General features: G+C 39.6%; 4 protein-coding genes across 7 annotated transcripts; 2 read left to right on the top strand and 2 right to left on the bottom strand.

Annotated features, from left to right (window-relative positions):
* The first annotated feature begins 3,695 nt into the window (after positions 1–3,695).
* CCDC177 (coiled-coil domain containing 177) lies at positions 3,696–7,559 on the top strand. 2 transcript variants are annotated; one of them, XM_026671120.2, is made up of 2 exons: positions 3,696–4,111; positions 4,965–7,559. In XM_026671120.2, exon 2 carries the CDS (start codon positions 4,984–4,986, stop codon positions 6,991–6,993), a length of 2,010 nt encoding a protein of 669 aa, XP_026526905.2. In that variant the 5' UTR covers positions 3,696–4,111; positions 4,965–4,983; the 3' UTR covers positions 6,994–7,559. The 2 variants fall into 2 exon arrangements, with proteins under 2 accessions (XP_026526905.2, XP_087807643.1); XM_087951517.1 differs by having other exon boundaries at positions 3,696–4,212.
* Positions 7,560–11,266: 3,707 nt separating this feature from the next.
* Positions 11,267–62,895, bottom strand: PLEKHD1 (pleckstrin homology and coiled-coil domain containing D1). Of its 2 annotated transcripts, none has more exons than XM_087951521.1 (13): positions 62,582–62,895; positions 52,791–52,884; positions 48,912–49,001; positions 48,104–48,180; positions 42,715–42,806; positions 39,836–39,888; positions 36,519–36,613; positions 35,002–35,095; positions 33,457–33,635; positions 32,993–33,125; positions 31,612–31,756; positions 23,442–23,591; positions 11,267–11,408 (listed from the first exon to the last, which is right to left on the bottom strand). In XM_087951521.1, the coding sequence occupies exons 1-13, from the start codon at positions 62,728–62,730 to the stop codon at positions 11,389–11,391; spliced, it is 1,371 nt and encodes a 456-aa protein (XP_087807647.1). In that variant the 5' UTR covers positions 62,731–62,895; the 3' UTR covers positions 11,267–11,388. The 2 variants fall into 2 exon arrangements, with proteins under 2 accessions (XP_087807647.1, XP_087807646.1); XM_087951520.1 differs by lacking the exon at positions 11,267–11,408 and adding an exon at positions 20,734–22,777.
* A 3,620-nt stretch (positions 62,896–66,515) lies between these two features.
* On the bottom strand, positions 66,516–85,417 carry SLC39A9 (solute carrier family 39 member 9). Of its 2 annotated transcripts, none has more exons than XM_087951518.1 (7): positions 84,819–85,417; positions 81,853–81,961; positions 75,240–75,434; positions 73,084–73,152; positions 71,675–71,760; positions 70,573–70,707; positions 66,516–69,967 (listed from the first exon to the last, which is right to left on the bottom strand). In XM_087951518.1, the coding sequence occupies exons 1-7, from the start codon at positions 84,912–84,914 to the stop codon at positions 69,737–69,739; spliced, it is 921 nt and encodes a 306-aa protein (XP_087807644.1). In that variant the 5' UTR covers positions 84,915–85,417; the 3' UTR covers positions 66,516–69,736. The 2 variants fall into 2 exon arrangements, with proteins under 2 accessions (XP_087807644.1, XP_087807645.1); XM_087951519.1 differs by lacking the exon at positions 84,819–85,417 and adding an exon at positions 82,090–82,202.
* A 99-nt stretch (positions 85,418–85,516) lies between these two features.
* ERH (ERH mRNA splicing and mitosis factor) lies at positions 85,517–90,958 on the top strand. Its single transcript, XM_026671123.2, has 4 exons — positions 85,517–85,857; positions 86,716–86,803; positions 87,840–87,960; positions 90,531–90,958. Exons 1-4 carry the CDS (start codon positions 85,699–85,701, stop codon positions 90,631–90,633), a joined length of 471 nt encoding a protein of 156 aa, XP_026526908.1. The 5' UTR covers positions 85,517–85,698; the 3' UTR covers positions 90,634–90,958.
* Positions 90,959–122,135: the final 31,177 nt, after the last annotated feature.

Raw genomic sequence — 122,135 nt, 5'->3', positions numbered from 1 at the left:
GTGTGTAACCTAAAGGTTGCTCATGGCTGGCAGGAAAATGCAGGTTTTAACTTGGACCTGCCATTGGTAGATGGTTTCATGCCTCACCAGGCTGCTGATGGGATGTCCAAATGTTAGTATTACTGTATTAGCATATTTGTTTCATAGATCCTCCTATATAAATACAGTATATCTTCAGCGGGGGTTCTTTCTTCCCATAGGTTTCTATGGCTTTCTATGGTCTCTCTAGGGGTGGGCTTCAAAATTTTTAGCAATGGGGACTTCCGGTTTGCAAGGTTTCAGCAGCGGCAGGGATTAGCGATACTGCGCGATCCCTGCTGCGTTCGCCGCCAAGGTTCCCCCGATCCGTTTGGATCTGGGGGATATAGCTGCCTCGTAGAGGCAGCTGAAGACAGGGGGGATCCGGACAGGGGCTTGGGGGTGTCGCGGACCCCCTCCCCAGCCGGCAGAACCCCCTTTTCCCAAGGCGGAGGAGCGGCGGTCAGCAATGGCCACCACGAAGAAACCTGCAGCCGGACAAGCTGGTGCAGGAGGGAGAAAGTTGGAAGAATTATGAAAGTGGCTTTCGACCGGGACAAGGCAAGAGAAAGTGCCCTGGAATATTGAAGGCTGCTAAGGATACATTGTTTCCTAAGAGAGTTACAAGCGGCGAATATCCTAAAAGGGAAAGTTTTTTTTCCCTGTTTCACTCTCCTTCCTAACGTGACAGCGGATGGAATCATAAGAGAAATCCAAAAATCTGCATTGGAGGTAATTGAATGCTGAAGGGATAAGGATTTCTGAACATTTAAAGGGGAAAAAAAAATCTTTTTGGCTGTGAGTGGGAAGGGAGAGGGGGAAAAAATTGGAGCAAAATTTGAAAATAAGGAGAAGATTGCCTAGAATTCTAAAGAGTTACTAAACATCAATAAGACTTCTAAAAGATATATTTTAAAGGGAACTTTGTGACTAAACTTTAACCCCAGAAAGAGAAAGTGAAGAAGGAGAAAGTATTTAAAAGAAACAGCTTGTTTGGATTGTTTGGTGATTTTGGAACTTCTGAGAATTATTTCTGATTAAAAGCTCTTGGGTGGTTGTTTGGAAAAACCTTTTCTCTATACAATGGCATCACTTGTGTATGGACTGAAACTTGTATACCAAAAATATGAAAAAGAAAAGCAAGAAGGGAAAGATGTCCTTGGCACTCTTTTTCAATTTTTAGAAATGGTGGTTTGTACTTATGTAAAGCTGAATGAGCAACAGGATGACTGGGACAAAGAAGAAGCCATCTTTGATGAACAAGTGATTTTGGCTGGGGAAGGAAAAAAGAAAGAGAAAAAGGAGAAGAAGACTTTAAAGACCTGGAAAAACAATCCAAAAAGAGAAGAATAAGGTGAAAAGGGGATATTATGTTAGGAAACAACAGAAAGGAGGAAAGCAGAATAAAAGGGGGGTGGAGAGACAAAGAGGACAAGGAGAAGAAGAAGCAAGGGAGAAAGGAAGGGATGAGAAGCCTTAATGGTGGGGAGCAAGATGCAAAGAAGCAAAAGTTTTTTAGAGATAATGGATAAATTTTATTGAAAAAAGGATTCTAGAAAGGTACATAAGATTGTATTTCTACATTTGTACTTAGAAATAACCATAGAAAATTGGAAATAATATGCAATTTAAAATGTGATAAAATATTTAGTATAATTTAGTGAAATTTTTGTTAAGAAAAGGGAGTACTTCAATGAAACAATGATTTAAGATATGTGATGTGGGGGAGAAATAATTTTGGAAAGCATAAGTGTTCCCACAAAGGCATGATATTTAACTGAAATGGGTAAAATGTTTAAGATATAAATGATTGTTAATATTAATGATTAGACTATGTTATCCTAGTGAAATGAGAGATTTGAAGTAGGAGAGGGGGAACATCGTAATGAAATAATGATCTATAATAGGTGATGTGGGGGGGGGAATAACTATGGAAAATAGGTGCTCCCATAAAAGTATGTGATTTAACTGAAAAGTAATGTGCTAAATGTTTAAGATATAAATGAATATCAATATTAATGAATAGATTTGTATTGGTTTTGATAATACTGTATAATTTTAGAACGTACCAGACAGAATCCCAATGTAAGCTATGTATTCTATATTAAGTATTATAAATATAGGGGAAAGAGATAAAGGCATCATACTCCAATTAGTGTACAGGAGAAGTTTTCTTCAAAGAAGAAAGATAAATGGATAGCTGGAAATAGAACAGACAAAGAATAATAAATATTATGATTTGAATCGAGAGGAGATAAATAAAATAAAATTGAGAAAATTTAAGAGAGAAGTTATATAGAAAATTGAAAATGCTAATAAGATATGGTATGTATGTAAAATGAATATGAATTTGAATTTGTGTCTGTACCAAGTTTTAACCCGGGACTAAGCAACTTTCAGAAAAGAGATTTTTTATGCTTTTATGTTTTGTGTTTCTGTGTATTTATGTTTTGTATGTCTTTAAAAATTAATAAAATTTGTTCAAAAAAAAATTTTTTTTTAGCAATGGGTTCTCTGGGTGAGCATGGCTGGGTGGGTGTGGCCATGGTGGGCGTGGCCTAATCAGCCTCCTGCAAAGGGGGGGGGTGTCCGGAGGTTTTTCTCGAGCCTCTGGGAGGGTGAAAATGGCCTCCGGAGGCTCTCTGGAAGCTGGACCATTTCCGGCCTTCCCGAACTTCTGGGAGGCCCGTTATTCGCCCTCCCCGAAACTTCACACGCACCTGCACTTACCTACATCCCAAACGGGCTGCATGGGACTCCTGGGAGGGACAGGGTGGGTGAGGCCAGCCAGGAGTGGGATTTGCAGGTTCTCCAAACTGCACAGAATCTTAGCTAGGGGCTCTCCTGAACCCCTGCGCACCCCCAGCAACCCATCCCTGGTTACCCCTCTGTCTTTTTCTGAACAACTGAGCTGCATGCTGGGATAAAAGCATTGATTATTTCCAGAAGGTGGACATAAGCAGAACTGGAAAGTACCACTTAATATCAAAGAAGGGGAGCTCTGGTGCATTCTCTGCTTGTAGGCCACATATTGGCTAGGTCTCCCTCGCCCCAAAATTAAGTTTATGCATCACACAAACTTTCCTTCATTTTGACTTACCATGTCGTATGAACTCACTCACTGTACTTTGTACTTCATAATTTACAACAGCAGCACGTGGGAACCCCACTCAATTCTTGCTTATTCAGTAAACCATGTTTAATCAAACACTGCTTGGTGTCATAGAGCTTCATCTCTTGATCTGTGCTTGAAACAGGAGGGAGCACAACGGCAAGTTTATGACTTGCAAAATCCCTTTAAATCCCACTCATTTGGAGGGGCCTCAGGCAACCTGTTTATTCTCATCTGCAGTACAGAGAAGCAATATTAATTGATCCTAAGGGTTACTGAGGGGGAGAAAAATGTTCATTTCTGTGTTTTGAGGAAGGTATGCATCAGCAAAACCAGGGATAGGGGAACCTTGGGAAGAGGTATCATTTGCTGGTGATGTGATGCATCCTCTCTGTGCTGAACACCCTCCTTTCCACTAAAAAAAATACCAACCTTCTCCAAGCTCAGCATTCTGTTCTTTATTCACACCCCTCCTCCCCCTCCTTCTCCTCCCTGGCCCCCACAATGTTGCGGGAAGCAGTAGATGCGGGGGGGCTTGTGGCTTGTTCGGTTCCCCCCTCCTCGCTTTTTCTCCTCCCTTGGAAAACCAACCACTTCACATCTTCACATTGTCAGCAGGAGGAGCTGCGAGGTAAGCCGCGAGACGGAGGTGGGTCTTCTGGGCGGAGATGGGACGTCGCTGACCTCCGCCAATTTCAGCCCAGGATGGGCTTGTTGCAATGCTTGGGACCGAGGAACCAAATCGCCAGCAAACTGCGACCTTCCATGGGGCTGCTGCAGGAGAGACGCTGCGCGGGGTTTGCCGGACGCCATGCAGAAGCCGCCGCCGCCGCCGCCACCTCCGTTGCTGTTACCACAGGATACCTGAACTGACCCGCCAAAATTGCAGCCTGCTCCCTGACGGCTCTGCTCCCTGACGGCTCCTCTTCCTCCAACTCTCGCCCCAGAGGACCAAGGCAGTCAATAGCCGCGACAGAAAAGGTTCGTGAATTACAATACCGCCCCCACCCCTCCCGCCCCACTCCCCTCAGCTTCGCCCGCGTAGAACTCCTATTTGAAGCATGCTTCCCGGGACCACAGGGGTGAGGAGGGGGGGGGAACCTCGGGGAAACCTCTGTTTTCGGCCCCGGGTTCCCTTCACCAGATTGGGGCGTTTCTGGGGCACGGATTCCCCGCATCGCCGATGCCAGGGAGAGGCATCGGGCGGGGGAGGGGGAAGCTGTAGCGAGGGGGGGCTCTTGGATGGACCCAGAATTCGGGAAAGGTGGCACGAGAATCCCCCCCCCCACAAGGGCTTTCGGGAAGGTGTTCGGGGTTCCTGATGCCGTTTCCGCCCAGCCGCCCTACTAGAACTTAAATCTGCAAGACAACAATATTGGGGTGGGGGGAGAGGAGGGAGAGAGAGAGAAAAGAAAGGTGGGGTTCTTTCCCCGCCCCCAACTCGGGGGCCTATGATGGGGGAGGAGGGCTTAGAACTTCCGACGCAGCCAATCATGACGCCCAGGACAGTGAATGGCAAAGGGTGAGTGGTGGCGGAGGCTGAGATGTGCAACCTGCTCGGCCTGCGCTTGGCGCCCCTTTAGGACTTAACGGAGAGCTTCCACTTTTCGCCGCCGCTGCAGCAACCACCCCGGCGGCCCTGATTTCCTTTTGCGGCGACGCTTCTCTCGCCTTTTGCGGGCACGGAGAGGCAGACCGCAACGGGGATTTTTTAATTTTTAATTTTTAATTTATTTTTATTTTTTGCAGCGGGGACCAAAAAAACCCACCAAAAAGCCAAAACTACTCGCTCCTTTTTTTGCCTCTCCTTTGTAACGGTCTACTTTTATTGCAGATTCTGGAGGGAGCCAGGCATGGTGGATCCGGCAGCGGATCCTGGCAAGGAAACATGCCCCGATCCCGGGGGTGCCGCCGCGGGGGGAGAAGAGTCTGCGGCAGCCGCGACGACCCAGGCTGCCGTTCAGCCGCCTGCCGGCCCCCCTCCGGCAGCGGCGCCTCCTCGAACGGGAGAGCCGGAGCAAAGTCGCCAAGAGTCGCCGATGCTGCACCTGGATCTCTACAACTTCGACTGTGCGGAAGCCGAAGGCAGCCGCTACGTGCTCACCAGTCCCCGCTCCCTGGAAGCCTGCGCTCGAAGTGCCGTCAAGCCGGTGGAGCTGCTGACCCGGCCCCTCAGCGAGCTGATCAAGGAGGCCCCCGGCAGGTCTATGCGCGTCGCCGCCGGCCTCTATGAGGCCTACGAGATGGATCGGCAGAGGAAGCTGCAGCAGTGCCGGGAGGAGAGGGAGAGGATAATCCGAGAGGAGAAGCGGAGGCTTTTCACGCCTGGCCTGACCGGAAGCCTGCCTTCCTCCCCGGCCTCCAAGACGGCCTTTAAAAGCAGCCTGCCTGAGGGGAGCTGCCCTCCGGCTAGTAAGACGAAAACGGCTGGAGGGGCCCCGCCTCCCCCTCTGAGTGGCCCCAAGACCAAGAAGAGCCACTCCCTGGATTCCCTGCAAAAGAGGAGAGAGGGCTTCTCCACCAAGACCTCCTCTGACTCGGGCGCCTCTTCTTCCTACAGTGGGGACAGCAGCCGGGACAAATGGACCCAGGGGCTGCCTAGGACTAAGAACGTGGCCACCATGACCTCCCTGGTGGGCCGCAGTTTCAGCCTGAGTGACCTGAGCCATTCTCCGCAAACCACCCAGAAAGTAGAGAGGATTGTCAAGGAAGTGAAGCAGAAGAAAGGCTTCAAGGAGGTGTCCGACAGGGACCGTAAAATTGCCGCCCTGATGATAGCCAAGCACCAAGAGGAGAGCCTGTGGAAGGAGCAGCGGCACAGCGCCCACCTCCAATGGGATGTGCAGAGGAGGGTGGTGGAGCAGAGGAGGGAGCAGGAGGAGCGGGAGAAGCAGCGGGCTTTGCAGCAGGGCCACCGGATGTGGGAAACCCGGCTGGAGAAGCGACGCGGCAGGCTGACCCATACCTGGGAGGAGGCTGTCCAGATGAAGCAAAGGCAGACCTTGGTGGAGGATGAGAAGTGTCGGGAACACCTGGAGAAGCAGGAGCGCCTGAAGAGAGAGAGGCTGGAGAAGGCTGCTCTGGAGGACAAGAAGAGGAAACGCCACCAAGAGCACAACCTGAAGGCTCAGGAAGCCAACAAGAAAGAAGTCCAGGTGCGAGAGGTGCAGCTGATGCAAGAAAAGCTCACCTTGGCAGCCCAAAAGAAGCTTGTGAAGGAACAGCTGATTCAGAAAGAGAAGAAGCTGCTCAATCAAGCTGACAAGCAGAAACACGAGGCCATTCTCAAGGGACTGGCGAAGCAGGAGGCCGAAGAGCGGGCAGTGCTTAAAGCAGCCATGGAAGGGAGCCTGAGCAAAGCTCAAGAGAACTATGAGCAGCTCATTGAGAAGAGGAACCAGGAACACAGAGAGAGAGCCAAGCGGGAAGACCTGCAGTTCCAGAGGGCCAAGCTAGCAGTGGAACGCAAAGACCGGGAGCAGAAGGCGCACTTAAGAGCTATGGCACAAGCATCTGAAAGGAAGCTCCAACATGCTACTCAGGTGGCCGAGGAAGTTGTCCAGCAGAAAGCTCGAAAGGTGGTGCAGAACCGGCTGGAAAAGGAGAAGATGCAGAAAGTAAACAAGAGGAAAGTTGAGGAGTGTGAAGATATCCGCCGGAGGGAGATCCTGTTATCTATTGAGAAAAAGCTGGAGCGAAGTGAACAGATTTGTAAGGAGAAAAAAACTGTCTTGGAAAGTGCAAAGTCTGTGGCTCGGGCATCATTCCACGTGAGGGAGAAAGTCCGGGAAGAGATGAACATGCGTACCTTTGACAAGATGGCCTTTGAGGCAGAACTGCAGGCCACCCTAGTTAAAAAATGAATTATCTTTTTTTATTTGGGATTTGGTGGGGATTTCTGTTTTGCTGCCTATTGTCAGAATTGGGAGATTTTTTTTTTCTAAAAATATTATTTTGTGGAGCACAAAAAGTCGGGCATATACTTCATAGACCTTTTTCAAATGCTCTTGTTATACGTATACAAAAAAACATTTCAACTATCTGTAACGAAAATATGTTTCCTTTCCTCCGTTGAATAAAATACTGTTTTCATGGAATACAATCAAGATACGCACATTTTATATTATAAGAATTCTTTTCCCCTCAAGGGCCATTTCAGTTCCCTCAAGTTCAAATGAAGTATTATCATATTGATATATCTGAGTCTTAATTTGAATGTCACTCTGCAATTGAACTTTTGGTCTCTTATATGTGTCCATATTTGAAAAGAGTTTATCTGGCCCGTGTGGTGCACTTTATTTATCCTTACTGTTGGAAACTCTAGGCCTTGTAACATTTTAATAACAAAACTGAAGTTCTGATTCATGACATGAAAGCATGTGGAAAAACTTGTTCCAATAAAATTGCAAACATGTAGAAAGTTATACAATCCCTTTCATTGACTGTTATTTATTTATGTATTAATCCTTTTAATATGGCTATCTGTCTCTCCAAAGAAATTCTGGGCAACAAACAAAGGAAAAAACTAGGCTTTCCATTAAAACTAAATGAAAACAAAACAAGTGAAGGTCCATAATCACCAATCACGTGGACCAATGCCAGAGCTCTCATAATTAGCATCCTGGCTTCAATATTTGGGGAAAGACCCAAGTCTTCATAGTTACATTTTTCAAGATTCACAATGAAAAGAGTAAGCCTTATGTATATTATCAGTAATGATGTATGCAAATAATTATGCTTATTGGGTCAACTTTAAAACATCTTGCTGAATTCAAATTTGTTCTAAGTATAGTGTACTTGCATAATAAAAGGATGTTTCTGGATAAAAGATAAATATAACACTGCAGGGAAAGGTCTATGAAAATCCTGTAGATTAATAATATACATTCATCAGCTCAACAGTGTATAATTGATGCACCTGTATGTCAAGGATTCCTCAGATGGTGCTAATAACGAACTATAACATGCTTTGGAATCTGTGTTTTTTAATATCCCTGCTCAACAAGCAAGCACATTTTATTAATTGTGGAATATCTTTAATGATGTCTAATCCCATGAGAAATCTTCTGTGCAGACATAAATCACATTTATTCTCTGCTTAGCTGTTAAAATCAGAACATCTCGCTATGCAAGTGGTATCTTTTAAGTCTGGTTTAGAAGATATTTGCTTTAAAAGCTCCAGGGCAGGCCCTATTTTTTAATAAGGCAATGATTTAAGCAGCAGATGCTGGAAGTGAGGTGAGAAAGAACTAGCACTGAAGCAGTGGGAAACGGGGCTGGTTGGGTTATGTGGAAGCAAGATATGCTACTCCTGCTGCCAGTGTGAAAGTAATCTCCAGCTGCCAGTCCCATTGGCATCTGTATATGGATATGGCAGGATAATACGATCTTGCCCTGGATTTAAAGATAAGCATCATGGTATGGTATTAAAAATGGCTATTATGAAACAGATAACGTTGCAAGCAAAATTCACTTGAAAATTTGACAGATGTATCAAAAACATCTGCCCTTCTAAACAAGCAGCATTTTCTGGGTCATGAGGCTGTACCATGAGACTATATGCCGGATACCTTTTGTAAAAAGGAAGTCTCTTTGAAATATTTTTATTAAACTAAACTGAAGTGCATATTACCTGCTGGAAACTGCATTCTGATGCAGGAACAAGTTATTAAGCAATCAAAAGTAAGTCATGTAAACCTCATTGACTAACATAACTTTAATTCAATTTAAATGTTAAGTCAAATTTACATTTTATTGAAGAGTGGTCCTTAAATATCCTTAAATTAAAGATCAAGAGAAGCCTTACATTGAAAAAGGAAGTGTTTCTTAAAACCTGATGTTCTAGCTGGTCAGAATATTGTAACTTCAAGTGGATGCATTCTTGCATAGGTACAGTATAAATAAAATCTGGTGGGGCACTTGAAGTCAGACTATCGTAGAGTTTTCTAGTTCAATCTCCTTTTGTCCAGATATGTTGACTTCGTTTTCCAACATACCTAGTCAGTGTGAGAAACACACAATAGTTGAGAATTGTAAGAGCTGAAGTTTTAACATACCCAGAGGGCACCATGCTACAAAAAAAGGCAGCATTATTTTATAGAAGAAATTCTGTTACAGGCAGGCAAAATGTCATTCACAGGAAGGCTGCATCCATGGAAACAGTTTGTTGGATTCCCTTACGTGTTTTTTCATCTATCTACAATTAAAACTTGTGTGTGTTTGATATTTGGGACAACCTGACCCCCCACCCCCACCCCATAAGGTCACCCTTGAACCTGTGGTCTTTAGAAAGCCAGTCAAGACCTGGCTCTTTTCCCAGGTTGTGGGATCTGGATGAGTGAAGTCCCAGATGGTTGAGCAGTAGCATATTTTAATCTGGTCGCCATGTTATAGTTTACTGTATTAATTGTCTTTTAATGGATTAAAAAAAATTTTTTTGGCTTAGGTTGGGTTTATGGCGATTTCACACTGAAACTAAATGGATATTTTTGTTTTGTTTTTTATTGGTTTCCTTTGTTTCTTTGAGTTTAGGACCATATAGTGCCTATTTTAATGTTATGTATCGTGTATTATCAACTGTCCCCCCAAATGGCATTGTTGCTGGCAGAATGTAAAATGATTACTAAATTAATCATCCTGGCTGATGTAATCTCCCCCACAGAGACTTATAAACAGGACATCCAGATTATTTCCATTCTCTTATTTTGTCATCTGCTTTATGAAGCTATGCAGGGCAGTGAAAGCTTAATATTGAGGCTTTTCAAGACATTCTTTATTCCTTGTTGACGTTCCTCTTCTCCTACCTACCATCCAGAGTCACTTCATTTGAATTGAGTGGCCATATTAAACAAAAGTCCATATTTTAGGAATATTGTTGAACATCACATTTACGTCTTTAACTATTACTGTTGTTTCCACAATTATATTGACTTACATGGATATAATATGAAACCCAAACTAATCTAATAACCATTTAAAGTTAAAGAGCTCCCAAGTTTCTTACAATGCCAGGACAAAATATCTGAATGTTCAATCTTTTTTGACACCCACACCCACACTCACGAACATATATTAGTGTTGATCTTGCAGTGAGAAAAGCATGCTATGCCACACAAGGCCTTTAGGTCAGGGGTCTCCAACCTTGGCAACTTTAAGACTTGTGGACTTCAACTCCCAGAATTCCTCAGACAGCTTTGCTGTCTGAGGAATTCTGGGAGTTGAAGTCCACAAGTCTTAAAGTTGCCAAGGTTGGAGACCCCTGCTTTAGGTGATATATCCATCCAGCCTTTCCTTTGGCTTCTCTTCTGAAACTAACAATGATTAGTTTCTAATAAATAATGATGTACATCACCCAGAGTCACTTGTTGTGATGGGCAGTTAAAGAAATCAAATAAATACATAATAATATCAAAGGCAACATGTATTTATTTATTAATATATCTATAACTGCTCTGTATCATTTATTCTAGTGGTCCCCAACTTTTTTGGCTTGGTGGATCGGGGGTGGGGGGTGGGCGAAGGCAGAGAAGGAATGGTTCAGAAGTGGGATTCAGCAGGTTCTGACCAGTTCTGGAGAACCGGTAGTGGAAATTTTGAGTAGTTCGGAGAACCAGCAACTACCACCTCTGACTGGAGATTTTTATTTATTTTTATTTGATTTGATTTGGTTTGTCAATTGCTTACAAGATAATAGGTATAAGTATAAACATAGTTATGAATACATGGATACCTATAAGAAAAATAAAAAGAAACAATAGGACAGGGACAGTAGGCATGTTGGTGCGCTTATACACGCCCTGCAGACATCTTAGGAAAGGGTTGAGGTCAAATGTAGATAGTCTAAGGTTAAAGTTTTGGGGGTTTGGGGAAGTATCCTTTTACAGTAGCCTTCCCCTGCTACACCCACCAAGCCATGCCCACAGAACCGGTAATAAAAAAAATTGAATCCCACCACTGGGATGTTTAATGCACACAGGCACACGCAGCTTGTGCGCTGCTTGTGTGAGTGTTGTATGTTCAACCCAGTACTTGCATGGCCAGGGGGGCTAAGGGACCCCTGATTTATTCATTTTCAGCTGACACAATCTTCACCCGAAGAACTAAAAGCATTCACTAATAGGAAAAAATATCCACCACTCTGAATGATGTTGTTTTATTTGTTTCATTTTGAATTTCTTGTATCTTTAGAGAGCCTTTTTCTTTAGAGCCCTTTTTTCTTTTGTGCATATAGTCATGACCACAGCAGCAGCAAATATCCTTTAGGATGAATGTCCTGCAACTGCAGAGAAAGGAAAGATAACAGACTCAATACAGGTAGTCCTCAGGTTATGATCGCAACTGAGCCCCAAATTTATATTGTTAAGTGAAGCAATGGTTAGGTGAGTTTGTCCCATTTGATCACTTTTCTTGCCACAGTCATTAAGAGAATCATTGCATTTGTTCAATTAGTAACAGGGTTGTTAAGTGAGGGTGGATTTTCCTCATTGACTTTACTTGTCAGAAGGTGGCAAAAGGGGATCCCATGACCCTCAGGACTGTGTAACCATCATAAATATGAACCAGTTGCCAACCAGTGGAATTTCGATCGGATGCTGTGGTGGTTGTAAGTGTGAAAAACGGTCATAAGTCCCTTTTTTCAGTGCCATTGTCCCTTTGAACAGTCACTAAATGAACTGTTGTAAGTCGAGGACAAACTATAGTACAGTAACACCAGGGGTGGGATTCCAATTTCTTAACAACCGGTTCTGTGGGCATGGCCTAATTTGTGGGTGTGGCTTGGTGGTCACGTGAGTGGCTGGGCATGGCTTGTATGTAAATATTGTAAGTATTTATGTAAATATTGATTTTTTTTTATTAAAAAAGAGCAACTTTTACCCAAAAGCAGGCAAAGCAGGCAGGCAGATTGAGTTGCTCACAGAATCACAGATTCACTTAGAGATCTATCTATCTGCAATCTGCTACCTGAGTCTGCACTGAAAACTAGAAGCTCCAGTCCTAAGGAAGTTTCAGCTCTGCTTTTAGATTAGCTAAAAAGCAAGAAATTCAACGATTTCCTGCTTTCTAGCTAATCTAAATCCCCCGGCTCAGCAGAACAGCTGATGCTCATGGGGGAGGGGGAGGAAAAATAGCAATTTAGGCAATTTTGATGGCGTGCATACCAGGTAAGGAGTGAGTGGGTGGGGAGGGGAGGGGCCAGCCAGTGGCGCAATTTGCCAGTTCTCCAAACTGGGCAGAATCATAACAACCGGTTCTATAGAACTGATCCAACCAGGTAGGATCCCACCCCTGAGTAACACTTCAAGCATTCATTGCCCTGTGTAGCCGCACAAAGCAGGTGGCAAAATGAGTATGAAAATAATCTAGATGCTCCATTTAGAAGTCTTGAGGGGGAGGCAACAAACATCAATTAAATTAACAGGTCTCCAACCTTAGCAACTTTAAGCCCGGAGGACTTCAACTCCCAGAATTCCCCAGCCAGCTTTGCTGGCTGGGGAATTCTGGGAGTTGAAGTCCTCCGGGCTTAAAGTTGCTAAGGTTGGAGACCCCTGAATTAGAATGTTTATTTATTATTTTATATTCTGTCAGCATTCAAGCCATGTTGAGGGAGAGTTAATACAAAGTTGATACTTAATATTAAAAGCACGGGTTGGTGCCAGTGGTGGGATTCAAAATGTTTTTACTTCTGGTTCTGTGGGCATGGCGAGGCTTGGTGGGCATGGCAGGGAAAGGACACTGTAAAATCCCATTCCCTTCCCACCCCACTAACCTGTTTTCCAGTTTTTCCTGTGCAGGGCAACAAAAGAAGACCCAGCCGAACAGCTGGGACTCGGGAGGCAGAGAGTAGATGGGGGCGGGGCCAGTCAGAGGTGGTATTTGCCGGTTCTCCGAACCACTCAAAATTCCTGCTACCGGTTCTCCAGATCTGGTCAGAACCTGCTGAATACCACCTCTGGTTGGCGCAATGAGGTTTTTCAGACGTTACTGATCTCTAATTCCCAGGATCCCTCATTAAAAGAAGCTTCCCCCCCCCAACAACAACAACAACCCCACGAGTCCTTTCCATCTCCTGTATCTTGCTGGTACTTGCAACAACAGTTCATGTTATACAATTTTTTTAAAGATTAGAGCATCAATTTAGTAGAAGAAGCAACTAAACATGTCTCTCATTATACTTGCTAGAATATGAATGCATTGAAGTAGAGGCTAAAGTTCTGATAGGGAGCTGAGTGGTATAATTATTTATGTCCTAGGTTCCCATAAATCAGGGTTTATGGGATTCTTCTTACTTCTTACTTCTTAACAAACCCCTGCTTAGATCCAGTAGCATCTGTGGAGTGTGATGGATATGCCTTCAAATGGCAATACGGAAAGAAATACATCTTGCTCAAACAGAAGTAAACATGCTGCCATCACACTTAAGGTCCATTCTGGAGAAGTGGTGTAGGGAAAGGGATGAAGTTGGGCAGGGAAAGAGCAAATGCTGCTCTTTTGTCCTGCTTGAATTTATTGCCCCTTGGGATCCCACAAAGGTTTTTCTGTGAGCAGCTGTTCTGCGCCACTTTCAAATAGTCTGGTATGGTAATAAAGGAGAACAGATGGCGCCACTGCCAGGGCTTGGAGCATCGGTTAGAATAGCCTTACTCCATCCAGAGATTTCCAGATGCATGGGCTTGTAGCTGTCATCAGGCTATGCTGGGAGTTGTGATCTACAATACGATTGGGTTAGGTTTGGTTGCCCATGGGAACATAGACATGGTGTGCAGACCATGGTTAACATTGTGGCTTAGCCATTGTGAGTGACCGAGACCACTGTGGCTAGTTTAAATATAGTGGTTAAAACAATCAAGAGTTTTAAAACTATATGTGGATGCAGAAAATGTAATGTGTAGCATATTGCCCTTTGCTGTTCTTCTATTTGGAAAAAGCCACTCTGTACCCTCCAAATAAATAGCTATTTTTATATATCCAAAAGTAAATTACATTGCTACTTGGTTTCAGCAGGATACAATTCTAGACATGAATGTGTGTGTGCGTGTGTAATAAATCAAATGTATAGGCCTCCCAACTCAGTGATTCTGGGTAGTACACAAGATAAAAATTACCATACAACACAAATGGTAAACAATGATAATCCAGAGATTAAAATATTAACAATTGAAGCCTTCCTGCTTAGCATTTCAAAAGCTTGATGCCTTTATGGTAAGGCTGTTGGCATTGTTGCTATAGTAACCCAAGATTTATCCCTTTGATCCAAATATATTCATCTAATTCTTGTTAGCTCTGGCCCTCCCAATTGTCTTGCATTGTGCTGTAAATCAAATTCCCTCTGGCACAAAAACCCTTAATGATTGTACAATTTATGATCTTTTACTGCCATGTAATGTTTCCTTACAACTCTTTTGAGCACACAAGAAAAACTGGTAACTTTTTCCTTATAATTTCCGTGAGAAAATACAACATCGACAAAAACTCCTGCTTTATACAGACCTGAATATTGGAAAAAAAATCATTTTAAAACCTCAGGCAGTTCATGGAAATCTACCTTGGGATAATAAGAATCTTGCCCTTAGCCTAACTGGGGGAGCTTTGCCTTTGAAATTTATTCTCTAGTGCTGCTGTGCCATCTAACACAGCTCAATTTCTATTTTCACTTGCTGATATACAATGCAGAAATGTCACTTGCTTGTAAGCCATCCTTAAACAATGCAAAACCAAAGCATGGTTTACCTTTCTATAAAAAGACAAAAAAGTATCCAAACTAAAAGGAAAAGGAAAAAAAGGTGATGTTCTTTATGTGTTCAGGTGTTCAGCAGCAACATTTTACTTTAAATTATATATATTTTTCCATTAGACCTCATGGCTAACCCATCAATAGGATCTATGCCTATGTGATGCAGAAAAAGAGGAGGTTAATAAGTTTCATTGTCAAATTCAAACGGACGAGGGATTGGGCATGTAAGCAAGATGTGCTGCTTGTGATCGTAGGCTGGAAAGCCAAAGTTGAAAATTGTAAGGAGAAAATGTAGTTGGATGATATGGCCTAGAAACTAGAAATATAACAGAAAAAAACATTTACAAGTTTACCACACTAATTTTTATTTCATTGTTAGCACCATGATATCTGTAAAGACATCAAAAATGGGAAGAGACTTAGAGAAACAGTCTTCCAAAGATCTCCAAACTCAGAAGAATGTTCCACGTTTAAATTGATATGCTAAATAGACATATAGTAACTTATTTAAAGAAGAAATGAAGGTAAAAGAAATATATTGAAACTCTGTGTAACAGAGGTGTCAACATGCAAGATAACTTAAAGATATATTAGTTATAGAAGATGAAGTTAGATCAACACTCCAGGCCTCACCATTGTGGAAGGTACAGCAACTGATGGAATATCTACAGAAATACGGCAAGCAATAGAATAAAAATCAGAAACAAGACTTGATTTGTCCCCTTGTTTAGGCTACCTGACAAGATGATTTAGAAATATAATTTCATCAATTCACAAGTACATGTGGAATCTTTGGAGAAGATTTCTCTCTTTCACAATTTCTCTCTCTCTTTCTCTTTCTGTCTGTCTGTCTCTCTTCATTCATTTTTCCATTTATAGCTGTCTGTCATGGGATTAATTATCTGCAGCTCTCTTTTCTGTACAACTCGTTGTGTTCTTCATGCTCTTGAACTGTAAAAGTCTCATCTGTCACAGTGCCTTTTTCTTTCATTCTTGATCTGAGTTGGAGGGGGGGAATCAAACCTAAAGTTTATTTCACCTTTGAGCTACATTAAAGTAGCAAAAATCTTCTTCAGTTCTTACGATTCTGTGCCTAAATCTGTCCACCGGTGAACCAGGTCCCAGTAAAGATAGCTTTAGTTCACAGATCTCAAAGATATTTTGAATTTTCTTCTCCTGCTTTGTTCCTGCCCATTGTGCCTCTTTACATGTCTATTTGAAGTTGTGCACAGTACAGTCTCTCCCTGTGGCAGAAGCACAGCCAAGGTGCTTGAGCAAGCACAATAGAGCAGTGCTTCATGACTGTTAATTTTGTTCAGCCTTGATTCTTGGTCCTCGGGGCAGTTTCATTTCTTTTCTGACTGTTTTTCATGTTAGAAGCAGTGACTGAGGGAACCAGATGGATCTTCATGTCTTAAAATGTCGCTTCTAATATTGATGCAATGTGTTTACATAACTGTTGCTGAACCAACTGTTCAGAGGTTGCTGAACTTCAAGTCCCACCATCCATCCCCAGGCAACGTACGTAAGGGATTCTAACATAGTATTTCAGTAAGATTTGGAAAACCAGGGGGTTACTTATTGGAAATTTAAAAGAAAAGCAGTGAAAGCTTCCCCACCCCCCACCATTCTATAGAATCACAAAGCTTTTCTAGTTCAGAGACTTTTGCTACATTGTGCTTGAGGGGTTGTGATCTCAGAATACATGAATAAATGAGGCTCTCTTATCAGACTTATTCAGATAATTAGGTACTTCTTATTCATGGCAGGGTTCACATATTATGCTAAGCCAAACCCAAGCCACATTATGTGTGATTAGCACACATGTGGGAACCCAATTAGTATTATCTTGCTCTCAACAGGTTTCCCATCTTGCTCCGTTCTACTATCCCAAACTCTTAAAGGAAAAAGCTATAACTGAACTTGGATTTTGTAAATTCAAAGCATCAGTTTTGCTAGCAGGCAATATACTGGTAAGTAGCATGCTCCCTATAAATGAGGACTGATTGGAGTCAATCTGTAATAGAGACTCAACTGAGTTATATAGTTTCTCAATATTGAAGATCGTCTGAAAATGGTTCATAAAGTTGCTTAAGCCACAACTCCCATACTTGATGTGATATCTAATATCAGGATGGATAATGGTTTGGCTTTTTTGACTTTGGCTTTAGTTTTTCCAAAGAGTATATGCATTGTAATGTTTAACATGTTCTCTTGCAATCAAAATTCAATGACTGTGTCCATCATCTCAGATATATGTTCATCAAAATAATGGCATATTATCAGAATTTCAATTTGTTTATACACATACCTTTAGAAAGCAAATCTTGATGGAAATACTGAATGAGAAAAAAAATATCATTCACAAATATTTGGTTTCTCTTTAGATCATATACATTTTTTTTCCTTTTCACAATGTAATGTTTGGGGAAAAAAATAAAGGCAAATTGATAGGCAATGGCAAACAGATGTTTAACTTTGTGAAAATGTAATTTTTGTATCAATAGGAGTGTTATATCGGATTCATTCTAGTTCTTGACATTACTTCTTAGATTTTTTTTGGTTATGTAACTAGCACAGATTTAATCTCTTATAGAGATGTACTCAGAGCATAGCTACGTAGGCTCTCCCTATGTAACATTAGTTACATAATGCTGCATAGGGAGAACTTACATAGCTATGCCCTGAGTACATCTCTGTCAAATTGATGTTAAATAATTCCATGTTACTCTTCATTTAAAGCTGCCATTGAGTTGTCAATTTATTTCAGTCACAAATGTTAATGGAAATGCCGCAACTCGGGTCTATATATGATGCTTGGTTTTTCATCTGTTCTCTAGGCGATTGGCAGGCTAAATTGAGAACTAAAACAGTTGTAGAAATAATCTAAAACTGATAAAATGTCTGATATAGCCTGAAAATTAAATGTGAGGAATGTCTCCCAAATGATCATAGTGCTGTTCATATTTTACAGGCCAACTCCAGTCATAACTCATCTTCCATTTGGACTGTGTATCAGTGGGTTTTTCCCACATGCTTCCCCTCATTATAAAGTAATCTATTCCTTCTTCCACTGATCAGTTATGTAATCTGTTTGGTGGGTTAGCTGAAATCTTCAGATATGCCCTGTGGGGATTCTAGAGCTATATTTCTGTTTGGTTATGTGTGGTCACATATGAAACACTTGATACGACCACCACATATGTACAGAATTGGAGGGGCACTGGAATTCAACATTAGATGCAAAATAATACCAACCAGTCAGATTTTTTTTTTTCATATCCACCATTGTATTCTTTGTAATAAGCAATTTTTTTGAGCCTCATCCACTACATTTCACAGAACATTGGCTTACAAAAGTGCTATTTCTGAGCATTTCATCAAAACAATTATAAACCATAAAGGAGGTCAGAAATACAGTAACATAAGAGGGAAGCGAAGGGGGAAAAGGTCTATAAAGGCACCCAAGCTTATCTAAACATTCCAAATCATGGTTTGATAATCAGTCTGAATGACTCTTCTAACTGGGGTGTTCAGATGAAAAGCTAAATTCTGCAGGGACTTTAGCACAGAGAAAGGCAACGCAAGGCTGAAAACACTACTGTATACACATTCCGTTGAGTCACGGTACACTACAACTTCACAACTCTTTGCTCATCCTATTTGATGGCTCACCACCAGTCCTCTTTTAGGATGACAGGCTTTTAGGAAGCCTGTCCTTCTTTTAGGAAGAAGGCTTCACTAATTTTCGGGGTCATCCTTAAAGATGTTTCAGTCAATCAATAGCAATAGTAGCATTGTTCAGCTGTCTCAAGAAATATATTTAACTGCCTTCCTGGTAGAGACATCAAAGTCGTTTTATAAAATATTATACAACACCAGCTACAACCATGACAATATTTTTAGCAATCTCCTGGGCATATCTAAGATGAAAGCAAAAGAAAAGTATTTCCTCTGCTGACTTCTTGTCCATTAACGATCACATTATTTGTTTTTGATGGGAAGGAAAAGCTTGTTATTAACAGCTAGAATCTATGCATTATTATTGAGGTCCACTAGAGGGAGCAAATGCTCCTTAGTTACATTTAACTTAGCTTACTCTATCTTCTTAGCTAAGTGCTAACAAATTTTGGGAAATTTCAGTATCCTTGTCTTTTTCCCCAGGGTTCTCTATCCTTACACCAGGGGTGGGTTTCTACCGGTTCTGTCCACCTCTGTAGAACCGGTACCTCTGAAGAGCAGCAGACATAGAACCGGTTCTATGTCTGCTGATGTTTTTGCCCACCCAGGCTCTTACCTGATCTTTATTTCCTGATTTTTCAACTTCAGCTGCCGAACGAGGCACAGTTGCAGTTAAAAAAGCAGGAAAAGAGGTCTGTTTCAAAGGCTGCTTCTCTGCACCCAGCGTGCTGATGACGATTTACAGGCACGCGGCTCATAGTGTGCAGGGAAGCTCGTAAATCCCGAACCGGTAGTTAAGCTTGTCGTATCCCACCCCTGCCTTACACCTAGTTAGGTTTCCTCTATTTGGAAAAAAAGGCTAATGGAAAGTGAGAAAGACCTTTTAAGGGAATGCCATTCCACTAAATCACTGAAGAAAATATCTATCCAAACTTTAGGCTAATATAAGGTATGAGGGTGAAGGTTTGTTCTCTGAGCTTATGGGTTGGTTTCCAAATGTTCGACGCCAACTCACAAGCTCGGAGAACAAACCTTCATCCTCATCCTAGATACAGATATTCACCGCTATGGTTAATATAAGGTATGGTTAGTGGCTACTTCAACTTGCTGTTATCAACAGATCAATTTAACAGCCAGTGTCTGATCTGAATTCATCAGTTTGTTTGTTTGTGTCTAATGAAGGAAAGTAAAGGCTCTGGTTTTCCCAGTTGTGATGTATGGCTGTGAAAGCTGGACCATAAGAAAGGCTGAGTGTCAAAGAATTGAGGCCTTTGAACTATGGTGCTGGAGAAGACTCCTGCGAGTCCCTTGGACTGCAAGGTGATCAAATCGGTCAGTCCTAGAGGAGATCAACCCTGACTGCTCTTTAGAAGGCCAGATGCTGAAGATGAAACTCAAATATTTTGGCCACCTAATGAGAAGGAAGGACTCACTGGAGAAGAGCCTAATGCTGGGAACGATTGAGGGCAAAAGAAGAAGGGGACGACAGAGAATGAGGTGGCTGGATGGAGTCACTGAAGCGGTAGGCGTGAGCTTAAATGGACTCCGGAAGATGGTAGAGGACAGGAAGGCCTGGAGGAGCATTGTCCATGGGGTCACGATGGGTCGGACAGGGAGAAGCAGCCAGATTTTAGGCATGAAATAAAAAAGTTGCACCACTGATTTCCAAACAGCAGCTCTGGGAAATCTACATAGTTATACTATTATTTTAAATAGTTCTAAAATATCATGTAGTTTTGGTTTGTCCAATACATTTGAACAGATCAGTTAAAGGCTTAGTAATCTGTTTCCATCTTTAGATCGTATTCTAAACATTCTAAAGTACCCAATGGTACTTCATTTTAACCAGAGCAACTTGTGACAGATGAACCTGGAATACAATACAGTAAAGGATTAATTGAAGATTAATCTCCATGTTGGCATTTGCAAAGAGAGGGACACCGAGATAGAAATCTAGAGCAGCCTAGCAGACTTATTTATGCAGCTTCTTTTTATGGGTTTTTCTTTTCAGCCCTTCCAGATTCACAGCATCTGTGATTTAGATACAGAAAAAGAATTTGGGGGAGGGTGAGGAACTAAGCTGTTTCTTCATCTGCCCATGATGATTCTGATCCTAGTCAGAATCCTAGAATTATTTTAAACACTAACAGTTGGAGGTTGTTATTGACAAAATAAGCTGGATACCAGCAGAAATGGTTGTTGCCTATTTAATCAGAACAGCTCTGATTCTCCCCACCCCACACTCCCAAATGTCTGTCTGCCAACAGATCAATAGATAATTTTTTCTTACTTGGAAGTAGCACAACTAGCTGCGTGGGAATGGGAATATTATTAACCTGCTTTTCTCCTGTTCTGCTCTGTTTTCCACTCCACTCTCCATTCTTAGATCAAATCACCTCAGAAGCTCTGTTACACCACCACATAGGGGACGTGCATAAGCGCACCAACATGCCTACCGTCCCTGTCCTATTGTTTCTTTTATTTTTTACTTGTCTTATATGTATCCATGTATTCATAACTATGTTTTTAAAAACTATGTTTTTACTTATACCTATTATCTTGTAAGCAATTGACAAAAATAAATAAATAAATAAAAAAAATCTTTTTTGGACAATTACTCTTGCTACTGAACTTTCCAAGAAATATCTAGGATGGTCCTTGGGGGTTATGCTATGAAACACGTCAGAGGAGCAGGGGGTTCACAAGCATCTAAGCAAGCCTGAAGTGGACATGTTCTCTCCATGTGAAGGGAAGGATCAGAAATAAAGGTGATTTCGTGGAGTTGCCAGCTGCTAGATTGTAACAGGCACTATGCAAGCATCAGAGGAGAGGTCCCCAAAAGCAAATAATATATTTTTCTCTACTTGTCATAGGCATTATATTTACCAATAGATACCATAAAGAGATAACTCATTAATTCTCATCAGACAATTTTCTGCCCTAGAAATTTCCTTTAACGCAGAGGAAATGGAGAGCATAGCATTATATATGTTAGGACTTAGAAGCATGATGATTTAGCCACCAAACTACAGTGAATACAGAAAACTGTCCTGTAACCAGTTTTTTGAATTTCCAAGAGTACCCAATGGTTTGGAGAACTTTCAGCACATAAAGCAAAGTGAATTTTAATCCTCATTGGCCTACAATGAGAAATCTGAAAGAATCAAGTTGTACAGGGGTGGGATTCAAATTTTTTGGCAACCGGTTCTGTGGGTGTGGCTTAGTTGGTAGGCATGGCTTGGTGGTCATGTGACCAGGTGGACGTGGCTTGGTGGTCATGTTATTGGCCAACTCAATATCACTCACATCAAGGCACGCTTCTCCTTGCCTGGCCTCTCATGACTGTGCGGATGCTGCAACAGTCGTAAGTGTGAAAAATGGTCATAAGTCACTTTTTTCAGTGCCATTTAACTTTGAATGGTCACTCCACACAAGCAAAGTACCAGCAAAGGAGGGCAAAAAAACTCCAGAGAAGTTCCTGAGACAGGAAGTCTAGTCCTGCCAAGAATGTAATAAGGGTTAATGAAGAGGCAGTTTCTGTAAGCAACACCAGAATGTTTCCTACCTGCCTTCCTTACAGGATTAGGCCAATAATTTCTTCTAACAACCGGTTGTCCGAACTGCTTAGAATGTTAACAACTGGTTCTGGCGAATAGGTGCGAACTGGTAGTAACCCACCCCTGAAGTTGTAGCATCTTTCTCTTTATAGATGATTTACTCCCTAGGCTCATCACCTGATGTACCTATCTCATATACTGTATGTATTTCTTCCTGGTATTAAAGGACAGGCTGGGCATTTTTTAAAACCATGGATCTTGATAAAGGAAGTTGAGAAGAAAGCAGAGCCAGTTAATATGACAGGGATGGACAGCCAAGGAGTTACAGCAAGCTACATGGAACTCTCTGTTTGAGAATAATGGTCCAACCACAATGCTCTACAATGAAAAATGTGCCATTCACTTCCTCATGAAATTCCACTGCTATCATACTTCTGCTGTGTCTAGACGAATCAATTTGGCTTTGGCTGAATGAAATGACAAGCTGAGCCTAGAACTCCCCTGGCAATAGGGTGGGCGAGGTTCACTTTTTGTTGACCAAGGAAGAATCCGGATGTGACTCCATGATTTGATAGATGGTTTCCCGGAAATGATGGTCCTGGCTTAGCTTCTTGGCAGCTTGCTTCAGCTCTTCTATGTTTTCTGCTTCTGAGTACATGAATGATTGTGATTGCCGCACTGAAAACAAGAATGGTATACAACACTAGGAAACTTTACTTATTTGTAATCCTTACAATGGCAAAGATTTGTGCGTTCACCTTTCCTCTTATTTATGTTTTGTGGTTGATGACATTTTGCACTATGGAAAACAGTGGGGTAGGTCTTTAAAAATCAGGCCTGGGAATTAGAAAAGGCCAGTAATGTGGGAACAAGGAGTAAAATTGAGATTATCAAACAGTTTAAGTAACTAGGTACCAATCAAAGAGGAAAAAAGATGGCAGTCAACAAAACACAGATTAATACACATAATGGAGCTATCACAATGTACCAAGGGTGCCTTTCTCAATTAGATATCCTCTAGATGTGTTGGATTATAACTCAGAATTTCTAACAGCCGTGCAAGCTGTAGCCATATATGGGATTGATTTTGCCCCCAGAGATCAGCTTCATATTAAACCAATAAAGTACAGCCATAGTTTTAGAACTTTAATTAATGTGGAGAAACTTGTCAATCAATGAGTGCCTTTTTCCGACCTCAAGGTTATCATTAGGAAATCAAAGGTGATTTCAGTTTCTGCACCAAAGTGACTACAAGTTATGTCCTTTTTGCAAGATAATAAAAAATCCCAAACCCTGAATTACCTAACAAACTATAAAAGAAACAGGGACAAGTAATACTTACAACTATTCCATGAATTGCTGCATCTGCTACGACGAAATCGGCAGCTTTTTATCCTGCGAGTGGCAGCCTTGTGAAGGTACACAGAATTTTTCATGATTACTGGCATCTTGGCCTCTAGTTCAGCATTCCGGATACATTCTTCAAAAAATTCTACAAGGTGATCAGAGACAGGGAAAATGGAATAAATCCTAGCCTTAGACCATTGTTCCTCAACCTAGCACTCCATGCTCCCATGACTTTCTAGAATTACAATAAATGACCCTATCAATAGGAATATTATGGGATTTCAAGACCCCCCCCCTTATTTAGAGGGCATCAAGTTATGAATGGTCCATACAACTTTGGAGATGAAGATATAGAAATTAGCTTATGCCTTTAAAAAAATTCAATTCTGAGATTTCTGTATGTTGCTTTTTAATTGAACCATATGCAAAATATTTTTATAAAACATTATTCTTTCTCCTTTGAGACAATTTAAGGCAAAACTATTAACTGTTATTGCAGCTTTATATCCTATGTTATTTTATTTGTTTAAAAATTGTGCTGACAAGAAATGCTGGGGGGAGGAGAGGGACAAATGAGACATTTTTGAAGGCTTTTCTGATCTAAAGCTTGCTTACTGTTGGTTAACTGCCTCTTATGAGGTTTCTGGGATATGATCCCCCTAGCAGAAAATAAGCTATTTCAGTTTTATTCTAATCTTGTGCTTATTTGACTCTCAGGATAATTTAGGTAGTGATGGAGGAGCATTTAAAGCTCAGTTGATTTTGAACTATTATGTGCCATCAAATTGGTACCAGCTCTTACAATGCATGATGATCCAAACTCTGTCAAGGACCTTGGAATACTCATCTCTAATGATCTAAGTGCTAGAGCCCACTGTAACTACATAGCCAAAAAGGCATTAAGAGTTGTTAACCTAATCCTACGCAGCTTTTTCTCTGGTAATATCACACTATTAACTAGAGCATACAAAACATTTGCTAGACCAATACTTGAATACAGCTCATCAGTCTGGAACCCTCATTACGTATCTGATATTAACACAGTTGAGAAAGTCCAGAAATATTTCACAAGAGTTCTACACTCCTCTACTCATTGCAGAATACCTTATGCCACCAGACTTGAAATTCTAGACCTAGAAAACCTAGAACTACACCGCCTTCGGTCCGATCTAAGTATAGTATATAAAATTATATATTGCAATGTCCTACCTGTCAATGAATACTTCAGCTTCAACCATAACAATACAAGAGCACACAATAGATACAAAGTCAAGGTTAATCGCACCAAACTTGATTGCAGGAAATATGACTTCAGCAACAGAGTGGTCAATGTCTGGAATACTCTACCTGACTCTGTGGTTTCTTCCCTAAACCCCAAAAAACTTTAACCTTAGACTGTCTACTATTGACCTCACCCCTTTCCTAAGAGGTCTGTAGGGGACCTGCATAAGCGTACCAACATGCCTACCGTCCCTGTCCTATTGTTTCTTTTTATTTTTCTTATATGTATCCATGTATTCATAACTATGTTTATACTTGTACCTGTTATCTTATAATTGCTTGACAAAATAAAAATAAATAAATAAATAAATATATAGATAGATTTTTCTCCAGGGTGATGTGTCCCCTTCCTGGTCCTTCTGTAACTGATGAGTGCACCACTGAAACTCCAAAGGACCAAGTTGGGGAAGGTTGCCCTGAAGAAAATCTATATATATATTCGCTAAGGCTCTTGATGGCACATAATCAAATAATTCAAAACTTAGTATAATTCAGAAGTTATCAAGAATGTACAGAAATGTGACAATCACTCCATAATTAAGCATGCAGGAAGAGTTTTGCTGATGCATTTTTGAACAGAAACAACTTTCTATCAATACTAGATGTTGATAGAAAATTATTGTTAAATAAAGTTTGAATTTTTTATAAGTATATGTCATATAACAGGTAATACCACTCCTACCTAAGATGCCCTATTGCCTCAAACCCCCCACAATGGATTGGAAAAGTGATACCATCAGGAGAAGAATGTTATCATTTTTGGATGGTGGTAGCAAGTTTCTAAAATATAATTATCCCCCAAATAATATCCCCCCTCCCCCCCAAAATCATGCTACTTCTGACTAGATAAATCATTTCATCACACCAAGAATGCAAACTCAGGCAAGTAAAAAATGATTCTTGGGAGCAAATTAAACATGGTATTAGCTGTGGCTTTATATCAGGGCTGTCAAACTCCTGGCCCATGGGCTGGAAGCATTACGCACCACCCACACCCATTTTAGCGAAGAGGGGAAAAGTCCCGACACGTCACGTGATGCTGCCGTGATGACGTGAGTTTGACACCCCTGTTTTATATCTTGGCTCCAATAGAAGGTTGAATTTTCCATTCCTGCCCGCTTCAATTCTAATCACACACATTAGCCAATATGATCAGCAGCTTCTGTTTGGTTTTTGAAAAGATAAAGTCCTCCTTCGATTTCACCGCTGGAGAAAGTATGGACACTTTTATATAGTTTCCTTAGGAGCAATGTTTTCTTGGTTTAGACTAGTGTGTCTGAACCTCAGAAACTTTTAACACGTGTGGATTTCAACTCTTAGAATTCTTCAGCCAAAATGCTCAGAGAAGGGATTCTGGAAGTTGAAGTCCACACATCTTAAAGTTGCTGGGGTTGAAAATCACTGTTCTAGTCCAAGGGGTCTCCAACCTTGGCAACTTGAAGCCTGGCGGACTTCAACTCCTTGAACAACCAGGCTGTTGTGAATCAATAAAAGTAACTAAGCCTAAATGCAAAGCAGGTTTTGGAAGCCTGCACACTTGATTGGTCCTTAAACAACGAACAAGGATTGGTCCATAACAAGCCCCTGATTGGCCACATCTAGGACACTTCTTATTGATTATCAGTTGAACTTGATGCACTTATTATTGGTTAATAGGGTAGCAGCCAACCCTATAAAAAGGGTTACTGCTGCCCATAGCCTTGCTCTGTTCTGTACTATTTACTGTTATTAAAGAGTTGAAGTCACTGGTCAGATGTCTGGTCTCCATTATTCTCCAAACTTAACACTGGCGACGAGGATGGGATACGGAGACCGAAGAGCTGACTGATCTACAGAGCAACCAACAGAGCACGTGGTCGAACATGCACTATCAGCGGCAACATGACCAACGGTGCCGTACCACCCGCTCCATTCAACCCAGAAACCGAAGACTGGGAATCGTACATGGATAGGTTCCAGATGTTTCTGGAGACCAACAATTTGAAAGACGCAACAACCAGCAAAAAAGAGCTATATTTCTAACCCACTGCGGGCCTACCGTGTTTAAAATGGCAAAATCACTTGCCAAGCCAGCGAGTAAAAGCGATGGACTGGGACGTCCTCGAGCCTTTGCTACGGGCCCTCTGCGCCCACCGTGCCAACTTTAGTCAGAAGACACGAATATTACCAGAGGGACCAGCAGAAAGGCGAAAGCCTTGCCAACTACATCGCAGACCCCGTAACCTTGGAGGCCTCTGCGGATTCTCTGATTTAGAAGAAGCCCTCCCGAGACCGCCTGGTTCTGGGCCTAGAAGACGGCACGATCCAGAGCAAAATCATGGCTAAGGGGGACATCAGCCTCACTGATGCCCTTAAAGCCACTGCAGCGGAGGCGACCAAAAAGTCGGCAGCCTGAATGCGCCGCACCAGCGCACCGCTACGCCAACTCGCCAAAGATACCTCGCCTCGCTCAGAGAGACACCCGTATCGACTCACCACGAAGACCTAGAATCCCCATCAGAAAGCGATGAGGAAGAGGTCAACCGACTCAGAACAGAACGAGACCAGTTCACACAACCCTCATCTCGACCTTGTGCAGGATGTGGGGCGAATCACCCACGATCCAGCTGCAAATTCCTCGACGCACTCTGCCGCGTTTGCGGGAAAAGAGGTCACATCGCAAAGGTTTGCAGAAGCAAACAAAACTCCAACTCAAACCCCGACAGGCCGATGCCAGTCTTCAGAATTCTTGGCACACCCGAAACAAATTAAATCACCAATGGGGAAGCCACTCCTACAGAAACAAACCGTCCACCACTTCCACCAGGCGGGAAGAAACCAGGCGGGAAGAGACCCACCAGACAATTACCATAGGCCACGCTACATCCCTTGATGCCGGGAAAATCAGAGTAAAGGTCGCTATCGAAAACAAACCTTGTGTAATGGAGGTGGACTCAGGATCATCTCTCTCGATGGTGTCCTGGAAGATGCTTCAACAGCTCATCCCGACGATTCACCGCCAAGACCTAAACCCTCAAAGGGTTATACTCAAAGATTACCAGGGTAACCGAATTCCCGTTGTCGGGTCCCGCCAATTCAGGTCTCTTTCAAGGACCACACCGTCGCACTGCCACTGACTGTCGTGGACCGTGACCGGCCTAGTCTTTTAGGCCTTCAATGGTTCAAACCGCTTGGAATCACTGTGGCAGAGTCCACCGTGCCGAGAGCAACGATTGGGAGGAAGCCCTCGTGCAAGAATTCCAAGGCGTTTTCGACGGACTAGGCAAGTACAAGGGGACCCCGATCTCATTTAACTTGAACCCTGAGGTAGCACCTATCCGCCTTAAGCCGCGTCGGGTGCCGTTCGCCCTGAAACCTAAAATCGATGAACAACTCGATAAGCTAATAGAACAGGCGTGCTGGAACCCACCGACCACGCCCGGTGGGAAACCCCAATAGTGACGCCTATCAAGCCTGATGGGTCACTGAGAATTTGCGGAGACTACCGGGCCACCCTAAACCATGCACTTCAGCAAAGTGCGTATCCAGTGCCGGTAGTGCAACACCTGCTCCATTCCCTGGGCGGCGGGAAAGTTTTCGCTAAATTAGACCTAGCGCAGGCATATCAACAACTGCCTGTAGATCCAGCCACCGCGGGCGTAAGCGATCGTCACGCATAGGGCGCATTTAAATGCAACCGGCTCCAGTTCGGGGTGAGCGTCGCTCCAGGAATTTTTCAGAGCTTAATGGAAAGGCTGTTACAAGGAATAAGAGGGGTCGTACCGTATTTTGACGATGTACTCATCGCCGCCCCTAATAGAGACATTCTAGAAAAACGACTCAGTGGTTTTACAAAGGTTCCAAAACGCAGAGCCTCAAAGTAAAAAAAATAAATGCCAGTTATGTACCGAAAGGGTGGAGTTTTTGGGATACCTCCTGGACAGTCAAGGAATCCATCCCACTGAGGACAAATTAAAGGCAATTAAGAAGGCCCCCACTCCAAGGAACAAGGCAGATCTACAGGCGTTCCTTGGACTTATCAATTTTATAACGTCTTTTTACCCAATAAAGCAACGGTAGCTGAACCATTACATAGACTCTTAGACAAAAAAGCAACGTGGGTTTGGGGACAACGTGAACAATACGCTTTCCAACAAGTAAAGAAATTGCTAACTTCTGATTCTGTACTTATGCAGTACAACGAGACTCTGCCGTTAACTATTACTTGTGACGCCTCACCTTTTGGGGTTGGAGCAATCCTGGCCCACGTATTACGACGGAGCAGAAGCTCCTGTCACGTTTTTCACGAACTTTAGCTAAAGCTGAAAGAAATTATAGTCAGCTGGATAAAGAAGCTTTAGCTATTGTGGCCGCAGTTAAAAGATTTCATGAATATGTGTATGGGCGATGCGTTTACAATAATTACTGATCATAAACCACTACTGGGGATTATTGCGGGTAATAAACCAACCCGTATATATATTGTCCCCCAGAATGACCCGCTGGTCTGAATTCATGGCGCGTACAACTACACTTTGCAACACCGCCGGGAAATCAATTCTCCACGCTGATGCATTAAGCAGAACACCGCTTCCAGAATCGGTTGAAGATCCAGCCCCAACCATCACAACGTTGCAAATTGAGACTCTACACGCGCCACCATTGACGGCGAGAGACATTGCCCTCGAGACAAAAGCGAGATCCGGTCCTGCAACACATCCTACACTGGGTTGAGCGTGGTTGGCCAACAGAACAACTATCACCTGAATGGGCGCCTTTTAAAGCCCGCCAAACTGAACTGTTTTCTCAAAAGGGCTGCATCTTGTGGGGTGATAGAGTCGTAATCCCGGGCAAGCTGCAACGAACTGTTTTAGCGGTATTGCACGATGGACATCCGGGCATCGTGCGGATGAAAGCACTCGCCGAGCTACGCCTGGTGGCCGGGAATCGACAAAGAATCGAGGCCTGGGTCGCTACTTGTCAGCGTTGCCAAGGCGTCAGCAACGCCCCACCTTAAGCAAACCCAACCGAATGGGAAACTCCGGGGGGACCATGGTCCCGTATTCATATTGACTTTGCGGCGCCTACAAAAGGGCACACTTTCCTTATTACAGTCGACGCCTATTCAAATTGGCTCGAGATCCATCGAATGAACACAACTACAATGGACTCAGTTATCAACAAATTAAACAGGTTATTTGCCACACATGGTTTTCCGGACGTTCTCGTCTCGGATAACGGCCCACAGTTCACAGCATTACCATTTGAACAATATCTTGCTGACCGGGCATCCGCCATGCGCTAACCTCGCCCGCGCACCCTGCGGCGAACGGACGTGCAGAGCGCAAGGTACAGTTTGTAAAAAGACCCTCCACAAAATGGAATTCGGAAACATCGATGAGAAAATCAATCAAATTTTATTGTTGCAGCACATCACGCCCCACAGCGTTACCAACAAAAACGCCCGCGAACTTCTTATGGGGGAAACTACGATCGCACCTCGACCGGCTCCACCCGCATCGCACCCGAAAAGCCTTTTCGGCTCCAGCAGCAAATGCCGGGAATTTAAGGTAGGCGATTTAATCTTTGCCAAAAACTTCTCCGGCGACCCGTTATGGATACCCGCAACTGTTACCCACCTCACAGGGCCTAAATCTTACCACCTACTAACAGACGATGCGAGGGTGTGGAAACGCCACATAGACCAACTCCGTTCGAGATTACCACCCAGCGCCCAGAGCTCCCGGGTTCACCAACTGAGGGGGAGGAAATATCGAGGAAATTGACTTTGATATGACGGATAGCAGGCCAACGGAAACCCTACGGCCAGCGAAGTACCGGGAATTGAAGCGGGGAGGGAGTTGACTTTTCCATGGGACTTGAACACGGGGAAACCGAACTGCGAAACCCGAAGAAACACTGATTGACGGAGACAACCACCAAGCGAAAGCACGGAATCACCGTGCAGCGAAAGCGGAACTTAATAGAGATCATCCAAGCGCTCCACGGAACCGGACTTTGGGACAAACCGGTGGAGCCACGGAAATCATCCAGACAGACCAAACGGCCTGTCTATCTTGAAGATTTTGTTACAGCTCCCTCAAACGGAACCCAAGGGGAGGGTGTTGTGAATCAATAAAAGTAACTAAGCCTAAATGCAAAGCAGGTTTTGGAAGCCTGCACACTTGATTGGTCCTTAAACAACGAACAAGGATTGGTCCATAACAAGCCCCTGATTGGCCACATCTAGGACACTTCTTATTGGTTATCAGTTGAACTTGATGCACTTATTATTGGTTAATAGGGTAGCAGCCAACCCTATAAAAGGGTTACTGCTGCCCATAGCCTTGCTCTGTTCTGTACTATTTACTGTTATTAAAGAGTTGAAGTCACTGGTCAGATGTCTGGTCTCCATTATTCCCCAAACTTAACACAGGTGGACTTCAACTCCCAGAATTTTGGGAGCTGAAGTCCGCCAGGCTTCAAGTTGCCATGGTTGGAGACCCCTGCTCTAGTCTATAGCTTGTGGTCTCTGATTTAAGTATTGTTTCCTTTGCTTCTCAATCCAGCTATCACCTGCTGAGGTTGCATTTTTTTAAAAAAGGAGGGAGATGAAATACAAAGATACACTTCATGCTTTTTAAAAATTTCAGGAAGTTCACCTTCAGGAAGTTCACCCATGATTATTTTTCCCCCTCATAGACTTTGTCAATTTATAATTTTTAGAGTGCCAGAAATGCTACAGCAACATTCCTGAGGCCCTTTATGCAGGTTCACAACTCACAGTTAGGCAAGGATTCATTGGCTAATGCTTCCAGCTGGAGGCATCTGCAAGGTGAGACTTCTTTTGAAGTGGGAGTTTTATTGTAGAGGCTACTTAGCAGCGATAGGGAAGGTCCACTTACTTTTCAGGTTGCTGACATCCGCTTTCATTTTTTCCTCCTTCTCTTTGTTGCGATGCTTGCAGTTTAGGCCTTGTTCAAGGCTCTGCAGGGCCTCTTCAGCCTCCTGCAAGCGTTTCTCCAGGTCCATACGCACCTTCACTTCTTCCTGAGCCAGAAGGAAAGGAGGCAGTCCCCCCAAAAAATCCAGAAAAGAAAATACAACAACAAATTGCAAACAGAAGCAAGAAATGTGTGTGTGTGTGTGTGTGTTTAAAACATTTGGTACACTGCCTGGGGGTAGCTCCAGTTCCCTTCTCTTGATGTTATTTTATTTTGTGTCATTCAGCATTAGAAGAAGGGCAAGTGAGATTGTTGGCTGACTCTGTTATGAGCTAACAAAAACCATTTAATAAAACTTATTAACATTATGTTAAGCAGGCTTGAAATCCTGCACTTTGGATTGGCCCACGAATAGCGAACTGGGATTGGTCATCACGGAGCAACCTGATTGGCTATTAGTTAACCTCTTCTCATTGGGCAAAAGTTAAGCATGTGGACACAGGTCATTGGTTAACAGGTCAGTAGCTAGCTCTATAAAAGGGCTACTGCTGTCCAAGAGTTAGCTCTCTCTTGTTCTGGTTCTTAATAAAGAGTTGAAGTTCACTAAGTCACTGACTCATCTCAATTATTGCACCCATGCCCAGAATATAACAGACTCAATAACACAAATTGGGCCACCTTTTTTTGGTCTAGAGCAGGGGTATCAAACTCTATTTCATTGAGGGTTGCATCAGGTTTGTGTTTGACCTGGGGGCGCGCTGGGGATGTGGCCAGCTCAACATCACTCATGTGATCAAATGCCACTTTTGCTAGTAGTGGCCCTCACGGGCTCTGTTTTCGGCTGCAGTGGCCTCCTGCAGCCCTTTGCCAGCAAAAACGGAGCCTGTGAGGGTTGCACACGACCCGCACGAGCTCAGTTTTCACTGGTAGAGGCACCGTGGGTTGGTCCTTCGCTGTTTCCAGGCCAGCCCCACAGGCCAGATCTAAGCACCCTGTGGCCCGGATCTGGCCCCTGGGCCTTGAGTTTGACACCCCTGGTCTAGAAGGACAAACCAAAAATAGTTTTGGTGAGACAGAGCTCAGTGAAAGGATGAACTAATGGGACCAGGTGTTTCATGTGGACAAATTCAAAAGGTCTCATCCCTTTTTACAAAAATGGGATAAACGGTAGAGCGGGGTCACTGTTCATCTCCCTTAAGTCTGTTTCATGTAGACACTACATGACAGGAGGCTGAACTTCATTAATGAAGCCATAAGGAGTTCTGGAAACTGAAAAAGGGAGTGGGGATAACTTTAGGCCTAAGAACCACCTTCTACCATAATAGAAACTGTACTACCATACCTTGAGGTCTCTCTCAGTCTTCTGCTTCTCAGCTGTCAGCTCAGATAGGGAATTCTGTAGGGCCTGAGACTGGGAGGAATAGAACTCCCTTTCTTCTTCCAGAGCTCGGGAGCGTTCTTCATTCTCCTTCATTCTATGAAGTAGCAGAGGAAAAAGCATTCAATGATAACCTCATCTCATTTCTCTCCTTCCTGCCTTTAATTTGTAGGAGTGCCAGCCTGCAACAACACCCAGGCTGACTTTCTGCTCCAATGGGGAACAATAGATTCCTCTTGCAAATTTCACTTGCTGTTCCTACTTTTTGTTAAAAATTTTTTTAACAAGACTAATGATATAAAAACAACCATAAGAAGGGCTGATGGGACAGAGGAAGAAATGAGCCAGGTCTATGGACTGTACTGTTTCTCTAAATGTGAAAAGTCAGCTCCCCAATTTGTAATATTTGTGGGTTGGAAGTCTCTCACCTTTTCTCTGCTAAGAGTTTCTCCTTCAGCAGCTGGTGCATTTTCTCCTCAATCTGGTGGAGGCTATTCTGCAGGTCCCCAGTGGCACTAGTTTGCTCCGAAGGGCTCTTTTGGGGCTGCAAGTGACTTCCATCTTCTTCCAGCCTCTCCAGCATGCTTTGTTTTTCCAGAGAGAGTTCCTGAGAGCCAATACAGACAGGTTAAGCAGTGATCATTCTTCTTCCCCTTCCCCATGACTGACTTTTCGATGGGTTACCTTTGAAAAAGGCAACTTCCACAACATTAGAGTTGTAGGATCAAAAGGATGGTTGTCATCGCCAAGCTAGCAAGGCATCTGTGCTTTAATGCAAAATTTATCAAAGAGAAACCTAGCAGATTAATTTTTATTAGAATAATAAATTCATTATTGGTATCAAATAGGGAATTTTCTATCTGTCATGCAAAATTAAATGCACAGGTGCTACACCAACAACAGGTGCCAATTGTGAAATTAGAATTGTGAAATTAGTCTATCACATTCATGAATACAGAAAAAAAACACCGATAACATTTCTGAGAAAATTAGCAAAACAGAAGAAAGCTGATGTCCCTACTCCCAAGAGAACTCTTCAAAGGATCATTTCACACAGAGTACCAGACATAACAAAAATAAAGGCGACATCTTACATTCCCACATAAAGGAACAGAGAAAAAAGACTGTGCAGGCATGGCTCAATATATGCGATAACCTGAAGTGAACAGCTAGGAGCAACTCAGCTGCTAAACTAAGCCAAATGATTTTCATACCTCAGGCAAAAATATCTCCAAAGATCTCTATCCCTGTTAGTACAATGACAGGGACAATGAAATCTCTAACCATCAGCAGCAGAACATCCCCAAACAGCAACTGCAGGCAACTTCCTCATTTGACTAAGCATCAGCTTAGCTTGGAGATGGTCCATTTGCCATTAAGAACAGGAATGGAGATTCTGTATTAATGAGCTGCATTCTTTGTTAGGATTTAGAGCTTAGAAACCAAAAACATTGAGGCCCCAAACATATAAAAAGCAAATCTGATAAACAAAATCTCAAGATGCCTATTTCACTGAATAAGCCCAGTATTTCTGGCAGGTAGGAGCTCCTACTATATAAATTACTTCTTTAAGTGCCAGTGACTATGTAATCAAGGGGGCATACAAAAGAGGAGGCTGGGGAAAAACATAAGAGTACAAAAAATGTGATTGGGTGGGAGGGTGGAAGGAAGGAATTCTTAAAAAGAAATGTGCTTGAAAAGTTGAAATCACCTAAGACTAACAAGGGTACTAAATGGGTCCCTAAATGGAGCGCCTAACAAGAATGCTCAGTGGATCCAGAATGCTGCACTCATTTGGGATGGAGAAATGGAATGAAAGAGGATATGGTTGACTGGAATCCTGAGCAAGCTGTATTTGGAACCTCAACATTTCTTTGCTGCTTTTATTTGTAATTTCAATCATTTAGTTATTTCTAAGGAGGCAGTTTACTAATCGTCGAAGGCTGCCATCAGGAGAAAAATCAAACACCTACTTCCAATGTCTTCTGTAATGCTTCTGTCAGAGTTTGCAGTCCTTTCTTTTCTTCTTCTACTCCTTTGAGGGACTGGGCAGTCATTTCCAGCTCTCTGTGAAATAACCATGCAAAGGCCATTGAAAGCATATTTTTCAGTTCTGTGTTGTGATACAAGACTGAGGATGGGCATCCTTTTGATCGTGTGAGTTTTCAAAGAGGAAACATTCAGGATCACAATAGGCATGGTGGAAATAAAAATGAGGGAAATTTTATTTTATTTTATTTTTTTAGAATATTGAGGGTATACTTGAGTGCTCTATTTTTTTAAAATGGACTCCAATTATGCTACAGTTTTAACATATTTCCTAACAAAAATGGCAGGAAACCACATCCCCAAAATGTTGGCATTGCAATTTTAGAGAAGTCTAAAAAAAGGAAGTCAACCATACACATTCAATCCTAGAATTTCAAGTTGTGTATCTTTGTTTTGTGACATGTCTCATATAGTTACATTGCCAACATGTTTAATATGCAATATAACAGATAATACATAATATAAAGATAGAAAAACACCTTAAGAAAAAAAAATAGCTATTGAAAAATCTAAGAACTCTTACAAGGATATCGATTTTTATTTTTATTTTCATTACAAGTGACCTGATTTCATGAGAGTATCAGCAGGCACCAACATGTATTTTTGGTGCTATATCTTAAAAGTGGGATAGTTTAAGATAAGAGATAGATGCAGTGTGGTATTTAGAAGAAAGTGGAAAACACAAATGTCTAGTACTTTCTGTCCTTTGCTTTCTGTCTTATCAGAAGAAGGTCTGTGTTTCTCTTTAAGTCAGAGGTCTCCAAACTTGGCATCTTTAAGACTTGTGAACTTCAACTCCCAGAATTCTCCAGCCAGCTAATTCTGGGAATTGAAGTCCACAAGTCTTAAAGTTGCCAAGTTTGGGGACCCCTGCTTTAAGTGGAAGTACAGTATTCACAATATATAGATACACTGTCTTATATTTCTGCATTTTTGCCACTGGCAGAAATTCTCATCTCTTTCCAATCTCCTGGATTTAGGCTCAGGCAAGCCATTTCTATACTCCTTCCTCCACAGAGGTTCACCATCCTATTTCTGCATTGTTTGGAACTTACCCAATCCAGTGATTGCAGCAGCAATGTGTGACCCACTATCTCCCATTAGTCAGCTGGAGTGAAAGAGGGTAAACTCTCATTGGTTCAGGATGCTTTGAGGTGAGAAGAATTAAAGATGATTAAAGTTGAGTTTTAAATGTTTGTCTGGAATGAGGAGGGAAGTTGAAATGTTGATAGTGTGGAAGTGTCCCAAAAGAACTGATTTCTCCTGAAGACAGCACTCCTTCAGAATTGTAATGTTGTACAAAATATGGAAAATATTTCTCTCAGCCAACTCACCACTCAAGTTGTACAGGTAATGCTAACTAGGTTGTGAGCCATATTTAAAAATTATTACCACCAATGCCAGCTATTATTTGGTACTCTTGATGGCTGAGAGGCATTACCGTTTAATCTGCTCCTGTTCCCCTCGAAGATCTTGTACGACTTCTTCAAACTGCTGCTTTTCTGCCTCCAATACTTGGTTGAGATGCTCCAGGGCCTTAAGAAAAAGACAATAAATGCAGAATTCAAACAACTGCAGAGTTCGCTTTCTAGTTAAAGTTTGAACATTTACACAGCTGTGTAACAAGTATAACTTACAGTAAATGTTGACACTAGTGATCAGATTTGTGAATCGGCCACATATGCATTTTTTCCCTCAGAGGTTGCCTTTTGAACAAACATTGGGAACTTTTCTAAAACAGAGTGCTTAGGAAAGCATTTTTTTTTAAATGATGGGGCGGTAAAGACAGAATCTATTTTAAAGTTGTGCAACCACAACTAACATTTTTCAGTCTTAAGAGGAAAAGTATGCTAAGAAAGTAGACAGGTAAAAGCACACTCTCAGCATTGGGATGGCATAACTCCCTATCACACAGCATAATCACTAGGAGTTTAGTCTGCGATCAACCTTATGTTGTAGCTGTTTGATCCTCAATGAATAAATTGCTGTTTCAAAACAGTGGCTGCCTTGGGCTTCAAGGAGCAGGCTGTCCTCCCATTCCAGGATTGCCTTCATCTACCCACTACTTCCTGGGTTCCATTGTTAACAACCTGGTGGACTTTCCTATGTTTCAGAGTGCCTAACTAACTCACAGGTAGTGGGCATGGAGAGATATATGGAGTAAAGCATGAGAGAGTACTACTAATGTTCCTGCCCAATGCAACATCTCCTCCACATCTGTGATCTGGGCTATCTCTGAACATGGCCCAGATGCTCCAAACGAATACTGAAGTCATGCTCAACACTAGGCTGCTGACAGGCCACAGGGATGGAGGAGAGCATGGTGTGAAGAAGCCAACAACTGCAAGCAAATTCTGTCCTCCTTGAATAGTGTACAAGACAATGGCAGTGATGGCAGGGAAAGACCAAGAAGCACAGTTCTGATCTCATGGCTGGCGTCCTCCCAACTAATAAAAGCAGTCAAAAGCATAAGCACATGAAACTCTTTGTCTGCATAAGCAGCAAAAACATTGTAATATACCCAACGGTACCCACTATTTGAATTAGACAGCAACCTGTTTAGGTGGTTGAGCTACTGAAGAAGACCCATAGGAGGAGAAAATGGAGGTGGCAGGAAAAAGGTAGTTCTAGTGGTCACCAGAGCTGCTGCCATAATTGCAACAGGGGCTAGACTGACATCCCAAACTGTGGCAAGATATGTTGATGACTAACCACCCAGAAATACCTGTCTGATCAAATGGTGTGGTCCATCTTAACCAGGGAGTTGCACAAATAGCATAGAATCAACTGGATAATATTCTGCATGAGTCAAAAAGAGGGCTGTGGAAATATCTACAGACTGCTCACATCCTGGACATGAATTGTTTCAACTTCTACCCTCAAAACAACGTTATAGGGCATTACATACCAGAACAACTAGACACAAGGACAGTCCCCCCTCTCAACACTGTCAAACTATTTACTAAGACTGTATTATTATTCTCATCCTTCCTATTACCTATTTCCTTTTCTATTTATGACTATAACTTTGTTGCTTTATATTTTTATTAGTTCCTAGTATTTATATTGTTTATTAGTTCCTAGCATGATTTATGTTGATTGCTTATTTAGTATTCTATGACTATCACTAAGTGTTGTATCTTATGATTCATGATGAATGTATTTATGATGACTATGGTCATGATTTATCACATATCTTTTATGTATACTGAGAGTTTATGCACTGAAGACAAATTCCTTGTGTAAAGAATAAAGAAAGAATAAATAATTACTGTAAATAGTGACAGAACCTAACTCCCTTTTCTCCTCAAACTGATCTCCTATGTAGTATTATTCTAGTATTATTCACAGGAGAACTCATTTTTTTAAAATTCAAGTTTAAAAATAACAAATTTGTATTCTGGGCAAACTGTATCAAGGGAATTGGGAAAATACTGCTTTAAAAACAGGAGCAGCAAAAGACAATTTTAGCTGCCTTCAGCTATGAACTGTGAATAAAAAGTGGGTTATTATCTAAATTAGGCAACAATTGGTTCCAATAATAATTCCAACACATTTAAGTTTCCTCAGAAAAGGGGATTTATGAGATAGTACAGGATTTACTTCCAGAAAGCATGGGTAGAATGGCAGGATGCTCAAGGATTGGGAATGTCCACATCCTCCCCCACCAGATATCTCAGCACTCAGACTTCTCCACTCAACTTTTCTGCATGTTTCCTGCATGTTGGCCCCACTAGATAGTCCAAACCAGGAAATCAGCTCCACGGGAAGGCTGCAACTACTTTTACTGGGATTGTTTATTATATTATACAAGCAGAACCTTGCAAGTCTGATTGTGTTGTATCTCCTCCCCCTTCTTACACTCCAGTGAAACAGGATGGCAACCGTCTGAACCACTTCCAAATGTTATTTTATTTCTCTGAACTTGAAAAAAAATAATATCAGCACTTTTTGCCTAGGCAATAGGTTTTCTCCCACATATCTCCCTCAAGGTCACTTTCCTTATTTTCTATATTGCGGGCTTGAACTACCCCTTCTCCCTCCTCACATGTGAAGCGTAGGAGGAGGGCAATGGAGCAACAGAAAGCTAAATTTCCAATTCTCTTTTGAATGAGAGCTGAAATTATATGCCAGAGTGGGAAAGGAATTATTCCCTTGTTTTATCACAAGGTCTCAACCTCAAGGGTTCATCCAGGTGTCGCTTTTATTAAGAGCTAGAAATGTTGCTCTTCATAGACTTGGGACACTCTTTTCCAACTCCCTCTCTCCATTCTGACTGTTAACATTAAACATTATCAAGCTCCTACCTTTACAATAGTAACCTATTTGCAGACACTAAACCAAGGCAGGGAGGCAATGTCCCTGGGTGAAAGAAAGGCAACATTAAAATGGCAACGCAGGAAAAGGTAGTTACTGACACATGTTAGTACTCCAATTTGTTCAATGTGTGAAAGAATCCCTAGTCTTACAAATAGAGACATCCGGTTATTTCAAGTTGACTGGCAAATACTGGGATTGGCAAATAGCCTAATGAAAAGCCCATGATGCCCAGCCAGCATATTAATGGGTAATGGGAATTATAGTCCAACCAATTTGGAAGACAATAGATTGGGGTAAGGGTATCTCAAGTCTGCAGTAAACTTTAGAAAGGGGAAAAAGCAAGCAGAGGCCAACTACATTGTAATTCAGTGGAACTAATGAGACAGATGATAGATATTTCAGTATGTAAGTTCAACAATTAAAATGAGAAAAAAAAACCTCTCTCTGTTCCCTCTGTAGACATAGCTCCTCTGTTTCTTCCATCAGTTTATCTGCAAATAGACAATGACCAATGAAAGCAATCACCATGGAAGGGATAATTGAAAATTATCAGACACAGATTACACGGATCTTGAAAAAGGAAGCTTTGCTTCTTGTACAGCATAATGTGCTGATTTGAACCTTATGAGGTAGCTTCAGAAAAACTTGTTTTTGATTGCATCCATAAAAAAATGATAGCAAAAAATAGCTTGCCCTGCTACTAGTGGTTTTCCCTGCAGAGCAAAGCATTAGCTAAAACCAATATGCTATAATTTGCAATTCTCTCACCAGCTTCATCACCTTTATTTAACAGGTGAGAGTAAAATAACAGGATGTGTGCTAAATTAGGCCAACAGTCAAGTAGTGAAGAAGGCTTTGATTTATTAAGAGGTTATGACATCGATGGGAAAAGTGGGCATTAAAATAATAGTGTTCCTAGCAATAATGTGGATGTTGCCTAGAAAACAAGCGTGGTAAAATATTTGGGTACCCACCAGAATGTTTTCTATAAATTATCTATGAATATTGTCACTCTGCTTCGAGTTAAAATACAAGAGAAAATATGAAGCAAGAGATACATATTAGGAAGTATTGATTGCACAACCTTCTAATTGTTTTTTTTTTCTACACAAGTTTTTCCCCCTGTCACATGAAGGCTTTAGTTGAAAATAGGAGACTGTCTTAAATTATGGAAACCCTCTGCATTCCTAAAATTCTCATTAAGTTTGTCCTCCTTTTGTTTGGCCTCATTAGCTCATGCTGTTTGATTAAGGTTATTAGTTATACCAGCTTAAAGATACAAAAGAGCCAGTTTCTCCCAGCAGCTCTAAAATATTGTCCTATGGAACTCACCAGAATGTCGCAATCTGATTTTCCTTCTGATTTTTAACTACAATTCCCATCATCCTTATGACTGTCATTTGTCTGGAGCTGTTGGATGTTTTAGTATAAAATCTCTGTAGGACACCAGGTTATCTATGCTTGGAGTGGACCTTACTCTATAAAAAGTGGCGCATGTCTCATCTACTGAATATTTCTTCAGATACATAGTTCTCTCCCTTTCATTTCCAGTCCTTCTGGATTGACAGGGAGGCCTGCACCAGCCTTCCACTTCTCTATTATGAAATAGCAGCTCCCAGAATTCAGAGCCAGCATGTAAGGCCAGGTTAGGGAAGGCTGCTCTATAGTGAAGACCAACAACTGGAACAAAGTTACAATACTTGACCAAGATCTGGAACCCTGATTGCACAGGAGAGAGGCATAATCATTCTATGGAGAACTCAGCCTAATGTAGTTATCTCTCATGACAGATTTTAATTAAGTCACATGAGGCTAGGAGTCTTCAGATGTACATCATTACCCACTTGGCATAAAAAACACAATGAAAATTCAGCAGAGACAACAAATCTAACAGGGTTATACCAGCATAGAATACAAAGTTAAAATGGCTAACAAGAACAGGAATTAATCAAACCATCGAATTAAACTTTTACTATGGCCAAAGATAAGGGACGTGGAGGTTCAGTGGCTAAGACACTGAGCTTGTTGATCAGAAAGGTCAGCAGTTTGGTGGTTTGAGTCCCTAGCACCATGTAACGAAGTGAACTCCTGTTATTTATCCCAGCTTCTGCCAACCTAGTAGTTTGAAAGCATGTAAACATGCAAGTAGAAAAATAGGGACCACTTTGGTAAGAAGGTAACAGTGTTCTGTGCACCTTTGGTGTTTAGTCATGCTGGCCACATGACCACGGAGACGTTTTCGGACAGCGCTGGCTCTTTGGCCTTTGTAACGGAGATGAACACCGCCTCCTAGAGCCGGAAACGACTAGCATGTATATGGGGAATCTTTACCTTTACCTTTATGGCCAAAAATGGGCATAAAACCATAGGGATTATATAGTGCAGATGTGAAAAAGCTTGGAAATACTGATTGTCCTCAACTTATGACCACAATTGATCCCAAAATTTAGGTTGTTAAGCAAGGCAGATGGTTAACTGAGTTTTGCCACGTTTCTTGCTGCAGTTGCTAAGTGAATCACCTCATTTGTTGCTAACATGGTTGTTAAGTCAATCTGGCTTCCTCATTGACTTTGCTGGTCAGGAGGTCACAAAAGGTGATCACATGACCCCGGACAGAGCAACCATCATAAATATATATGCCAATTGCTACACAGCTGAATTTTAATCCCATGACCATGGGGATGCTGCAACGCCAGTTGTGTGGAAAATGGTCATAAAGCCACTTTCTTCAATGCCATTGTAACTTCAAACGGTCACTAAATGAATGCTTGTAAGTCAGGGACGATCTGTACGGAGGAATCTTGGCCAGGTACTGAAGAGATGGTGATAGGAGACAGGGAGGGTTCCTTTCCATGAGCTTCCCAAAGCTGAAGGGCAGGCACCCCTGAGAAAGCCTTGTCTGTCAAGGCCATTTCCTAAACATGTGGGAAACTCCCAAAGCAGTTCTTAAGACTCTGGTATGTTCCTGTTCTATCATCTTCCCAACTGGATAGAGGCTTACAGAACAAAAATAGGCTGCACGATGGGAGACAATGAATGTGAACTGAGTAGCTGCATTTTAGGGCTCAGAAGCACTTTGGATTCAAAGGGAAAAGGTGTTTAAATTTTGAAGGGGTTCTTACTTGGCGCCTCTGAAGTCGTCGCCTGACTGTTCTCTGTAATTGCAGAGCGATTCCAGAGACAAGCCTGTGAGGAAATCTCCAGGTACCGTGAACTGCCTTTTTGCCTTTGCATCTTAAGCGCTGCACTGCCCCTATTTGATACATTCATGTACAAATGATAATAATCTTTATATATCAGCTGCTGTTAGTTCCAACCTAAATATTCTTGTTTCTCTTTGGCCAGTTGTAGTCCCTGAGCTTCAAGGCTCTCAATCATGGCTTCACCCAGCTGAGCGTTTCTCCAGGTCCTTTAAAAAAAGGGAACAGAGAAAGAAATTTTAAAAAAAAATGAAAACAGCCTTCTTTTCTCTTTCCTCCTTTCCTCTTTCTTCTTTCCTCCTTACCTAGGTGTCAAACAAGGGTTCCCCCCTTCTTTCATGTTCTCCCACAAGACAAAGGAGAATAACTCTGAAAACAGTTGGCAGTCTTGCCTTCTTTTTGTGCTATTCAGCTGAACAGATAAAATAGGAGAAAATGAAATTAACCAGCACTATGAAGAAATATGGAACTCATTTCCCTTCAAAGAATAAAAGGGCCATAACAAGAGGGTGCCTGTGTGATTCATTACTTTACTTGAATTTTCTCTTTCAATATATTGGCCTGGACTTTTGCCTCTTGCTACTGGAGCTCCAAACCCTCACTGCAAATCACAATTCTCATGTTTCACTGGCACTCTATTTTTGGTACTTAACATACTTAACGGTATAAAATTGTTCAACATGGTGTGCAAAACTGCTTCCATGTCTTGCGAATCTCCAAATGGAATTTAGGAATCCTAAAATACACTTGGATCAGGACTATAAGGATTTGGAGCAGGCTCCACCTTAGCTGACTATAGGACCCAGATTTATGTTGCAGGCAGGTATGAAAGTTCAAAATGGATTCCCCCCCCATACTGAATATTGGAAGAACTCCCAATTAACTGGTGCATTGGGGTATGGTTGGCTGGCATAGATTTACTCAGTTGTGTGAGGGGGTGAGAGATATTACATTAACTCCTATTCTGTCATTCTCTCCCCGAGTTGAGAGTACAATAAAAAGGGAGATAGATCTTGCGGCACAGCTCTGTCACAGATGGCTAGTTGGCTCCTGCAATCCTACCAAAGCCACATTTTTCAGAATGTTCTTGACCTTCACAGTCAAGCTACCTTCCTTAACTAAACAATTGCATAACTGTTGAAGCCATTCTTCAAAGCTATTTTAAGCTGTACCAGGCAGTAAAAATGCTCCTTAATGCTTTTGCCTTGAAGCACTGGGCGGGAGAAGATGAGTAGGACAGAGCAAACCATGTAGATTGTAGAAGATAGCTAAGGACATGAGGAATTACTCCAGAGTAATTTATTATTGGCAGGCCTATAGGCAGGAATCTTGCCAGGCTAAAGCACTCTGTCTCTGCTCTTTGGGAAAGACGCCCTCCCTCCTGCAAATCTGCACTACATTCCACCGCAGTAAGAGATCCTCACCTATTGTTCTCTCTTGTATTCTCCATTTAAGTTCATCTAAATGTAAATTAGCCTGACCCTAAAAGTTCCTGTCAAAATGCATGGCAACCCAAATGGTAAAAGTAGTCCTGTAGCAGAGACAAAAGGTGAGAGCTCCCCTCTTAACCTCCCACATTAGGACACTAGTCTGAATTGCTTTCCCTTACAAAGCTGGCAATTTGGGAAGAACAACACGGCACTTAATGGGAGAAGTATGTGATTAGATGAACGTGCAGCCTGACCCTTGGTGTTTCATAAGCTTTACATCAGCAAAGAATTCAAAGTTGTTTTAACAATGCCTCATTGGCTGGCTATCTGGGGCCATTGACAGTGCGCTGCCTTTTCGATAGGATCACTAATATTCCTCTTCTAAATTACATGCTCCATTTTTAGCTAAAGATAGATGACAGGAGTCAAGAGCCCTTGAACTGAACCGGTCCTTCTGACTCCCTTCCAGCTTGTTCAAGCCAGATATGCTTATCCATTTGACATGGAGCTTTTCCCACTGTTGAAATGAGTATCATCACCCCACCCATGAAGCGTCAGAAAACCAATCAAGAACGAAATTGACTGACCCCATTGCTGATCCCTGCCTTGCTTCTATTCCCACAGTGCTAGGCACCTACTTTCCCTCCAAAATAATAGTGATAAGCCTAATTAATTTTATATGTCATGAGGCTGCTTTTGGATAGCAGCAGAATAGGGTGGGGATTCTATTTTAATACAGACACAGATGAGGAGGATTTCGGCCTATCTCACACATGGGCTGGGGAAATCACATGAAAGCAAGATCTTTTGGACATAGCCAAAAAAAAGTTGTTGCAAATGTATGCTTGTGTTATAGCTGGATTGAAGTGGGGAAAAGGTTCCTAACCAAGATAATAAGTCTGAGTCAAAGGTGACATTTCAGATAGGCAGAGACGAACCCTACAACCTAGGATACATTCACCCAGAAGTCAATCCCATTGCATTTCATGGGATCTAGGAAATGTATTTTATGCGGCTGCCTGGTGTCATATTCAGGAAAGAGGCTAATGCAGGCTCCATCCCATAGTTTCTCTTCAGAATGACATTTCTTTCCTAGCGGCCTTTTCCCACTGCTGAGTTAAAATGATATTTAGTCATTCCCTGAGTCACAATAAGACAAGGCCAGCATAACATTTGCTGCCTCTGATCTCCATTACCAATCCTCCTCCTGCCTTCACTGAATTGTTAACACTCCATTGTTGCTCAAGTGGGTTGTTCAGATATGTACTTGTGCCACTCATAGGTCATGGCATTCGCTTGCTCCTTGACTTTCTGCCATCTGTTTTCAACATATCAAAAGCCAGAAGGGAAAAACATCACTAATCAGAAACCAGAAGACTTTTACCTCAGAGCTCTGCCTAAATTCTCTCGGTTGGTTGGTTTGACCTTCTTTTTACATTATATTTGTATATTTACATTATATTATATTTAATTTTCCTAAAATTAAAATATTTGGATTTTTTAAAAGCTATTGGAAAACACAAGGGATGAAAGAATTTTAGAGAGGAGAGAATTCCTGCCATAAACGTATTAGTTCCTCTAGAATAATTGAAACTGACCAGCCCATGGACAATTTTCTTTCTTACTTGTGGGAGGGGGAATATTGAAATTGACAACTAGAGGGGAAATAAGGATCAGCTACAAACCCAAAACCTTGTGTTCCTTGCAGAAACGGTGGAGTTCTACTACCTTCCCTCTATTATTTATTTATTCCATCCTGCCTTTATTATTTTTACAAATAACACAAGATGGCGAACATATCTATGGTAATACACCTTCCTCCTCCGGTTTGCCCAACAGCAATCCCGTGAGGTGGGCTGGGCCGAGAGTGATTGGCCCAAGGTCATCCAGCTGGCTTTCATGGCTAAGGCGGGACTAGAACTCCCAGGATTCCACTTTCTAACTAAATTCCTTAATCGCTAGACCAGAACTGGTTATCTCTGTTTGACAGAAGCCGAAAGAGAAGCTGATATCAGAAACAGAGAACTCTTAAGAGGTAACAAATTTGAAAGGAACTGGGGAAACAAAATGCTAACAGAGAGGACAGAGACACAGACGGTAATATCTGATTCCTCCAGAAGACAATATACTTAGCCCAAGATTAGAATAGAATAGAATAACAGAGTTGGAAGGGACCTTGGAGGTCTTCTAGTCCAACCCCTGCTCAGGCAGGAAACCCTATACCATTTCAGATAAATAGTTATCCAATCTCTTCTTAAAAACTTCCAGTGTTGGGAGCATTCATAACTTCTGGAGGCAAGTAGTTCCACTGATTAATTGTTCTGTCAGGAACTTAATCCTTAGTTCTAAGCTGCTTCTCTCCTTGATTAGTTCCCACCCATTGTTTCTTGTCCTACTCTCAGGTGCTTTGGAGCAGTGGTCGCCAACCAGTGGGCTGGGGACCACTGGTGGTCTGTGAGAAAATGTTGGTGGTCCACAGAGAAATGTCACCCCCAAAGCACCCCCCAAAGCAATTAATCCAGGCTGTGTGGGAATACAAGGCTGTGCCACCCATATGGCCCGTGGGAACACAAGGCTTGCGTTCCTTGCATTGCAAACAACACGAGGGGAAGGAGGAAAGGGCGGGGGGAATTTGCCCCATGCACCTCGCCTGGCCATCGGGCTGCTTCTTTCCACTTCTTTCTTCTTCTGCTTTTGGATGCACACAAAAAAGCAGCAGAAGTCTTTCTTTCTCTCCCTCAAACTCCACCAGAAATGAGTCTTTGGGACCCTGCAAGGCATCCTGTTCCAAGAGTCTGCGTCAGCGTGACAAGTCTCACAGAGACTCATTTCTGGCGGAGTTTGGGGAGAGAAAGAAAGGCTTCTGCTGCTTATGATGCTTTCCTTGAATGAAGCCAAAAGTCTCTCTCTCTCTCTCTCTCCCCACTCTGAGAATGGAGCTGGAGACAGTCCCACGATCCCAAATAAAGAACGATTGATCGGTAGGAAAATGGGGTGGGGAATTTTCCTGCAGACTTTTGGGGGGATTTTCCCAGGGTCTCTGGTCTGCGGGATTTAAAATTGTGAGTTTGGTGGTCCCTGAGGTCCAAAAGGCTGGCGACCCCTGCTTTGGAGAATGGCTTGACTCCCTCTTCTTTGTGGCAGCCCCTGAGATATTGGAACACTAGTCCCTCTTTTCATCAAACAAGACATACCCAGTTCCAGCAGGTTGAATTGTGGAGTCCTTGATGCTCTCTGAGTTTGGTTGTTTGGAAGTTTCATTACCTGACTAGGTAATACCATCAGTGATAGTGAGGGTGGAGTTTGCTCCCAATTTATATCCAGTAGTTTGTCCTGCCAGTGTTATTGGAGGTGTGGATTTCTCCTTGACAGTTCTTTGATTAGGATAGGTTTTTTTTTTGCGTATTAATTGGTTCTGCTCAGAGCTATGTGAATATCATTGATTCAGTAAGCATTTACCAAGTTGGGCATCCAATCACATTCTTAAAATCAAGTGCACAGCCCTAGGTAATTCATACACAATAGCATTCTATTGATTTTGTTGGGAGAATAAAGCATATGTCTAAAAGTGATTACGTGCCACCTGGAATTTCAATAGAGTTGGACAGCCTTATATAATTATATATTTAATTAATAATCGTAACAGCAGCAACAGCAGCAGTGATAAATAATATGCAGCACCCCCTGTGTATCCTGAGAGGCAGATAAAATAATGGGATCAGCAAAAGCAGAGAAGCTTATTGGAAGTATTCCATGGTGAATTCTTCCAGGGTACCAATGCTTGTGGGATTGAACAGTTTATATTAACCAAAATATTTGCAAAACCAAAGAGCACTTCCAGGCACTGTCTGCACTGAACTTTCATGTTGTCACTCTCCATTCATAATTCTCCCATCTTTTCTGTATTCTGACAAGCTATTTTAAAGAGAAAAACTGCTACGGAAGAAGCATTCAAGCCACCATACTGCACAATCAAAGCCTATTGACCACGAAAGCTCCAAAATAAAAGCAACGGTGACTTGGATGCAATGGAAAATCAAGCCAAGCAAAATGGGGAGATTGCACGGCACACTTACACTTTTCCAGACTCCTGAAGCATCTCCAACCACTGGGATTGTTCATAAGCTGATTCTGCTGCTAGTGCAATGTTGCCCTAAAAAAAAGCAACAACAACCCCAAATCATAAACCCCATCTTTTCTTCAAGAGAAACACACCCCATCAAGGAGGAAAACGAACAACCATGACTATGATAAAAAGACTATCTGCAAATGCATACATCAGTTTTACTTGCATGGCTTTCCCAGAGTAATATTGGGAATGATAAATGTTGTCAAAACAATTTGCTTTGATCCCTGGAAGGAAGTCGTGAAAGTTAACTGACTGAAAGTGATGGTCTACAAACAGATGAAAAATTTTAGGGATTTCTAATGTCACAGCTAACAATTCCCTTTACTGGCAGTTACAGTAATGTAAAACATCACAGGTTACCAAATAAGCCACCAAAGAGAAATCAGATTAAGAGAATAACAGAGTCGGAAGGGACCTTGAAGGTCTTCTAGTCTAACCCCCTGCTTAAATGGGATACACTATATCAGGGGTATCAAACTCACGTTGTCATGGTGGTGTCATGTGACATATCGGGATTTCCCCCCTCCTTCACTAAACCGGGCATGGCGCATCTGGCCCATGGGCTGCAAGTTTGACAGCCCTGCCCTATATGGAATCATTCTGGACAATGGCTGTCCAATCTCCTCTTAAAAGCCTCCAGTGATGCTTCTGTTGCTTCTGTTGGGCAATCTACTTCTTTACTGTCTAATTAGCAACTTGGTGCCATATTAAAATCTATTAAATGGAGCAAGAAAGGAGAAGAAAAAACACTTTACATGGAAGTCCTCATGAGAGATTTTCATTGCATAAGGCATATTGGATTCTTCTTTGGCTTCTACGATGCATCCGCCAAGAGGTATGACACCCTGAGGAGGCACCAAAGATTTCAGACAATTGGTTAAAATCATCATTGAGAAGTGACATGATGCAGTTAGAACCAGATAAGATTACAAGATGGGCATCCAGAATGGTGATCCTCATAGAGCTAATGATAACAGAGAAATATACACAGGAAGTCCTCTGGCTTAAAAACAGCCTTTCGTTATGACCGGGCTGACTAGTATTATTCAAAATGACAAATTTATTTATTTATTTATCTACTTATTTACTTTAATAATATACTTCCTATCTCACTGGAGCAACTCTGGCTGAGTGGCCAATTGGCAACAAGATCTGACTTGAAAAGGCAGGTGGCACATGCTCCACTCACTGCAAATCAATGAATTACTGAAGCTACACAATGTCTCTATGACTGTCACAAAATAGTGCATGTATGTTAATATACTGTGCAGCCTGTTTTCAATGGTTCCTGAAAGCATTGCATGTCTTCAACAATTCCTCAGCTGGAGAAAGAAGAATGCTGTCCTCTTTTTGTCCATTTTGAGTGATGTCATGCTCCTGTATTTTTCTAACTACATAGTAAGACTAAATAACCTGTTCCAGTTTACATACAAATTCACCCTAAGGATAGAGTTAGGAACAGAACTCTTTCTTAATCTTGGGCCTTGCTGTTCAAGGCTGACTTAGCTCACAGATACTAACACTCTCTCTCAGCTACAAAATCTCCACAACGTGAGGTACTTTGTAAAGAAAATTAGCAGGAAAAAAGGCTTATTAAAGGAAGGTGTTTCCAGACAGATCAGTTCTATTTCAGTCTGACCAGTACTGAATATTGTGAGTTTATTTTTTTTCATTTGTTCCAGTGGTGGGATTCAATTTTTTTGGACTATCGGTTCTGTGGACGTGGCTTGGTGGGCGTGGCAAGGGAAGGATACTGTAAAATCTCCAGTCAGAGGTGGGATTTGCCAGTTCTCTGAACTAAACTCTTCAACAGTGAGTGTTTGGCCACTGTTTCCCATGTATTGGTGTCCTCTAGGTTACACTATTGGAATGTATTTCCTCTTGAGCCATCCTTTAAGTTTTCTTCAATATTTCAATTAATGCCAAGTTCAGCAGATAGATCATATGGATGAGCCACGGTGGTGCGGTGGTTAGAATGCAGTACCACAGGCTACTTCTGCAGACTGGTGGCTGCCTGCAATTTGGCAGTTCAAACCCCACCAGGCTCAGGGTTGACTTAGCCTTCCATCCTTCCGAGGTGGGTAAGGACCCAAATTGTTGGGGGCAATAGGCTGACTCTGTAAACCACTTAGAGAGGGCCGTCAAGCACTGTGAAGCGGTATATAAGTCTAAGTGCTATTGCTAATGCTATATATTTGGGCCAGTTACACTAAACGTAGCTTGTCACCACGAGAGAAGAGAAAATCTTCAAGCAGGGCATCCTATTGCTAGAATACTTGTAAGGTGGCTTATCTAGAGCTACCTGCATTTTTTCCCCAGTGCAAGTGAAGGTGTTTCTCTTTATCCAGAACCTCCAGCATGGCACAAGATGATCGAAGAGATCTCACCTTCTATGCAAACTTTTCTTGGTTTGCTTTGTGCTTATTTCAAAACAGCCGAGTCATGAGCATTTCCCATCAGCAAAATGCTCATGATTGACAAAAGAAGAAGGAAAGGATTTCCATGGATCGGTCAGCCTCCTATAGCCTTCTGAAATGTGCCTTGCTCAAAATTTGGCATGACATACTACAGGAGAAAATTGAATTGTTAAAAAATGATATATCCTCAACTGCAAGGGGGGAGGGGCGGGAAGAAGGGAGAAGGGAAGAAGTCTTTAAAGTGTAAAGCAGGGGTGTCCAACCTTGGTAACGTTAAGCCTGGAGGACTTCAACTCCCAGAATTCCCCAGCCAGCTTTGCTGGCTGGGGAATTCTGGGAGTTGAAGTCCTCCAGGCTTAACGTTACCAAGGTTGGACACCCCTGGTGTAAAGCCTGCTGTGATAATGGTATTTTATATAAAAATATAATGGTCTGTAGTTTGTATTGGTGCTTTTACTAAAATGCCAGTTATTAAAAAAATGTTTTATTAAACAACAAACTCTAACATGTATCTAAAATAGTGCTATGGAAGCAGCAGTGCAGGGGTGTCAAACTCAAATTGTCACAGCGGCGTCATGTGATGTACCAGGACTTTTCCCCCCTTTGCTAAACCGGGCAGGGGCGTGGCCAGCATGTGATTAAATCTGGCCCATAGGGCGGGGAGTTTGACAGCCCTGCAGTAGAGCATAGATCTGGATCAGCTGGTAAATCTCTTAAGTTACAAGGTGTAGATGAAAAGTACCGGTACTTTTGACTGTCAGTTCATCATAAAGACAGAAAATACGCCGATGTTGCCTGTTTTCTAAATGAGACTGGTGGAAAGAAAAAAGCTTGTGGGGGCAGGGTAACAGAAGCACACCTAGAGAACTGTACATTCTGTTCCCAGGCTGAGCATATACTGTATATTTAGCGGCACCTTTTATGTAAAGGCATAAGGCATAATCACCTCCATGAATTATTACTGAGCTTCTGAATAAAAACAAAGTGAACGTCAGAAGCCTTAAGCCAGTCCACTCTGATTCATAGCCCCACAGTTTCTGAAATGCCTAATGTTCAGGGTGTTCAGAAAAGGAGTACAATTTCAAGAATAAGAAGCATAGAATGGAAAAACTTTATTTACTTACAGGTAATCTTGGTTGATGACAGTAATTGGGACCGGGAACGCTGTTGCTAAATGATATAGTCCTAAAATGTGATATCACATGACCATACTGACTTATCATAGCAAATTCCAGCAGCTCTAGTCCATGTTAAGTTCATGTTAAGTTCTAGTTCATGTTAAGCAATGTCAACTGCAATACTATTTAGACTTATAAATCACTTCACTGTGCTTTACAACCCTCTCTAAGCAGTTTACAAAGTCAGCATATTGCCCGCAACAATCTGAGTCCTCATTTTACTAACTTCAGAAAAATGGAAGGCTGAGTCAACCTTGAGCCGGTCAGGATTGAACTCCTGGCATTGGGAATGCAGAGTTAGCCTGCAATACTGCGTTCTAACCACTGTGCCTTTAAGCAAATCCTGCATGGTCATATGATCATCCTCTGTGACCTTGTGCTGACTTTCCCATTGATTTTGCTTGCTGGAAGCCAGCTGTGAAAGTCACAAGGCTCATATGACCATGGGATTCTGCAACCGTTATAATTGTGAGCTGGTTGCCAAGTACCCAACTTGCAATCACGTGACTGTAGGGATGCTGTGAATGGCTTCAATTTTGAGGACAGGCTGTAAGTGTCCTTCAGTGCCATTGTAACTTTGAACAGTTGCTGAATGAATGGCCATTAACGGAGGACTATCTGTATTTATTTACTTACTGAACATAATTGTATGCTGCTCAGTTCCTAATGGCTCTGAGTTGCTTACGTCAAGCAACAAATATCATTAAAATAGAATCAATCAATCAGTCAATCAAAACAATCACTCCAGATGGCTTCACACAATCCTGGTTGTCCTCAAATGTTTCCTGAAGTGTACAACTCCCAGGCTTTTTGGAAGCTGAACAAGGAAAGGGTAATCTGGATTTCAGGGGTATTAAAAGTGCATGCTCTATTTGATTGTTTACTACCCAGGTAATCCTAAATACACGGTGTAGGTTCCTTTAAATTTTTTAAAAGTTCATTTTAAGTACACAAATATGTTTTGTGAAGCAGAAATCCAGTCTTTCTAGACTCCCTTCTAACAAGGCCCTATCTGAATGTCTTTGGAGATGTTGCTAACCTTTGGATGGATATTGAAGTACCGATTATTTTCAAAGTTCTTCTTTTCACTCTCAGCATAGTAAAGCAGAAAACTTTCCTTGATGATAAAGAATCTGAAAAAGAGACATGCTGTATCTTTACATACAATTTTAATTCTCCAAAAAGGCAATGGTAACATGTAGTTATTTGAACTCTGTGGGACGCCATGGGTCCACAATGCACCTGGCCAAGTATGAATTGGCCTTTCTGTAGGTTTAGCCTTTTTGTTATGACATCTTTTTACTATTCTATTAGTATCATTTTGAGGAAACTCAGCCTTTTGCTGAGTTTTCTACACATCCTATTTGGCACAGCAGTGATTACAACCTGTTGCTTTACATTCTTAAGCCTAGTTGAAATTATCTTTTCACTATTTTTTCAAGTCTAAGTATTGGTATCTAATGCTGATCCCAGAAAAATTACATATATCTGTACTATCACACACTGAATCTTCAGGGGGAAAAAAGTAATGTGGTACTTTTAAATACGGTATTTATTTATTAAAAATGCCTTTTATATCAGTGCCCATCAGTGCCCAAAAAATTTGGAAGCAGTTAAGAAAAACAAAAAGATATACAGATTGTCTTTGATTACTGGCAGCTTTGTTTGACAACCATTTGACGTTGGGACAATATTGTTGTTTTAAAAAAAGCTTGCGACTATTCCTCACATTTATGACCTGAGTGATCACCGTTGCCATTTGTGTGTTTCTCAACAGAGTAAAGAGAAAGGTAGAAGTAAACTTGCTTTGCTTAATGAGCAAAGAGGAAAGATGATGTTGTAAGCCTGTCACAGTCATGTGATGTTTCAGTTAGTGACTGTAGAGCTTAGCGGTGGAATTGCTGCTCCCAATTATAGTCACTAAGTGAGGACTGCCTGTATTGGGAGAACTAGCGGCTGAGTAAAGAGGTGAATTTCTTTAAAAAGAAATGCTAAAACATATCAATGTTGTATACTTGTGATACATGAGAAGATTCTTCACCTCATCAAATTCATCTTAGTAGCTATAGCTCAGAGAATAAATATAAATATACTCCCTTGTACTTCTCACTGTAATGATTCACTCTAGCCATTACATATGTACAAACAAACTGAAGACATATTGTACATAATGTACCAAATGCATAACGAGGTTAGATTTTTTTTTTAATAAAGACGGTTTAGTTTCTCAGCAGTAAGAATGCTAATGAAATATGTGAAAATAAATCTTAAAATCCACTGGCATTGTCTTTGGAGACGAAGACTAAAGCAACATGTAATTATCCAGACTGGAAATGTCTTTCACAAAAGGAGTTAAGATAAGAAATGTGTTTGCTCTGAGTTATAGACAAATTTTAGAGCAGTTCCAATTCTCATCAACTCTCTGAGCAAAAAGAAAACATTTTTTGTCTCAACAGAACAAAGTCACCTTTCACTTCTTTTAAGTTCTTGAACTGGTGAGATTTTTTTTAACTTCCTCATAAAATCAGCCCAACATCATGTATGTCAACAATGGCATGTCTAAGCGCCAGTTTCTTTACCACCCATACCTCAAAGACAAAATATCAGCCCTGTATTATAGGCACATTAAACTGAGAATACATGGGCGTTTTAAAATGAATGGAAAATAGATTACTTTTGAAACAGTAACTTTGCAGAAGGATTATATTGAGAATAGAATAGAATAGAATAGAATAGAATAGAATAGAATAGAATAGAATAACAGAGTTGGAAGGGACCTTGGAGGTCTTCTAGTCCAACCCCCTGCTTAGACAGGATACCCTACACCACTTCAGACAAATGGTTATCCAATCTCTTCCTAAAACTTCCAGCGTCAGGAGCTTTGTGGGCTGGCTATTCACTGGAAACAGGGTAACCCAGGGGTTGCTTTCTTCTTGAAAGAAATAACAAACATATCCCTTGAATATTATCCTAGATTCCATCCTTCTTTTCATAGTTCAACTAGTCTCAACACCATGGAATGTTTTGGACAGTTTTCTCTGGACCACCACTTATATATATCTGATCCTGGACAGAAATAATCTGCGGAGATGTTCACGCACAGAAACTGTACTTGATACTACATTTCATTCCTAACACTTTCATTGGCTCCAGAGCAGTAGTGGGATTCAATTTTTTTTACTACCGGTTATGTGGGCGTGGCCTGGTGGGTGTGACATGGCTTGGTGGGCGTGGCTTGGTGGAGTGGCAGGGGAAGGATGCTGCAAAATCTCCATTCCCTTCCCACTCCTGGTGGAAGGCAATCACCGATTCTCCGAACGACTCAAAATTTCCACTCCTGGTTCTCCAGAACTGATCAGAACCTGCTGAATACCACTTCTGTTCCAGAACAGCCATTGCCAACTTTTTGCTATACGTAGATCCCTGTGTCATCCCTGAAGCTTTTGAGGATTGTCCCAAGCACTATAGCACACAGAGCTTCTTCACATTAATTTAATTAAATCCAGGCACTGCCTAACTCTAAACAGCTGTGCAAATCTTCAACATTTTATAAGAAAAGCTAAAAGGACAGACTTTTGCCCAAATGCCAAATCACAAACAGCGGTGTTGTTTCTGTCTCAGTCTTCCAAGATTTAAAATGTGAAGGCTCCAAGCACAAAAAGATTGGCAATCTTCAGAGATTGTCAAGTATTGTGATTATATGTTTAGGTGTACAAGGGTGAGAGGGAGACTTTTTTTTTTATTACCCACATGGAGGAATTAGCATACTTGCAGGATCTTTGCTATTCCACAGTGATTTACAAACCACAATCAGGAGTTTGTGTTTTCGTATCTGAATAATTTCATTTGCTACTACATCTGCTATATCTGGGCTGCAAAAAAATCTGGAAAACCATTAGATGGCAGCAAAGAGGTTTTGCTGCAAGTCGAGGTGGGTGTTGTGCTATAAAATCAAGAGTGAATCGCGAATTGTTTGTTTCAAAGTGAGTTACACATACATTTGGCATAGTTGAGAAAAATATATACATTCTGTGATCAACCCTCAGAAAGTCTGTTTTCTAAAGAAGAAGAAAAAAGGCTGCTATGGTTTTTAATGTATTCAGTTAATGAGCTTAGTTAGCTAATATTTATAAAATCTTTGAAAACTTAAAAGAACTCAAATAAGTACGCTCTGATTTTTAACATTCTTCTAAGATCCACAGATTTTTTTTTCTTTTGTACTGTACTGTTCTAAAAGTTCCAGGTACTAAATAATGCACATAATTGAAACTGGGATCATTTTCATCCTTTGGGAGATAGATTCTGGTAGAAATGGAACAAGAGCGTCTCCGGGACTTTCTATATCTCTAATGGGCCAACTGAGGTGGCATGCTTTTCTGTTACATGTTTTGGCAACAAAACCATGAAGATTTGAGGATGGTAGTTCTGTTTATTAAATGGAAAAGAGAGAGAGAGATCTAATTTCGGGAGGAAAAAAGCTTCAGTGTGGGTGATTCTAAGCATTTTGGTAAACATTTGATGCCCAGATTGATGTTGAAGTTTTCTATTTAATTCAACGAATTAAATAAATAAGGCAGAATCTAGTACTTAAAGCTATACATTCCCTGCAATAATTCCTGAAGCACAGTTACTGAAAGGGATGTCAGCTCTTATGGGACCTTAGTTCTTGTTTAGGAAAAGGTTCCATCTACCGTTATTTCAAACTTTCAGTTGTCAGATAGTCACTAGATATGAGCCTGTGGTTGAGAAAGATAGCTAGTTGGGGGTTATTTCTTTATATTCTAATTGCAATTGCCTAGTGTTGATCAGTTTCCTTTTTAATAGGTTTTGTTCCTGTATTTCCTCTGATTGATCAGTAGTACCAGCTGTTATATGACCATTGAATTATTGTGGCTATTTTAGCAGAGTGCTTGTCAAACTGGGACAGATGAGTCTTGCCATGTTTTAGAGCTGGCTCAACATCACTGCTGTTTGGTGACACTCTTATAAGAAAGTCACAAAACTGATGAACCTGCAAGACTGCCTATCCCAGGGAATGCAAGAAAAAAAAGAGGTTTGCAAAAGGAACTCTTTCCTCTCTTTTGCTGATGGCTGCTTTCAACTATTAGAATAAATCTATCAGTTATTAAAACATAGGATTCTTCTGGAGGTTTTTAAGAAGAGACTGGACAACCGCTTGTCTGAAATTCTATGGAGTCTCCTGCTAGGAGGAACTTGGAGGAACCTTCAAGGTCCCTTTCAACTCTATTATCTTGTACTCGATCAATCAGAACCAGCTCTTTCTCTAAGTGCCTTCATCAATATAGCTTAGAATGTCACTTGTGTTCCTTAAAAAGGCAGAAACTTCTTTCTTTCTTTCTTTCTTTTTTAACAAATTTTATTCAGTTTTTCACATAAAAACAAAAGTCTCTTTTTAGTGGACAACATATTTCTGGGTCATCACCTTTACATACAAATATGACAGCAATTATATGTTCATATATGCATACTTAATTCTATTATTACCTTTTCCATTCCAAATTTTCAGTAAGGAGAGAAACAAACACATTAATTCTAGCCTCTTTCATTAATCTCAGTCTAAACATCTTTTTGTTTCATTTCAATTATTTCAAATATAATCCTTTAATATTTATTTTAAAAATAAAGATAAACAATATGTGTTTGCCTAATAATAACAATAATAAAGGTTGCCAATGTGTCTCCTTGCTTTTAATAGTCTATATTAATTTATTAATTTAGTTGGTTCTTTAGTCTGTCATATTCCCTTTCCATTACACATTCTTGCAGAAACTTCTTTCTATAGACTTAAAATGCTGATCTTTTAAAAAGGCCATGATTTTTAATATTTTGAAATTTTCCTAAACATTGAATATCTTCCACTTTAAGGAAGATTTCTTAAATATATATTTAAGTTTGATTAATTCTTCTCAAATACTAAAGAGATCAATAAAAAGAATGGCTCAAGTGCTTCTGGGCTAACCTGGTAGTCCATAAAAGACTGCATTGCTGCCATGCTCTAGTATTATGGACAAAAGGAGCTGATAACAATAGTACATCAGGCAGGTGAGTGATGATGTTTTAGAGAAATTTGGGGTGTGGTTTTTTTGGGACTCTACATTTTATTTTCTTGACCTTTGTGTTATATTCTTTAGTTCGCCACAGGATACCAGTAAGAAACCATGCAGCCAAAGTTAACAAGTTGCTATGAGATTTCAGTGGCATGATTCCTGTTAACCAAAGGTTTTCAAACCCTGGATAAAAAAGTGCTGACTGGGAATTATAGGTGTTGAACTCTAACACATTACCTGGACTTTGAATTAGTCTAGAGACATTATTCTTAAGAGGACCTGAGTTCATTCAGCACCTGAGAAAAGAATATGCCTATTTTTAGAAAAAAGATAGTAACTCTGTAGGAGAACACATTCAGTTAGCATTTCTACAGAGTCTGTTAGGAAAGTGAGTGGATCAGAAACAGATAAGTGTCTTCCAGATGTCTTGTTTTGCAGATCTCATAATCTCTTGCCATTGCCCATGTTCATTGGGGCAATGAGAATTGAAGTGGAAAGCCTCAGGAATGTACCAGGTTGCCTACTTCCAACCATAACAAACCAGTAGCTTAATTCAATGCAAGAGAGATTCCTATGATTCTTTTAATGCCAATTCTAAGGTAATTTATTCTTCATATCTTAATACTGAATCATATTCTTAAATTTTATGTAGTATGTATTTGTACATAAGAGGATCTACTTCTTCCAATGACATTCAACTGGGTTTCAGCAAAGTTTCATAAAAGTCAGTTCAGTGCTTAAATGCAACCTTTGTTCTCTAAATGCCTCGATCCAGTAGTTACATATGGTTTATTTTCCAGTTCCTGGGAGCTAGTAGACAATGAAAGCCTTATTTATTTTATTTTATTTTATTTTATTTTATTTTATTTTATTTTATTTTATTTTATTTTATTTTATTTTATTTTATTTTATTTTTTATTTTATTTTATTATTTTATTTTATTTTATTTTATTTTATTTTTATTATTTTATTTTATTTTATTATTATTATATTTTATTTTATTTTATTTTATTTTATTTTATTTTATTTTATTTTATTATTTTATTTATTTTTTTATTTATTTTATCACATTTTGAACCACCCATCTCCCTAGGGATTACATGGAAATGCATTACAAAATAAATGTTAGTGTGGTAAAGTTAAAAAGAATGGTGGTAGGGGGAGCATCTAAACGAAGACCCTGACATGTTGGGGTGGGAGGATTTTTTAGATATAATTTTAATAAAAGTATCATACTATGAAAGCATCATACTATAAATGCATAAATATAAATTACAAATGAAAATGAAGATAATAGGGAAATGGGGAAGGGAAAGAAGGGAAAACAATGTGTGGGGTAAAGAAGAAAAAACCAGTAACTTCCAACTTTTTTTAGTGCAATAGAAGAAAAATGCAGAAGAAAAAGCTTCATCTTTTTTCAACTAAGATATATTAGTCGTTTCTATAACAACAAACATAACTGCTCAGTAAAGCCCAAAGTCAGAATTTCTTTTCCCCCCTATCTTGGGCACAAAACTGTAGAAGTGTTTTCCAGGTAGAAACATAACTGAATATAGTCTTTTGTTTGATTAAAACAGTTACTGTAATTATGGTAACTGCTAGTTCGATCCATTTTTCCATCCATTCTTCCATTGTGGAGATTATTAGGAGTAGGGAATTTTAATATTTTGCTCCTCCCTATCTGCACTATGGTTTTTATGAGGGAGAAAGTTAAATCAAAATCACCTTTTGACAAATTGTTTAAGCCTCCCTTTCATATTTGCTGCCATCTAAATTGAAACCACTCTACATGCATCTAAGTTTGTTTTCTTCCCCTTCAAATAAATGGCATGGCATGGGGTTTGCCTCTATTATATGAATTTGATGCCAGTCTAGTGTGTCTCATGGAAAGAGCAACATAAGACCTATTAGAAGTTTTGCCATCTAAATGGACCTAAGACAAGGCTTTCATAGAAGCCAGTAACCAGGAGCAACATTCAGATGGGAATTCAGCTGTGGAGACCACAGGACTTGTACACTTCTCTGGATTCTATCTAGACTGGCCCTGAACTTGGTGTGTGCGTTGATGAGGCCTGCTGTCTTTCAAGTTAACAGGTCTTGTTATCCCTATGCAAATAATACAGTATATTTGCTTGCAAAAGTGGAATATCTTGACTATTGTATTGTCTCTTTCTCATTGCAAATTAGTAACATTTAACACTGTTGCAGGGACGTGGTGGCTCAGTGGCTAAGACACTGAGCTTGTCAATCAGAAAGGTCAGCAGTTCGACGGTTCGAATCCCTAGTACCGCGTAACAGAGTGAGTTCCCGTTACTTGTCCCAGCTTCTGCCAACCTAACAGTGCGAAAGCATGTAAAAGTGCAAGTAGAAAAATAGGGACCTCTTTGGTGGGAAGTTAACAGTGTTCCATGCGCCTTTGGCATTCAGTCATGCCGGCCACATGACCACGGAGACGTCTTCGGACAGCGCTGGCTCTTTGGCTTTGTAACGGAGATGAGCACCGTCCCCTAGAGCCGGAAACGACTAGCACGTATGTGCGAGGGGAACCTTTACCATTAACACTGTTGCAAATTTGTGAAACGAAAGGAAAGAACCACCAATAACCATACATCCCATAACAATAATCTTTTCCATTCCTATACACTGTTCTTGAGGCAAGAGGTCCTTAAATTATGTGTGCCATAAGTACAATTGTTTGCATTTTGCATCTGTATGCCTTTATTAGCTGAAAGCACAACTAAAATAGAGATTCCAGGCAAATTTTATATATTGTCTTAACATGATATTAGAGGTCTCTTTTTAAAAGTCCTTTCTATTCTTGATAGGCTAACCACAGAGAATGAGAGTTTTCTCTGCTACAGTATTTGGACCTTAGTTTCCAAAAAATTGTGACTGGAATTGAAGAGAATATTTCAGCATCTCGATTTGGGTCAAATAGGCAACTCAAGAGAGCGTAGATGGCAACCATCTTTCTGCCAGACAGAAGGTCCTGCTTTCCTTTAGTTCTTTAAGAAGAGGAACCCCAGCTCAGCAGTGCCAGAGAAGGAGGAGAGGACAGCTAAGGAGATGACAGCTCCTCATTGCCTTTTTGGGTCACCTGTTCACCTTGCAAACTGTTTTATGACTTGCATTTTTACTGTGCTTTAGATATATGGAGCCTGCAGGGGGATGTGCTATTCTATACAATGCCCTCATACTGTGATTGAAAAGCATTTTTTAAAAAAACATCACTATCTTTATTTATACAGGAATCAGTTCTGTTTGGCTCTTGACAGTTTGCTAAGTCTTGCAACTTTCAAGTCAACACATCCTCTGGTTCAGAAGGGTCCTGCCATTAACTTTTGCCTCTACTTAGCTGCAGAAGGCCCATTCATTTCTATGCACACAGCCTGAAATATCTTTTCCATGAGTTCACAAGTACAAGTTGAGAGTAGAAGTACAGGTTGAGCGTACGGTACCTCTTCCTCACCTCCTCTTCTTTTACTCAAGCAAATTAGCAATGAAATACATATAGATATTAAAAGAATTGATCCAGAACTTCATTTTTGGAACAGATGAACTCAAGGAATAGCTGTTCAGAGGTTCTTCGCAGGGGAGAGCATAGGGAAACTACTAAACCATGTTCTCCACTCTGCAGTTCCTTTATTTGCTGTGCTGGAATGATGAGGCAAAAGAAGAAACAGAGGGAGGATCAGCAAAAAAAAAAAATTATCTCCCATCTTTGCTTCAATGGAAGAACCCTGCAAGCAGAATTTATTTTACAGGAACCCTTGACCCAAGTTTCTCTTTTATATTTATTTACTTTCATATTGAGTTGGCTATATGTTAACTGCAAGTATAAATGCATATGGAATTTCAGGTGAAGAATGTACAGAGGCGGATTTTTCTGGAAGGACTGGTAGCAGGAAGATTAAAAAGAAACCCTATATGCTAAATGTTTCTGAAATCTGGCAATAAAATAAGTTACTCCTGATTGCACACATGGTGACTAATCCAAAACTATATTTAGGAATGGGATATTTATTATGGGGATGGCAGTTTCTTCTCAGCCATAACCCGTAATGTTTTGTGATTGAGAAATAGAATTGTGCAGCAGTTCTGACAACGACCACAAGATAAATAGGTGCATAGGATTTGATAGTGATAGCACGAACAGTTTCGCTCCTCCCTGTTGTGTTGGCACTGTGTCATGTCTTCAGATCAGGCAGCCAGCATTCTCAAAAAAAAAAAAAGCACTTTGGAATTAAGTTCACACAACGAGCAGCAAGCAAGCAAGCTAAGAAAGCCTTCACTGCTTGGCTTTCCCTAGAAGCAGATGATCTCAACTTAGCCTACATTCAGCATGAGTTGGCCTAACACCAGTTCACCTACGCTCTTCTTTGCAGAACATAGAGAATTGCAGGCAGAGAGCCTTTGCCAAGCTACAAATAGATCACCATACAGAAATCGTGTTTGCCCAGATTGTTAATTAATAGATTCCATAAAGTTGCACAACAACGATGATGATGATGATGATGATGATTTGGATCCTACACATTAATACAGCCCCATTCCTGGACTGGATTCTTCTATTCTGAAACTCATATGGAGCTGGACATTTTAAGATCCTGCCTGTCCAGAACCCCAGCCTGATTGCTACCCCAGATTTTCTGGATTTTCCTTCCCATGAAGAACTTCATAATCACCACCTTCTCTTCTCTTCTCTTCTCTTCTCCCCTCCCTTTCTGCCTCTGCAGCTCTACCCAGACACCTTCTGCCTTACCTTCTGGACCATTTGGCTGACGGTCTCCCAAACGGTCTCTTCCAGAGCACTCCATACAGCTGCACTTTGGTGCGGATATCCAAGGCACCCAAATCTGTCTGATCCATGGAGGGGGAAGGAGAGACCGAGTTGGATTTTGAAGCAAACATTATTAAGAGGCAGACTTTAAAAAAAAATAAAAATCTAATTCTCTGCTTCGACTCTGTAGCTGTAGGAATCTGATTAAATGCAACGAAGCAGAAAGGCGTAACTGCTTACTTGGGGAGAGAGGGGGAGAGAGTGACGCTTAGCTCTGAATCAATAACTCTGCTGCCAGTGCTCGATATTTGTCTCCCCTGATGCAGAGGTGATGTGAGCTTCCTCGTTTCATTTCACTTCCTGATGCCCTGAACAGAGAGGGAACATTCCAGACAAGCAGGGAGGGAAAAAAAACAAAACATTTTTTTCATGAAGTAGATGGAGCCCTCAAGGTAACAAGCCAAGGCAGTTTCTGTGACAATGGAGCATTCACAAAGTATAGCTGAAATGGCTCTTATTTCTTTCATACATAGTCAGTTTAGTTTGATGGTTAACGTTTAGGGCTAAGATCTGGGTTCAAATCCTCAATCCATTCACTGGGTAATTCTTGTGCTGAGAGGCAGTAACAACCAACCCAATCTACCTTGTCAGGTTGTTGTAAAGATAAAATGGGAGGAGAATCCTAGAAGGGACCTTGTGCAGCTTGAAAAAAAATGGGATAGTTATGAAATAAAGGATTGCTTTAATGAATAAGCTGGATCGGACTAACCACCTCCAAGCTCAGTGAAGATTGCATTTCTGTTGAAACATTGAGCATTCACATATGTTTGAGCATGAATCCTACTAGCCAAGTTTCCGTTCAGATGTGAGATTTAAAGTTGATTCTAAGTTGTGAACCAAGATATTTTTATTTTTATTTTTTAATTTTCTCTGAGGTAAGAAAAAAACAGAATCTATAATAAGAGCTCAGAACAATACATCTCAATATTCATTCACATTCACAGCCTACATATAACTTGTGATCCAAGATTTGAAGACAAGATTCAGTTCAAACAAGTCAGAGATGGTTTGAAAAGATTTGTTGAGAAGCTGTCATGGGAGGCAATTTTTGGCAGAACAGGAACAGTCTGGTTTTCAGAGCACATTAACTTTGTGAAATTTCAGCCAGAGAGCTCATTATTATTATTATTATTATTATTATTATTATTATTATTATTATTATTATTATTATTATTATTATTATTATTATTATTATTATTATTATTTAAAAAAAAGAAAAATGCACCTGCACTCTTTTAAAGCAGAAATAGAGGAGACAGAGAAAGGAAATAAAGCAAACGTTGTTTTATTAAAGCTTAACAATAAAATGTTCAGAAACTGTTTAAAAAGTAAGCTCTTACTAAACTGATTACCAGCTTTTCTGGGCAGTTACAATGGCTGATTGACATGAAATGATTTGTGCAAACAATGCACAGTATATAATAATATCCCATGATATAAATAGAAATATGTATTATACGCAATAACTTAACCTCAAACCACAGTAGGTGAAACCTACTTACAATGCAAATACATTTGACCTTTTTGTCTCAAAACAAACTGCCTTAACAAATTTTAGCAGAGGTGCAAGACATATTCGGCAGTGCAGCAATAGCAACAGGACAGTTAAAAAGCAAGCTTTCTTCCGTGCATTCCTTTTCAACCTGTGTGGAATATTGGGAACTGTCCCATACATTATGAGTTGTGGTCATGGAGATATTTAGAGGTTCTTCTGCCTGATTTCATCTCAACAAAGGATCCTGGCAGGGCTTCTTGGATATTGATGGCTGTAGATGTTGGAAGCGGCACTTCTGTTTTTAAGTATTGCAGTGTGGGAGATGACGTTTATGGAATGGTTAACCCTTGCTTGCCTAAAATTTCAGATAGGATTACCATTTTGTAATTTTTCAACTTAAGTTCCTAAAAAAGTTTCTTAAAAACATATGGGTTAGATATGAACATTAGTTTGCCCTCCAGATTTCACCTTTTTTAAACTGAAGCTCTATGACTAACTTAAGTTATTCAAAGTTTAATGGAGGTCAGAAAAAAAAAATCAAACCTGTAGAATAGAATATGGAAAACTCAGGTTATCAAAGAAGATATATAGGTAGTCCAGAACTATAAAGAGCTATCAGGAAAATTAAAAATCAGAATTAACTGATTTTAGTAAAGAATAACAAAGGCTTCTTGATATTTCCAGAAATAAAACAAAAAGAGACAGTCTACCAGTTATTCAGTGGAAATTTCAAAATACTACCACATAATTTGCAATCACTGCAAATGAGTCCAATTTTGACTCAATTTTTTGACTCTGCATCTTTTGATATCGATTTATAGAAAACAAACTTAAACTCTTTAATTCGAAACAAATTGGTATATCTTATTTTGATTACCTGCCATGACAAATTTTGAAAATTCATATGTAACATATAGCAGAAATAAGATGTCCTCAAATTCCCCTTGAAATTTTTCAATTTGTAATTTCCTGTTATCTTCCTCTCCAACTCCCACCAAAATCATGGGAGGCCAGTACCTTACGGCAGAGATGGGGGGGAAAGTGCTGTACACAATTGTTTTGTTAAGATTGTGGTCTGTACTTCGAAAGGTCAACTAGAGATAGATAAACTACCTGGTCACTTTTGCACATATTTATTTACAAGCCTCTCTCTCCAACCTCTGTACTTACCCACAATTTGTATTTTTACAGAGATGCCCAAAACCTGGCAGTGGAATAACTTTTTCATAAAAAAGACTTGATAGCAAGTTCTATAAGCAGGATTCTATCTGTTGAAAGTTTGAGAAGCACAAGTAGCTTGTTAGAGAAAATACATTAAAAATAATTTCTGATTAGCCTTTTTCTATCCAGCTGGATAGGTATTTGAGTAAATTTCCAAGATATTCCAGTTCCATTTAAACAAACTTAAGTTTGGATTTTTTTTTAAAAAAAATACGTTTTCCTTATAAATGTTTGGAGTTAACAGTATGTGGTACATTTGTGGCTATTTATGCATTGACATGGCTGCCGAAATCAAACCAGGTGACTCTGGGTAGTGGACAAAAAGAAGCCCATAATACAAAACAACAAATTAAAACATACTAAACAATGACAGGACAAAGAGAACTGAAAACCCTTCTCTTACCATCATGGACTCAATTCAACCTGATCCCAGGGCTGAGAGAAAAGCCAGGTCTTGACTGCTTTTCCCTCCTAAAGGCATGAATGGTTGGGGCAAACTTTATATCTAAGAAAAGATCATTCCAAATGGCAGGGTACATCACAAAGAAGGAACACCTCCTGGGTCTCATAATATGACAATGTCAAAGAAAGGACTAAGAGTTTCTTGCCTTCTCCTTCAGAATGTATGGGGATGGGCAAACATACCCTCAGGAGCAGTTGGTCCAACAGGCAACACAGTTCTGTCAGCTAGGATATCACCAGCACTTTGAATTGCACCTAGCCGTAGCTTACAGAAGGGAGTTATCATGCCAGCATAATAAATATCCACAAATTAGCTACGCTGCTAATTATGGATATTTATTATGCTGGCATAACTCATGATAACTATGGTCCAACTGAAGTTTCCAATGGTCTTCAAGAGTATGTAAATCAACAAGTTTTGAAAATAAAAAAAATATTTAAGTAAGTACATTTAATACTTTGGTGTGTTACATTTGGATGCACCGGGATGGGGGGTGGGGATGGACAAAGTATGCTGATTTATTATGCTTTTCACTGGGTTCTTCTAAAATTGCTTTATCTAATCCGTTTCTGGAAGTGAGTAAGGAAATAAAAAGGAGAGAAAGCAAAGTATAAACCATTTCCTCTTGAAGAATCTACGTATTGCTTTTTTGTCACCATTAAAAATAAGACAACTTATTTCAACAATGCAGCAAATAATTTTTAATATAATAAAAACATATTTAAACAGTTCACAATTAAAGTGAAAAAATTAAAAATAAGGCAGCCATCCATGGAATGATCTCATGTGTACAAATGATTTAGAAAAAACATTAAAATTACACTTTAGTATAAGGAATCAGGTATACAGCTATGACCAGGGAACACTGCCCATAAAATCATAGCTGGTTAGGGACATAACAGAAACATGTAAAAATTCGTATCTTTTTGAAATGGATATTCTCCTTCAAATGCTGCAGCAAGGGCTTCCCATGTTCCAAGTTACCTATGGTTCATCATAAACAGCACAGCAGCACAATTTATTGTTCAAGTTTTCCCATTCCGGTACAGCTGGATATTAAAAATTATTTTCACTTAGGATACTGGAAAATCACTTTTGAGCTTCTCTTTTCCATTGTTTCAGAAATTCCAAGACATTTCCTTTCAATTGAAGATACTGCATTTCCTTGATATATCTGTCAAATATTTTAAACTTACATTTCTCCAGCATAGGCCAAAGATTGTTTTATGAATAATGGCAATTAGGTGATTGAATATAATGTTGCATACAGACACAATTCATAGTAAAACATTTCCACTTTTAACTCAGTCTCCAACTGATGTGACTTTTGGAAGCGTTGGCATTTGTAAGAATGTATTAATGATGTATCTCTATTTAGTAATCCATGGCTTTCAGGTTTACTGGGAAGTTCAGAGTACAATTTGGATGTGATTAGTAATAAGAGTCAAGAAGAGTAGAATTAGACGACAAAAAGCAATGATTTTACATTGATTTTTAAAATCTGGGCAATCCAGATTTCTCAAATGGAGCTTCTCAGTATTACAAGAGATCAAATTTCTGGAATTGTGCTACATAATTTTTTTTTATTCATAAGAAATTCCCTTCTCATATCTCACCACTGCTACAACACTAGTTAGCAATTAAATACTGGCAAAGTATTCAAGGCACCTTTGCTCCCACACAGGAGCAAATCAGCCCCACAAGCATTCCCTGTACTTATGATTCCCTGTGCCTTGTGATGTTTATTGTGCAATAAACATCACACATGAAGCCATTGCCTTAGAAATAATAATTTAGTTCTACATATCGAGCACAAGTCCAGTGTAGTGAAATAGGAAAGATAGAACTAACAGACTTGCTTTCACAAATTCATAAGTAAGAACTTAAAGCTGAGTCTGGCTTAAAACAGAATTCCTGAAGTTCTCTGTTACATACAATGATCAAATAATTTTTTTTAAAAAAAAAATACAATTTCAACTCAAAATTTTATCCCAGAATCCCTATTCTTTTTCCAAATATTTCTATATTAATGACATTTCAATCAAGTTTGGTGACTTGACATTTTGCCATTATTTCCCAACTTTCTAGTTGGAAGAATAGACATTCTTGTCATTTTCCCCAGCAATGGTAATTTGGCATTTTATGACTTTTATTTTCAGTCATTAAGTGTGCAAACGTGACAGACACATTAACCACCTCAATTCATGTATATCTGGGGGTTTTGTCCCATGGTTTGACAAATGTGTTTCTATTTTCTCTTCTAGCACAGAAGAGAAGAAAATTCTAAAACTGTAATATTTGAAATGCTTTCTTAGAGATCAAGTACAACTGGCAGGTCCATTTGTGATGCACTAGGCAATTGATAGCACCATTTTATGATGCTTGGTCCACACTAGTACAGACGATTTATCCCAGTTATTGATGATATAAATGTACGCAGCTGATAAAACACATATTGGAAAGAATAGCAGTCAATAGGTCTGTTGAGTATCAGCTTTAAAAAAACCTTTAGAAAAAGTCATGTTTATATTATTTAATGTTAAGTCCTTTCTGGTTCTGACATTATGCCCTCCCCCCATCATAAAAGGCAAGATTTTTTTTAATGAAAAACTGATATTGTCTATTGACGCACAACCAATAGTCACTCAATAAGTAGGAACTGCCAGTTAAAGCATAACCATTCTGAACAACCTTAACATCCACTGTCAAGGAAATATAATATGTGAGCAAGGCAGGCATGGAAAAGAAGTTTCATTAATTACTGGACTGTAAATATTTACTGAGGAAAGGAACAGATTTACCTCATGGAGAAACCAGTCCAGTAAAAACCATTTCACTCAAACACTACTTCATCTTGTTTATAAATAAAATTTTAACTATTAATGACTTTGACAATATGATTGAAAATTTAAAGTATATATAAAACTGTGCACCGGTAATCAACATATATTTTCACCATTTAATTTTTTTAAGACAATGGCTTTGACAGTTTTTTTTGTAATAATTACAGTTACCTTTTTGAACCACCACGATGTGTAGAATTGTGTTCTAGAGGTGTATTGATACTCAGTTTTAACAGACTTCAGACATTTAATTCAATACAAGCTCACAACCTGGAATGATTTTTGGTAGTAATATCAGAAAGTATTAGTTTTGCTTTTGATGTTGATGTCTGATGAACAGGGCTTACCTTATTCTACTTGAAAAGCAATATTTTGTAAATAAACTAGCATTCATTTGAATAAAAATAATATTTCTTAGAGCTCAGAATAATCTAACCTTCTGCTAAATGTGGCTCTCTTCTGTACTGTCTAGCCTGTTAAAATCAAGGAACAAATGTGCTTTCATAATAATTCAATGCAAGAATCCTAGTAAACTTCTTTAATACAAATTTTGCCTACAACTTCATCCTCACAAATATTCTTCACCAGATGCCTCCTTCTAAGTCAGCCCATGCCATTATTAATGCATGAACATTTGGAAGATGTGAACAATCTTCCTGCATATTAGAAGATAGCATCATACTGTCAAGAGATCAGGCTCTGAATGCTGACATACAGAATATTTGGATTATGATTTCATGATGAATTGCAAGGATCTTCCCAGATAATATCCAAGGTCCAGCTTCCCTGAGAATAGGTAGGAAGTCATAATTAAAATATCTTTAGAAAAGAGAAATTATGCAGGATTTATAACTAGCTGTTGAAGAGTACTCTCTCTCTCTCTCTCTCTCTCTCATATTGAGTTTTCCCACAGTTTTCTTGTTGAAATGATGATCCTCTCCAACTCCTTAACATACATGGGGTGGTTAACAGGGTAAGAGAGACAGCAATACAAAAAGCAACTGACCGCTGCTTATATCAGATTGAGGGGAGAGGAAATGCTGGTCTTCCAAGTTTTAATGTTGGTGTCCAATAGATAAAATCAGAGGAATCAAACAACCCAGAACCAACGCAGCCACCTCCAGGCGACTGAGTCCCTTGCCTCCAGCAGATTCAGGTTTATGGCTGTGTCCCATTCCACCCACTTCGGGGAGAACATGAACTGTGGCAACGTACAGGAAAGTCCCAGCAGAGAACAACATGGCAACTCCAGTGGCATTGACTTCTGAAAGTGCCTGTTTACTGCTCTGTAAAATAAAAAAGGCAAAATGCTGATAAAATATAAAGTTCATCCTTCCTTAAATTGTTCTTCAATGGCTATTCTACTGAAATTTCAAAAAAACATCTTTAGAAAGCATTATACCTCACCTCAAAGAAAACTAATGTTCTAGAGCAGAGGTCTCCAACCTTGGCAACTTTAAGACTTGTGGACTTCAACTCCCAGAATTCTCCAGCCAGCTGGCTGGAGAATTCTGGGAGTTGAAGTCCACAAGTCTTAAAGTTGCCAAGGTTGGAGACCTCTGTTCTAGAGATCTAAAATCGTCTACTACCAATGGGAAATTTACCCTGCAAATTGTTGTCAGTGTAAAAAATCTAAATGCTGACAGATGACTTATATAAAATCCATAATTTGAAGTTAGTTTAAAAAAAAAGTCAACACAAGACCAATTAATTGCATTTTGTATGCACTACTTTCACTCAAAGAACAATTCATAATCCAGCAAAAATGCTCTGTTAAACAAAATACCAAATATTTTTATGCATCTGAGATACTGCTTCCCTAACAAACATACTGATGCACAACTGGCTGGTAAATATGATTAATCTGATTCATGTTTCACAGCTGTTTTACCTTGCTTAATCCCAGATAAGTTACCATTGACAAAACAGGTGCTGCTAGTGCAAAAACCAGCAAGTGCTTCCTGATTCGATTTCGTTCAAGGCCAGCATGCATAAGAAACGAGACAAGCCCAAAAGCAGCAGGTGCCTACAACATAAAAGAAATTAAATATGTAATCCTCAAGTATAAAACAAGCTGTACTCCCTTCATTTGCAAAATAGAATGTTTAGTAAGATCAAATGCCAGTAGCACATTACTGAGCCCTTCCTTAAGTTTTTTCTGTTGGTGGAGTATAATGTATCATCAGTATAGCACTTCCTTAATGTGAGATAGTAGAGTTGCTACTAAAATACTATAATGGGGAGGATAGCACACTTCGAGTATAATAAAAATACATGCTTTCCTCTTCCTTATAACACTATACGCCATACAATTGAAAAAAGTTAATTCTTCTTAACAAATACTTTTTAGTAAAAAACGAATATTAAATTCTTATTTTAATATTAAAATAATACATACAGATTATTATGATAAAAGCATCATGGAGAGCTAAAGAGGCTAGTGAGTAGCAATCTTATTCGTTTGCATTCAGGTAATTTTGTGATTACAAACATGTACCACGGCATATTGTGAAAATACAATTTCTATGGCAGCAATCTCTAATTTAGTTAAATTAGAATGTAATTCTGGAAAATCAAAGAGATTGTTTGGCCCTGTTACTATAACAAGAAATCCAAAATATAAAATTAGTATAGTTTCAGGCCCAGTAATTGTTCAGAATTAGCCACTATCTCTTATACAAGATCTATGTGATTCTAATCAAAATTAGCTGTATATAAAGTATCTTCTAAGTACATTGAATTCATCAGTAAGAAGAATTGCTACTTACTACATGTTATTACTGGGCTAGCACAAAACTCCCACCTACACAGTACATAACTGCATACCTCTACTCCTAGATGCAATCCTAAATACAAAAGCAAACAGAAATGCTTTAAAAAGTGCACAGATATTTTTAAAGAGCTTTTGTACTTCACTGAAGTCTATGATGCCTAATAACAAATATCATTCACTGATGAAAGAAGCATGGAAAAATTTCATACTCAAAACTTACCTTATGCAGCATAATTGCAACAAACACTATTAGCTGGACACTAGTCTGAGATGTAGAAGCAGCTGCACCCAAGGCAACACCATCAGCTTAATGAGGGAGGAAGGAAAAACAAGCCACACAATAGTGAATCCATCCACTGATCAAAGAGTTAGTGGAGCTAAATTATACAAGAGTAAGTCTGTTACTTGATTCTCTTATCTTAACCTGCTCTCCCATTCCTGCTGATGGTTTTAATATTTATGTTTCGGAGTAGATCCATGGCAACAGTTTTGAATCAGGAATGGTCACATAGCCAACAGTTTTGTTTAGTTCTTTGCAACATTGTGCTAAAACATGCTTTGTTGCTATATTTTTGGTTCTTCTGGTCCCAGTGATCTAATCTAGTTGTATTTCCCCATTCAGGGGTGGTGCATAATTAGGTTCTCCTGGATTCACAGTTTCTATTCTCTGAGCAAGAACCAGCTATGATCAGGAAAGCCCTTGCATATATTCATCTGATGCACCAACTATGCCCTTTCCTGAACTGGGAATTCTTTGTCACAGTCCTTCATGGCTTGGTCACCTAACACAGAGCAAATTGTGAGTCAGTTTTGAGCTAGGCTGGCCTTTTAAACCAACATTATGAAGAAATAAATTTACAACTAATAACTTTCCTCCTTAAATTATCAGTAGATTCATTGTGAAATCTAGGTATATTAAATGTCAATTTTGCTTTACATAACTAATTGGGGATTTAAAGTTCTAAAACTCATTCTAAAAGTTGAAAAGGGAATGTATGTTTTAGGGCAGGAGATATAGGGTCTAAAAATTCAGATATATTGCTACAGTGTTTGAAACAAATGTATAAAGTAGCAGCAGCAAATTTATTTACAGTGCACTTGTAGTTAAGTACAGTACAGTAGCAAGAGAGAAGCAGTAATTCATATTATAATATACAAAAAATGCAAAACCACAATATTTTTGAACTTTACATTGTAATGGTTTTGCAGAAACAAAGTAAAAATATTTGTTTAGATTTTTAAAAAAAACTTAAGAAGATTTGTCTCCAAATGTAATTCTAGAGGACTAACATTTTTTTATTAGAAATAAAGCTCCAGAAACTTAAAGCCTATAGACTGGATGAAATATGTATTTTCCTATTAAAAATCACCATAGCCCTGAGCTGCAGAGAATCATAGGCAAATATTCCTGCAGTTCAGTTTAGTCTCTTCCCTGCTCTCTTATCTCAAGGTGGACTAAACTTGGGGAGAAGAATAAAAAGAAGGTCCACAGCATGATTCCATTATTAGTAGCAGTAAGTACTGGGATAATGTCATGCAATTATAGCTTAACCCTAACTCCCATAACTTGACAATACCTGCATCATTTTTTAAAAAGAAAAACATAACCAACCAATAACATTAACTTACCTGCTGCATGGACAACTAGTCCTAGTGTAGTAGTGATTTTGGAATTGCCCGACCTTGCTGCTTCTGGGTCTGAAATAATAAAGAAATCTTAGTCAAAAAGACATAAATAAGAGAGTGTGAGCAGAAACTGAAATGAAGAAACATTAGAAAAGTTAATATTAAAATAGAAGTTAATATAGGTTAAAAAGCCACTTTAGTCAAGTGATTACAGCGATGGCCTAGAAACTAGAAGACTGAGTTCTAGAGGCTTTTTATATAGGATAATATACGTACACTATACACTATGCTGATACATTAGACATTCCAGGTTCTTAGGAGGAAATCGATGAATAAGAAGGCCAACACCAGCTAAAGAACTGGCAGTTATGACTTTATTGTGAACAGATTATAATAACAATTTTTCATCAAACTAAATTATCTCTATTAATTCTTTCTCAGTGCCTTTGTATCTTTCCTTCCTTCTTTCCCTTCTTCCCATTTAAGAGGATGGAATATTCCATGAAATTGAAACCTTTTGAAAGATGCTGTTTAATATTTTATTTATTTATTAAATTTATATGATGCCCACCTTGCCATCAGGTGACTCTAGGTGGCTTTCAACAAGATAAAAATGGTAATATAAAACATTACAATATTAAAGTGATACATATTAAAATTAATACAGATTAAGAAGCAAGCAATATCTAATGGGGTGGAAGCAGGATCTTTTCTTAATACACCAACGCCCCCATCAGGACCCAGGCCAATCAGCAGACCCAGGTTTTAAGTCCCATCTGGAAGGCCAAGAGGGTGGAGGCAAATTAACATTGACAGGTAACCATTGTTAAACAGTGAAAATATCAGACAGGAGCTTTGAAATGCAGCTGTTAGATGGAGCGATCAGAAAAGCACGGGCTCCAAATCACTTTTACATGGTTTAACAATGATTAGGTTTAGTTCCTGTCAAGTAGAATGTAACTATGATTGGCAGTAGGTTAGTTATGGGTTAAAGAAATATACTAAAGATGGAATTATGTTCTCTGTGACATGCTTATTATATCAAAATACTGCGGCTTGGTGCGGAAGACATGCCTCCACAGGTACCTGCATAGAACCAAGCACAATGTTTCAGTGCTCAATATTCAATGTTCAAGTATTTCTGGTTAAAATAAACACTTTCTGCCATTTACTTTGTTTTTAGCAGAAATCTCAGGCAAATCTACTACACTGAATTGAACCATCACAATAGTTGTTTGTTTAACCAGTTAGAAGGTTTATTTACACAAGAAAAAAAATTACTCATGGGTTTATTAAATTTCATTTAAAGCTAGAAGCTCATTTGTTTATTTTCCAAAAAATCTCTAAAAATTCCAATCTCTACAATTTCTAAATTCCTAATTTCTAAAGTCCTAACTTAATGGCCATTCAGTGACAATTTGAAGTTATGATAGTGTTGAGCAATGTTAGTTATGGCTGGTCCATAAAGTTACAGCTGTGAAATCACCTCTGTGGTCACAATTAAAATTTAGAAGCCTACCTGCATTTACAACCATATAACAGTATGCTTCAATTCCTCCCACCACCTATCTGTCCCTCCATTATTACCCTTTTAGCCACCCTTTATTCCACTGCCTCTGACCTGGCCCTTTGCAAAGCAGCTTCTGGCCACATGAGTCCTTGTAAGACTAGGAAAGCCCAGCCGACCGCAGGATGGCCAAAAGGGCAGAGTCTGGGGAAGCGGGGAGAGATAACAGGCAGATGGGGAGTTGCAGTGGAGGCAAGAGCAGCAGGGCAGGACAAGGGTGAACTTTTTGCCTAAGGATAGCATACTCCTAGCCACAACCAGAACTACTAAATCTGTCACCACTTAGCGGTGCAATCATGTGATATTTAACCTAACAACTGTATCACTTAGCGATAGAAATTTCCATTCCAATGAGTTGTTATGTGAGGACTCATGTACACTATTTTCTTTCACCATTAAGGGTGTAAATTTTTGAGCAAACATTGGGTTGCAAAATCATACGGGTGAAAATAATGTTATTTTGCTCCAAAATTCATCCCCATCTTTTTTCATATTCACAGTATCATATTCACAGTATCAAATATTTAGTTATTTGAATATTTCCAAATAATTGTTCTCATTTTGATTGCCTATTAGAAAAACTTTGGCTTACCATCTGCAGTGTGGACGTGAGAACTGCCAATCTGATCTACCAGCAGCATAAAGACAAAGCCAAGAACAAGAGAAACACCAATGTAAGCATGTAATCTTGAATGGTCATGGTTGTGGTTATGATCATGCACATCTGGAACATCTGCTTTCTCAGATTCAATGACCTTTTGACTCTCACTGACTGGCTGGTGCTTTGCTAAAGGAAACCAAAAAGAACAGATAAAATTAGAACTGCAAAAGGCTCAATTCCTAACATGCTAAAAGTCAAATCAAAGCACTCTTTGGAGCATTTTTAATTTTAAAAGTGATTAATTAGTTTTCAAATCTTGTAAAAAAAAAATTAGAATATGATTTAAAATTGATCAGAAACAATTGTTTGATTAACATGACTTCAATATAATATAACATCTGTACATAACACCACATAACTGTTTCATCAAATAACTGAATGAAAGTAAAAGTGTATATCTGCAGGCATAAAGCAAACAGACAGGAATCTGAATTTCTAAAGGCTAGAAATAAGTATTTTGGGCAAAATATCTTCAATGTCTAATGGAAGCCATCTTTTTATTGTATTCATTTTCTGTTTTGGCAGAGTATTTTTATGGTTCAAATCAATCCATTGTCATGTGAAAAAGTACACCCCATTGAAACATTTTCCTTTTCCAATATAGAGACATTTGATCTCCATTTCAATGATATTGATAAAGAGGATATAACACATATCACGAACATTTACATTTTGTAGTGCATTTTATAATTCAAATAAACAAATGTATGTGAAAATGTAAAAACATCCCTATATTTATCACTACCTGAGTTATCTAAAATTAGGACTAGGTGCACAAGAATTGTCCAGAAAATCATCTATAAGAGGAGATTTCAAACAACTGTCAACTTGGCCAGGTCAGGCCAGGCCATCTCAGCAACTTTAACCCACTAGAAGAATTATTTTGCTGAAAAAAGAATCCCATATTTTCATGTGACCCACAAGTCTGTCTCATCACTACTAATGTTAAAGGACATAAATTTACCATTAGAAAACTGCACAGATATACATTGGAAGTATGCCAGAAGGAAATCTTTGCTGCCCAAAAAGAACACATCAGAGCAAGTTTGCTCATGAATGCCTAGACAAATACCAGGACTTCTAGAACAATGTGCTCTCAGCAGCCAAGGCAAAAAAATAAAATAAAATAAAATTATTTGGCCACAGTATCAGGGCACGTTTGGTGAAAACCAAAGGCAACATTTCACCAGACGAACATTATACCAACTGTAAAGAATGGTAGTGAAAATGTTATGGTTTGGGGCTGTTTCAAGGCCGGGGGAGATCACCATCACAAAATGCACTATGAATTCTTCATTGTTCCAGAGGGTGTTTAGATAACTTGAGACCATTTGTTAGAAAATTGAAGCTCTGTCGAAAGTGAACCTTGCAACATGACTCTAAACATTCCAGGAAACCCACCATGCTGTGGGGTGATTTGAAAAGGCCTATGCATGCAAAAAACCTTCCCAGATATTGCACAGTTGGAATAACCTCCACCAGCATGGAGGAATGGGAAAAAAAAATCCTCCCAGTCTATCTTGGAGAGTGATAGACAGTTATAAGAAATGTGTATTTGAGATTATTTCTGCCAAAGGGAGCAATAGCAGGGATTAGAGCGGGTGGGAAATTTTGGGTGGTCTTATTACTTTAATTTACTTCATTCAACTCATCAAACCTGACTGTCACTTGGGCTTAAAAGACCGGGCGGTGTGGCCCGCGAGGCTTGTCCACCCTGGATTAGGTGTGCTATACTATTTATTTGGCCAAGTGTGGTTAGACGCTCAAGGACTTTGTCTACAACACAGAAGTACTCAGTGTACTTGCAAAACAGTGGAATACATTAATAAACACTAAAGTTTACAGATAATAAAAGAGAGAAGTAAAAAATAATAAAGGGGATAAATAATAATACTGCAGCCATATCCTACCATATAACATACATACACATGGGGGGGGGGGAGAGAAGTCACTGTATTTGAGTCAAGGTTGTGCTTACTTTTTCTACAGAATGAAATAGCATATCTGCTAATTTTTTTGTTAAATAAATGATCCAAAGTCATTTTGTATAGCTTTTTGTTCAATTAGACTATCTCTCTTTATGCCCCCAAAAGATGAGCCATGCCCCCACTCTCCTGGCCTCTCAGAAAGATATGAAAACATGGCTTGCTTTGGGCTCACAGAAGAGCAGATAGCTGTCAAGGTGGTTAGTGCCCCGAAAGTCCTCCCCCTTTCCTTTTAATATTAGTTTTTAATCATCTTTGCCTCTTTTTAAATCTTATGTTTTTATATTTTAATATTTTATTTGTACACCGGAATTTTTATTTGTTGCAATTCCTCTGTGAGAGAGATTGGTAATTTCAAAACTTGACAAATAAATAAAATATACTTTTTGAATGAAAACAAAATATTGGTATGTCCATGTATGATAAAAAAGAAAGAAAAAACTCACAGTGTACTGTGCAAAATTTGCATTTACATTCAATTAAATTGCACAATGGACTACAAAATGTAAATGGTGAAAAATTGTTATATCATCAATATTATTAAAGATCAAATATCTGTATGCTGAAATATGTTGAAAAAGTGGAACATTCCAATGGGGTATACTTCCTTTTTCATGTGACTGTATTCCTGGGTGGATAACTGAACAATTATGGTACTGAATAATAAGAGTCTGCTTTTAAAAGATATCCAAATAATAAGAAACACGATAAGCACAGAATTTCTTGCAATAATACTAGAAACATGCTTTGAAATGATCACTATATCCTTAGATATATCACATCATACATCAGCCATTAGGCACAGCTATTTTGCAGTGAACTTGACAATCTGTTGTCAATCATATTCAATCTTCAAATATACCAATCAGGATATATTAAACATCAAATTTAAAATGTTATTAAAATGTGTAGCATCATTCAAAACTAAGAGAAAAGTTCAATATAAAGTATAAACAGCAGAATTTGCAGGCCTATTAAATTACGCAAATCTCTGTGTAGCATTTGCTCATATTTTCTTTTTTCATGTGACTGGACCATGAACTGAGAAACCTAGTCCAATTAATCCACTGAATTCTTTTCAAGTACAGGAAAGAAAATCTTAATTGTGTATTTGTGTTTTCTTCATCCCTTTAGAAGCAACCATCAGAAGAGCTACTGTATCTGGTGCTTAGGATGGCTCCAGATTATTACCCTTCAAACAAATGCAGCTCTTTCCAGCAGTCCATCTGATGCAGGGATTAGCAGAATATGACAGAACCATGAAGAGGAAAAGAGTTAACATCTGATGAGCTGTAATACACTGATTGCTATTTGGATGCTTGTCTCTCCTGAATTACTGTGTTGAGATGCATTCTATCTATCCACATTCCATTAAGATGGAATGCAGACCTGATCCCTCCCCTTACAATTACATAGTGTTTTTGAGAAGAAATCATGCTTACGGTTTACAGTTGCCGGGGTTATTAATTTCTGCAGAGAGTGATAAATAGCAAACTAAAACAATGCAAAAATATTATCCCTTTCTCAGCTACTGCTCTCTCTCCTTCACTGAATTGTTAAATATCTGAAACCATCTGTTAAGGATAAGGGTATAATTCAGTCTTCTTTTTTCTACTCTTATTTTCTTTTTGATATTTGTTGTAATTTTATTTTATTTTATCCTTTCAATTTGCAAACCTTAATAAAATTATTTGAAGAAAAGATGTAGTTCGGGATGCTAATAACATCATCAAATAACAGGTTAAAATAAATAACCTTTGCCTCATCCCCCAAATTAGTAAACATTGCTTAACAGTCATGTAATGTTTGAACAAAGGTTTTGAACTCAAGTTATTTACAGGGAATAACAGCCAGTAATGAGAGCCAGTTTGGTGGAGTAGTTAAAGCACTAGTCTAGAAAACAGTTGAATTTTAGTCCTGCCTTAGGAACAAAGCCCCCTAGGTGACCTTGGGCAGTTCAGCAGGCAATGGGAAACCACTTCGGAAAATAGGGAATTTCCAGGAGTCAAAAACTGACTCAAAGGCAGTCCCCACCCCACTGCACAAAGCCAGTTACTCTGGAGTTTTATGGAGGGCAAGGGAAGGGTTAGAAAAATAATTTGGGATGGTTTGATAAATCCTTTTAACTATTTTACAAATGAAAGCATTATAAGCATCAGAAAATTTCTGATTTTACTCATTTTTTAAAAAAAATCCAAGCAGTATTTATTTCTTAAATTTATCTGAACACATAATATTAGATGAACTCCTAGCTATTTTTACAAAACATGCTTATTAAAACAAAAATACAAGCTAAAACAATATAAAATTGAAAGAAATTGCTAAACCCCAAAGTCCCCTAGAGTAAACGCATGTTTCTCATCTGTTTACAGGAGGCCATGAGAGTTTACAGGAGGCTATCATAAGCTTAGAGAAGTGTTTCTGTGCCCAAAATAATCTGCTATCCTCCACTGAAAAACTCTAATTTCCTGCTTATCTAAGTTCCAACAAAGCTGTATTTACTTTCTTATCAGCACTCTGTCTGTCCCTCCCCTTATCAACATGAAAAAGATTTTAAAGAGGCAATGAACTATTGAAGGCTTCACTTTTAATATACCTAAGGCTTGGCCATTTGCTGTACCCTTGTCAATTTTAAGGAGCTTCTGGTTGAAGGGATTAGCTGATAATAGCACCATTGCCCAGGGTGGGGGTGGAGACACCTGTAGAGCTGGAGCGAATGATGGGACCTGACCCTGCCACGCAGCAGTCCATAGCAGCCCTCAGCCCAAACTTGCCTTCAAATCTGAAGGCAGGTTTGCTAAACCTCCAACCCAGTGTCCTAACCATGTAATCCAGCAGCCCCCAACCTTTTGGGCACCAGGTTCCATGGAGAAAGGCTTTCCCACAAACCAGAGGGGGCATGGTTTAGCATGCTGCCTGCATTCCGTGAATGGGGCCTCACTTGTTTGTGTGGCTCAGTTTCTGGCATGCTGCAGCTTGGAACCGGTCCACAGACCAGGGGTTGGGGACCCCTGATGTAAGCCACCACATTGTAGTCTAACTTAGAGAATTTGAGACCATGTAAGCATTTGATAAAATATTGAAATTAAAGCTGATAAAACATATATAGTTGCTCAAGCAGGATAACCATATGTCATATTACATGATATTATGATCTTCTCTAAGATATATGGGAAATGTATTATATTTTTAAAAAAGTATTGAGATGCTGTAGAACAGGGGTTGCCAACCTTTTGGACCTGAGGGACCACCAAACTCATAATTTTAAATCCCGTGGACAAGAGACCTTGAGAAAATGCCCAAAAAAGTCTGCAAGAAAATTCCCCACCCTGTTTTTCTACTGAGTGATCATTCTTTATTTGGGATCGCAGGATACGATCCGTTCTTGGGGGAGGGGGAGAGACTTTTCGTTTCATGCAAGGAAAGCAGCGGAAGTCTTTCTCTCTCACAAACTCCACCAGAAATGAGTCTTTGTGAGACTTGTGCCAGTGCAGCCTCTTGAAGCTGGATGCCTTGCAGAGAGTCCCAAATACTCATCTCTGGCAGAGTTTGGGGCAGAGAAAGAAAGTCTTTTGCTGCTTTCCTTGCGTGCAGCCAAAAGCAGAAGAAGAAATGGAAAGAAGCAGCCTGGTTGCAAGGCGAGGCGCATGGGGTGGGTGAGACAAGTTCCCCCGCCCTTTCCCCCCTCCCCTCACTATCTCATGTTGTTCGCAATGCAAGCCTTGTGTTCCCACAGGCCATGTGAGCGGCACAGCCTTGTGTTCCCACGCAGCCTAGATTAATTGCTTTGGGGGTGCTCTGGGGGTGACATTTCTCTGTGGACCACCAAAATGTTCTCGCGGACCACCAGTGGTCTCCTGCCCACTGGTTGGCAACCATTGCTGTAGAAAACGGGACTGTATTACCAAAACACCTATGTTACAATCAAATGTATGTAATTATATAAACTGACATAAATTTGCTTATTTTAAATACATTCTCCAGTGGTATTTATTCATCTGATTTCAGCCTCTGCAATGATTCTCTAGTATTACATCCAGTTGTTAGATTAAGTGAAGGAAATAAGAAATAGATCTGTCCCTGTCCTCTATATTACCTTCAAGCTACTACATTGTTTTTTGAAACATCTAATGTCTATAAACATAAAGAAGAGAAAGCCACAGGAAGCTGAATTGTGGTTGATACGAAGTTCAGTTGTTATTCAATTTGATCACATGAATTAGAACATATAGTCTGCAGGATTTCAATTTACAAATCTCTTTTAAATCATAACAATTAAGTGTAAAAGCCAGGACATAGCAAACTTGGAGAAAGGAACTAACCAAGAAAAAGCTATATAACTTCATATATAGCTTTAAATCACAATATATCACAATTAAATTTTAAAGTGCCACAGGATAAAATCTGTTTAAAAAAAGAAAAGTCCTCCTGCATTTCGCATTTAATTTTGGGGAGGGAAAAACAAATCTCTCTTCTATAGTACTCAATGTTTATAGTCTGAACCAAAAAGTCTGTTTTATTCCAAATTCCTTGTACCAGAATAAGAGTCATTTTCTTACCCTCCAAAAGATCTTCATAAAGTGCATGTACTCCTTCAGGCACAATGACAGCCAAGGCAGTTCCACAAAGGAGCCCGGCGCCAAGAACTGTAACCAGTTTTAATCTTTCCTGAAAATAAAAGGTAAAATAATTAATTAAAGGAAATTTGAAGATAAATGCTGTTATGCATGTGAGTGTGGATACATGTTTGTGTAATATATATGGAGAAAACAGTCATATTCATTTCCAGTGTTTACTTTAATGGTGGATAACTGTGGTGCTGTAACCCAGCTAATCCATTTTCATCTCTAGCTTGGAACTGGAAAAGGTCATGGACCCCTTTGCTCTCAGACCTTTGAACCATACTGTATTTGTTCTCCCTATAAAACACTCCCATAGTATTTTAGACATACTATGTATTTGCTGTTTATTAATTAAGCCTTCATTGACAATTCCATATGGTTCACTGTCTCGTTTCCACTCCAACACAGACAAAAAATAATAGGTCTCTTTTCATTATCCTCATCCTGAATACAAAGAATAGAAATGTGGATGCCTACTTACACTAATAAAAGAGAATAAAATAAAACACAATAATTTATTGTTTCTAAGTACATTATCTGAATTGAGGATTGTTTTACATTGATATTTGCATAACCTGTTTGATTCTTATTCCGGTAACATGACAAATCTCAAAAGAGGAAGTTTGTCACTCAAGAGATTTCTGGAATGCACGTGGATAACATATATTTTAGCCTATAAAGTATAAGCACCAGTTAGCTTAATGACAACGAACTGTCTGTCAGAAAAGACAGAAGGTCTCATATTTTTAAAAAATAATCTAAAGTAAAACATTTGATCATATGAAAGATCAACATAATCCCAGCCTTTAAAGATGAAGCAGACATTATTAAAAGTAACAAAAGCCAGATTTTATGGTTTACAATAATATACACAATCCACAAATGCTCTTGGAATGCTGTGTTCAAGACATCTGATGCTATTATATTTTATTAAGGAAATTATACAATGCAAATCTATGTGACACATGCATTTCACACTTTCACAATGAGCTGTTCACATTATCTTTTCCTTTTACATATAAAATCTAGCATTAAACTTTTTTTTACAAATGAAGGCTGCTCACAGTAGACTGAGAGTCTCTTGATTGTGACAGCATAGAAATAAAATTGATGAAGAAATATATGGCCTAATTAATTCTGAAAATGCATGAATGCTACTCAAAAAACTGGACAGAAATTTTCTAATTTGCATTTAAGAAAACAAATTTAAAAATAATATTTATTTTAAATGTTTACCTATTTACAGTTTCTTTGATTTAAATCATTCTGAGATTTTCACATTTTCAAATCCTTACAGCAATTTCAGTTTAAAAAATTAGTTTTTCACATTATTTGGAAAATAACCTATTTTCTCTAAGCAGGCAGACCTGATGATCACCTACAAGTATTAAGTATAGGTAATAAGTCAAATGACCAGGCATTAGCTTGCAAAAGTTTGAAGCATGCAAGTAAGTTTACATGTTTCTTTTTTCTGTGAACAAAGTATTTGTACAGGATAGAACAAATAATATACCATAGCTAAAACTTCTTCCTCAAGCTATTTTAACCTGGCATTCTGTTTTGTTATTTTTATACGTACTACCAGTATACACTTCCTGCTTATTCAGTGACAGTTCCATAGGCTTTACTGGACTTGAAGTTTACTTTTGAATTGTGCAGTAAATGAAATTGCATTTGGCTTCCAATATTAAAATAAGTTTTATGTTTGCAGATATCTTTCTATAACCAGAATACTTTTTTATATCATGGGCAGGATGTTTTGGCATCATGTGCATAATTTTACTACAATGACAATTAATATATAGAGCTGCCTTTGGCTTGCCGAATCTTTTAAAATATGTTGGAAAGTATTCCTTCCAAAATGTAGAATATTTTACTACGTTGCATATAAATAAAATGTGGGCATGTATTTTTTTTCATACACTCACTTTTAAATGCACATATGCAAGAGATCAGATAAAAACAACTGTGAAATAATGTTTCTTTCTTCAAGTTTTAGCCAACAGTACTGAAAAAAAGAATAGGGGAATTATCTGAAAAAAAAACAACCAGGGTTTTGCATACAGCAAAATGATTTCTTATATCCAATTTTAAAAGGACTTCATTCCCTGAGACAAACTTTAAAACTGCTGAACATATCTGACAACAAAAGGAAACTGGGCTTTGCAGAAAGAATTGAAGAGGAAAATCCTCTCAATGAGTACAGGTAATCCTTGATTTACGACCACAATTAAGCCTAAAATTTATGTTAAGTGAGAAATTTGTTGAGTGGGTTTTGCCCCATTTTACGACCTTTCCTGCCACAGTTGCTAAGTGAATCACGGAAGCTGTTAAATTAGTAACTCAGTTAAGTAAATTTGGCTTCCCCATTGACTTTGCTTGTCAGAAGGTCACAAAAGGGAATCACGGGACCCCCGGACACTGTAACTATCATAAATATGGACCAGATGTTAAGTATCCAGATGTAAACCACGTAACCACAGGGGCGCTGCAATGGTCACAAGTCTGAAAAATGGCCATAAGTCACTTTTTTTCAGTACCGGTGTAACTCTGAATGGCCAATAAACGGACTGTCGTAAGTCGAGGACTACCTGTGGTCAAGATACCTCAAAGGTGACACGATTTTTTTTTCCTTTCTGCCATTTTACCTTTCTAATTCTGCAATAAAAAGCACCGAGGTTAAAAAGCGCCAACCAGAATGAGGAGCTTATTCCAAAGTTTATTTAAGGAGGATTTTCGTTTCCTACTATGTTGAATTTATTTGTTCTTTTACAACCCAGCCCTCCCACCTCAATACCGGTCTTCAGAAGCGGGGGAAAAAAAAACCCCAACGCCGTTGCTCTCCGGTACTCTTGCATTCTTCCGCACACCCTGGAGGGCAGGTGTTCAAGACCTTTCCTTACCTCGGAAAAGTTGACGGCCAAAGGGATGATCCCCGCCACGTAGCAGCCGATCAGCATAGCGAGGGAGAGCAAACTGATGGATAAAAAATCATCCATGGCCGGCTTCTCCTCCAGGCTCAGCGGCTCAGCAGGGGAATTCGCCCTCGGGGCTCCGAATAAAGCCACATGGGCCAACCACCTTGGCCGAGCTCCTCAGCGGCAGGCAAGCGGGGCGACCACCCCGTTTTCGTGCAAAAGGGAAAAAAAACTAAGTGCTCAATTGCTTTGTTGCCGAAACTCACGGAAACCTCCGAAGAGGCCGCTTTTCAAAGTCCCGCTCCGGAGTCCGCCTTCTCCTCTTCCCCTCAGCTGGGCTCCCACTCAGCTCAGACAGGGGGCTCCCCGCTTTCTTCAGAGGGAAGGCAGGCAGGCAGGCGAACCAGGCCTCATTACCGAAGCTCAACTCCTCCTCAGCCAATAAGGAATTACACCCATGGAAACAGAAGGCGGGAACAAAACCCGCCTGCCCTTTCCACGTCTAACCCGCTATCATCTCTCATCTCCCTCCGCTAGCGCCGTAAAGGCCAAGTGGCAGTCGGGCCCTCCACTTCCTCTCCCCTGCTCAATTTCCGGGAGACTTGGCAGTTGAAAGGAAACGTTATAAAGTCCAGGTTTACTTGTTCTTTCCCTTCCGGCCCAATTTAAGATGGCCGATTTAATAACGCCAGCGTGCTATTATAAAGTCTGGTAGCAGCGACGCCCTTATCAAAGAGGGACGCCAGATGAGAACTTCCGTCTCTTTAAAAAAAAAAAAAGGAGTATCTGTGTGGGGAATCTCGCGGGACAAGCACAGAGGCCTCTCTAGCTTCTGAAACCGGGGAGCGAAAGCAACGGCATCTCTATGATTTCAACCCGAGGTGTGGGAAGGGTGGCGTGTGTCTTTCGTGTGACGCACGAAAGTCTTGGGTGCCCTGCATCCGGCAGCCGCGATGCATTGTGGGAAGAAGCGTCGTGGGGAGTTTGTGCTTCGCGCCCGAGCCAAACGGAACGAGTCGCCATGGTGAGTCGAAGGAGATAAAGCGTGAGCGGCTTTATCAGGCTGAGGCCTGAAAAGGCGGGCTGACATTATTTGCAAAAAAAAATTAAAATAAAATAAAGGGGGAGGGTTTCCACGTGAATAAAACAGCTTCGTTTCGTTACTCCTTTTGCACTGGGCCTGAGGTGGCCATGGCGGCGGTCGGCCAGTTGACTGGGATTCCACCCCCCCTTTCCCCCCCCGCCCGTTTTTCTCTACAATATTTCCAGCATTGGGACAGAAGGACCAACCCGCCCTCGGGAGGGATGTTTGGGGGGGGCTACTCGGAAAGGCGATGCCCCCGTCGCATCCAACTCTGGGCGGACTTTCTTTCTTCCCCCCTCCCCTGGCCTGCCTTGTATTGGCCAAACCCAAAGGAAAAGGCCCGCCTTGAGCGGAGAAGAGAAGTAACGGTCCCTTTCAGGCAGAGGGAATGAATGTATTGGGATGTTTCATCGCCTGTTTTGTTTTTTTTTAATGATTTGAAAGTGAATTGTAGAAAAAACAATCATAAACCAATTCCAATGATAAAACGAATAGGAGTAGTAACAGTTGAATTAATATCGGAAGGGCTTTACGGTTGTTTTTTTTTAATCTTAATTGTTCTGGAAAAATTAGATCGAGAACCATGTCAGAGGCCTGTGGCTGAAAGGGGAGGGTGAATCTTCCGTAGAATGTATGCATCAGAATAAAGCTACATTGGTTTCTGTATGTAAAAAATGTATGTAAAAAATGGTGTGCGCGTGGGCAGGAAGAAAAATATTTGCATTTGACAGATCTAACTTTTAACACTTCTGCAATGTTTGTTGATGCCCTTTTAAGATTGTTGTCTTTCCTTTTCAGTCTCACACAATTCTGCTTGTTCAGCCTACCAAACGACCCGAAGGCAGGACTTATGCAGATTATGAATCTGTAAATGAATGTATGGAAGGTAATTTTTTTTAAACTTTTCATTGAATTTTTAAAGGGCAGTTCATTCTTAAAATGAGCTGATGCATTTGAAGGAAAATAGCTAATAAGTCTCATACTCTTGTACCATGTGCCAATTAAAATAATACAGGCAGCCCTCAACTTACTGCAGTTTGTTTAGTGACTGTTCAAAGTTGCAACAGCACTGAAAAAAGTGACATGACCATTTTTCACAGTTACGATCTTTTCAGCATCCCCACGATCATGAGATCAAAATTCAGATGCTTGGCAACTGGTTCATATTTATGACTGTTACTGTGTCCAAGATCAGGTGATCGATCACCCTTTGCAACCTTCTGACAAGCAAAGTCAATGGCGAAGCCAGGTTCACTTAACTGGGTTACTAACTTATCATCTGCAGTGATTCCCTAACATCTGAGGGAAAAAAGTCATAAAATGGGGCAAAATTCACTTTAAAATGTCTTACTTAACAGAAATTTTGGGCTCAATTGTGGTCATAAATCAAGGACAGAGAGCTGCTTCAAAGTGCTTAGAAACACTGGTTTAGAATCAGATTGGAAGTATTGCACAACTGTAAAGCCTGTACTTTTTATTAGATTAATGAAGCAAATGTCATTGGTGATTCTTGCTGTAGCAGTTTGACCTAAGGATATCTTATGAATCCCAATGCCTCTCAGCTTTGGGCACTATAGTCAGTGATGCAGAATAATGAGGCAATATCTAAATTAGATGATATTTAGTAAGGTCCACCCCTTACTAAATGAATATTGAAAAGTTTGATTCTGTGAATAATTTAATGCAGAAGGTTGAAAGTGAATAAATCTAGTATCTTACTCACTTTTCTTACAATTCTTATACAAAATTGTAAAGGTATTTATATTTATCCACTCAACTAATAAGTGAATTAACATTTATTTGTAGGGTTAGCATATTTCTTCTTGTTGCTTGTATGTTTTTCTTAACATTCAAGTACTCTGACAACTAGGTGGCACAAATGTGTAATGTAACTGCTAAACATCATCCTTTTCTTTTTTTAGGAGTCTGTAAAATGTATGAAGAGCACCTGAAGAGAATGAATCCTAACAGCCCTTCCATTACATATGATATTAGCCAGTTATTTGATTTCATCGATGATTTGGCTGATCTTAGCTGCCTTGTGTATGTATCATATAATTTCAATTCTATAATTTTACTGCCATATATATTCTGGTTTGCACATATGTAATTAGACTTTTAATGTTACTGATCTGTGCTTCTGCCTCTTGAATTAATATGTGAGAGATAATGAGTGTATTACTCTGAATGTAAATATGTTTTTGAAACAAATATAATTTATCTGATACTGCTTTGGTTATCTAGAAAGTATTTATTTGTCAAATTAATATCACCACCGCTCTCACAAAATTTTCATTTACCATTGTAGAACCAATGCTTAGGTACTGTAGTTTATAATTTACTATAAGCCTAAAATTAGCTGACAGTGAAGTAAAAAATCCTGATTTGGATTGCATTCTGTATTAACTGGTTAGAACTATTATCAAAATACCAGAATTCCACTGTAACGTAGTGGGAAGTATTACTTGCTGCTGATGGTTAATGGACAATATTTTTTTGCACTTTTGATTCCTGGTGACTGCCTAGGTTAATCCCTGCAGTTTTCTTGACCAGTTTGTGTGTGTGTGTGTGTGTGTGTGGTGGTGATGGTGGTGTCATTACTTCCTTCCCAGGGCTGAGAGTGAGTGATTGGCCCAAATAGAAGTACATCTATAATGTATAGCTTTGTGCTGTGAGATAAAAAGTACTTTTGATGAGACTCATCTCACCTTATATATGTTTTATAAGTACAATCTAATGGAATGTCAACAGTTCTTTATTGAATATTGAATATACTGAATCTCAGTATAAAGAGAAATTGCAACAAGTATCCGAACAATGGAATTATTTAGGAATATGTTGATAGGTATTTTATATTGTACTAATTCACTGGTACACTTTTATGGGGGAGTTGTTTTTATGTGCTACTTTAAAAATGGCTGATGTAACAGTGCAAAATATTATAAAGGCTTAAAAAGAAAAGATTTCCCAGAATGATGAAAATTGTGTAGTATTATCAGCTGAAGGAAAAAAAATCTCCTGGAGAAGATGTATCATAATTGAGACTTTTACTTGATCATTATATTGAAGTCTTACAGTGTGGATATTTGGACTAGGTACTCTGAGATACTTAGATTTTAGCCAACTTCATATTGAAGGAGGCATTTCTTAGCATATATCTTTTAGTAGAGCTGTACAGCAATCTGGATTCAGAGGAAAAAAATGCTGATTTGGAGGGCAAATGTCACAGCTTTTGAAATCTTAAAATAAGGCTAGTTTATTTAAGGACTTTCTGACAGGTATAAGCAATAACATAAGTGTCCTTGCAATGTACAATCTCCTTTGTGTCAGGTTTCCAAGTTCCAGATTGCTGTACAGTCCTATTCTTTACTTCCTTAAAGTGCAACTAGTCCATTAATTTGAGTGCAGTTGTTCACTGAAAGCCAGTGCATAGACAAAGTATACGTATTCAAGAATGGTATATAATTTATATTTTTTTCGGTCTTACTCTAAATCAATGGAAGTTTCCAAACCAGGTTCAAGATTTGTAACATGCTAGAATAATGTTATTTTCATATTATAATAGCATGCATAATCACAGCGAGGTTATCTCTTGGAGGAGCAACAACTTAACACTGCAAATTTGAGCATCTATATTAAGGTCAAGATCAGGCAGCATAAGGATTTTCCTATTAACAAAGAATCAAGCTTTACTTCCCTTGTTGAGCATCTAACATCAGTACTTCCATTTTACCTGTAGTGAAATGGGTTTTTTAGTCCTAGACCTCTCCATTATTATTGTTTCAAGACTTCTATTGTCTTACTGGATTCTCTTGTGAAGAAGAAGTAAAGTTGGGTGTCATCAACATATTGGTGATACTTTATTATGAACTTCTAAGCAACATCACCCATTTAATTAGAAGATTATGGAAACCATGGAGTAATCTATTGGAGTATACTAATTGCTACCTCCAGTGCTGTGATAGTAGATCTTTCAAAATGCATTCCCTTGTAAAGACAACAACTGTTAAATAGTACTTTAAGTTCCTTAAATGATAGCTAATATTATTCTGATTTTTCTTTTCTTTTTTGTCATTGAGTGTTTAGATTTTAGAAGCCACCAGAGGGCATGCATGTCATATTGCCGATTGCCCAGAATTGTACTTTACAGATTGGGCAAATAAATATATAAAGACTTGTATACAACTTTTAAGTAAACAAATATATATTCCTCTGTAGCCATAACAGTCTAAATGATACATCTAATACTACACATTTTATGACATGCTATACTATATTGATAGCATATGTCTACAATAAAATTCAAAGAGCTTAAACTTTTTTTAAAAAAAAGTAAAAGTGTTGATTTAAAAATAAAAACAAACATTAAAAATTGTTACCTAAAATATGTAATATTTTATTATATATTGAAATAGAATTAATATAGTGTATGCTTAATTTCTGCGTAAACATAATTACAGAATTGCATTCAAAAAAATAATGGTTACTTCAGAAACACAGAATACGAGATTCCAAAATGTTGAGAATTACTGGTTTTAAGAAAATGTTTTGCAGAAATGTATGATGAAAAGCAATATGAAAAATATTAACTGATCTATTTTTTTCCCTACCAGCTATCGTTGTGATACTCAGACATACCAGCCGTACAATAAAGATTGGATAAAGGAGAAGATTTATGTTCTTCTCCGCAGACAAGCTCAGCAAGCATGCAAATAATGGGGCACTGAGGGAGGGTGTGGACATCAGGTGTGTACAGCATTCTGTAGTGAAAGTCTTGTATTGTAGTCCACTGTTCATTTTTATAAACCTATGACTAGGACTGAGTCAGTTGTTCAATTCCAGAAGAAAATGTCTTTTACATTTGATTTTTAATTTTTCACTTTTCTTAGTTTATTTTGTTCAGACTCCTCAAGATTATTCACATCTCCTTTGCCACCGTTGCTATATGTACTCCTCAGAGAACGGGAGATCAATAGTATTACTTGGAGGCAGTGAAAAATCATAGTGAAAAATAAAATAAATGCTCTTTAGTTAAACATAATGAGTGGTGGTTTTATAAGCTGGGTATATAATATGTAGACAATTTATTTAAAAAAAAAAAACCTTTTAATGCATTTTCCAGTTCATACTGAGATTCTGAGTTCACACATTAAACCAGATTGGGTGTAACTATAATTTGTGAATAACTTTACACAACATATTACAGTGTAAACCAGGAATGGGCAATCTGTCACTTTTCAGCATTCTGCACTGCCAAATTTTAGTGATAAAATTGTCACATTTGGGATCTCCCTCCCCCATTTTTAATAATTAGAATTAAAATGGATGAAGCTTTTGGATTCCATTTCTGCTGTTGCCCTTCCTCTCCTCTAAACCAATCCAAAATTCATACTTTTGGAGTTGATTGTACCTAAGCTTGGCAGTTTACTAGGATTTAAAGATGGCAATAACATATTTATGGGAATTGTAATGCTTCTGTTTTACCTGGGCTACCAATTATTGTTTATTAAATTTATATGCTGCTCATCTCCTGGTTCATGGTGACTAAGTGGCTTACAGTGTAATAAAACAGAAAAACAAACATTAAAATTACAAAAGATTTTAAAAGATGTAGATCATTTTAATTCTTTGCTGCCATGTAGTAGCTATCTGAAGATTTGCAGTCCAGATCTGCTGTCGTAGATTAAATTTCCCCACAACAGTTAGGGGAATAAAGGTGGTTTTAGGGGCAAGAATGGAAGGGGAAAAAATTTCGATCTTAAAATATGAAGAAAAGCCAGAATGTTTTGGTTTTGCTCTTTTCAGTGGATGGGTTCCAGCAGCCTCTCTCTGCCTTTTAGACATTGCCCATTCTAAAAGAATCAAATGTTTATTCATTGAGATAAGCAAAAATAAGAAAAACTACGTATTTACTGTTGGGTACAACATACAAATTCAGCTTTGGGTTGCCACATCATGACATTTCATGCAAAATAAAAATACAAACAGTCTCTTTGGAATTTAGTGCTATGAACTAAGCCTGGGTTCTCACTGGTTGCTGTATTAACACTTAAAATAGTTCATTAGGAAAAATAAGTTGTATTCTATAAAACACTGCAGTTGAAATTCTTGTTATCCCCATGCTGACTTTGCTCAGAAGCAGGTCCTTTCTCCCTATGCAATACAGTTCCAACCATCGTTTGAAAACTAGTAAGCAAAGGAAGTATATCAAAACATTTTATTCTATACAAAAGAAGCAAGCTAGAATAAAAAATTCTGCTTTATTTATTTATTTATTGAATTTATATTGCTGCCTATTTGCCCATGGCTACTCGAGGTGGCTTACAGAATATAAAACTACATTTAAAACAATAAAAAATAAAAAGAATCAAATCAATCAATAAGATACAATATAACAAAATCACCCCCCAACTCCCACCCGCCCGCCCTGACAACAGTAGATCACATGATCCATTTAATGGGCTCCATCCGTTAAGGTCTGCTGGCAGAACCAGGTCTTCAGCCGCTTCAGGAAGAGTATTAGAGTGGGGGCCATTCTAATGTCCACGGGGAAGGCCCTTTTGGGCCCCACCAGGTGTACCTCCCTTGGGGATGGGACCCACAACATTCCCTGCCTCCCCACTCTGATGGGTCGGGTAGATGTGACCGGCAAGACATGGTCCCTCAGATAACCCGGTCCCAAGCCATGAAGGGCTTTAAAGGTGCCAACCAGCACCTTGAATTTCACCCAGAAGCAAATTGGCAACCAATTTTTGAGTGATATATGTCAAATTATTGTTACTATAAGTGATAAGAGGTTTTTTATTACACTTAGCATGACAGAATGTAAAGTATTGTGAATGGGGTTCAGAGTTGCTTATCCATTAATACAGAGGATCTAGGTCAGCAGATATTACTGCTTGTGGATAACAGTGTAATTGTTTATGATGATACTGTTTGGCTGGTTCTCTCTGTCTCCTCACTGTTGCCTCTATGTGCAGCTAGTTCACCTCGCTGCGTTGCATCTTGGGTAGCGCATGAGCATGAACTAAACAAACTAGCTATCTTAGGCAGCCAAACTACTATGTAATAACATAGACTCCCTGGCTCTCAATATACAAATGCCACACATTAAATAATAAACACTTACCTCTCACATGCCAGAGGATCTTCCAAATTTTCAGGACAGATTTGCAGGGGTCAGAGTGGGAATTAATCCTTAGAAACCATGTTTTGTTGAGTAGAGTCTATCACAGACCATCTGTATTTAATTCAGTATATTTAAACATTGGAGGATATAACACTTCAAGCAAAATGGTCTTGCCACTTTACTTGACATTTTTAACTGATTGGATTGGATTTTTATATTGGTTTTTAATTTAGATGTAACTCCAACAACTTAAGCAAAAGCCAATTATATTGGGATGTTCTGTTTTCTCTGATACATAGCGTGGCTGCATATCGTTACCACTTCATTATCACAAAATCTAATTCTCATTAAGCTATTCCGGCTGGCTTCCATCTGCTTTCACATCATTGCATTTCTCTGAATTTGAGGTTAGATAGGTGACTCGGCTGCGTTTCAAGAATATTCCTGGTGTGTACACATTTCCTTTCAGTATTCAAGGATAGAAAAGAATAACTCAGTTGTTTGACTGGATTGCCATGGTAAAAATGTTGGGTAGCAGCATCTATTAAGGAAATTGAAGAAGTACAATTTTATGAGAAAAACCCCTATTTTGCACATATGCATGTTTATAGGCGTTATTCTGAGAGATAACTTATAATCCAATGAATTCTGCAACTGGTACAAGAGATAAAAAAATCTATTCCTATGCAGTTATTGTTTCTTTAACTGGTGGGCAGAGCCAGGATGTCTTTTCTGTTTAATTTCTTTACTGGGACATCTTGAGTAACTAAAATAGGAATGGATAGGAAGGCCAGAGTACAATGGTTGCACTAAGGAGCATTGTGCCTCACAAGGTTAGGATGCTGGGCTGAAGACTGACAGGCTCATGTTCAAGACCTGGTTGCTGCTGCAGGACGAAGTGAGCTTCCATCATATCCTCCAGCTTCTGCCGAATCAGCAGTTCAAAAACAGATGTGTAGATAAATGGATACCAATTCAGTGGGCAACTTAACGGACATGAAAAGAGCCTCCAACTGGGCATCCCCTGAGCAAGAGTGATGTTTTCTTTCAACCCAGTGGTGGTATTCTACTGGTTCACTTGGTTCTGCTGAGCCCGTATTCCATGTTCACCTTTATCCTCTGCTTTTGAAGCGCAGCTGCTTTGCGTGGCACAGCAGAGTTGTGCGTGGCAACTGCTGAAGCGACAGAGAGAGTGCAGGATTGCAGGAGGTGAGTTGGAACACCCTTTGCGCCTGTGCAAACACCTCTGTGCCTGCACAAAGCGCGCATTTGGCATGCACATGCGTGCAAATTGTGTGCATGTGCGCAAAGCACACCCATCAAGCCATGCCCATCAAACCGGTGGTAAAAAATCTTGGAATCCCACCACTGTTCAACCCAGAAGCGCATCAACACACTCAACAAAACTAGTAGCAATGGTTGCGCTCCGGACTTGCTGTTCTGCAAGCAAAATACATGGAATTCAAGACTAAATGGATGGAACATTTGAAACTCTTGAAATGATTTATCAAAAGCGCACGTGGAGAATTTTTCTTTTTCAAAAGGACCAGAGGTCACCCAATGAACTTAATTTGAAGGAGAATTCAAATAAAAGTATTTTTCACATGTTGCGTAATTTATCTGCAGAATTCATTCTCACAAAAAACGGAAGGATTACTAACTTGAGTGGCTTTAAAAGGGGACCTATGAAGATATGAAGGACAGGTTATATATGAAGGTCTAATTTTGAAAATTGCCTCTGGGCTCAGGTCAATGTATTTCCAAATTCTAGGCTCAGAGTAACAACTATGGGAGAGGGATATAGCATCTCTTGTTCATGATGACCCCAGTGGCCTCCGATTAGCCACTGGAAAAATAAGATTTAAATGGCCCTTTGTGTAATCTAGTTGGGCTACTTTTATATTCTAAACTCTGTGTTGGAAGAAAGAGGTGAACTATTTTTGCAGAGAGCTGTCTACTTGGAATTTTCATCAATTGAAATCATCCACCATTCCCTATCACAAGTGAAATTCTACTGTGTACAAAGCTTGATTCAGTCCAGTGTGCCTGAGTAGGGCATTGGTTATTATGTCTATAGCATTTATATTATAAGTAAATAAAAATACATTCAACAGCTGTAAAAATAATCTGAAGGTTACAGTTCAAAAGTTAAATATCTGAGAAGCTGCGATAATTCATGTAAGCCTATGCTTCGACTTGCATAGAATGTTTATTCAGTTTTCATTTGTATTCTGTATATGGAGTGCATTGTGAATACCAAACATAATAATGAACAAGAGCTCAACTTTATCAGAAATGTTTCTATGATTGCCTGTCTGCAACAAAAAGAAGATACTTGATACTCAATTGATGTGATGACCCGGGAAGCAGCACACATGTAATAAATTCCCAAACGTAAATAAATTTCCTTTAATGCCTCCAACTTGGCTCATTGTTCAATTGTTCGCAATTGGACATTAAACTCTTTCCAAAATAGTCTCCAAAAGAAAGAAATACAGTCCAAACTCAAAGAACAGATAATGGAGAAATAAAAAACCAAAACAAACCGCACTGAAGGAATTTCCATGACAGATCAGGATAATTAATTACAAACTTCAAGAAGATAAGGCACAGTCCGTTGGAAGAACGCCAACCAAGATAAACCTCAGCCAGAAATAGCAACTCTGTGTTTTAAAAGCCCCTCCTTTATACTATTCCCCACAGCTGCAGCCAATGAGGGGATCATGGCCGCTTCCTCTCCTGTAAGCCATGTTGTTCCCTTCTCTGTTCCTCCCTGTGAGCCCTAGGATGAAGAAGGGATGGGCCTGGGTCTTCCTCTGACTTCCCAGCCAGCCTCTGCCCTTCCCCAGCCTCCTCCACAACCTCTCCCAGCCTCCTCCACAACCTCTAGAGTGGACACACTTCCACTCCCTGTCGGCTGTTCCTCCTCTCCCTCGGAGTCAGTCTCCACCAGGGGCATGACAATTGAAGTAAACTTTACTTAAAAGAAAAGGATCAATTCCTAGAGGTTCTGTGCTGGATGATGTGGGAAATTTATTTTCCTGTGGAGTCCTGAGTGCTCAGTGAGCTTGGTTGTCTGATCGCAGATGTTTCATTACCCAACTAAGTAGCATCATCAGTGTTAGTGAGTGTGGAGCTTGTTTCGTGTTTATATACAGTATCTTGCTCTGCTGTTGTTTATTTTATTAATTATTTTATTTGTCCAATTTATACAGGTAATCCTTGATACACGATCACAATTAAGCCCCAAATTTTTGTTGCTAAGCAACACATTTATTATTCCCCCCATTTTATGACCTTTCCTGTCACGGTTATTAAGTGAACCACTGTGATTATTAAATTAGCATCACGGTTGTTAAGGGAATCTGCTTTGCTTGTCAGTAGGTCACACGGTGATCACATGACCCTGTGACACTGCAACCGTCATAAATATAAGTCACTTGTCAAGCATCCAAATCTTGATCACGTGACCTTGGGAATGCTGCAGTGGTAATAAGCATGATAAATGGTCATAAGTTAGGTTTTTTTTTTCAGTTCTGTTGTAACTTCAAATGGCCACTAAATGAATTGTTGTAAGTCAAGGACCACCATTAATGTATACCTACCGATCTCAAGGTGGTTGATAGGAATATGGTTTCCTCCTAGGCAGTCCCTTGATTATTGTTTTCTGAGTCTTTATCTGTTGTTAATTCCTTCTTATTTGAATGTTGATTGCTGAAAAAAATGTGTTATGATCTTTTTTGTTTCCTTCTTAGCTTTTTTATTGCCTCTTGAATAGTGTGTAAATGTAGTTTATTTTTTTATGTGTCCAGTGATTTCTGATTTGTTTGAATGCCAAGCTTTCTTGGTGTTTTGGATTGAGCACTGGTTAACTAGCACTGATAATGTTACCTAATTGGGTAATGAAACATCTGCAAGCAAACAAACCAACCCTCAGAGAGCACCAAGTTCAACCCTGAGCTGCACACGTTCTCTTCTATTGGAATTTATTTTTCTGCTGTGCATCGTACCAAGTTAATACTATTGCATGTTGTATCTCTTCCTCTCACTCTATGCTATTCTCCACTCAATAGTTCTGCATCACAGACTCCATCTCATTAAGACGTTAAGGGTTGCTGAATATTATTTTTTTTCAGCTTTAAGAGCAGTTTGTATAAAACCAGTGCTTTTGGAATTCAGAATAAATAGTGCGGTAGAGAAGGTTTTAAGCAATGCATAAACATACTTCAAACCAAAAATGCTCATATGAAAAATGGATGTGTATTTACTAGGACTATGCGAAGCTACTTGGAGAAATTGAAATACAATTTCTAGGTGCAGCATTTATTATCAGCCTAATCATTACTTTTCTGCCCCTGTACGCAGTGCAATCATAGAATCTGTGTAAGCAAATATACAGGTTAAAAGACTTCATGTAAAACTGAAATGAAAAAAAAAATCTGTTTCCTGATTGAAGCCCACATCACAGTTAAGAATGCAGATTCACATCTATCACATCTCAGCGCTGTAGGTTTGCTTTTACTCTGAATTAGATTAAAAAATAGAAAAAAGATTTTCCTGTTCTTAACATTTTTGTAACAATTTGGGAACAACTTCTATATTCAAAGAGAGGAAATGAAGAATCAGTATAGTCAAGGTGTTGGACTGACAGTGAGAAACCCAAGTTCTAGTCCAGTTCTAGTCCCAAGCTTGGCAACTTTAAGACTTGTGGACTTCAACTCCCAGAATTCTCCAGCCAGTTGGCTGGAGAATTCTGGGAGTTGAAGCCCACAAGTCTTAAAGTTGCCAAGTTTGGGGACCTCTGATCTAGTCCATCCTCAGCTATAGTGACTCAGAGAGACTTTGAGCCAATCATTGTCAGCTCAGGATATATCATGGGGCATTATGCATATATCCCTAATTTCATGAATGACAGGTGAACCTAATAACCAAAGATCTATTTTAATGTACACCTTTCTGGCAGGATATCTCATTGTGGACTGAAAAGTTCCATCTTCACTGAGGTTCCCCTTTAGAAAACTCAATTTCTCTCTTTAGTTCCCACTGAAACAAACTCTTTACCTATTTTTTTAAATAAAGCAAGTATTCTTTTTTCTAATATACATTTCTTACAAATTACATCTCGTTTCACTTTTGTTCAAATAGTGAATTTTTTTCTTTTTTTGAACAGCATTTCATTTATATTACACATAAGGCATTTAAAATCCATATTTATGCCAAAAATTGTAGAAAAAATCAATACCTGCAGCTCCTAACATGATACCTCCTTCCTCAGATTCTTCTTTGTTGCATAATTCCTTTTGTCACTTACATTTATATTTTTCCATTTCTTTAAATTTTTCTAGGAAGCCTCTTGCTTTTGGAACTAAGTTAAATTGGAACCTCTGCTGTTTAAAAGTGAAAATCACATCTTCCAATTTATTCCAATGAGCTTATCAGTTAAAAAAAAAAAAAAGCTCTCATTTATGCAGTATTCTAATTGCAATTTCTTTAGGTATAATTGCATCTAGATTATTAATTTCATCTAATATTAAAATGTTGCTGCAAAACCTAATCTCTGATCTTCGTGATAAAGTATACAGACTATCCCTTAGCACATTTCTTTGTTTTGCAAGCTGTATGTTGCTCCTCTACAATTTGTCTATCTCTGCATCTACATCATCTTATCTCATTCCAGAAATTTTGTTAAAGGTTGAACAATCTTCTCTGTAGTGTCTACTTCAGAATTCTGAATCTCAAACAAGTTCTTTTCTACCACAGTTCCAATAATGCCAGATTGTATATTTTCCATCTCTTTTATTATTCCTTTTTCTTTCTAAGATTTCCACTTTGTTTTAGTTCTTTAGTCAATTAACCTACAGACTTTTCAATTCTTAACCTCTTGTTTTATTTTTTTCAGCTTTACAAATCTTCCGTTTATCCTTCAAATGAAGTCCATCTTTTTTTGAGATTCAAATAATTCTTCAAATTCTTCAGATATTTTTTGTAATATTTCTATTGATTGTTCTAATTATTTCCTTTTCCCTTCTCCAATTTTTACTGCTTTCATAGTAGTTGCCATTTTTAAAATTTATAAGCCAGAAAGTGAGAATAGATCAATTAAAAAGCAGAAAATAAAAGGGAGTCTTTCTTTCTTTCTTTCTTTCTTTCTTTCTTTCTTTCTTTCTTTCTTTCTTCCTTCCTTCCTTTCTTCCTTCCTTCCTTCCTTCCTTCCTTCCTTCCTTCCTTCTATCCTTCCTCTTTCTTTCTTCCTTCCTTCCTCTTTCTTTCTTTCTTTCTTTCTTTCTTTCTTTCTTTCTTTCTTTCTTTCTTTCTTTCTTTCTTTCTTTCTTTTTCTTCCTTCCTTCCTTCCTTCCTTCTATCCTTCCTTCTTTCTTCCTTCCTTCCTTCCTTCCTTCCTTCCTTCCTTCCTTCCTCTTTCTTTCTTTCTTTCTTTCTTTCTTTCTTCTTTCTTTCTCTTCCTTCCTTCCTTCCTTCCTTCCTTCCTTCCTTCCTTCCTTCCTTCCTTCCTTCCTTCCTTCTTTCTTTCTTTCTTTCTTTCTTTCTTTCTTTCTTTCTTTCTTTCTTTCTTTCTTTCTTTCTTTCTTTCTTTCTTTCTCTCTCTCTCTCTCTCTCTCTCTCTCTCTCTCTCTCCCTCCCTCCCTCCCTCCCTCCCTCCCTCCCTCCCTCCCTCCTTTTTTTACTACCGGTTCGGCCGAACCAGGCTGAATCGGTAGAATACCACCTCTGAATCCAGTTTTCTTAAAGGCTCCATTGCCAGTGCAAGCTTGATGCCTTTTTCTCATCTCCCACCTGCTCAACTCATGAGATGACTGCAAGGACCTTCAAATCCTGTAGTCTCCTCATGAGGAGTGAACCGGAGTGTAGTCTCTTAGTCTCTTTTTGTCTGGAGAGGCTCCACTGTCCTCAACTTGTCACTTGGTGTAGCATTATATCTGGTTTTTTTTTTAGAGAAATCTTTGTCATACTTTTTTCCGCAGGAGCTTTTCCAAACAACTGTTTTTATTACCATGTTGCAGAAGCTGTGCACTACTGGAGCAGATGTGTTCTATTTTTCTCAGCATTCAGGGCAGAATGTTGTGAAGGAAGGGATTTTTCTGGCTTATGCAATGTTTGCTGAATGTCAGGGCTGCACGGAATGTGATTGTATGAATGAAAGAATGATCAGAACTTTGATCCACCTCCTACAAATACCAAATCCATCTCATCTGTATACCATACAGTATATCTTGCTGGTGCAAAGTGAGTGCAAAATTGTTCGGTATATCTCTGGAGTACCGGGGTATATTTTGAATGAAATATATTCTTTAAATGAAATTACTACTTCCTCCATGTTCAAAAGTGCCACCGGATTTATGAATAAAATATTGTGGATATGACTAAAATGTGATAGATTATCATCAATGTCCATGACTAAGCCTAGCATTTAGATATAGAATTAGAAGAAACCTCAGACTCCACATGCACTGCCACCATGGGGAAGCTTGCTCTTTTTGGCGCTGAACACAATATTAGGAAATATTTGTGGAATACCCCACAATTTTGAAATCCAACTTTACTCCTGTAGTAACAGAATACCTAAAATATTGGCTTCTACTCCCCAAATTCAGTTCCATTGGCAAAACAATGATAAATAAATAATGATAAACAAACAAACAAACAAATAATGGACATTCTGCTGATTGGTGTAATGGAAAAAAATTAAAGTTGAGACTAATGAATATCCAATGTTATATTTGGCTACCATCTATTTTCTGTTTTAGCACTGCATAAGAAATTATTTTCTATCTTTCATCCATAAATTCAAAATGTCAATGTTTGGTTTTTGTTGCCTTTGGGCTTTGTTGTGTGTGTGGGGGGGAGGGGGGGGAGAGGACATTCTAGCATATTATAAGTTATTTTGTGTTTTTTTAAATTTTGTCAATTGCTTACAAGATAATAGGCATAAGTAAAAACATAGTTATGAATATATGGATACATATTATGTTATTTTGTTATAGTGCATGCTTCAATATACCTGTTCTCAGTGGTTTCAACATTGAAAATACAGTAGTTGAATTTAAAGTGGACTCTATCCAGATATATTATGAGGAACATGAGCAATTAGTTCCTTCTAATTAGTATAATCTGAACTATGATCATGTAAAAAGCTTGGTTAGGTGGGCTGTGGGCAGATTTCCATTTTTTACTCTTAGTTTTTCCTTCCTAGTGAGTCTCAGTTTGCTTCTGATTTTTGTATGAATAACAACCTATAATCCAATTGATTGCCATGGCTTCTTGAGCATCAGTAGGAATCTAACTGATAATATGTAGATGGGTAGATCCAGAGGTGGTATTCAGCCGGTTCGGACGTACTGGTAGCGGAAATTTTGAATAGTTCGGAGAACCGGCAGATACCACCTCTGGATGGCTCCGCCCACCTGCACCTGCCCTTTCCCGTCCTATATCCCCTTGTAGCTCAGCTAATTCGTGCAGCAAAGCGGATTGCCACGCCTCAGCAGAGCTAAAAAAACAGCTCACCTCACTAGTGCTAACACAGAGGATGGTTTTTAAGTGTTGCATGCAAAAGCGCACTGTCATAGAATCAGTAGAAAAAAAATGTGGAATACCACCACTGGGTAGATTGCATTTTAAAGCCACCAAAGTTATGTCATTTTCATAACTTAAAAATAGAAGGAAAATGTTTTCCCAATCAGTCAAAATACATTTTAAACCTTAACTTATTGACATGTTGTAGCTCTATAAATACCATCATTCCTGCTGACCAGTACTATCTGCAGTTGGCTACTTACTTCACCTAGAGCTTAGAATTTGCCAGTTATTTATTTATTTTGACAATCTTATAATTTTATAATAGATTGTCAGCCTAGAATTCTCCTATATACACTTACCTACCTACCTCTAAAATTTAGTAGTTTTCTTGTGATTCTTAAAAGTGCAGCTTCTAATTTTCCTACTTTTGTCCACAGTTTTTAGTCTCAAAGCTTTCTTGGCTTTATTCCTACTGGAGTGAACAGTCCTAACACAGGGGTAGGATCCGACAGGGTTAACTACCGGTTTGATGATTTATGAGGTTCGGTGATTTACGATGTGCTTTCCTGCATGCTGCTCAGCACACTGTGTGCAGAGAAGCAGCCTTTGAAACAGCACTTTTTTCCTGCTTTTTTAACAGCAGCTGTGCCTCGCAGCTGAAGTTGAAAAAGCAGGAAATAAAGGTCAGGTAAGAGCCCGGGTGGGTGGGTGGACAAAAACATCAGCAGACATAGAACTGGTTGTATGCTGCTCTTCAGAGCTACCAGTTCTACAGAGGTGGACAGAACCGGTAGAAACCCACACCTGTCCTAACATCTCCATCTTGGATCATTCTTATTCTTACATTCGCTTTACCTTGTCTTGTTTTCTCTGACACTTTAAATTGCCTTGTCTCAAAAAACCTTTAAAGACACACAACTATTACAATTTAAATGCACAAATACTCTCATATAAAAAAAATCATCTCAGTTTCTGCAAACCACCCTCTTTCCTGAATGATATCATTCATATCAATTCCATCTTCCTCCATTCTACACAATTTCAAAAGAATTCTGAATATTGAAGCAAAGATGTAGACAGAGTAGAATACAGGGTGAAGAGTTTACAGTCCTTGTTGTTTAAACTATTTGCATGTTTTAAACTCCAGCCCAAAGTTTCTTTGCAAGTATTCCACCATCCATCTGATTTTAAAATTTAGTTGCCAAGGACACCTTGTGAATCTGAAACGCCATTGCATATTTCTTAGAGGTACCACTGTTTTTGGAATCAGGCATGCTGGAACACAGCCTATATATAGAATTCCCACCTCTAGAGGGTATGTTGACTCTCTGTGTCTATCTCACTCAGCTGGAAACTAAAATCATTTCTTTTTTAAAACAGCCTTGTGATTGCGTTCTTAGTTTTATTTTTACTTTTGGCTCATTTAAATTTCTGTTTTAAATGCTGCTTTTTAGCCTGGGGATTTTGTTTTAATTTTATATCCTTCGGATTGTCTGTTTTTTTTATTAGCCACTTTCAGCCATTTTTTTTCTAAGGGGGAAAAACAAGATAGACATCCAAAACAACAATTTTGCCAGTCATTATGCTTACCTTATAGTCTCCTCCAAAGGAAGATTGCAGTTGTTTTTCCATTATTGTTAAGCTATTCTACTGCCCTATAGAGTGATATATTGTGACTTATCTACCATAAAGCCTCTGACATGGGGAGTTGTGACCCATAGAGAAGTTTGCCCTAGGACATTGTGACTTCATTCTTTCTCCTGCAGATGCCTATGTGATGTATGTGTATATGTTCTAAGAAAAGGCTATTGTGTCATTATTGTTAGGTATAACATTGATACCAAATATGGTTTGGGTGAATAAATATATAAAACTTAGATATCATGGTTTAAGTGCTTATCACTTTAAGCACAATGCAGCAGGCAATTAGCCGATTAAGGGTGCGGTTAGAAGTTACAATATAAGGAAGCATTAGAAGCTGGAAAGCTGTCTGTAACTGTAACTGTGTGCTGCTGCGACTAACTGTGTCTTGCTGTGACTAACTGTGATTACTGACTGTGAGTGCCTGTGACTGAACTGTTATTGTTTGCTACTGTTTGCTGATTTACTGCGTAATTCTACTGAATATCCAGCGTTTGTTTCTCTGGAGAGTGAAACCGGAGGAGGAGAAGATATCTTTATCGGCTGATAAAGATATTGCAAGGACTCTTAACTTGGACTATACTAGTGAGTCTTACTGGATGGAAATACTGTGAATGACTTAATGGACTGAATGACAATGTTTAAACTCTAACTGGATTAAAAACTATTTAAACTACAAACAGTGTTTGTGTTCAGTGTGTGTATACTCTGGGGCCATTCCACTCTCGTTTGGCTTCCTGGTTTGACTACTGCTGCAATACTATGCTAGGGTTAATCCCCAAACCCTAACATTGGTTATGGGCCCAGCAGCATAGTCTAACTAACCAGGATATAGCAGAGAGAGTTGGTGTGAGTTGCACATTACTGTAAAAACAAACTGTTTTAATTAGTTTAAAATAGTCAAAATATCTGAAGAGTAATGGCACAAGTAAATTTGTCACAACTGTCCATGATATCCAGGCTGGATGGAACAAACTATGTTTCATGGTCAATGAAATGTAGTTTACTTCTACGCAGAGAAGGTTTGTGGGGACATTATAGCAAACCCACCAGATGTGAGTAGCTGGGATCCTGCTAATGATGATGATAAAGAAAAGTTACAAGACTTTAAACTGAAGAATGAGCAGGCTTTATGCATCATAGGACTGACTCTCTGTGATCAGCAGCTTGTCCATATTCGTGGAGAAGAAAATGCTGCAAACTGCTGGGAGAACCTCAGGAAGATTTATGTTCGGGACAGTGTAGGAGCACATATAAATCTTACGGAAGCTTTTTCGAACGCATCTTCAGAGGAATGGAGATATGTTAGTTCATTTAAACTGTATGAAGAGCATTTTTCAAGAATTGCAAGAAAAAGAGCTTATATTTAATGAACTGCAACAAGTCTACATAATATTATCTTCATTAGATCAAAGCTATGATGACTATGTGACTTCGTTGGAAGTATTGCCAAAAGAAAGCCTCTCATTAACCGAGATTACAGGCAGGCTACTAGAAGAAGCCAGAAGAAGGCGTGAGCGTGACGAGCTGAGAGAAGATAAGAAAGAAGAGAAATTATCTTCAAAGCTTGAAAGAAACCAGATTAGCAAAGTAAAGCACCCGGAAGAAGAGAATTTATCTTCGACAGCATACACAATTAAAAAGTGTTTTAATTGTGGAGGCAGAGGACATTTGGCAAGATTCTGCAAAAAGAGAAAAGCCAGAATGTAAAAAAGCCAAAGAAAGCATTTGAACTAGCCACGTTTAGCAACTCTGATGTGAAGAATAATTTATGGGTGGTTGACAGTGGCGCATCCCACTGCATCACAAGAGATAAGACAAAATTTATAAAAATGTCTACAAGTTCTCAACATATATCACTTGCCAATGGCTGGAACCTGAAAGCGAAAGGTCAAGGTTTTGCACGTTGTCCGTACATAAACCAGGATATAAAAATGTTGTATGTACCGCAACTAAAGTTTAATTTGCTTTCAGTTAGGGTATTAGATAAATTAGGTTATGTAATTACTTTTAAAGATAATAATTGCATAATTGAAAAAGATAACAAAAGGGTAACTGCAGCTTTAAATGGAACATTATATGTCTTAGATAATAGTAAGAAAGGGAGGCTCAAACTGTATTTAATAATATAAAGCCTCATGATGAATGTATCCATTTATTGCATAGGCGTTTGGGGCATGTAAATTTTAAAATGCTAAAACGCATACAGTTGAGTTATCTGAAGGAATAAGGTTAAAACCTTGTGATAAATATTTGCGTTGTAATGTTTGCTGTGAAGATAAGAGCAAAGTATTGCCTGCAAATAGGCTAAATGGTTTCAAAACAAAAGAACCTTTAGAAGTAGTATTTGCAGACATAATAGGTCCAAAGAAACCCAGTATGGGGGTGCTAGATATATACTGAGCATTATGGACCATTATTCTAGATATGGGTTTTGCTATTTAATGAAAAGCAAAACTGAAACATATCAACATTTTTTCAATTGGCTTAGGTTTGCTGAAAGAAAGTCTAAACGACAACTGATAACCCTGGTGACAGATAATGGTACGGAATTTATTAATAACAAATTCCAGAACAGACTTAAGGTAGCTGGAATAGAGCATAAGAAGTCTGCTCCATACAGGCCAGAACATAATGCTTTTATTGAAAGAAGAGGCCAAACACTACAGGCAATGGTTAGAACAATGTTAAATGATTCTGGGTTACCTGATTCTTTGTGGGGAGGCTACAATGTGTGCTAATAACATATTGAACAACGTTGTTAATACAACAACAGGTGAAATTCCATTCACCAGATGGCATGGCAGGAAACCTGATCTAAGTTACCTGCACACATTTGGTGCACCAGCATGGGTGCATATTCCTGCACAAATCAGAAAAAAAGGGCAACATAGAGCTAAAAGATTTTTCTTCGTTGGTTATCAGGCAAACCATAGGGCATATAGATTTTGGGAGAAAGGCACATCTAAAGTGTTATGTAGTGCTAGTGCCCAATTTCTAGAACATGAAGGATGGGAGAAATTAGAACAGGATGCCAATAAAGATGTAATTATTGAATCCTATAGAAATCCCATTAGTTATCCCTGTAACTTTAAAAATAAAGTAAAGAGACAAATACAGGATGAAATAGTGCCCATAAAGGAAGAAACAGATTCAATAGCTGAACAGGATGAGGAAGATGAACAGGTAGTAGTTCAACAAAGTCCTCCTGTAAGCCCTGTAATTCCCAGAAGAACTACACGTATATCTAGACCGCCTGATAGGTACCAGGCTAACACAGTGTGTCAGATTAATCAAGTTCCTAATTCTGTAGAAGAAATTAAAAAGTATCCTAATAAGGAAAAAGAAAGATGGTATGCAGCAATGAATAAGGAACTGAATTCATTAAGAGATATGAAAGTGTATGAAAATGCCAAATTACCTGTAGGTAAGAAATCCATTGGCTGCAAATGGATTTTTAAGGTAAAAACAGATAAAGATGGTAATTTAATCCATAAGGCAAGATTAGTAGCCCAAGGTTTTAGGCAGAATGCTAATGACTACGATGAGGTGTTTGCACCTAGTCTTAAGGCAACAACCTTGAGAGCAGCTTTAGTGTGGGCAGCTAGTAAAAACTATATAGTTAACCATCTAGATGTGGAAACTGCTTACTTGCACGCCCATTAAAACATATTATTTATATGAAAAAACCTGTTGGTATTAAAAGTGAAAATAAGGATAATAATGATTGTTGGTTGTTAAAGAAAAGCCTCTATGGTCTTAAACAATCAGGCTATGAATGGAACCAGTATATTGTAAAGGAACTAGACAATATAGGATTTAAAGCTGGTTTAGCCGATCCATGTCTGTTTAAGAGGGAGACAAATGGTAAAGTATCATTATTATTACTATTCACAGATGATATTGCTTTGATTACTGAAACTAATGATGAAGCAAATAAAATAATAGCATCATTAGGAAAGAGAATAAAGATCAAGCAATTAGGGGAGATAAAGAAGTATCTCGGTTTGAATATAAAGAAAACACGGAAAGGTTTTAAGATATCTCAGGAAGATAAGATAAGCAAATTGCTAAAAGATTACAAGATGGAGCTTTGTAAGCCAGCTAAGACTCCAATGAGTCAGGAGTTTAGCAACACTGATGTACAAAGCCCTGAGTTTGATAAGGTGATTTATCAATCTTTAATTGGTAGTTTGAGTTATATTAGTAATTGGTCTAGACCAGATATATCGTACTGCGTGAATCAGTTGGCTAGATTCAATTCTGCACCATGTGAAAGACACTGGAATGCAGCTAAGAGGATATTAAGATATCTTAAAAGACAATGAATTATTCATTGTATTTAGAACCAAAGGATGATTTAATTTTGAGTGCTTATGCAGATGCTAGCTTTGCATCAGAAAGAGACACTAGAAAGTCGACTTCAGGAACAGCCATAATGCTGGGTAAGACATTAATAGGCTGGAAGTCAATTAGACAACAGCATATAAGTTTGTCTACTATGGAGGCAGAATTCTCCTGTTTATCATTGTTATGTACAGAATTAATAATGTATAAACAAATGTTAATTGATATAGGTATAACAGTCGATTATCCTATAATTATACATGAAGATAATCAGGCAGCAATTCAAATGGCCACAAATATTGGAGTAAAAACAAGGAGCAAGCATACAGATCTAAGATACCTAAACGTGAGACAATCTGTAAGAAGTAAGATGATTCAGCTAGAGTACTGTATGTCGGAGGACAATTTAGCTGATAATTTTACTAAAGCCCAAGGTGCCAGTAAGCACCAGGAGAGTTGTGAAAAATATGGGATTAGATTGTAAGGTATTATATATTTATTTCACCCAAAAGGGAGTATGTTAGGTATAACATTGATACCAAATATGGTTTGGGTGAATAAATATATAAAACTTAGATATCATGGTTTAAGTGCTTATCACTTTAAGCACAATGCAGCAGGCAATTAGCCGATTAAGGGTGCGGTTAGAAGTTACAATATAAGGAAGCATTAGAAGCTGGAAAGCTGTCTGTAACTGTAACTGTGTGCTGCTGCGACTAACTGTGTCTTGCTGTGACTAACTGTGATTACTGACTGTGAGTGCCTGTGACTGAACTGTTATTGTTTGCTACTGTTTGCTGATTTACTGCGTAATTCTACTGAATATCCAGCGTTTGTTTCTCTGGAGAGTGAAACCGGAGGAGGAGAAGATATCTTTATCGGCTGATAAAGATATTGCAAGACTCTTAACTTGGACTATACTAGTGAGTCTTACTGGATGGAAATACTGTGAATGACTTAATGGACTGAATGACAATGTTTAAACTCTAACTGGATTAAAAACTATTTAAACTACAAACAGTGTTTGTGTTCAGTGTGTGTATACTCTGGGGCCATTCCACTCTCGTTTGGCTTCCTGGTTTGACTACTGCTGCAATACTATGCTAGGGGTTAATCCCCAAACCCTAACATTTATGCAATTTCATGTTTTCTCACTAGTTGGGTACTGTTATGCAATGTACTTATATGAGAACTAGAATGAGGTCTTACACTTCATCAAAAAAGAGTAATATGGCTTTGCAAACTTAAGAGATAATTGTTGTAAACAGAAATACAGTATATCGCACCAAAGTGAAAACATAGCAAGATAGCAGTCTAGGTACGTACTCAGACTGGTAGTCCTATTGATGTGAAATAGCAATAGCACTTAGACTTATATACCGCTTCATACAGTGGTGGTATTCAAATAATTTTAACAACCAGTTTGCCCAGAGTCAGGTTGGCTGTCATGGGAGGCATGGCCCATCCCTGTCCTCCAGCTCTATCACACATGCAGGATGAGCTTCTCATGACAGCTAATCTGACTCTGGGAGAACCGGTTGTTAATTACCCCCCCCCCCCATCAAAGTGGATCCTGAGTGCTATGCTGCAATGGAGAGGCCGGCATGAGGGAAGGAGGAGGAGCAGAGAGAAGAAATAGGCAAAGCAGCCTTCTCCTTCCGTCGCCTCAGCTGCTCCATTGCCCGTTTCTCCATTGCAGTGCAACACAAGGCCCAGATCTCACTTTGAAAGCAGGGTATGTGTGATTTAACAACCAGTTTGACTGAACCAGTGCAAACCGGCTGAATCCCACCACTGGCTTCATAGTGTTTTGCAGCCCCCTCTAAGTGGTTTACAGAGTCAGCATATTGTCCCCAACAATCTGGGTCCTCATTTTACCAACCTTGGAAGGATGGAAGGCTGAGTCAACCTTGAGCCGGTCAGGATCGATCTCCTGGCAGTGAGGTGAATTAGCCTGAAATACTGTATTCTGCACCACCACAGCTCATGGTGCCAAGGTCTTTTCTTTCCATCTGTATGGTTCTGTATCTTGAAGGTGGCCTTGGCAGAAGGCTCATCAGATGAAGAATATTCTATAATGGAGGACTTTCTTCTGACACGCAGCCACCTTAACAAAAACAAAGTGAAGCAAAATACTAAAGCTGTTTCTACAGTATGTCATGCTGAAGGAAAAATCTTAGGTAACAAGAGTTCACACAGTGTCATTCCTCACATGTTACTCAAATTTCAGACTCACGATAATATTATGTGATCTAAAAATGGCTACCATCTTGGATACCTTTAATCTAAATTTTATACCTTCAATTTTAAAGCATTTTAAAGTATTGCTAGATGATAGCTATTCTGATAGTAAATCTGAAACTTTGGGTAAAGCATTGCACATGTGAATTTTTTTTTAAATGATTCCACTTGGGCTGGTTCTGCCCAATTTTTCCCTTTAGCCTTAGCAAATAAATATTGTTTTGAATTATGGTACTAATTGAGGCAACGGGGCACATTTTTTTCTCTCCCTCTCCTTTTCTTCCCTGAAGAAATGAAAATGATCTGCTTTATTAGTGAAAATGTGCCAAAAGTAAGTGGAAGCGTCTACTACAATTTTTTGGTGGCTTTGATTGATCTTTTAATATGGCAGGCTTGTGGGGAGGTTGTGCAGTTAGCTAAATGCAATTAATAAAAATGAATTGGTCTTGGGATCTTCTTTTGCTTTCAATTTGTGGAGCTGGCAGGACTTCACCAGCAAATTCTAAATTCCATTTGAGGAAATAGAAAGAGTGCAATATGGAAATTTCATATCTGGATCCATTTAATGAACTGTAAAAATTCTACACAGATATCTTGCTCAGTTACAACCAAAAGCCAGAGATGATTGATCTTTATTTAGAAAATTGGTGGCTACCATCTAGAAGAAGAAGAAGGAGAAGGAGAAGAAGAGGAGGAGGAGGAGGAGGAGGGAGGAGGAGGAAGGAAGGAGGAGGAGGAAGGAAGGAAGGAAGGAAGGAAGGAAGGAAGGAAGGAAGGAAGGAAGGAAGGAAGGAAGGAAGGAAGGAAGGAAGGAAAAAATACAGGTTAAATACATCTTAGCAAGTGTATTAAAAACCTTTGTAAAATTGGTTCAAAAAGAAGAAATAAAGCTGAATTCGATGGTTAACCTTATGAATTAAAAAGCTGTGCATTTTGCTAAGGAATTTGTATTCCTGTAGAATTTTATTTATAACTTTCTTTCATCTTTTAATTTAGAGCATATCCTGAAGTTTAATTGGATATTTTTAAACAGCAACTGTATGCTCAGCAACTGCCACTGTATCTGTTAGGCGCTCCTTCTTGGAAAGATAGATTGAAACCACACAACCAAATATCACAAAAAATGCCAGGAAAACAGCAGATGTTGTAACATGCATTGCCTTTGGAAACTGTGTAATGTGTCAAGAGTCAGGGACATGTGTCATGTGGTGCAGAGAAAAAGCTCATTAATCCATTGCAACAGGGACTTCTGACCGATCATATTACCAAAACAACAGGTGAGACAACAGTGCACCAGTGACACAACCAACAAGGACTCGCTGCACAAGCTTCCTCACACATTTATGCTAGCACATATTTCATGAACAATTTTACTTTCTTTCAGTAACTGTTTAAGAACCAGGTCAAAAAGCAAGTAAGGAAGGGAAAAAAAGCTTAACTAAAAATAATTATTTAATTTCCTCTCGGCCTACTTCATTGAGTTACATTGATCTCCCATCTTTAAGGAACATTGATTTTTTAAGCTTTGAAATTAATCACTTCTTCCTGCAATGCACTTTCCTAATAAAAAAAAAAAGCCAATTGGAAAGTGAATTAAGTTAATCATGTTGAATGAACTCAAGAGGTTGACCTCCCTGCTCTCCACCCAAACCAAACAATTTCATCCCACCTTCAGATTAAATTGATTTCTCACTAAAAGAAGAGCTGGAAAATTGTTTAACTCTATGACTGTGAAACTAGAACTTCTGCTTGAAAGATATTATAGCATTAAGGAGGTCAAAAAGCATAGTTCATCATAATAAAGTACCTCATAATAAAATACCCCTTCAGTGGGCAAAGAGACTATAGAGCAGTTTTAGCCCCCGGAAATGAGGTTCAAAATCTTGTTAGGGACCAAAATAGTCCAGTCAAATCAGAGACAGAGAGAGACCAAGATAATTGTTCTAACCAGGAATGGAATAAAGACTGGGTTCACCTATTCGGGTGGCTGAATTTGTAAATGTCAAATTCTCTATGCCTTTTTCACAAAAGAAACAAAATGCTACTGCTTAAGCAAGTGATGCAGCTCAACGATCAATGAACTTGACAATTTTAGTTTCTCTTTATAATGCCCGGTGAAAGGTAGCATGAAAAGAATTTCAATCTTCCAAATCCCTCAAACTCATCTCCTCCTTGGATGTTGCAAAGTACCAGCTAAGTGCATTGGGGTACAGATACTCCCTATTCATCAATCCTTGTCTAGTAACACCACAAGGGATATAGGTTTATATCAGTCTGTTGCAAGGAATTAACCTTCTGTTAACTTCCAATGGCTGGGAAAATTCTGTACCAAGCAGGCTAAGAAAAGCTGGGATATGTTGTAAAATGCTTTGGGTAAAAATCATGGGAGAGAGAGAGAGAGAGAGAGGGAGGGAGGGAGGGAGGGAGGGAGAGAGAGAGAGAGAGAGAGAGAGAGAGAGAGAGCTCAGCTAATAATTGAAACATAATAATTGAAGCTACTTCTGTAAAGACTACAGAAACTGGCCTTCTCCACCAAACCCTTACCAGCAAATGGGTGTCAAGGTGAAATATTTGTTGGTTAAGTCCAGGTAGTCGTCAAGTGATGACAATTGAGACCAGAATTTCAGTTGCTAAGCAAAGCAGTTGTTAAGTGAATCACATCCAATTTTATGGCCTTTTTTATCATGGTTGTTAAGTGAATCATATGGACATTAAGTGAATCCAGCTTCCCCATTGATTTTGCTTGTTGGAAGCCAGATAGGAAGGTCGTAAATAGCAATCATGTGACTCCGGGATGCTGCAACCACTATAAATACATGCCAAGTGCCCAAATTTTGATCACGTGATCTTGGGGAATACTGTGACAGTCATAAATATGAGGAATTGAGCCAAAGAAGCTTCTTGGACAAGAAGTGAAACTTCTTCAAAGAAAAACAGGAAAGTCCTGAAAAAGCACCTTTGGGACAACCATGATCTGGATGACTGAGACTCTCAGGCATTTAAGTATGCGGAATGTTATACTTCACTTTTTGAATGACATTGTAACTTCAAACAGTCACTAAACAAATACTTGTAAGTTGAGGACTACCTGTCAAGCAACTCACTACCCAACATAATTATGACAGTGCCCAGATTTTCCATGCACCAATCTAGCTGTTTAGATATATTTACATGACACACCCATGTTTAACCCCGTCTTGGTTCACTAAACCCAGTTTTCTGGATTTGCTTTGCACAACAATCTTATTCAGGATTTCTGATTATGAACTTAATCCAATCCAGAAGAAATAGTGATCACTCCCACTTCTCTCCTTATCATGCTGTGACATAAATGAAGGCATGGTGTCTACAGATCTGGCACAGCTTGCATGGAACCAAGCAAGGTAGAACTAATTTCTCTTTTGCAGACAGCTGTGTCATGAGCACCAAAGCAGCCTTTTCATGAATTATCTTCAGTGCATCAAGGAGAGTTAAAAGATTGCTTACTACCCCTTCACAGGGTGAAGAAAACGTATCAAGGTAGCATTTAAAGAGGACAACTGTCACTTAAACCAATTATACCTATCGGTACTAGATTCATATAACACACCAGACTAAAATGTGGCTGGTTAGTTTGTGGTTCAGGATAGTGCTACCAAATCTCAGTTGCAAATATCTAAATGTCCCAACGGTTTGGTGTTAACTTTTTTGCTGCCGTTTAGCAGTTGTTTAGATTTTGGCTGCCTTGAGTTGGTAACCTAACTCTTGCTTTCTGAGAACATTGTGTTATTTCCTGAAACAATTTGTTCTACAGAATTCTCCTGCCCTTCAAGAGGAAGGAGCGTGATTTCCTCTTCTCAAGAGAAGCAGTATTCTCAGCCAGAAGGGAACACTTTGTGACCAGACTAGGAACTCTAGTCCATAATTGGCTCAACACTATTGAATCAGAATTCAAGGCAACCCCAAGAAAAAGGCTTACTCCCAGGCAAAGGTTCCCTAATTTCACTATCTGGAGAGAACAAAATTACAAAGTGGGGGCATCATCTCCTAATCTTCTTTGTGTTTTCTTTTCCAAGCATTCAAATCAAGCATGCCTTAGCCTCTCTTTGGACTTTCCTTCAGCCTCCACAGGCTCAGCCTGTGAAGGCTCAGCCCAGGCACCAGAGGTGGTATTCAGCCAGTTCTGACAGGTTCTGGAGAACCGGTAGCAGAAATGTTGAGTAGTTTGGAGAACCGGCAAATACCACCTCTGGTTGGCCCCGCCCCCATCTATTTGCTGCCTCCTGAGTCCCAGCTGATTGACTGGCCCTTCTTTTGTTGCCCTGCACAGGAGAACGGAGCTGGAAAGCAGGTTAGTGGGATGGAGAGGGAATGGAGATTTTGCAGTATATCCTTCCCCTGGAGTGGGGTGGAAATGGAGTGTTAGGAATAACATGGTTACCTAATGTAGTTTGGGTAAAATAATATATATAAACTATGATAGTGAGTTTAAGTGTGTGTCACTTTAAACTGCAAAGCATGTAATTTTGGGTGCGGTTGTAAAATCGCCATAAGAGGGAGCAAGAGAACTTGATTGATTGCTGGCTTACTGGATTGCTTGCTGATGATGATGGATTGTTAACTGCGTGTTCTCTGCTATTGCTGAAGGAAGAAAAGAGGTTTGACTTCTTCATATCTCTACTGCGAGGAGATATATTACTGGACTGATACTTGTAAGTTTACTGACCTCTTTTTCGATACTGGACTTTGCAACTGAATAATCCCCGGACGGACTGAACTAGTGTATGATATATGGACTGTTTTGACTATGCTAAAAATCTATTACTGGAATAAACTATTTAACTAGCACTGTGTATCTGTTTTACTGAGTGTAAACTACAACAACGTTTATCTCACATATTTGCCTGCCTGCCTGACTGCCGTGCAGGTTCTGCTAGGGTGTATATCCCTAACATGGAGATTTTACAGTATCCTTCCCTTGCCCTGCCCACCAAGCCATGCCCACCAAGCCATGCCCACCAAGCCACACCCACAGAACCAGTAGTAAAAAAAAATTGAATACCACCACTGCCAGGCACCTAATACTAAGTTGGCCATCAGGCACCCACATGGCTAGGAGCAATGACTCACATGTGATAATCTGTGACTTTTTCACTCCAACAGTCTCCAGTACCTTTGAGCATTCTACAGTGAACTGTTACGCAACAGGTTAAATTCTAACCGTACAGATGACATCATAAAAGACACTGGCCCTGCTATCCTAGGCTAGGATGAGGAGCTGCCAAGAGAGCCAGTTTGGTGCAGTAGAGGCTAGAAAACGCGAGACTGGATTCTAGTCCTGCTTTAGGCATGAAGTCAAGTGGGAGACCTTGAGCCAGTCTACGTCTTAGTCCTAGTGTAGAAACTTAGCACCACCCATCTCTTAGAAGAATGAAATATTCTAAAAAAATATTAAAAAGACAGAGTATTATATTTCCCTGGATGAGAAAAGAAGAAACATGATTTAAAGACAGAGCAACTCCTTGCAGCTACCTGCCCCCCCACCCCCACCCCCTTTCAGCTCCAGGGTGATGGGATTAAGACATGGCCCTCAGGAGATGATAGGGTTAGCCCTCTACCCATCTAACAGCAGGACTCACTGCATTGCGAAATCACCTGGGGACATTACATCAGCCCACAGTTCAGCCAGACTTATCTCAGACAAACTCCTAGGATTTGCACATGACCCCTACAGCAGCCAATAGGATACCTGCCCTTGCCACAGGAACAGGAAGCTGAAAGGCAAGGCAAGGCAAGAGAGGGTATAAATATATACCGTATATCTCTCTCCTCCATGTGGTCAGCTACCCAGGACTTCAAACCCATGTGGTCCTGTTCACCATTAAACCATCCTGCCAAGCAACCTCCATGTTTCCAGTGTCTTTCTTCCCACTTGGAACTGAACCCAGGTGGACATTTTTCCAACGCTAGGAAGAAGACAGTGGCAAGACACTTCTGAAACTACAGCCACCAGGCAGTCACCAAGTGTCCACACTAACTCAAAGGCACACACACACACACAAAGAGTCCTTATAAATTATTCTTTCAGGAATTCATGGTACCAATGCTATTGCTGCTACACGCTGGACTTGAAGAACTGATGGTTTGGAACAGGGGTGTCAAACTTGCATCGTCATGGTGTTGTCACGTGATGTATCGGGACTTTCCCCCCCTTCATTAAACCGGGCAGAAGTGGGGCCAGCACATGACCCATCTGGCCTGAGGGCCATGAGTTTGACCCTCCTGGTTTGGAAGATGTAACTGAACCCCCAGCAATCTCACTCTGCATGCCCAGTGGCAAGGAATGCCTGAAGTGGTCATCTGACAATATCTGGAAACGCAGGATTTCTCAACCTGTCCTAATGTGAGTTTTTTTTTTCTTCCTTTTACTCTCTTGCCAGGGAATAAAATAGGGCTTTACTGTTCCTACTACCTAGAAATATTTGGTCATTGTGAGCTCTATTCTTCTGAGAATGTCTTAGAATCTTAGAGGAAAAAAAGTAGTAAGATGGACAGAAATGAAATTTGGGGGTTTCATTCTTCTCCTGCAATCTGTGGTCGAGGATTTGTTTGGCGTATGTGGGGAGGGTTTCCTTCTTCTTTTTTCCCCCCCAGTGTCACAGAAGCAAATCTAATTTCTCAGTGCAATTGCCAAGCTGAGACCAAGTTGTATGAAATAAAGGGTACAGCGTTACCATACTAAATATTGATAATGAGCATCAGGTGTTTGCAAAGAGGAGCCTGGCTCCTCATCCTCTCTCTGGCAATTATTTTAAAGATCTACTTAGCATTTAGATTGCTTGAGGGAAGGAAAGAACCCAGCAGGCGATTGCCTTGGGGGTAGGTAGGTGGGAAAGCTCTGTATTAAATAGATCTCCTTGAGTGCTATTTTCATCTACCCTGACAGAAAACATAGCTGACTGTTTAGGTTGCAATAATTAGAAAGGCTTTGACATCATGGGACTGTCCTTGCCAGTGACACTATTACAGCTCCCCTCAAGATTAAGCAGAGAGAAAAAAGCATTGGTAGGGGAAGCCGGGGAGGATAAAAAAGCACGTTGTACAACAAACATTTCAGCAAGCATATTAAATACTAACAGCATTAACTACTCTCCCCTGGACTCTGAGTGGGAGGTTAAGGGAGAAAAGCTGATTTGAGAAGCATTGATGTGAACTGGTCGTTCTTTGTAATTTACAATCCAAAGGATACACTATTCTTATTCTTCTGTCAGGACTTAATTATTTTTCTTTCTCAGCCATTACTGCTTTTGGTTGTAACACCATTTATCGGTGGTCCAGCAATACATTTGTTGTTGTCCAGTCACTAAGTGGCGTCCGACTCTTCATGACCCCAAGCAATATATTAGGCCAACTCAAAGCCACAAAATACAGGGTCAACTCTGGTTTTCTCCAGTTTTTTTTTTTTTTAATCAGGCATGGTAGTAAGTAAAGCACAATCATACTTCATTATGTAATTGTTGGAAGGAATGTCCATCTGGGTTCAGTTCCAAGTGGGAAGAAAGACACTGGAAACATGGAGGCTGCTTGGAAGGATGGTTTTAATGGTGAAGCAGAACCACCAAGCATGTTTGATTCTGGGTAGATCACCACATGGAGTGGAGAGAGGGATATATTTATACCCTCTCTTGGGCCTTGCAAGAAATGTATTCTATTGGTTGTCAGACTCCCAGGGTTCTATGCAGGGGATCCAGCTAACCTTGTAAGCTGTCTGTGTCTCAGGCCTGGTTGAATCTTGCTGGGTGATGAATGATATAATGGAGAGGGTTGTGTTCTGAAAGGGTGTTGGTCAGTTCCTACTATGGCTTCACGGCTTTGTCCTGGTTTGGATCTTGCTAATTCTATCACCCTGGAGCTGAAGGCCTTTTGTCTGGTAGATAGAATGGCCCAGTCTTTCTGGGGCTATTAACAAAGGTGGGGGCTGCTTTCCAAGAGCACGTTTCTCCTTTTCTCACCCTGGAAGGTATAATATTCTGCCTTTTTGATATTTCCTAGAATATTTCATTCTTCTAGGAGAGGGGTGGGTGCTAACTTTCTACATCAGGGGTGGGCAAACTTTTTGGCTCGGGGCCGCATTGACTTTTAAAATTTGACAGACGGGCCGGTCAGCACAAGATTTTTGGGAATCGCCCTCCCTTCCCCCCTCTTCTCCTCCTTCCTTCCCTCGGAGGCCCCCTGAGTCAGGAGTTGCTACCGCCGGCGCGGCTCAGTCCCGCATTGCGGGAAGACGCTCCAGCCTGCAAGCTTTGCCTTTGCAAAGTTTAAGCCTGGAAGCACCGGGAAAAAAAGGGGGATTGGCGGGACTCACCTTCGGAGAGGTCGCACTCGAAGGTGATTTCGAACTCCCAGCCGGGGCCTTTGTAAATTTCTTTTCTTTCCTACTCCTAGATCGCTCCGCACTGTTTTGCAGCTTTGGGGGCCACGCGGCACAGGGCAATACGCCACACCCAGCGATTTTTTTTCAGGGGCGGGCCGGATTGGACAGACCAATGGCTGCAATTTTTTTCAGGGGCGGGCCGCATTGGACAGACCAACGGGCCGGATGTGGCCCGCGGGCCGTAGTTTGCCCACCCCTGTTCTACATAGTGTATCTGAAATGGACTCTATTGCTTCCCTTATTACCTGGCACCCTCTGTCCCATCTGACTTTTAAAATATTGTTTAGGTTTTTTTGTCCTGTTCTTTTGCTAATGATCTTTAGGCATGTGGACAAAACAAAGGGCCAGACTTCTACATTATCTTTATTTATGAGACTGTTTTTGGGCCCCCATAGATTCCTTCTGGAAATAAATTGGTAGAAGTTTATATAGCCTAGTGCAGGGGTCTCCAAGCATGACTTGCGGACTTCAACTCCCAGAATTTCTCAGACATCCATGCTGGCTAGGAGATTCTGGGAGTTGAAGTCCACAAGTCTTAAAGTTGTCAAGTTTGAGACGCCCGGCCTAGTGCTTATGACTGTATGAATGTAACTTTGTTGCTTGTATCCTTACGATTTTTTTTTATTATTTTATTGACTGTTTACTAGTATGATTTGATAGGCCCTAGCTTATTATTATGTTTCCTAGTATGATTTATATGTTTTATATGTTTCCTATATATATGTTTCCTAGTATGATTTAGAGTACCCTATAACTATTCCTAAAGTGCTGTACCTATGATTCTTGACGTATGCATCTTGACAGCATATGTACCGTATTTGCCGGCGTATAAGGCGACTGGGCGTATAAGACAACCCCCAACATTTCCACTCAAAATATAGAGTTTGTTATATACTCGCCGTATAAGACTACCCCCTCTTCCACACACCTTCCACTTTTGCACTTTTTTTTTTTTTTTTGCACTTTTCTGCTTTGGACAATTTTGAAATGAGCTAATCCAATTTTGAACCAAGAATATGCAAATAGCTATGGAGTTTAGAAATGAGTTTTAAAAATATTTTCATTGCTTACCATTAAGCGTAAAATATATTGTAAATAAAATGAGAACACAGGAAACGTTCTCTTCTCAATACAGCTGATCTCTCTCTCTCTCTCTCTCTCTCTCTCACACACACACACACACACACCAAAAACCGGACACTGAAAAGGCTGCCAAGGAACAGTATATTCAATGCCTTCTCTTTAATCAAGAAACAAGGAATTCCTTAGAATCTTTTTTTTTCCCCAAGTGGCCCTCTTTAAAAAAAAAAAAATGGAGGTAACACTTTCATTCAAAAAGTCTTCCAGTATCTGGAGTCGCTCAGACATATTGAAGTGAGGCAGGAGAGTAAGTGAAATTTGAAATGATCCAGCTACCGTTTTCTTCCCTCCCGCCCGAAAGCCATTATCTCCACGTCAAAACGAGCGAGGGGGGCAAAGAAGCCAAACACGCTAAAAGGATCTCTTTATTTTCCTACACAAGGTCACACCTACTTTTCCGCATTCAAAGGACAACCTCTCCTCTCACCACCACCACACACACACACACACCAATACCCGCAATGTTCTGGGCATTAATCACCATTGCTACATTAACCTGGTAAATTTATACCCTGCCTCCCCCAGTGTTGCTTTGACAGCAGGATTTCACACAGCGGGTGCTCGCTCGCTCTCTTCTCCGCTCTCCCACCGTTCGCACATGTTGGAAGCACCGTAAAACCTGATAACCCACCCGGGGCTCCCCATCCTTAACCTACAGCCGCCCGCATGCAAAACCTGCGTGCAAAAAGAAAAAAAGAAAAAGAAAAGTGCGCCGCACGTGAGGATCTTGAATCCTCTCCTCCCCACACCGCTAAGGAAGGAAGAGGGGAAAGGTTGCGCAGCGCGTGGCAGTGACACCCGCCACACACACACACACACACACACACACACACACACACACACACCGCTCCCCCAGCCTCCCTCCCGGCTGCAACTCAAGCTCGAAGTGGGAGTCGAGTCCTCCCGGCGTATAAGACGACCCCCCACTTGGAGGCATGTTTTTCAGGGCAAAAAAGTCGTCTTATACGCCGGCAAATACGGTACCAAAACAAATTCCTTGTGTGTCCAATCAATAAAGAATTCTGTTCTATTCTATTCTATTCTATTCTATTCTATTCTATTCTATTCTATTCTATTCTATTCTATTCTATTTATCTGGATGTATGTCAGAAAGGTAAGATAACAGTCTCCTGGAGAGGGTGAAGAAGTAGAAGAATATCTTCACCAAATTACCTTATGATAATTTGATGTGTTGTAACCTTCCATCCCCATCTTATTTTGTTAAGGCATCATATCACATTAACCTCATATATCAGATATCAATCTTTTTCAACCTAACCCTCCTCACAGGGTGGTTGTTGTGGGGAAAATAGGAGGAGGAAAATGTGTTGGATATATTCACCCCCTTGAGTTATTTGTAAAAATAATAAAAGGTGAAATGTAAATAAAATATCAGCCATTTTTTGTGAACACCCTCCACATAGCCTCAACATCCCATTGGTTCCAAAAATTGGGACCTCCTGTTGTAATGAAATATAGATCCTATCACTTTAATATTAACTGGCTCCCATCCCTTTCTGATCATTTATGTTTCTTCCAGACGGGTGTTCTGTCTGGAGAATTTGAAAGCCTACATACTATTTTATGATGTAATAATGATTCTGATTTTTGTTTCTTGGGGGAGGGTTATTGGGGGAGGGTTGGGGGGTGTTTCATTCATGCAACCTGCACATATATGTCTCTATGCTAGAAAAAAATCCAAAATAAATACAACTAGTCCTTGACTTACAACAGTTCATTTAGTGACTCTTCAAAGTTACAATGGCACTGAAACAAGTGACTTATGACCGTTTTTCCACACTTAGGACCATTGCAGCATCCCCATGGGGTCACATGATTAAAATTCATATGCTTTACAGCTGGTCCATATTTATGATGGCTGCAGGGTCCCAGGGTCATGTTGATCCCCTTCTGCCACCTTCTGACTAGCAAAGTCAAAGGGGAAGCCAGATTCATTTAACAACCGTTTGATTAATTTAACAACTACAGTGATTCACTTAACAACTGTGGCAAGAAAGGTCATAAAATGGGGCGAACTCACTTAACAAGCATCTCGCTTAGCCACATAAATTTTGGGCTCAATTGTGGTCGTACATCAAGGACCCCCTATATAAAATTGTACCCCAGTGAAGCCAGTACATTTTATTTATTTATTTAATCGTATTTAGAAACCACCCATCTCCCTCATACAGTGATTCTGAGTGGTGTCCATTCAAAATCTAATCCGAATGCTATGGAGCAGTGGTCGCCAGGCAGAGACCCTAGGAAAATCCCAAAACAAAAGTCTGCAGGAAAATCCCCCACCCCATTTTCCTACCGATCAATCGTTCTTTATGTGGGATTGCAGGAATCTGTCTCTCTCTCTCTCTCTCTCTCTCTCCCTCCCTCTCCCTCTCCCTCTCCCTCTCCCTCTCCCCCCCTGAGAATGGAGCTGAAAAGCAGGTGAATAAAGGAATGTGACTGCCTTGAAGGGTGTGTGTGTGTGTGTGAGGTGTGTGTGTGTGTGTGTGAGAGAGAGAGAGAGAGAGAGAGAGAGAATCACCACCAGCCCTCCAAGGTTAGATTAGATCTTTCTCTCTCCCTCCCTCCATCCCTCCCTCCCTCCCTCCCCCCCACCAATGTCAGCAAGCCACTGTCAAAATTCATATTAGTGGTCTGCAAGATTTAAAATTATGAGTTTGGTGGTCCCTGAGGTCCAAAAGGTTGGTGACCCCTGCTATGGAGGAAATAAAGATCCTCACTTTTGACGATGCCTGAAATAAATCAGAAACAAAA

Source organism: Notechis scutatus, chromosome 1 (genome assembly GCF_049901735.1).
Source record: "Notechis scutatus isolate UNSWTSFEM ecotype Mainland chromosome 1, rNotScu1.2, whole genome shotgun sequence".
NCBI lineage: Eukaryota > Metazoa > Chordata > Lepidosauria > Squamata > Elapidae > Notechis > Notechis scutatus.
Note: the sequence above shows the minus strand (reverse complement) of the source record. Positions and strands in the feature narration are given on the sequence as shown.

What these genes read in the sequence shown, in the direction of transcription:
- CCDC177 (XM_026671120.2), top strand. Translation starts at nt 4,984, where the DNA reads ATGGTGGATCCGGCAGCGGATCCTGGCAAGGAAACATGCCCCGATCCC.
- PLEKHD1 (XM_087951520.1), bottom strand. Translation starts at nt 62,730, where the DNA reads ATGTTTGCTTCAAAATCCAACTCGGTCTCTCCTTCCCCCTCCATGGAT. An exon ending in TCTCTCATGAGGACTTCCAT is followed by an intron (nt 48,181 to 48,911) that starts GTAAAGTGTTTT and finishes GCTTTTTTTTAG; the next exon opens with GGCAACATTGCACTAGCAGC. An exon ending in AGACTGAGAGAGACCTCAAG is followed by an intron (nt 31,757 to 32,992) that starts GTATGGTAGTAC and finishes CTTCTGGCTCAG; the next exon opens with GAAGAAGTGAAGGTGCGTAT.
- SLC39A9 (XM_087951518.1), bottom strand. Translation starts at nt 84,914, where the DNA reads ATGGATGATTTTTTATCCATCAGTTTGCTCTCCCTCGCTATGCTGATC. An exon ending in TTGCAATTATGCTGCATAAG is followed by an intron (nt 70,708 to 71,674) that starts GTAAGTTTTGAG and finishes TTTATGTTGTAG; the next exon opens with GCACCTGCTGCTTTTGGGCT. An exon ending in CTTATCTGGGATTAAGCAAG is followed by an intron (nt 69,968 to 70,572) that starts GTAAAACAGCTG and finishes TTTATTTTACAG; the next exon opens with AGCAGTAAACAGGCACTTTC.
- ERH (XM_026671123.2), top strand. Translation starts at nt 85,699, where the DNA reads ATGATTTCAACCCGAGGTGTGGGAAGGGTGGCGTGTGTCTTTCGTGTG. An exon ending in TGTAAATGAATGTATGGAAG is followed by an intron (nt 86,804 to 87,839) that starts GTAATTTTTTTT and finishes TTCTTTTTTTAG; the next exon opens with GAGTCTGTAAAATGTATGAA. An exon ending in GCTGATCTTAGCTGCCTTGT is followed by an intron (nt 87,961 to 90,530) that starts GTATGTATCATA and finishes TTTCCCTACCAG; the next exon opens with CTATCGTTGTGATACTCAGA.